The sequence below is a fragment of the Pelmatolapia mariae genome, linkage group LG2, assembly GCF_036321145.2.
Source record: "Pelmatolapia mariae isolate MD_Pm_ZW linkage group LG2, Pm_UMD_F_2, whole genome shotgun sequence".
In the NCBI taxonomy this organism is placed as follows: Eukaryota; Metazoa; Chordata; class Actinopteri; order Cichliformes; family Cichlidae; genus Pelmatolapia; species Pelmatolapia mariae.
In genome coordinates this window covers 4,329,038-4,473,216 of record NC_086228.1, presented here as the reverse complement: position 1 = coordinate 4,473,216, position 144,179 = coordinate 4,329,038, and the positions used below count along the sequence as shown (strand labels likewise).

The 144,179-nt window shown below is 39.5% G+C and overlaps 2 protein-coding genes across 2 annotated transcripts; one reads left to right on the top strand and one right to left on the bottom strand.

The window, feature by feature from the left end:
• The first annotated feature begins 29,448 nt into the window (after window positions 1–29,448).
• On the top strand, window positions 29,449–101,187 carry ctnna1 (catenin (cadherin-associated protein), alpha 1). The gene is made up of 18 exons (XM_063490825.1): window positions 29,449–29,757; window positions 31,244–31,361; window positions 31,594–31,789; window positions 37,418–37,584; window positions 37,948–38,067; window positions 39,416–39,685; window positions 45,861–46,064; window positions 63,246–63,326; window positions 63,622–63,774; window positions 70,507–70,599; window positions 71,100–71,256; window positions 72,260–72,460; window positions 75,839–75,990; window positions 79,365–79,475; window positions 82,979–83,160; window positions 88,204–88,309; window positions 98,143–98,277; window positions 99,334–101,187. The coding sequence occupies exons 2-18, from the start codon at window positions 31,257–31,259 to the stop codon at window positions 99,622–99,624; spliced, it is 2,724 nt and encodes a 907-aa protein (XP_063346895.1). The 5' UTR covers window positions 29,449–29,757; window positions 31,244–31,256; the 3' UTR covers window positions 99,625–101,187.
• lrrtm2 (leucine rich repeat transmembrane neuronal 2) lies at window positions 53,543–59,643 on the bottom strand. Its single transcript, XM_063490824.1, has 2 exons — window positions 59,005–59,643; window positions 53,543–58,299 (listed from the first exon to the last, which is right to left on the bottom strand). The coding sequence occupies exons 1-2, from the start codon at window positions 59,006–59,008 to the stop codon at window positions 56,663–56,665; spliced, it is 1,641 nt and encodes a 546-aa protein (XP_063346894.1). The 5' UTR covers window positions 59,009–59,643; the 3' UTR covers window positions 53,543–56,662.
• Window positions 101,188–144,179: the final 42,992 nt, after the last annotated feature.

Genomic DNA, 144,179 nt, shown 5'->3' with positions numbered 1-144,179 from the left:
TCCTTCCTTCCTTTCTTCCTCCTGGCAGTTCTCAGGAGTCTCTCAGCAGTTTCTAATCTTTCTTTTTCTTTGTTTGTTTGTTTGGAAATACAAATATTTTCATATTCCTGATGTCTTCTTATGGCAGCGGGGTGTAGGATGAAGAAATTACAAAGAAAAATAAAGGACAATAACCCAGCTTGATAACATTTAGCATCAGCTTAAGGAATTGTTTATATAATCACATCTACTGTTGAATGCCAGTATTTAATGGCAGTGTTTTTCATGAACCTTGATGTGACATGCAACTCATCACAGCTCCCTGATGCCACCCTGATGCTTTATTTGATTTCATATTCTAAGATTAAAGAAGACGAAGGAGAGGTAATAGTTTTTTGTTCATAATGAAGGCTTCAAGCAATCCTGAGAATGTTTAATTACTAATAGCAGACATTAATCCCGCATCACAAATGCAGCGCCAAAAAACAGACTACAAAATGCCGAACGTGTTTGATGAAACGTTTCTAAAATGATAAATAAATAAAACGCAGCATAAGTGGTTTTAGTTTCAGTGACGGAGGCTGAGGACGCCAGCAGCTGTAGGCATGCCTTTCATTTAAAGTGGTAACTTTAAGCCATAACAAAACCCTGATGGGTTAGTGATAAAGGTTTTTTTTTTTTTAAATTAGATTAAAAACAAACAACCAGGCTGTAAACATGTTATTTTCATGGTTGAATTAGGGCATTTTAAAACAGGAGTCTATGGGGACTGACTCGCCTCAAGTGGCCTCGAGGGAAACAACAATTTTTCCTGTTTTTTTTTTTTTTTAAACCCTAAAACAGCTCTGAGTGAAGCACCAGAAGCCGGCATGATCTTTTCACAATAGACCGTTTTCGTGAAGACATTTTACCAAACCACATACTCTGGGAAGAGAGCACAGAGGTCATTCTTTAGATCCTCACTTAGCTCTGTGTGTTACCTCCAAACTTCCGTTCTCAGCCAGCGTTTTAAAGAAACTAGTGTGCATGCAACTGTTAACTATTATGAAATATTGCAGATTGTAATTTGTTTTCCCACAGATTGCACTCCACAGGGGCAGCTCTCCCTTGTTGTCACTAATTGCATTACTGGATGGCTCGAGCTGTAACTGGAGTGGGGTTTTTTTTATGTCTCGTTTTGTCTCTGAATATTCTGCATTTGCACAAATGATTGTTTTTTTTGTTATTTGTGTGCTCATTATACAGCGAACCGCAAGAGCCGATTCTCGGTCCATACTGAGAGCAGGCTCAGTGACTCTAACCCTTGCTCATAGGAGGTCGCTCTATTATTGTGGGGTCTTTACCTAGCATTGTTAAGTGTCTGTCCCATTTAAATCAGATAAAATGAATGAATTTGCTCCTCTGTTCATTGTGTTTACTGCTTATCCGGTTTAAGGTCACAGGGGAGCCTGCACCAGCAGACACCAGTTACAAGGCAGGGTACACTCTGGTCAACACAAACCATAACCCCTCCCCTTGTGCTGCCCCCTGCAGGCAAAATGTTTAATTAAATTATATTTAACTAGATATTTTAAAAAGGGAGCTCGGTACTTTCCCATTTTCTGCATGTCTTCTCTATCAAGACTTGAGCTTTAATCCAGTTTAGATTGTCTTCACTGGTAAAGCTGTTATTTATTGGTTTAAAAAGGGTAAAATGTGATCGAAATACATCACCAGCACCCGTCAGCAAACACGTGTTAGACATTTCTAAGTTGACGGAGACCTGCGGCAGACTTCGAGCAAACACGGAGGGATTACACCTCCCACATAGCCTGGAAACAGCTCTGTGCGATTCAAGAAGGGCTGTGGGATGCGACTGGACAGTGGGGGAAAAAAGAAAGCATTCACATGCACATATGAAGTGGAACATTTCCATAATGGCAGTATTTGATTTACCCAAAATTGTGTATTGATTTATTTGATTACTTGCCTCACAGACTCACAGAAAACCATGGCAAATAGTGAGTCATACCCGACCAATTTCATGTGCAGACAAGCATAATATTTTGTGTGGTCTTATGGTGGGTGCTCAAGATTTAATCAAGGATCCACACTGGATCTTGCTTGCATAATCACAGCTTTGATATCGTGAGTCACTCAAAAATAGGAACTGCAGAGGAGAAGCAAACCCTCCATTGTCACATGGCTGCATGGGGAGGATGGATGCCTGAACACATTGTGGTAGCATAGGAGAGCAGTGACACCCAATGAAGGCTTTATTCAGTCATGAGCACAATTCTTCCCTCGCTTTCTTTAAACCAAGGCAATAAAGGTACCCTAGTTGTAATTTCAAAGTTTAATTTAAAAATGAACTGAGGTATTTCTGTGCCTGAAACTTGACAAGTCTAAACTATAGCATTTCTGTTTCATAAAACAGATCAAGCTTTAATATTTTGGGAGAAAGCAGGGATCATGTGCTGCAATAGTGTCCTCTTAGATTTTCTTTTGCACTGTTATTAACACCACAAGAGGGCAAGATGTTATTTTGGGATATTGACATTGCTTTTGTCCAGATTTGAAATGCAAATAAGAGTTTAGCGTGTAGCATCACAGCTCTTTGTAAGCATTAGAAAAATTTCGCCACTATTCTCACCTCAAAGTGCAGCAGCACAATAAAAACATAGTGAATCTTGCAAACTATACTTGCCAGATGCCACTAGACTAACAATGACACTGCAGTCATTTCAGGTCTTCTCCTCCTACTTCAGTGCACAGAGAGAGGAAAAAAGGAAAAAACCCAGACACAAACAGGAAAACAATAGCTCACTGTGAAAACATCATTTTTATTTATTTATTTATTTTTTTGCTTCATGCGCAATCATCAAATCTCTGGAATAGTTTTTGCCCATTTATGACCTGTCACAGCCACAACAAACATTGCCTCTCATAATTGGATTTTAAATAAGAGGATGAAAACTGAGCCACAAAGATGCGTTGTTTTGTGAGGGGACATCAGTATGCCAGTCTGTGTCAGAGCTCCCTCTGGAAATGGAGTCATTCCAGTAAAAGGGACGAATTAAGTAAGGTTCAGATTAGAGATTTGACGTTTTTTAGGAGCAAAGCCAGAAGGAAAATGTTTGCTAAAGAAAAGTTATTGTATCAAACCACGTCTCAAAGGACCATTTTTCATGACAACTGTGTCAACAAGGCCACTGGTGGAGAACTTGAGATTGCTTTTTCCTCAATGACCGGTTCCCCTGTTCCCATCCTGGTTCCTGAACACCCACTGAGCACAGAGAGTGAGTGATATAAAAAAAAAAAAACAGATTTCTACTAAAAATGTCTGCCAAAATTTGTTGGATGTGGATAATCGGTTATGCTGCAGAGTACGCGTGCACAACACTTGGTTACACATTTTTCTTGCAAACTGCAATCAAAGTATGAAACTGCAGTTTGTCTTCCTGCCATCCCCTTTCCCGCTTCCCCATGCTGAGCGCCAAACTGCACCGCTGAAGTTAAGAACTTCCTTTTTGATGTGATTTTAAGTTTCTAATGGCATAATTAGTCTTTTCTCCAGGCTTAAGGGAGGGCATTTATGTTGTGTTTTCTTTCTTTTTCTCGACAGTCATGAAAGTGGCTTTATTCGAGGGTGTAAAATGCCTGTGCGCAGTTGCTCGTTTGATGACTGTTTGAAAAGAGAAGAGGCACGTCACTCGGCTTTACACAAACAAACAAAAGTCGAAAGGCTCAAAATAGTTTCGGGGGTGGTGGGAGAGAACGAAAACAATAAAAAAAGACGAACACCGTATTGATCCTTCATCGCCCTCGGGGGCTTGTTGAATTAGAGCTCGCCATCTCCGCAAAGAGTTGTCTCACCTCTCTGTAGCATCTTAGCATTCACACGGTGTCTGTGGGGTTCCAGCATTATCAGTATGCGGCACACATCACCTGCAGGTCTGCAAATAACTCTGTGGCATGCCCCCCACCTACCCACCCCGCCCCTTTGTTGATCTATACTTTATTGCTATATTTATGAGTAATACACAGGCACCAACGCAGTCGTTCCAATCAACTGGGGGCTGCGCAGATTTTTTTTTCCCTTCTAGCTGTAAAACTTAATGAATAATTTGAATAGGTGCTGACGCAGATAGAGAGCATGGTCAAGTTTATTTATTTCATTAGATTTTACATACCGCTCTAAAGTTACACGCTAGCCCTCGAATCCTGCGAACGTCCTCTAGAAAAGCATTGAGCGAACATTTCCGCTCCTGCGTGTCAGCCCGTGGATCAAAGATGAACATATCAAACACAGTGTCATTCCAGATAACATCTCTTCCCTACCTGTCTTTATAGAAGCAGAGACTGCCTTAGTGCACACGGGACTTGCAGTCACCGCTTTATACATAATCCTCTGTGGAGTTCAGTGATTTCACCGTGGAGATACGGACAGGCACTAAGCCTGCAAAGAAGGAGGAATCAATAAAAGATTTTTTTTTAACACCAGAGAGACCGGGTTTATACCCGACGCGTAACTGTCTTTGTCGCCAGCCCATGATAGCAAAGCTGGCATCATTTTCACCCTGTGACTCTGTAAGGCAGGACCTGCCAACCAAAAGGTTTTTTTTTTCTTGAAGCTCATTGGTAGTTGTTTATATTCCTGCCTGTGGACAGCTTTAGATGATGTAATAATGTCAAGATACAGACGCTAAAGTTTACAGGTGTGTAAAGATCGAAGTGAAGGCCAAGTTCAAAGATGGATGAGGTCATGGGTGGCCCATGAGTGCTCAGTGAAAGATTTTGTGTGTATTTGTAACTCCCAGAGTTTATGAATACGGAATATTTTCCAGGATGGGTAACTCATTGGCATTACTGCTGAAGGATGGGATCACACAAGGTCCATCCATTCATGCCTTCAACCAGTGATCCATTTTCTTGTCCCCTTATCCAACTAAGATCGCGGTGGAGCTGGATCCCATCCTAGTTGGCACCGGGTTCAGTCAGCGTTCAGCCGCCATAAAATACGACTCAGGACAGATTTCCTCTTCTCTTACACTCATTTTAGCAGCTTAAACATGTACACACAGGGTCCTGTGGATGAGCATTATCCACCAGAGGAAGATGGCACTGCAGCAAAACCTCTTGGCACTCACTCAGTCACTTAATATGCATGCATTTCCACCTACTGGTCAAGGGATAACACTGCACATCATGATCTCCCCGCCACCCCCATTTTTTTTCTTCTTATTTGTCAGTCTGTGATACAAATCTAAATTACTGCTGCAAAATAGAGATTCGGGCAGATAGTAGACATGCATGTAAAATTTGAGCATATTTATGTAATAGATTGCAGCCAGTGGAGCATATCACAGGCTGCCTCAGGGGTTTATAGAGGTTGTAAAAGCGGGCTGGTTCAGGCCTGAGTTGATTTGTGTCTCTGTTCTCAGGTGTTCCTGCATGTAATTTGTCCAGAACACCCCCACACCCCCTTTTTTTTGATATCCGAGCTGCAAATTTTCTCTCAAACAGGATGACACAGTGCGTGAGCCATTATTGCAGTGCATTTTAAATTAAGCTTGTCATCCAGACCTGCTCTGACTGTTCGGCTATTGGGAATAAAAACAGGTGGTGCCTCCCCCTCTTGTGGTTTGATGCATTATTACATACGGGTTTGTGCAGTTACTGCTTTAAGCTGTGCCCAGTCATTAGAGCTTTTTTCTTTTTTCTTTTTGATAACCGCACCGAGGCTGCGTCTGAGCCGGGGCAGTGCGTAAGAATCTGCATTTCATGAGATAAATGTGCGTGCAAGCGTGGCACCGATGTTTGATCTCCGCAAAACATCACAGACGCTCTCCTTTGTGAGCGTAATGTGGAGTTATGCGACTGGCTGTGATCACGAAGACAATGTTTGAGAGAGAAGAGAAAGAAATCAATGTCAGAATTGAAGTAGATGCCTTATTTCCTTTGGAGTGCACTGTATTGCTGATTGAGCGTTCAGACCCATTCAAAACCAAGATTGCCTCTCCTCTTTATAGGCAGCTCCAGCTTGGATTGACTCTCAGTCTCATGATGCTGGTAAAAATAGCCCTGTTCTCAACAGGCTAGATTTAATTTAGCAGTCTCTACATCGGCAGTCGATGAGAAAAAGTAGGAGTTGAACCAGGTTTAGAAAACTGAGTTCTGTGTGACTTTCATGAAAAAAACAACAACAATAACAACAGTGACAACCAGAGTGATTACTATAGAGCTTTGCATTGTTTGCATTTGTGTAACTATGATCACTTTCCTCTACCTTCACATCTGTCTGTGTGTGTGTGTGTGTGTGTGTGGTTTTTTTTTTTTTTGTGACAGCGAAGACAAGTGTTCAGCATGGCAAATGTTTCCCCATGCGTTCAGAATTTTCTTCTTTAATCTCCTCCGAGAAAGCTTCGGGGCTTGGCTGCAAAGCATGGGTGCCTGGATGAGTTATGGCATGCCAGCTCCTCAGAAGGGTTTAGAAGAACGGGTGAAAGAGGAGGTTTCACCCAAGAACATGCTAATAGTGAAAACGTATCACGTAACCGTGCAGAGATCCCAGATCCCCATCTGTTATTAAAAAGCTATGATATGAGACATATGAGATATGAGGTATTGTGTCCTGGAGAACAGGGTCCCTGCAGGTGACGGTGAAATGCCGAACAAGAAGTGGTGATGAAACTGCAAGTAAAGATTCTTGGATTCATTCTCAAGGCATCGAATTTAAGTGTTTCTTTTTCTCTTTTGTGCACACACGATTGTGCATGTGTGTTTGTGCACAGGGGGCTGTTGGTGCATCAGGGGGTTCAAGTTATGTGGATTGAAATTCATCAAAATCAGCAGAGCGTTGTGATGAAGGTTTTGTGAGGGAATTTCAGCCATGACTATAGCCAGGCTCCATGCAAAGTCGTTTGTTTTCTGTTGCCTTTTTAATGAAAATTCTCCCCAGCTATATTGGTCCTCAGTATAGCTTTAACCTCTGCTGTTTTTACTATCCGCTGAATTGGCTGGTGCCGTCCACTGGGCGGGCTGTGTGAATTAAAATCATCCAGGAGTTGTTTAGCGCGCTGAGAATCTGGCCACGCGTCTATCTATCGCCTGAGTCCCTGGAGACAGATTCCCCATATTAAATTTGTGTTTGTTCCATCCAGTTTCCATTTGGAAACTGATTGACTCAGTGCATCCCCATCCGCCATAATCACCAAATAATTTACCTTGTTGTTATCAAGAGGCAGATAATGGGAAAGAAAATAAATCCCAATCTCAGCTTTGTTAGGCCAGAACATTACAATAAAATGCTCGAGTTGTTTGTGAGGCACCAAGAAATGAAAACGGAAGAAAAGCCTCCTAATGTTTTACTTGTTTGCATGATTGCTTTAGTGGTTCCTCACCTGTGTTGTGTCTTCTTAAGTTCAAATGGGTTCACGTATCTATGGCCAGTCGTTCACTTCCTATAACCCAGCACATTAGTGTGAATGGCACGACTGAAGCTGCTATCATGTCCTCAACTACTTGCAAGATGATTACAGCCCATTGCATATGCATTTACAACCTCCAAGTAGGAGGCATGAAGTACAGTTGACATTAACTCGCTCTCAGTGCACCATCATAAACAAATTCAGTGGCCTTGTACAATAACCTTGCCCAAATCATGATGGATGATTCGCCATCAAGATGATTTTTGGTGAGATGTTTGCTCTAGCAGTTTTTATGATGCAGTGTTTGGAGGCAAAAAAAATATTATGCAACAGTACTGCACCATGACCTGTTGTGCATTAGCTGACAAAACTTCCATCTATCATTGACAGTCAGAGGTAGGGAATATTTAAGTAAGTACAAATACTGGAATTTTCAGGTATCTGTACTTTACTTGAGTATTTTTGTGACAACTTTTTACTTACTCCCTACATTTTTGAACAAATATCTGTACTTATACTAAAGGGTAGTAGAGATGAATTTGAAGCTAAGCTGATGATGATTGTGTAGTGTATAATATAAAGACAGGATAAGCATTGAACTGTCAGTGTAGAGGATGGAAATCAGCCAGGACAACTGATAAAAACATCTGCTTACACTTCGTTGAATTAAAAAAAAAGTCTACTGATGCTTTCAATAGACATTATTGTGAGTTGTGATTCCTTTATTAGAATTAAAAATTAGACTGAAATGAAGTTTATAGTCCTATCTACTAATATTATTTTATTATTACATTAATATAGCCCAAGGTTCGGTTAGCGTTGCATAAAATTAGGTGGTTGAAATGTTCTTCAAGGAACTACATTTACTTGTGCTGACAGTGCAGCATTGGGATGCTGTTTACAATGTAAATAAGATCAGGATGCAATGATGTGAAAATCTCATAAACTACAAAATCTTCGCAATAGAACATCAAAACCATCTCAAATGTTTTAATTCAGAAAATCATTTTGATAGAAAAATAATATCATGTCAAATATAATGGCAGCAACGTGGGCAACAAAAGGCTGGGAAAGTAAGTGGTACTAAAAAGAAAAAGCTAAAGGAACATTGTGCAACTGGTCATGTTATTTGGCATAATTGGGTATAAAAAGAGCAACTTAGAGAGGCACAGAGAGTTTCTCAGAAGTAAAGATGAGCAGAGGTTCACCAATCTGCAAAACATTGTGTCTACAAATTGTGAAGAAATTTCAAAATAAAATAATTCAACATAATTATCATCTATAGTACATAATATTTTTAAATGATTACAAAAATCTGGAGAAATCTATGTGCACATGGTAGAAGTTTAAAAGTCAATGATGATCATGATCTTTGGGTCCTTACTGCAATAAAAACAGTAAGGATTCTTTCATGGAAACCACTGTATGGGCGTAGGACACAAACATGACAAACGTAGGTTAATGCTCTAGCCTGCAAAGAAAAAAGCAATTTTTGCGGGGTTTTTGGAGGGTCATTGATGCAGATTTACGAAGAGTATCTGCCTTGTTATCAGCATTCAATGATATATGGGGGTGCATTTGTGCCTATAGAATTGTCAGCTTGCACATATGGAATGTATACTATATTGTCAAAGCTCATCTCTCACTCGGGTTTCATTCACACAGATATGAATTTAATTTTTAATTTTGGAATAATTAATAATAATTAATTTTGAATTTTTTATCCATAGGGTTTAATTTGATGTCATCCCACTCCTTCTATAACAACTTCAACTCTTCTGGGAAGGCTTTCCACAAAGCTTAGGAGTGACCATTCTTCAAGAAAGAAATTTCTGAGATCAAACACTGATGTTGGATGAGAAGGCCTGGCTCACAGTCTCTAATTCATCCCAAAGGTGTTCTGTCAGATTGTAGTCTGTGCAGGCCAGTCAAGTTCTTCCATATAGTGCTGGGCGATATGACGATATATATCGTGTGGACGATAGAAAAGTGTCTATTGTGCCATTTGTCTTCTATCGTTTATATCGTACTAACCCAAATTTTATAAATTATTACATAAAATATATAATTAACCCTTTACAACCAGTCGGAGCAGGCACACTCCGTTTTACCTAACTATTTTTAAACCCCTGTAGAACTGGAACCACGTAAGGTAGTGCAATTTTTTTTTTTTTTGCATGTGAAACCGGAGGAATTGTACTTACATCTAATGCCATTAGCTTGTCCAAGGTCATGGTTTCCTTCCACATATAACTTTGCAAAAGTTGCATAAGAAGCACTTGAAGCAACAAAAACATAATATTCCAAACTTGCAGCAACAAAAAGATAATATTCCAGAAACACGCTTTGCCGACGTTCATAAGACTTCCTACGTTGGCATATACGTCAGCGCGAACTATCGCATGCCCGCCATTACCTGCCCGAAACCGGAAGTGACGTCATTTTCGCGAAAGGGCTTATAAGCTATTATGTTGGTGTTTTTAAAAGACATGTTTGACTTTATGCTTTTCTGTATCGTTTCTGGGATGCTTAGAACTCAAATTACACTGTTGGAAATAGTTTATTTTCATGCATTATAATATTTATTTTCATTTTTCCTGTAGTATACAAAAATTAGTGTATCTCAAAAATAAAACTATGAAGACACTCAAAATAAATTTCTCATGGTTGGAAACTTTTGTATTTACAGTTTTGAGGGATACACCTCTTAAATTTTTTTTTAACTAGATATATATGTAAAAAACAAAAAAACGATTTTCAATTTTTTTGTAGTTTATTGCACTACAAGTTTTTGCAATTTATGTAGTTACTATGGACTTAATGCATACATATTATTAAAATTTGGGCTATAACGGTTGTATTGATATATGGAAACTTGAAATACTCCCACAAGTGGCACTACAGCATGTAAAAACATAAAGATAAGCTCTGGCGGACTTGGTTCTATGGTAGGTCTTAAAGGGTTAAATAGCCTGTGGCAAATATATTAGTGTTGTCTTCTCACTATACATGCTCTTAACTTTATGCAAGAAAAAATAAAGTATAAAAAAAAGATATTTTTCGCAAAGAAACTCCGTCTCGTGGTTTGCGAGCTGGTGCTGCTGTACGTGCACCCGGATTTGCGACATACTTTACGGTAACTCAAAACAAAGACTGCACCCTCGGCACTCGCTGTTTACAGACTGCGTACTTTCTAGATGACCACAGGTCAGGTGGTATATCGTGATATATATCGTTATCGTGATATAAAATAATTCATATTGTGATAAATATTTTTTCCATATCGCTCAGCACTACTTCCATACCAAACTCACTCATCGTCTTTATGGACCTTGCTTTTTGCACTGACCCGCAGTCATATTGCAACAGGAAGGGGTCATCCCCAAATTGTTCCCACAAACTTGAGAGTATAAAATTGTCCAAAATGTCTTGGTATGCTAAAGCATTAGGAGTTCCTTAATTAAGAGTTTACTGGAACTAAAGTGCTGAGCTCAGCTTCTGATTAACAACCCCACACCATAATCCCACATCTACCAAACTTTACACTTGGCACACCTACTCAGCCAAGTGCTGCTCTCCTGGCAACCACCGCCCCCAGACTCGTCCATCATCACACTGGAATTCACTGAGCTCCTGACCGCCACCCATTCTTTCACAAGCGTTTGTAAAAACAGTCTGCATGCCTAGGCCCTGGATTTTATACACCTGTAGCCATGATTGGAACACCTGGAATCAATCATTTGGATGCGTGAATGAATACTTTTGGCAATATAGTGTACTGTATGTATATATGCTTTAGAGTAACATTTGCTCCCATCCAAACAACGTCTTTCTCAGGGAAAGCCGTGGATATTTCATTAAGAAACTGCTTGCAGTAGAAGAGAGGTTGATTGACAATGATTGGGAATTTTTAGCTGAGAAAAGTTTTAATATAACTTTAAATTACTCTCAGAATCAGGAGTCACAATAGCAGACATGGTATTATTTGGTGTCCAACTACATATGAGACAGGAAAGCTTCTTCTGTTACTCTCCACACATACAGCAACACACACAGGAGCAGAGAGTAAAGGGGAAAAGTAGCAGTTTCTTTTCACATTCATTGCTTTCATATAGCACATTCATGCCGGGCTCCTGACAGATTTCACAACACACCATGTTGTGTTGATTGAAAATCCACTGATATATTATCGCCTTTACATAAGCCGTGTGGTTTTCACTGTAAAAAAAAAAGGAAAAAAAAAGTCCATATCTTTTCTTTGTCGACAATAGAAAATCCACACCTCTCATACCAATCACCTAATACTTTAATCACACTCTTTTGTCCCACACTTGTGAATGTAACTGATTAGCTGAATCCGCTGGCGTTGTTTCAACACTGTTAGCACAAGTGCTGACAATGATATTGCCTTCTCCCACTCATACCTCTGGCTATCATATCTGTATTTGAACTCTTGGTCTTCTGCTGCTCAACATTCCTGTCCACTCTGCCTTTAACAAATTTGCATCTTAGTGCAGTGCAGAGAGGAAGGTCAGAGGAAGAACACTGTGTAAGCCTATCAATGAGCAAACCTGTGTCAAAGATTTGGCCCAGTCTTGTTTTCACAATTAGTGTTGAGCATCTAAAAATATAATCTAAAATGACAGAATGTAAAATAGATTGGTGTGTATGTAAAAAAATTAAATGTTTTTAGAAGGAAGGGGTTTTGCACTGTGAAAGTACATACATAAGGCTTGAAGGTTTATTAAAAGCCCAAAACCTCAGTTTACTCAATGGCTACTCATTTATTATTAAGTCAGAATTGTTTATCCATGGTTAATAGCACTGCACTATAATTAATACATGAATGGTTTGTGGGCAGCCACACATAGAGAAGGTGCATTTAGCTTCATTTGCACAGACATGATTAAATTGAAGTCCACAGAAACACAACCAGAAAAGAGAAAATCAATTCCAATCAGCAAGAGCCTGACCTAATGTTAACTATGAGGCCCTGAGACACTTGTGCTAACTGCGTAGTCCCTACTCTGACCACACTACAGTGAAAGTAAACAGCATTTCCAGCCTGGGTGTAAAGTCGATCTCAACGGAAAGAGAGTGAGAATGAACATCATGATGGTAGGATCTGGTAAGATCCCGGCGGCACTGATTGATAGCAATCGCCTTCCCGTATCAGAATAGAGCACAGCGGGCTCTAATTATGAGATGATGTTAAAGTAACATGTCACATCTGCACCTTGGAATAACTCCCCAGCATGAATTCAACATGACAGGTCTGTGTGCTGTGAGAGGAAATCAAATTATATCGTGACAAACCGCTCCAACACTTAAACGATGATACAAACTGCACAGAAAGAATTAAGCCTGGAAACCTGTCTGACAACTTTATTCTCAAAGCTGGGGAGCGGAACATTTATGAACATCAAGCATCAAAATCAGGAGCTGCAAAGAGGCCACCAAGTGTCATAAGTGTAAAATAGTCAGTTAGCGCATTTGGTTTCTCAAAGCATCAGGCAGAGAGGTTAATTGTGCTTTAAGGTCATACATATGCTCAAAAACTCCAGTGCGCGCCCGCCCAGCGTTCCTCTAACTGTTCAACTCTGTGATACTGCAAGTAGATTATTATGTCTCTTATGTTCAATGGCCCCTTGACCCTCCCACTTCGGCTGCCCTTTACTCCATACTTATAGATTACACCCTACCATCTTCATTTTGGTCTGAACTGCATTGCTGTAACATTTCATGTCTGAATCCTGCGTGATTGCAATGCTCATGTCCTACAGTATGTTTCTCCAGGAGTGTGTTTTGCCACGATGACGCACACTGACAGACTCACAGGGTGGAAACAATACTAATGATGCTATACGTGCTGGTCATAAAACTTGGATTTGCAGCAGCTGAGGCTGATCTTGAATAACCACCCACTGATAATGTCTCTCCCTGAGAAGATAAAACTGATGTCATACTTTGAGTTTTCGAAACTATCCCAATATTTTAAGTTTGAAAGTTTATACAGCATGAAAGGACAAATTTACTGAAATAATTAAATTACTTAAGAAACTGTAGTCATTAAGGGATTAAGAAATGGCTCATTTATCTATACAGAACGACATCTGCTGACGAGCGAAGGACATTTATTATTGAAAATGCAATGAGTCAGACTATCACCCTTCACAGCACTCCGTGCAAACTTGCACAAACATATATTAAAGGTGCTGCCATCAGAGCCGTTAAAGGTAATTGATACAATGGCAGTGTGCTTTACAAATATGAATGAATGTTAATAGAATGCAAAACACAAATTAGGCTGAAAGGACATCAAAGCCATCAATCAATTTAACAAGCATACATGATGATTTTCAGGCAGGCAGCAGAAGCATAAAAACAAGATGCTGTTTTTCTCAGTTTCTCAGTCTTTGAAAGTGGATGCGAAACACTACATGTATTAAGGCTAATTTACATCATGGAGCCGTCATAGATTTAACACTTTCTATGAAGCTGGATTTAAGCATGTGTGTAGCTTTGTAGACAGTGCAAACAGGACACCTTGGATTACTAATCCAAGGTGTAAATTAGCCTTAATAAATAGTGTTTCATGTCCACTTTAAGTTCTCATGTCTTAACTTGCAAATCCCCAAACAGCAGCAAAACACAGATAACAAGCTTTTTCTTTTCTAGTTCATTTAAGTTAATTAAAAGTGAAGTTTTTGTGTCAATGAATAGCTAATTACTACTATCCTTTAAAAGTGTGTAAACCATGATGGTCCAGCTTTTTTAGTTTGCCAGGTGGTTTTACATTCTACTGTGCATAGAAAAAGAGCAGAGGAGTGATTGTGCAATGTAATCTACCATTACAGCAACTATAAAAGAAGAATAGTTACATAGCACTGCACAAACTGAGCCATGTAAAGTGTGAGTACCAACAAAATGTACTGTGGAAATAAATCATCACCCTTATTGGAAGAGTACACTGTGGTAGCAAAATGCTAGAAATCACTGGACGTCCTTCACCACCTAATGCTCACATCTGATGCGGCAACTTGCAACATAACAAGGGAAGAACCGAACCCTGCGAGCGTCCTTCTCCATCTTCCGCATCATTCTGTGTGTTTTGTCTTTTCATCGCCATGCCGCAACATATCCCTGCTCGTCTTCTGCTGACATGCTGACCCTGTGAAAAGTTTATTTTCTCCATGTTCACAAATAGTTGCAACTTCCTTTCGCTCAAGTTCTTTACAGACAGTTTACAGCGCTCATACTCGTGACTTAGGTCGGAAAGTGAAGTGGTGCAGAAGAGCTGTAGAGCTAAGGTCTTTAAATCGTTATGGGGATGGGGGGCGACTCCTCCTCCAAAATGACTTCTGGTTGTATAGAGGTTTATGTGGGAAAAATGCCCTAGGCTCTTTTGTTGTGTGATGGCGTAATGGGTTCAGTCTCTCATTGAAAGAGAACATTACGTCCATTTTGCAATTTATGGTCATTCTAAGAGTCAGAAGGAGGATTACCAAGCTCACTGGCTAATGATTTGTCAGTCACAAGTTGTTCACCAATGAGTCAGTCACATCCACCTATCACTGCTCAAATCAAGTTCAAATCACCAAACTGGCAGAGGTGAAAACACTCATGCTGAGGCTGATCCTTGATTAGATGAACTATTCTGCATGTTTTGACTCACGACACAGTGATATGATTTAAGCTGACTTAAATACATACACAACCAATATTTGTTTAATTTGTAGATAATTGATCGTGTGGAGGTTAGTGCCATTGCCACACAGCAAACAGGCTCTGGGTTCTAATCCATCAGCTGGATGGGACCTTTCTGTGTTAGCCATGTGATATTTTGGTGATCTGTCTGGACTGTACCCCGCCTGTGCCCTATCACAGCTACCATAGGCTCCAGCCAAGCTATGACCCTGAAGTAGACGAGCAGAAGAAGATGGATGGATGGACTTTAGATAATTGCACTCAATCCTATTTGCCTCCATTTCCTAAAACATGTATAACATAAAGCGCTCAGAGAAAGCAAACCTTCACGAAGGCTGGTCACTCTCTCAGCAATATTTACTTTAAAGAGAACAGTCTTGTATTTTTTGCATAGTTTCATTTTGTTTTCTTTGTTCGTTGTAAACAGTGCAGTAAAAATAACACACTCTGAGATCAACATAGAAGAAAAACTATAGACAAACTATAATGTGATATTTAGAATTAGAAGCATCACTTCTCTCGAAAATAAAATGCATTTAATGAAAGTTTGACCTTATTTGATTTTAAAAAAGAGGTCAGAGGTCTAAATTAGCATTATTTATGTAATCCCCAATATCATTCCCTATATGCCTATATGTCATCAATACAAACAATGGAAGTAAGAAACATAGTTTTAAATAGATCTATATAGCATTTTTATTACTTTAACCTTGAGATCATTCTATTGACCCTGAAGGAGAGGTCGGAGGTCAGGTGTGATGTGATATTTAAAATCTTTATGTGGTACTTTCTATATGTTAACAAAACACACCACACTTGTAGGAGTCATAATTTTTAAGTTATAAGGCTTTTGGTCCATTGCTGACCAATAAAAACTAAGCTGACTATGAAGACCTTGGTGCATGTTAGCCAAATTTTAAGAGCATGTTAACATGACCCCACTCTACACACCTACAAAATTTAATCAAAACACATTCAAGGCTTTTTGAGCTATCATGTTTGCAGACAGCATGACATGCATGCAAAAACCATAACCTTCTAGGTGCCACTTTAGCTCAGTGGGTGAGCAGGCGATCACATGTTAGATGGCTGGAAGGCAGTGAGCTGGGTTTGAGTCTGACCTGCAGCCCCTTGCTGTGTGTCTAGTTTCCTATTTTCACTGCTAAACAGTGAAAGGCAAAAATGCTACAAAAAAAAAAAAAAGATCTTTTAAAAAAACATAACCTCCTTGGTAGAGGTTATGTTTTTTTAAAATAATGAGCAACGAGAAATGCTTTTTCTGATGCGCACCATTACGAACAGCTTTGAAAAAGTCAACTGTCATCATCCGACAATTGAACCAAATCAACCGAGAAAAACAGACATGCAAGAAGGTACAAACCGAGGAGGCACGGTTAAGTAGTGGCCTTGATTTGGTGCAACAAATATTCCTCTTAGTTTAGTTCTGTTTTTGAGCTTCATCAAGCCCTGAGAAAAATATCTGTTTCCAACTGCCCGCTGCTCAATTTTCCTCATGAGCAGGACATTTTCTTCATTCCAAACGCTATTTAAAATTGCATGTATGCATAATTCCACTCCAGTGAATGTTTTGCATACACACTGCAACATAATAAAGGGACTCAATTATATTGATGTTAATGGCTCGTTCCCAGCCGTGATTTTGTTTTTTGTCAGAGTCAGCGTATTGTTCCAATACGACCAGGTGCAAAGCAGCTTTTGATGCACTTAAGCACAGATAGCTTTACACTCAATTCTGTTGGCTGTTGAATTACATAGCAGGGGGAAGCCAGAAGCGCACATCTGTCGGGATAAATTTTTTATAAGTAAGTCCTACTTGTGGCCATATTCCCTCCAATAATGTGTGAAACATTTACCACAATCTGTGAAAATAAGTCGAGAAATCACAGAGAAATTGGTTGAAGGTGCCAACTGTAGCAGGGCGCAGCTCTCTGACATACGTGCAATGTGGTTTCCTGATCCTGCAACACCGACACTGGCCGAGGACTTCTTCCATATTTCTGTGCTTTGATCATTGCTTCTTCTTAACTAGGTCCATTCCCCTCCTTTCTGTTTCCCTTTTATTCTGCTCCTCCAAACCCATTCCCCACTCTCGGATTCTTTATAAAACACAGCTGGGTCATTCTTCCCGTTGCACTTGTTATTCTCATCTCTTCATGCTTCATGCCTAATGGTTTCATTATACTTAAGAGATGACACATTTTTTGGATAGGCTGCATTATATTTGTCACAGGCTTGTTGTATTTTTTTTCCAGGCTTGTCTGCTGTCACTAGATAACCTTGGTATGTTAAATGGAGCAGCTACAGTTCTTCCCCAGATGAAACTGCAATGTGACGCGTCTTTCATTATCGCTTTGTCTTGTCTTTGTCTTTCTTCAAAGACGCGTCAGTGCAATAGTCAACAGTGGTTTAACCCTCGGATTAGTTTTCTCCGCCATGGGCTTTATCCCGCTGTTGATGTGCCGCTACAGAGTGCATTTCAGCTGTGTCACTCAAACTGACAGGGTGGGATCCTTTTCTGGACATAAGTCATTCTCTTTCTCTTAGGTTCTTACATGTACATATTAAAGTGTAATTAGAAGAATTTTCAATGAAAGCTCCATTACTGAAACATCAAGAAAAATAATAACTGTGTTAGGAATGGTGTTTAAAGTTGAAGACGTAGCATAGATTTGAAATACCACAGATGCTAGCACACGAATTAAACTGTTCAATTTGATTGTTTTCGATCCAGTCAGAAGGCAAGGACATAGCAATAATGCTTTTGAATGTATTTGTGCTATTTTCATAGCAATGTGATCTATGGGTCCCAGTGCAACGGAGAAGTGAAGCCACAGCAAGCAAAGCACAATTTGTTCTCATTTTTTCTTTGTAGCTTTATGAGACATTGGACAACAATAAAAAAAAAAGGAGAATTTTTCTTCTAACTTGTTTTCACAGCCAAGTAAACAGATACTTAAACATAAGCTAAAGGCACACACATTAGTTCCCAAGGCTTTGGGGGTGGGGTAGTGACACTGTGTGCCATGGCATTCCAGATCCACCAAGTTCTGCCAAATATTTGCTAATACCGCCAAGAAGTGGACAAACTGACCCAAAAAAATAAAAAAAAATAACCCAGAGTAAATATGTTAATTTCAAGCTGACACAATCACACACTGAGCTGCTTGAAATAATTATTAAATAATTAGATGAAGGCAGCTCATCCTGTCCACAAGACATTTTCGTAATGCACTCTTGAAGGAAGTGTGTTTCGTGTAATGTATGTATATTCTTTTATCAGAATAATAATCAAAGTGTTTATTTCCCTTAGTTTTGAGTTACTGAAATATGGATGGGACTATTATGTCACTGCATTAAAGCAATATTGGATCACATGGTACTGCAATGTGCACTTTTGCATCACTTATTTTTGTATCACTTTTGTATCACAAAATTCATCCAGTCACACAGCGCTTTTATCTGTGACCAAGTGCTTTTTAACATTCTGGGGGAGTCAGGGATCGAGCCACCAACCTTCTGATTGGTGGATGACTTGCTTTACTTCTTGATAGATAGATAGATAGATAGATAGATAGATAGATAGATAGATACATAGATAGATAGATAGATAGATAGATAGATAGCGAACACTTAAACTGTAGCACCAGCAAACTAATGAGGTGCTGAGGTGAGTGCTGGGCCATAAAGTTAATTGTGGGTGTGGACAAGCGAGACAGCAATTACTGATGGCCCTGTGATAATGATGTCACTTTTCAGACAGCCAATTAGGGGTTCAACCCCCTGTCTGCATAAACCGTCTCTTATTAGCTACTGAAATGGCACAGACCCAAACTGAAAGTATCTGATTTAAGCACACAGCTCTGAAAAGTAATCTAATATAAGATAGCACGTTGATTAATCCTAAGAGGGTGTAACACATCAGCCTTTTTTATTTTCAGTGCAGACATTATAATGTATACAGTGCATGCCCAAGACGTTGGACCAGGACGTACCGCGCCTCCTGCTATATGAGAGCTGGGACAGAGTCCAGCCACCCTCCTGTGACATTACGTTTGATAAGAAGTTGTGGAAATGGATGGATAGATGGATGTGTTCTCTCTTGGCTCCCCTGATTTGAAAAAAAAGAAGAAGAGAGAGATCTCTAAATATCGTGTCTATAGATAACCAATATAAATTTTTATTCTTTGACTGCTTTAAAAAAACCAAAAACACATCTGCTTTGTACAAAGGGCAAATAAGCACAAAATAAAACAGATCCTCAACAATTTTAAGATCACATAAAATACAGGAATGCCTCACCATTTGTCTGACTACCTCAGTTGCTGTTTGTAGTCTTCTTAATTGGACACACCAGGGCTTCTGCATATTTCTTAAATATTTTATTTATACTACTTTTCATCTTTATCAAGCAAATGTTAATAATTTAGATCTGCAACTCTTCTTTGTGCTTGTTTTGAGGTTATCAAGCAGTTGCTTTTCACTAGTTGTTTTTTTCTTTCACGGATCAGTATGATTTCTGAACTTCTCCTGACTCCAGCATCTGACACAAACTGCTATAGTATGCACCGTCTATAAGGAATAAAAAGTAACAAACGTTTCATTCGCTTATGTGATGCACAGTTCATGTTCCAAATCAGTCAATTAATACATTCCTACTAAGAAATTTGCACTCTGATTTCTGCTACTCCAGAATTTATTTCCTCATATATTACAGAATTTTGATAATGGACGTGCGGGATTCCCGCTTGGCAACACTGATGCGTCAAAATAGAAATCCATAAACCTCTCTTGACAGCGCATTAAATTGGACACATCCTGGTGATTGATTAGACAACCAGCTGACAGATACCCGGCGATTGTTTACTGTGGTGGACCCTGGATACGACTGGGTGTTTATTGCTGTCTGGTCCTGCAGTATTTCAACATTGTATCTCACTATTTAGAGCTATCAGCAAGCAGCTACACAGCAACCACACGCTTCCAAGTACCAGTTTGTTTCCAAACCGCAGCACATCCCTGCCGTGTTTACCTGTGCTATCACCTCTTCACACTGATGTTTTCACCCGCAGGTATTGCTTTTACAGACAGGGTAAAAAACTGTCATTTTGGATAATTTATGGGTAATTATCCATACGCGTTCTGACATTCAACACATCCGCTGAATTCCCTTCAGGTTTGTAAGTACTCTTGGAGGAATGAAAACTGCTGTTTGCCATGTTAGTTTTGGCAAAACGGCAGGAATGTCAACACTAAATGCATAACCATTTCCGTTGCGGTTGTAGTTTGTGTGCTTTTTCTCTTCGTAAAAGGTTTTTGCATATCAGTAGTTCAGCTCTTCTTCAATCTTCTATTCATTATTCAAAAAACAAACAAACAAATACCACCAGGTGCTTCTGAAAACTTTTCCCTGTCCATCATCCATTCAAACAGCACAGTGCCATGTCAGGTGAAAGTGACTGACTACATAAAAACGACGATTCTGGTGACAACCTCCTCCACCAGAAGTCCTCACATCGGAAAGAATCAACGTCAGAACGGCGGCGATTTGCTTTCCTTCGCTGCTCTTTCTGCGATGTGTGAGAATTTTATGCTTTCAATGACCCGTGCTTTGAAGCACAGCAAAAACAAGTCATGGCTGACTACACAGAAAGAGCATTACTTCCCCTCTTTTCCATTGTTTCACTGCCTTAGGAAGACTTCTGTAAATCTGTGACGGTGATTACATTTCGTTATATGTGGAAGTAATTTGATTTTACAATACACTGTGTGAGGCACCTTTTAAACAGGCCATGAGCAAACAAATGTTTGAGCTTCAGTTCTGCCCAAGCTACAGCCAGAAAAAAAGAAAAAAATGACATCATCTGACTTATTATCAGCTGTGTGGAAAATGGTAGGTAGTGCCGGCTGAATTGCCACATTTCTGCTGCTGCACTGAGTGACGCTTCGAGCAGTTGGTTTGATACATTTTTATTATAATAAATATGGCATGAGTGGAGCCGGGGAGAGCTGATATTCTCTACAGGCCTGTCTACACATCACATGGACCCAATCAGGTCCTGATGATGTCATAGCTCTCTGCATCATTAATATTGAAAGGTCATTTCCCCAGCTTGGAAGTTGTCTCTATCACAGGCCGGATTCAATTTCCAATTTGCCACACAACTCTCGAGGTCTTTCTTACTGTATATCTGAGAGAACGCCACCTCACAGTGTCGTAAAATTCTGTTTCCTCTATTCTGCTTATAGAGCCATTGACTCAGAGTGGCATTTTATTATTTTCTATGAAATGAATATTTAGTGAGTAGTCATACTCATAACTGTACACACACCAAATCCACATTGGATTTCAGGCTTTAACAATATGACTAAGTATCCATTTTTATTTTATTCACAAACTAATATTTATTGCTTGTTTTATTGTTTTATTTCCTACAGAGGTGGCATAGACTGCTTCAGCTCTTTCAGCGCATTAGAAGTCGCAAGCAAAAACATATTCTTTCTTTTTTCTTTTGGCTGTTTTAATAAGGCCCTTAGGTTACTGTGGTACTTTTATGATTAGTTTCTGAACTTCAAAGAAGTCTTATTTTCCATCAGCCCAAATCCTTTTGTGGATTCTCTTTTTACCCATTTCTCTTCAAGTTCCACCTAAAATTACGCCTGGTTATGTGACACATATGACTTGAATTACATTTCTACCTATAACCACATATGTATAAATATATACACGCTTTGTGTATAAAATGTTCTATCAGAAGTCACAGATTATAATATAAACAGCCTGTGGCGCAGACATTTCCCGAGCGTCCCTTATTAAAAAAAACAAAAAACAAAAAAACATCTCTTCTGTAAGGTAGAGTCTGACATTATATAAGCTGTCTTCAGTCATTTCACTGCTGGTAATGCTATGAGTGTGTATGTGTGTACGCGTTTAGTGCTTCAATGCAAAACAAAGCTTGCACCCTACTGTATTTTTGAAGCTCGCGAATGTGCTTAGTTCAAACACTTTGGCGGCTGCTTAAACCTGTGACTCATTATCGCTTTGAAATTCATTATGTTTCATTCTGTGGCTTCCATCACACACTTCACCTTCCTTTTAGCCTGAATCCCACTTGGAAAATGAGAAATTAGGGCAGCGGGTCTCAAGAGACTTTTGGAATAAAACAAGGTTTCTGGAATAGTTCTTTGTACTGTGAATGACAAGTGATTTCGTGGTTGGTGGTCTGGTGGTAATTGCATACCAGTCAGTAATCACTGTTTATGTGAAAGTGATTATAAACACACGATTGTCTTCTAATCAGCGAAACCCATCTGGCAATAGAGGTAACATGATGAATACAAGTAAGAGGGAGAGAGAAAAAAATAGAGATGCTTGTATAGTATAGTCTGCAGCACTGTTTTCCTATTAACATCACCTATAATCAACATCACCTAATATTAACACCACCTTCGCAAGTAGAACCTCTGCAAAAAACACTTGTTTGAAATGCACTGCTTGAAAAAATTAGAGGAACACTTTGAAAACACATCAGATCTCAATGGGGGGGTGAATCATGCTGGATATCTACACTCATTTGGACTGGGAAATATGTTAGACATGAAAGGATGCCAAATCGTTTGTTGAAAATGAAAATGATCAACCTCCAGAAGTCTGAATGCAAAGAAACCCTGAAAATGCTGAAAGTGCTTACTGTGAGTGTTACTCAGTAGTATTTATGCCCCCCACATGCTTGTATACATGCCTGACAATACTGGCTTATGCTCCTAGTGTGATAATGGATGCTGTCCTGGGGGGTCTCCTTCCTAACCCCTAACCCTGGACCTAGGTATTGCTAGGCTCTGGAACAGTCTGAGGTGCAACCTGACGGCGTTGCATGGGCTGAAACATAATGTCCTAGAGGTCTTCTGTTGGCTATAGCTCAGGTGAGCACTGGGATCCAGTCAGTGGTTCCTTTATCCTCCAGGAACTGCCTGCATATTCTCGTCACATGAGGCTGGGCATTGTTGTCCATCAGGAGGAACCCAGGACCCGCTGCATCAGTGTCTGACAGTGGAGCCAAGGATTTCATCCTGATAGCTAATAGCAGGCTTGCCTTCTTAGCCTGTAGAGGTCTGTGTGTCCCTCCATTGATATGTCTCCCCAGACCATCACTGACACACCACCAAACTGGTCATACTGAACGATGTTACAGCAAAATGTTCTCCACAGTTTCTCCAGACCTTTTCAGTCTGTCACATGTGCTCAGAGTGAGTCTGCTCTCAGCGAGCCTGCTCTCAGCTCCTTGTAATCTCCTTCATGCTCTTTAGACTGTGCTGGGAGACACAGCCAGCCTTCTGGCAATGGCAAGTATTGATGTGACATCCTGGAGGAGTTGGACTACCTGTGCAACCCTTGCTCATGTTACCAGTAGTGACACTGACCCTAGCCAAATGCCAGACTACTGAATAAACAGTAAGAAACGAAGAGTGAAAAGGAGGCACGTTCAGATCAGTTCATAGCTATACTTGTTATACTTAACCCAGAAACAGAAAAAGGGTTACTCCGTTAGTTCCTTGCCTTTTTTTGTAAGTCAAGGAGAGGTTCTGTCAAAGCAGCTCCACTGGGACATCAGGGAACAGTGTGATCAAAAAGCCTAAACCAGCAGGTGGAGCTCAGCAGACTGCAAAGAATAGTTTAGCAGTGTTTGAGTCATGGTCACTGTGACCTTCCGATATGTCCAATCAGACAAGCAAGGCAGACCTCTGATATTATGACATCACCGTCCTAACACCTACCTGTAGGCATGTCTGATATGTCGTAAGGGCTTATTGTTTGTCCACTGGAATAATGTACGTTTCTGTTCCGCTTTGCAGGACTGTCTCGATGAATGACTGATTATCATTAGCGTCACTAGTCGGCTGGCTTCTCTCTGATGCAATGCATCACCACACACTCATTTCTAATCAAGGTACAGGGTCCTGGTTAGGAAAGGGAAAGCCTGCAGATGACATCATGCAGCTCCATGGACAGCTGTCAGGATGAGTCAGGTGGTTGTAGGCAGACTGAAAGTCGCTGTGTTCCTTATGTCAGGGAACAAAATTCCTCCAGCAGCGAGGCAGCTTCCAGTTCAGTCACCGTCAAAGCATGAGTAACTACTTTGACAGGAAGCTATAACATACAGTAGCATCCATGACTGAAAAAAACAATAGATAATAACACAATTGTGAAAGATGCTTACCTTTAGTAGTCACCATGAGCGTTTCTTTTATCGGCGTGGAGCAGTGCCAAGGACTGTGATTCAATAAGATGCTGTGTCCCCTGAATAGAAATGTAGAGCTAATCTATAGAATCAATGAAAGCTAAAAGGAAAGATAGCATAAATACCATTTTTGTATTTTGATTTTTGTAATGTTCACCTGACATAGCGCAAAATAATATTGCCGCATTTTCTATTTTTCTAGTGCCACACTCTGAAGATTTGCATGCACTCAATTATACATTCAGTATGTGACAAACATGTGCACTTCCACATAATGAGAAGGAATTATTTATAGCGTGCTGCGCTCTTATCATTTGTCGGGCCCAACAGGTACAAAAAGATGAAGTTCAAGGACACCCAAACTTGTCCTCCCAGCAAGCTGTTACTTAGACAAACATTCATCATTCAAGAACACAATTACACCACATCTAAACCGTCTTCTCTACGGAGTATTAATTGGATAAACAGATCTCTGTTACACTATGTACATGCCGGTTTTCTCTGTTCTACACTGAAATTAATAATGCACACAAGATAGTTCACTGCTGTATCTCCATCCCAAAGAATTTAATATGGAAATTTAATCCATGACTCCTTAAGTTTTAGCATGGTCAAAACTCTATGGCGAAAACAATTACTTCACAAATTATTATTGCACAAAAAAAAAACAAAAAACCATTAAGGAGTGTCTTTCTGAAAGATAATTATATTCCGAGGCCTTCATTAAGAGCTTGATAAGTACATTTGTAAGCTCATTCTCTCCAAGACTGTAATTCATGCTGCAATGGTGGAGCTTCTTAATTAACACCTACTCAAGCCAACAAATAGAAGTGTGTTAGTTGTGCTTGGCTGCAGGACAAGACAGCATTGTTGATTGTAGTGTTCTGTGTGTCCACTGCTTTGAATTACTGATGACTGTCCTCTCTTTTTGGAACCATGACATGAAGCACTGTAGAAAAGTCTTATCTCACCCATCAGTTCTTCATATTTTGCTTGGACAATACAGATCTATTGTGCAGAGATCTATTGAAACATGCACACGTATACTTTGTGCGATTCTAACAGTTTTGAAGGTCAGTATTTGGTATGACTATCCCACACTGCTTCAATAATGTTGAGGTCCAGGCTCTGTGGATGCCAGTCAACGACTGATAGTGTTCCATTGTGTGTTTTTCTATTCAGTTATGCTTTCACTGCAGTAGCAGTGTGTTTGGGATCATTGTTATGCTTGAATATGAAGCTGTTGCCAATCAGACGCTTTCCACTTGGTATTGCATGATGGATCAAAATCTCATGGTACTTTTCTGCATTCATAATTCAGTCAGTTTAGACAAGATATCCAACACCACTGGATTAAATTCAGCCCCAAACCACGACAGAGCCTCCACCGTATTTTCCACATAGCTGTGGACACCCACTGTTGTTCCTCTCTCCTGAGCTACTCCATACATTCTCATAAAAATTAAAACCCACAATGTCAAACTTGGATTAATCGGTCCACAAGACCTCCTGCGACTCCTTTTTAGGCCTGAACTGACACCCCAGTGTTGGTTTTGTGTGTACAACATCATCATAACAATGTTGGCTCAACATTGCAACTGACCAGTCACGCTGTCTGAGCAAACCAACACAAGTAATCTAAATTTGAATAAAAGAAACGCTAACTTGATCATATGTTTGTTATATTGCATAAAATAATTTTTAAAAAATGAAACACTTACCATTTGTTCCATAAGAGTTTAATATAGACAAAGTAATTTGTTTTCTTTTTTCTCAATATTCCAAAGCTATGACGTCACAACAATATGACTGGTCAGTAGCAATGCTGACCAACATTAACAACACCAGCACAGATTTTTCAGTCCAGCTCTTATCTAATATGGCATACTTCAGTCTTTTTATTCCTCTGTTTGCCTTTAGTGGATTTCCTAAACAGTAGGCCAGTTGTACCTCTCAGGTCAGGTCTTTGCTGGATTCCCCCCCCCTTTCTCAAGCACATGATTTTCACAGGTCCATGTTAAGTAGCTTAACAAACACAAAAACACATTCCTCTGAAAGTGGTCAGGTACAAGGACTGGACTGAAAATGGCTAAAAAGCAAACAATGGCAAAATAAAAGCCTGGAGGACTTGCAAGAAAGCCTGGCTCCTTGGAAGCAAAATGTTACAAAATGAGGGGTAACTCAAGACTTTTTCACAGTACTGTATTTCTTTAAGAGGTGTCTTGTGCCATAAACACGCATAACATTAGGAGGATACAGATTGAACTTAATTAATAAACTATTAATTACCAGCTCTGCAGCTAGTTCTATACAACCAAGAACCAAGAACTGAAGCTACCACTGCTATACGTGTGTGCGTGTATGTGTGAATTAGAAAAGTGAGGCTAGAGGGGTGGCACCTGGCCTCTTTAGATAATCTATTTATGTCTTTCACACTTCAAGCCTGAACCAAAATACCCAGCACTTGAATATGTTTATCATATGTCTCAGTGTTCTCAGTCACTGCTGAAACAAACCACAAAAGTGCAGTCCACAACATACGTGAGATATATTTGCTCTTGACCTTGTAAGAGTTGAATTCGCACATGTTTGCGTATCCACAAAGCATTTCTAGATATAGATATGCTGGTTAATTTACTTGTCTTGAATGCCTGCAGTGTTTTCATATGATGTTTATTTATTAATAATAAATGAGTAAGTGGCGCTTCAATGTGCCCATTGTGTCTGTGCACCTGATGCCACATCAGCTGTTTTTCCCTAGGGGATTCTGTTATACAGAGTTGCTAACATGTAAAACCCATGAGCATAAACAAAAGATAAACATAATTTTAGTTTAAAACAAATCAAGCCGCTCTAAATTTAGTTAACATTAAAAATTAAATCAACTGAAAGGAAGATAATCAGCAAGTTAACAGAAGGTACTGTGATGTGCAAAAGTTTTGATTCACCCCTCTAGTTTTGCATATTTATGTTTTATGAAATATGTGCTAAGATAAATAGAAGTACAGTAAATAAGGAAAAAACAGAGTTTCCACAATTCTAATGACTAGGGATGGGTATCGTTTAGGTTTTATCCGATACCGGTGCCAAACCGGTACTTTGTAAACGGTGCCGGTGCTTAAACGGTGCTCAAACCGGTGCTCAAACCGGTGCTTAAAGAATGGAGAACACAAAATTGGTCCAAAAACCTCTCATGTTTAGCTGTTTTTTTGTAAAAAAAAGATAACAATGTTAGCCTTTTCTGCAGCTATAGGGCATATATGGTATCACTCTTGGCTGGAAGGAGTGCTTAATCAATGGAAAAAACACAAACTTTGTCCAAAAACCTCTCATGTTTAGCTGTTTTTTTTGTAAAAAGATAACAATGTTAGCCTTTTCTTCAGCTATAGGGCATATATGGTATCACTCTTGGCTGGAAGCAGTGCTTAAACAATGGAAAAAACACAAACTTTGTCCAAAAACCTCTCATGTTTAACTGTTTTTTTTGTAAAAAGATAACAATGTTAGCCTTTTCTTCAGCTATAGGGCATATATGGTATCACTCTTGGCTGGAAGCAGTGCTTAAACAATGGAAAAAACACAAACTTTGTCCAAAAACCTCTCATGTTTAACTGTTTTCCAGGTTTTCTTTGGTCATTTTAGCCTTTTTGGCCAGGGTGAAGGGAGTATCTGCCATCAAACAAGAAGACAGCCGCATGTAACTACACGGTGTTTGCTAGTTACATGCATTAATGTAATAACGTGGTTAGCCTACTCAACGTAAATTACACACGAACAGCATTAAGCTACTCACGCAGAGAAGAACGGCTGCTGCTGCCATCATCATCCTCATCATTTCTGCTACACTGGCAGGGCTAGGGGCCAGGACTCTACTCTTCGGGTTCTTGGGGGATGATGCTAACTCCGGGTCCGATAACAGGCACCACACCCGCAGTAGATGTGCACGGTGTGAGGTCTCACAGCAAGCTATCAAACACGGCGCATTTCTCGGCTTTAAAAAAAAACGCTATGCGTCGCCAGGTGTTTCATCAGATTTGAGGTGTTACCTCCTTTGACAGTATCACAGTATCACCTTAAAGCACTTGTTGCAGGCTGCTGAGTTTGCATCTTTTGCTGTGAAGTACAGCCAGACTTTTGATCGCTTCGCCTTGGGCATTTTTAATCTGTAGCGCTGCTCTAAAAGAACGTACGTACCTGGCCCCGCCTACTATCCTCGGAAACGTAAAATGATTGGCTAGAATTGGCTCAGGAAAAAAAAAAGCACCGAAATAAAGCACCGAAATGTGCGCTGCTTTTCGGTCTGGTTACTACCGTTTATGTCAGAACCGGTACCCATACCTACTAATGACTTTTGCACAGCACTATATAACTATATAACTATAACTATATAATTTGTGAGTCTTCGTGATACTTCACAAAAAGATGGTTTCAGTTTGAAAAGGCTCTGTTTTACATTCTGCTAGCGACGCACACACAGAGAGACAGTAAGAAAATAAGCATCAGACAAAAGAGCCACTGCCTGTGGTAATAACCTTAAACCTTGGAGTTTGTTATCGACACAACCTCATTGCTGTCACTGAGTGGTGCAGTGCAGAGAGGAAAGTAAAGACAGGAGACAAAGGTCCAATACATGAGTTAACAGTAATACGAGATAACGAACTGATTTGCTCAAGGAGAATTTCACTGTTTTTTTAATGATTATTTTTTCTGTTGTGACAGACTTAAGAAGAGTAAATCTTTTTATGGCTTTCTAGTTTAACCGTTATGATTGAATGTCGAAGAAATTCTGGCAGAAAAAACAAAACAAAAATATTACAACAAAATGTCACGTCTGAAAATCCCCTCAAATCAAATGTCATATTTAAAAATCAGATTTCTTCATAATAACTACTTGCAGTTTATTTTCCATCCTCTGTCAGAAGTCTGTTCTTTCGCCCAACAGTTTAAATAGCTCTTCCCTACTCCTGCCTTTATGGAAGCAGTAATTAATCCATATATGGACATACACAGCGAGCGCCACGCCTAAAACACCTCCTGGTTTTACGGACTTGTTGTGGCCCGTGTCCTCCTTTCCCCGCTTACTGGAAGTTCAGGAACTTGGTCACCGCCCAGCGCCCCCCTCCTCCTCCTTTTACCTCATCTATTGTTGGGCAATACGTTACTCCATCGAAATTCTCTTAACCGAAACTTTTCAGCTGACTTGCTGGAGCTCTTGTGATACTTTTCTGTACAGCCGTCGAGCGGAGGGAGGAAAACTTTGGTGTTTATCTTGAGTGAGCGGCGCAGTTAAACTAAGTCCGTGGGGCGAGGAAACGGGAGGAAAACTTTTGACGCAAGGAATTCCGTAATTCCCATTCCTCCATTTTGAACTTTTAAACTTCACTTTGTCTAGCGGACTGTTGTCGGTGAGTATATAACGAGTCTTTCTTACTTTATGTACAATGAATACTTAAACAAAATGAGTGGACTAGTTGTTTGGGCCGTCTGTTTAGGCGGTAAAGTTTGTCGCAGAAAGCAGGCTAACAGTTGTTTGTCGCTTAGCATTAGCTTTAGCTCATCGCTGTGTTTGGAGAGCTCCGTGTTACAGCAGGTAACCTGCATTACGCTAAGCTAAGCTGGCTTTAATGTTACCTGTAGCCTGCTGTTAATAAAGTATCGAAAATGACTTGGGTGGATCGTTATTGGGTGTTAAATGTGTACACGAGTATTTTCTGCCTGGTATATTCTCGTTTGACGCTTTTTGACGGGGTAAAACCGACATTTGTTTAGGTAGTTTTAGCAACAAGTGGAAGTTGAGCTAATGTTAGCACACCAGGTGTTTGACCCACCCTAGTGCTTCTCAGCAAGTGTTAACATGTTTCTGTTTTGTTACGGTATTTTTCCTGTTTGGATACATTATATACACTTATTAGTACCTAGATATGGCTTAGTTTGAGAGTTTTAACCCGTTAATATTATTTTTTTGCCCAAGTCGCGTACATAAACCCTCAATCTCAAACCTGCTAGACTGTTTCGATTTTATTTGCAGAGATTTGTAGATATCACTTTGCGACATGTACCACGCCCATACAGAGGAGTTGAACGCAGTTTCTCCCACCCTGGCCCAGATTAACGTTCGTCTCATGACTAGCATTTTAACATTGCTTTAAGTGGAAATGCGTCATGTTGTCTGGACAAACAGACGTCTTCCTCAAACAACCTTTACAGAAATTGTTGTTTTTGTTGTTGTTTTTTTTCAATACACTGCCCAACATCACTGCGTGTTAACTCATGGGTAGAAACTCTGTGTATATTGGAAAGAAGAAAAGTGGTTAATAATACAGTAGAACTGAAAATAGCTCTAATATATAACGATTCACTGTAAAATTAGAAAGCCATGGTTACCATGTTCCTCTCTTAATATTTTTGTACTTTTGTTGGTAATGTAGGCTAATAGCTAGTGTTGTAATTCCTCACATAATACAGCTGACCAACTTTTCAGTTGAAACCCCTCAGCCCTCGGGCCATACTGATTATCCCTACCCCTCCATGTTTGATAGCTAATCAATGGAGTCGCAGCCACTGCCTGAAAAGAGAAATTGAAATTGGGCCACTGTGTTGCTGTGCTCTGCCGTTGGCATTCATTCTGAAAGCAATGGAGCACTGCTGGCTCTAACAAGGACTTTAATAATTTCTTTAATGCACTGAGTTCTAGACACTAGTCTGATAACCTGACAGAAATCTTGATTTGTGAAGAGAAATTATAACTTTTTAAGTCATTCAGGGAAGCAAATATTGAGTTAATCAAAGGACAGAGATGTCCATTTTTTTTTTGTAGCCTACATTTTCTGCTTCAGAAGAATTAATTTGTCATTTGTTTTACTTTTTTTTTTTTTTTTTTTTTTTAAACAGTAAACTAGACATCATGACTAGCAACACCGCACCAAACATCAACTTTAAATGGGACCCGAAGAGCCTGGAGATCCGTACTCTGGCAGTGGAAAGGCTACTGGAGCCTCTGGTCACACAGGTAATACAACAAGTATTAATATTATTAAAAGGAGGCACCTTACGTATCTTGTTTCACAAAACAGCAAAGTGAAAAAATGTGATTTATTTCTGTGGTTCATTCTTGAACCATTTCACCATTTTAGAACTGTGGTATTTTGCCTTACTATGTCATATGTTGTTTGTTTTTTAGACTTATCACGATTTATTAACTGTAGGCAGGTATATAATATCCTAATGAATCTCTGCCATAGGTCACCACTTTGGTAAACACCAGCAATAAAGGCCCATCTAACAAGAGGAAGGGACGATCCAAGAAGGCCCATGTTTTGGCTGCATCAGTGGAGACTGCTACCGAGAACTTCCTTGAAAAAGGCGAAAAGATTGCAAAGGAAAGTCAGTTCCTCAAGGATGAGCTGACTGCTGCTGTGGAAGATGTCCGCAAGCAAGGTATATTGAAAATACGTATTGCAGCAGTGTGGCTTCATGCTTGTACAGAGTGCCTCTTAAGATAGGACGGATGAAAAATAAACCATAAGCTATGTATACATCATCTGCTCCAGCAAAAATCCTTGAAATAAGAATTTTGAGTCTGATAGATTTCTTTTAGAAATGGGTTTTTCAATGAGCCCATTAATAGACTTTCAGTTTAAGCATGCACATGGTTCAGATTCATTTCATGCTAGATGGTGTCATTCCCGTACCTTCTGTGGGGATCAAATTTAACCACTTTTCCCAGAGAACCCTGTGTGTTCTCTTAGCGCAGTGTTAGGATACTCCCCAGTTATCTGAACTTGAGAATCAACCTCACCATATTCAGTGTTGTATTTTCTGTGCTACCTCCCATTTCTTGCCCTTTGTTTTTGTTATAGAAGGATACAAAGATGTGGTTATATTATAGAGGTTTGCATAACATCAAATAAGTATTATTTTACTTGTGTTTCTTAATGTTCAAAACTTATTTTTGGGTAGTGTCTGGGGTATTCTTGGCTTTTAAAAATCCTTACCGAGCAGTCTACTATAAACTATGTAGTACTCACACGAAGAACTAAATTCCAATTTAAATCTTGTGTTGGCCAGAAATCATAAAATGTATACAAATTAGGGTGTAACATGTAATTGCACGTTCTGTACTGATTGCCAAATATCAACAGTTGTAAAAAAAAAAAAAAAAAAGGTTTTGTTTTGTATGATAGAAAATTTAGAGAATTTATGTTATGGTTAGCATCAAAAAGATTGATGCCGATTTACAGTTTTATTATATTTCTTCTAACATTGGAGTGATATCACACACATTATCTGGGCCCTAGATTATTGCGCTCATCTCTGCGGAACTGGGGTTTTATGATTAGCACAGTGGGTTGAGGAAGGTTTCTGTACCCTTTAACAGCCCACTGTTAGAACCGAGACAGGGCACAAGTTTGCACCTACACCTGGATCTGCGTACAAGTCTGTAAGGTTTATTTGTACCCAAAGTTGGCGGTATTCAAGATTTTTCCTGGCTCAGAATAGGTCTTTGGATTTGACTCTGTATACAAGTCTGATTGATTCACATAGCCAAAGAGTCTGTGTTAGCAGCCTTAACAGAGGTCGATACACTTCCTGTGGTTTGGACTGTTTTGATAAACAAAATGCATTTTAGCTTGGAAAAACTTCAAAATCACAGCCCTGATCATTTTCCTTTTATCTAAGGCCAAAAAGTTTCTGGGGGTGGTTTTCTTTTAGAATAAACCCTGATATTGCAGATAACGTCAAAAGTGATCCGAGGAGGCTTGTGTTGGTGGAGAGATGTCTGTTATTCTGTGTAATTAGTCATCTTACTGGGGTGATTAGTGGTATACAAACTCATGTGGCAGAAGTGACACATGAGCTGTGCACTGTTGTTCCTGCTTTTTAATCAGAATGCTTCCCTTTTTAGTTGTTGCCACGGAGACCAGAGAAGGAAAAAAGTTTGCAGATGTCACCAGTGATGTCAAATTTATTTAAATGGCTATATCCACCTGCCTGGTGGGAGGCCTCCCACGCACAGTCCATTTCAAATTCAATTTCATGACTTCCACAAGTCTCAAGACAGGAATCCACCATAAAAATCACCAGCCAATGCAATTACAATTTGTCTTGCGATAGCAGGTTCCATCATCTTAACAACCACACAGCAAGTCTCATTGACTCTCTCTTTTTCCGTATATCATATCCGTCTTTTGACACGCTAGGAGACCATTGAGACCAGGGAGCTATGACTGGAGGGTGGCTGTTATCACCTTCTGAAGTGACATCTTTGTAGCTCTGTCCTTTTTTTTCCCCCTCCGCCCCCCCTCCCCCCGATGCCCAGTGAGTTAGATGTCCCCTGCTCAAGCTCAACTCTGAGTAGTTGGGAGGTAGAAGACATGTTGCTAGATAGCCTGTGCTGTGCTCAGTGCCCAGGAATGTTACTGTAGTTGTGGTAAGCTGTCACTGGGCTGGAATTCAGTGACTGTTGTTAGCTGGTGCCTAGGCCTGGCTGTCAGCTATGCCATGCTGCTCAGTGGAGCGTGCCTAGACTGATAATATAGCCATTGAGTAGAGTAAAACCACCCTGGATTCAGAAAGCATTTTCTACCCAGCTGTGGATTACCAGCTGTTTAAAAGGATAAACAAAGAAATCACTGACATAATAATAAATAAAAACTCTGTATATATTGCATGTTCAAGTGGTTGTTGCAGCAAGTATGCCCTCCTCTCCGTTTTAAAGACTTTTTGTTTACTCAGTCCTTTCTGTCTGCTCTTGTCCTTGTTCCCTCTCTGTTGCCCTTCCCTCTCAGTGTCTTTGTTGTCCTGCTGTTTTGGAGCCTTACTGTGTGATATACATTTTAATCATTTCATCATGCACTTGGTGGGCCGCAGGTGAGCATTAGACAGATGGAAGTTTATTAAAGGAGCACTGATCACTATCTGCCCCCTGAAAATGGCCTTATTGATTTTGTTCACAGGGGGGAGTAACAGCCTAAGGGTAGCAGACTGTGTTTGAGGTTGGTGTTGTCGATCATTTGCACAAACTGCTTTCGCTCTTTCAGACTAAAATGGGCAGAATCTGCGTGAGTGGTGTTTTTTTTCCTTTTGTGGTGCAACTTTTAGTTAAGTAAACAATGCTTCACTGAAGTAGAGAAAAAGTCCAAATGTGCATTTTAAAAATACCTTCTTTACTGTAAAGTTACAAGAGAAATGGTTGATTTTGTTAAATTTAATTTAAAAAAAAAGTTATTATTGGTAGCAAGTAGTGTCTTAGTAAATGTCCCAGGCAACATTTACATCTTTGTGTTAATCTGAGGTTTCAATAATTTCTTTATAACTCAATTTTCTTAGGTATTTGTAATATTGCTCTATTTTAGATCTGCAGGGATTATTTAATGAATCTGTTGGACTGTTGGTGGTCTATTGGAGACTGAGTTATTGTAACTGTAGTTTTGTTTTGAAGCCAGTTGATGATATGACAGTTGCTGCTGATGTGGTGCTGATAAAGCCACAGCCACTTCTGGCTCACAGATGGTCACAGCAGTGTTGTCCGTTGAGATACACGCGCCTTTGAATGACTGAAGCTTTCTACACTTGCCACATACAGTAAAAAATGTATCATTTCTGGGAGGAAGTCTATTTGCTTGTCTGTTTGACATTGTAGTGCTTATATAAACTTTAAAACTGGTTTTCTGAACAAACCACAAAGCAGTATTTTGGTAGCATGGATCTAGTGTGAACACAGCAGCCAAGCTGCTTTGCTTCCGACGCTCTATCTTCCTTTACAAGCTAGAAGGGACACGTTGGATCCCAAAGTGTTAAATCCGTCCATTTCTGCTTATTTGTTTGTCTTAATTTCTTTGAACAGTGAAATTATAGAAGACGGTGAGTAAAATTAGTCATTTTAACTGCCTTTATGTTTCTGGCAAAATGGAAATTTAACATGAAATTTTGACAGAGTTTGGGGGAAGACGCCTTTTTAATTATTTTTTTTCTTGGTTTATTCATTAGGTTTAATTCAAGCAGGATTTGTCCCATATTTTTTTTTTTTTTTTTTTTTAGTTAAACATTAATCACTTGTATAGTAAAATGTGTGACAGTGTAATAATGGCCTTTTATTTACATTTTGTATAAATAATTTGAAAGCTTCCATGCAATAACGTACACCACAGTATAGATACTGTCCAGAACTAGTCAGTCAGTTCCAGCATGCATCAGGCAAGCTAGGAAAATGGCTTCTGTGTTAGCACTTATTTATTTAACTGTCACCCCAAAAATAGAGCTGCTATCTAAATAATCGGGTTGAGATATGTGAAGTGTTTGGCAAGATGCTAATAACTGAAGGCAAACATTAACAGCTAAATTAATTCTCATTCATCTTTATTCCACATCACACTGGCCAAAGAAAATTATTCATTCTGCTTGTCATATCTCCTCTCCAGTTTCTATAAAGCTGTACCACATGCTAGAAAAGTAGACACAACAGGTTCTTTTTGTTTGTTTTTTTATTTTTGCTTTTTGTGGCTGCGCATTTCTGGGACAACGATAGTGGTTTTACGGTCTTTCTCAGAGTTTGAGGTTAAATGTGTCTCCACTGATGTAAACTACTGATTTCCTGCTTTGTTCATGACTACAGAATCTATTTATGTGCCCAGTCAACTGTGCAGGCCCATCCAATGTAGAACAAAGCATGGTGCTGGACAGAGCAGACACCGAGCCTTTTGTTGTGGTTTTGACCTCTTTGTGTGTGTGTGTGTGTGTGTGTGTGTGTGTGTGTGTCCTTGTGTGCTTGTGCTTATCCATGTATAACCAGAAACACTGACAAATGCCTATATCTCAGATGAAGATTTGAAAAACAAAATGTGTTCAGTCATTGGTCACTCCTTGTAGGCAACTACTACTATTAATGATTGTATTTTTACTTTTCTTTTTTTGTCTTTTAATGAACAACAAAAAAGTGATTCATCGCACTGAAAAGCATTTTATGCAGATTTTGTGATACATGGCTTGCTGTGTATGAATGTGTGTCTCATATCTCTAAATCACTGCCTTCGTGAGGCATGTGCCAGGTAGGGCTGGGCAAGTAATCAGATTTTCATCTCGGTTGTCATATGGGCTTCCGGCATTTTATGAAAACAAAATAATTGGTATACAGTGGTTATTCTTCTGCTTTCATTTTTGCTATGCTGTCCTTGTTTTAAACACAGTGGTGCACTTTTCCCCCTTCCTAAAAGGTTCAGCTCATCTGCTGACTAAAGGAGAACCTTCGGTCAACAGTATCCATTTAGAGGAAGCAGAACTCGGGACATTTATGTAGTTCAATCCTTGGAAGGATTATCAGTTGTCTACAGCTGTCTTTTCTCTGGATTGCTCAGGGTCTCTCACCTGGTCTGCTTGCAGTAGCAGATGACAGTTGGCTGTTGGCTTCGTCTCTCTGTCATTCACCGTATGGTTGTTGTGCAAGTCTCACGGGGCTCACTAGTCTGCTGCTGTCTGTGGCTCCCTTTGCACCCTTCTGCACCTGCAGACATCCTGCAGTGAATACAGGCCGGTAGAGACTTGGCAGTTGCCCATGCGAGACAGACTTTATAATCACTAGTCAGGGCCTAACTCCTCACTGGATGAGCTGCCGTTGTCCATTTCGGTTTTTTAAAAATATTTTTGTCTTATAACTTTACAATTCTCAATAGAATTATATTTAAAAGTATCTACATTTTAAGCACAAATAAAAAATAAATAAATAAAATAAAATATTGTCCCAAATAATACTCATTATTTTTCCCATAATAAATGTGATATCCATGTTAACAGCTCAGTAGCATGTTTTCTTTTATTTATTTATTTTTCTTTTTGTTACTGTGAAAGATGGGAAAACTCTTTCCCAGTCACAGATGCCTGGGGGTTCAGAAAGAAAAGGTCATAATGGTTTAAAATGCTAGCTTTTGGACAAATGCTTGTAAAAATGTTTTGAACAGGTTTTCATGTAAGGTTTCCGTTTAAATCTTGGATTTGGAGCTGATGATTTTTTTTTTTTTTTTTTTTATTTATTTATTTATTTATTTTTTTGCTTTGTTTCTCTACCTGAAGGTGAGTCAATGCGTCAGGCCTCTGGAGAATTTGCAGAAGACCCCTGTTCATCTATGAAGAGAGGCAATATGGTTCGTGCAGCCAGGGCCCTCCTGTCAGCAGTTACGCACTTGTTGGTGCTGGCAGACATGTCTGATGTCTACAAACTTCTCGTGCAACTTAAACTGGTGAGATGTTGAATTCTCATGCATAATATACATTGATAATTCTAATTAAAGTGTCACTAACAATGAAGTGAATGCAGAGTTGATAGAATCAGTTTGAATTAATATTTCTATTTGTCAGTAATTGCCTCAACCTCTTCATTCAAGTGCAAATTGAAATCTTGCGTTCTCTCAAACTTTTGGGAACAGCTTGATGTCTTAATTGATCAATCCTAACTCATACTTGGATTTTAAAAGCAAGACATTAGACAAGACATTACTAATCTAACACTTAATGTTGTGCAAACTGCTAATTCAGTCAAGTACTGCTATGTTTCAATTACTGTCTTCAGTATTGCAGCAACTCTTTCTATCTGTGTGGCTCAGGTGGAGGACAGTCTGGCCAAAGTGCGCAACGCAGGTACAGAACAGGATTTGGGAATCCAATACAAGGCCTTGAAACCAGAAGTGGACAAGCTGAATGCCATGGCTGCCAAGAGACAGCAGGTAATTGAAAAAAGTGATAGACAGGAGCAGAGTTACAGAATCTGTATTATAGCTTGAACAGGGTTGGAAATTTTTGAGTGACTTCAGTACTTGTAACCAAAAACGTGCTCCAAACAGCACAGTGACAAGTGACTATAAAAGTCTTGAGTGAGAAAGAAACATGTCCCAAAATTTACATTAAAATCAACCTTCTAATTGGTGTACAAGTATCAGAGTGATTTGTTTTTAAAATGATTATAGCAGGGCTATATAGCTATATATATGATTTAAAAAAAAAAAAAAAGAAAAAAAAAAAGAGCCTGTTATAATCAGATACTAGCTTGTCCCCAAAATCAAAAATTTAGATTTTAGCATCAATAAAATAATGCTAAAATCTACACAAATATTGTACACTCCCAAATCATTCATCCATCAATTTTATTCCACTTATTCAGTTCAGGGTCACTGGAGTCTATTCCAGCTGTCATATGGCTGTGAATATAATATAAAAGTGAAACCTTGTTTGCAATTGAAAATGAAGGTCAAACAGACCAAAATGTCAATTGCCCTCTGACTCCGGGACATTTATTATCTTAAGCTACTTGGCACATCATACTATAACATTTTTTTTAATGGTGTAATGTGTTGAAACTTGTTTTTGGACATTTATGTGACTTTGCTGATGGAGATGGAGGAGAGGAAGTGGGTTGTGACCTTTTGCCAATGTCCCAGCGTGCTGGAATTTGAATAGTGGACTCACTGCTTTGGGAATTGGTGACCAGTAGTATGTTCCCCTTCTTGGCCATCGAGTCATCTAACTGATAATAGTTTTGAGAGAAAATTACTTTTTTAACTACAACATTTGGGTGTGGATGGAAAATGTTTAACAAAAGTGAAATCAGGAACTAATAGGGCTTAATTGCAAACGAATAGTAGAGATAAAAGCCTTGGGAGTAGTCCAGTTGGAGCTGAAGTAGTTAGTGTATGTATGCAAGTTTTTTTTTTTTTTTGTTTTTTTTGTAAATGTATAATAAATCTACAATGGGGTAGTGATCACTATCTCCTCTCCTCCTCCTGTGAATCTGTAATTAGAGTACAATGCTATGGTCTGAATAGTGATGTATTAAATCGCAAAGGCACATTATATTGACCTGATTATGACTGTATTTCCGCAAGGGACGGAAAAAAATCTGGGTCATCTACAATAAACTGCTACACTTGGTGTCTTTGTAACGGCATGACAAGTCCATTTTGAATATAAAATATATTACCACACTACCTCCCGTAGCTGTTCCTCCTCAAAGTTTAACATTTTTATCATTTTTGTTCTTTCTGGTCTTTTTTTAAATTTAATTCTTCTTATTTCTAGGAACTAAAGGACGTTCAGCACAAGGACCAAATGGCTGCTGCCCGTGGGGTGCTACAGAGGAACATCCCATTGCTGTACACAGCATCCCGTGCCTGCCTGCAGCATCCTGACGTGGCAGCATACAAGGCCAACCGTGACCTGATCTACAAGCAGCTGCAGTCTGCAGTGTCCGGCATCTCCAATGCTGCCCAGGCCACTCCCACCGGAGATTCAGCACTCAGTCAGTCAGGAGGGGGTGGAGAGCTTGCCGATGCCCTCAACAATTTTGATGTAAGTCAAATGAGTGGCTTACAAGTCACAACCTGACTTGTCACACTTCCAGGTATCTGCTTAATCTAGAAAAACATGACATTTAAAATGACATTTTTCCTAAGTCTAACAACAAAGGCTTGACTAGGATGAAACATTAGACTTTGGTCAGAATGCTAGTATATAGAACTAACCAAACTGACTCATGAAATGACCAAAACCCCCCAAAGTTAGTGAGGTACATAGACAAACTTGGGACATGGCTTTAAGGCACATGCTTGACTCACTACTACTCCATTCTTTGAAGGACATAGATTAGTCCGTCTTTATGAACACATCATAAGGCGGGGGAGGGAGAGGGGGTGGAGATATAGCCTCAAAGCTGTATCACAACATTCAATGAAAATTTGCTATATTTCTGACGATATAGGACACAGATAATTAAATAAATAAAATAAATCGGTTATTGCAGTTTGCAGGCATCAACATGTAGAGCAAACAAAATAAAGGTCATCTTCTGTCCTTTTCCAATGAGCTACTGTCACTGATGACACACTGCCTAATCTGAAGTGTGTCTTTATTGAAACAAGTTGCCAACAGCAACATTACAGTGCAGAGGTAGTGACACAGCATCAGTCAAATTTAACCACGAAAGCAGCCCAGTTAGTTTAAGTAAAAGTATAACTGCCTTATGCTTTAAAAATGACTAAAGTAACTTGAGTCTTAGAGCTTCACATTATTGTCACATAAAATAAAATTTAAAATGGAAAAGTTTTTTTTTTTAAATTTATTTATTTTTTTACCTGTGAGGATGTGTGTTGGGTCAGGTATTTAAAAAAAAAAATGTATTGCTTAAGAAAAATGAACTTGAAAGGTATATGAAACGTGTGATAATGTACTCATAATATTTATATGAAACAACATCAGGATAACAGCTGGAAAACACAGAAAGCTAATCAACTTAATGCTGCCTGGGGTGACAAATGCAGAGATGATTAACCTGATTTCTTTTCCATTGTCACTTATTCTGTCACACTTGAAAAGTAACTTATTGTTTACAAGAGATTTTTCATGTTAAGATAAAGTCCAAAGACATTCAACAAATCCACGAGACAAATTAAGCTCCACAGAAGTACAGGTTTCTGTTGTGTCCTCTCTTTTGCTCAATGAATTATTCATCTTGTATTGGTTATTAAGTCATTTCGCAAGTAGCAGTGTCTTGATGTGTTGCTCATACTGAGACACTGTGTATTCGTGTGATTGATGCAATTCGCATGCTCATGTTTTATTAGCCAGTGGCTGTATGATGCATTGTTTAATTACTCATAGTTATTGCAGACCATGGTATTTCTGCTGGTTGACATGGGAGGTTTGGGAGGTTCTTGCACAGTTATTCCCGGCCTAGAATGTGACCTGTGGGAAGGGTGACTGCGCATAAGCAAGATCTGCATGCAAAGGTAATGAGTCTGTGTTGCCATTAGTAAAAGAAAGCAGTGCTTCTTCCTCAGTAAATGAAACTCGAGTTAACTGAATTTGCTAAACAAAATTCGCTTTCTAAAAATTATTTGGTAATGGCCAAAGCACCTATCTCTCTGAAATTAGTAGTCAATTTGACAGTTAAAGATTTGTACCAACAAAAATGGACATCTTTGGTTAAACAACCTTTATTTATTTATTTTTTTTTAAATGTATAACACCAGTTAATTGTTGTTTCTGAGATCTTATGCCATGCGCCAGGCTGGAGTGCCCCCCTTGTGCACTTTCTCTCAGGGGAGATGCAAACGAGGAACCTGAAAGACAGCCATGTGAAACCAGCATGTTTCAGTACTTTGATATAGAAAATGAATGGCTTTATGTAGGGTGTAATCTGGTGTGGTTGTTAGTGGAGAAATGTGAACCCACACTAACATGCGGGAAAAGAAGGCTCCTGCTGTTTGCGCTGCTAATGTCAACCACACTCGGCAGGCTAATAATCAGGTTTTTATTTATTTATTTATTTTGTGCGTGTGTGCAATCTTATGTGTGATGTGATACATTTTGTATTTTTATTAGTGAAGAATTGGTTTCAGAAGGTCCTCAAGTGGTTTTGTTACAGTTTTTTTTTTTAGTCTTTTTGCTGTTTATTTATTTTGTTTTGGGTCCTATAACTAGCAAAGTGGTCACAGGCAGTTGCTAACACTGCTAGGTAACCCTCTAATGTATTTACTTCACCCTCATATGTCAGCACTACCCTTCACTCCTGTTGAAGGGTAGTTGTTTGAAATACTCACCTGAAAGTTGAGAGAAGTAACTCAGGATCTACTCACTTGGTTGTTAATGCTTATTTTGCCTGCCATGACTGTAGGCTGCCGAAATTCAGCGGCATACTATTCCCTGATTTCTATATTGCTGCTAGTGTCTTGATGTATTAGATGACCCCTGGACAAAACCATCAAAGGCTTTCAAATTTTGTCATGGTTAGGGTGCCTGATAATTCCAATGTCTAAAGGATTTGTTGCTTTTCTTTTGTGGAGGTGGTGGACTCAATAAGCCAAAAGGCAAGACGCTCTCCGTTTGATTCGGTACCCGCTAGAATGGGGGGAAAAAAACAAAACACTTGAATAAAACTATACTTAAGGTAGTACATGTGTTACGTAAGACCATCTTCTTTGAGCGTCCTTCATCAACTAAGCATTACTTCCCAAAGTAGTCCCACTTGGGAGTATAAAACAATGCCGTTTGTGCATTGAACAAATGTGTATTTTTAGGGCAAGGGTAGGCTGATGGCTGAAAGAAAAGAAAGTTTGATGATATCATAGTTGGCTTGCGTCAAGCCCTTTTTTTGTGTTTAAAATATTTTTTTTTCACTCTGGAATAAAAAGATCATTAGTATGAAAGCTTTTCTGCCTAACGGCATCATTTCTGAGTGATTAATCAATATTGATCAGGTGACAAAACAGGCCCTTGGATCTGTTGCATCAGTGATTATTTTACAGGTAATTACACACACTCTAAATAAACTAGAATGCAGGCCTTTTCCAGAATACCTAGTTGTGGTGCCCACTTTCAAGTGCAAGGCAAAATTAGCAAATGAGTCAACCCCCGCCATCTCTCTCCCTCTCTCTCTTTTTTTCCTCCTCCATGTCTCTCTCGTGTGCCTGTTGCCATGGTGATATGACACGCAAGCAGAGGAGGTCAGATGAGACATAACGGAGGGGGGCTGGAGGTGGCAGTGATAGAGGGCGGGCTGCCTAATAAACCACAATTGTAACAGCTGAATTGTTGAATATTTTTCAGCAATAGGGCATCTGCAGCAGTATTGCAGAGTTCATTTCTCCCCGAGGAAGTTGGCTGTCTTAGACTGCCACAAATGTCGTATTGATACCTTAACCCTCCGCAGTCATCACCAGCAGCCTTTCTCAGCAGATTTACCCATGTGAAGTGAGACGTTTAAGTTGGCTCCCTTGTCCTACAGATATATAGAAAAAAGTGTGGGTTGCCAGAGCGCCTCTTAGACTGAGATGAGAGATAACGGCTACCCAGCTAACACTTGAAAGAAAAGACAAAGGTATACAGTTGCATGGAAAAGTTTGGACACCCCTGAAGAATATCTGATTTCATTAAAAAGAAAATGTATATTTTTTTTGGTTTGTCTTTTTTGCGCTGGAAGTATCGATGATGTTAGTTTACTTCTTGAGTTCAGTCCTTCATCAATATTTACAATGTTAATATTGTAAACCTTCTTGACTTTAGTTGAGAGGCAAGTGACATTGTTGAGCGCAGCAGTGTTTCAAAAGTTGAACTATTTATAACAAAGAACGCTGTGAGCACAGTGAGGAGGGGAAAAAGAAATCGCTATGCTGACAGCCCTTTTGCGCCAAGGACTTTGTAAGCGCTGACGTTCATTGGACTTGTATAGAGAATATATACTGAGAAGGCAAAAAATACAGCCTGTGGAAATGGGTCTATAGGCACATATCACAGGAGTGTTTTTTTTTTTTTTTTTTTTTTCTTCTTTGTCAAGGAACTTTCTTTGCCACACCCTTTTCTGAGATATTTTTAGGCAAACATGGCACATGCCTAAAACAGTGGGTAACTTTTTTCAACTGCTGTTGGATTAAAAAATTTGAAACCTTACTTCGACATAATCAAGCTTAAATTAAGAAAAACGAGCAGTGCCCAAACAAAATTAACTGGAGGAGCCCTGTCTTCTTTAATTTATCTCAGGTTAAAAAACATCAAATAGGCATTTATTTAATACAATTTTTAAGATCATATATATGACATGGTGGGGAAAAAAAAGTAACTGCAAAAAATAATTGTCATCTTTGTCCAAAGACAAAGCATTTCAACTATGATGAAAGCGATTTCTTCCAGGATGACTATGCTCCCTTTAGTAACGCACAAATGGTTGCTGCATGGTTTGAACTTGAAAGGAGAAACGATACTCACAAGGCACCTTGCAGCTGTTCTCAACCTTACTAAGAAAACTGTTGGTTTAAGTCGTCACCATATGTTCAGGCTCATCTGCTATGTGAAGTGAATCTTGCCGTTAAACTTGCTATTTTGATGCTACTGCGTTCAGTTCTTTAGCTGATAAATTAATGGGGTTCTCCATCACGAACTCTCTCTCTCTGTTACTGTTTTTATTACACTAGAAACAACATTTAGGTTACATTTTGTAACTTGGTTTCCCCATGAAGTACCTGCAAAAGCTATATCCTACCCAGGGTTAAACTGTATCAGTGGAGGTGCAGGCTCAGCCTGGTTTAAATGCCTTAAATTACACAATTTGAACCATTTTCCTTGCCAGTGCCAACTTATTTTCTGAAATTCTTTATCCATAAATTATGTTTTTTTTAATAAGCCATTTTATTTTTCTGTGTGGGAACCTAATGGCTTTTTAGCAGAGTGTGTTAACTATGTGAATTGTTGCCTTTAAAAAGTGTTAACTTGGAGGAAGTTCTAATTAACTTTTCTGAGAATTTATTTTCTTCATTTGTGGTAGGACCATTTTAAACCAGTGCATGTTGCTTTGGAGAGAGAGAGAATGTATATTAGACTTTATCATTATTACCTGCTGAACTTGAAGCAGTGTATTTATATTGACAGTGTATTTAAATTGGTGTGTTTATGTTTTACAATTTCTGAAGTTTAATACAGGGTTTTGTCTTTTGTGGCTTTAACGTTACCTTTGATACTGCTTCCCTTCCAGCACAACAAAAATAAACCATCTTTGAGTTTGAGAGATGATGCAGGAGGGTGGACTGTCAGTGAAGAAACCCCCCCCCAAAAAAAAAAAAGTTAGCCATGCTTTCATGGACTACAGACCATTTTACAAATAACCGCCCGTTGCCAAAATCTTGCCAGTCTCATTACAATTTCTGGATACACTCAGATAACAACAGTTCCAGACAAGCTCTATAAAAAGCCTCAGTCACACCAGGCCTCTTATTGTATTACTGCTGGAAACTGCTCTGTTTTCAGTTTACATTAATTTATTTCAGCATCTTATAGAGTGGGTCATGATGAAGAGATTTGAATTTTGCTCAGTGAGTATATGCAGCTTTGTATATACTCGCTGGTTTGTATTTGTTCAATTGGAGATTGCATCCTTCTTTACCCCAAGGTTTAGTACTTTAATTATTTGACCAGTTTCCTTTTTTAAACTGTAAAAACCTTAACAGGGACCACTGAAGTGGACTTGTGTCAGGTGTAAATCAAAAATCACTCAACAGGCTTCAGTCAGATATAAGCAGCATAACATAAAAATATTATTAGCTCATAATGTTCTGCAAAAACATTTGTGGCCGTTATTCAAGCCATAAGGTCGGGATAGAATTTGGTGTTGTGGGAATACTGGCGTAAATTGGTGTAGATATAGGAATTTAATCACTACACATATTCCATGAACTTTATCTTTACTGGTTGGACACATCTGTTTTATTCTTTGCCATGTGGAAAGCACTTTGTAACACTGCCGTTGAAAGGCGCTAAAAAAGGAAGTTGTTGTTCAGGGTGTACAGAGACAAAAAAAAAAAAAAGACAACATGGCACTTTCCTCCCTTCTGGTTTTCCAGCTGACCTCTCAGTCAGTCAGTTCAGTCATTTCCTTTCTTGTTACTCTGGGCTTTGTGAAGGAGAGATCAGTGTACCATGATGACTATGTGCATTTTTTGCTCCCTGTGTAATTTTCCCTCTGACCCTTTCTTTACAGAAACAAATCATTGTGGACCCCCTGGCGTTCAGCGAGGAGCGCTTCCGCCCTTCCCTGGAGGAGCGCCTTGAGAGCATCATCAGTGGTGCTGCCCTCATGGCTGACTCTTCATGCACACGTGATGACCGCAGGGAGCGCATTGTGGCCGAATGCAATTCTGTGCGCCAGGCTCTCCAGGACCTTCTGTCTGAGTATATGGGCAATGTAAGTCTCTTTTCAGTTTTGTTTTCTTGTCCTATTATCTCCTCCCATCTTCTTTATTGTAGGCAGAACAGTTTTCTAAGGTCAAAGGTTGTACAACGGACTACAAACACAATTCATTCTAGCATGGATTGAGTTAAACTCTTAACATTTGACTCTATGTGAGTGTAATGTACTGTCTTTACATAATTGGTTCCACTTGCAGGCACATCAATACCAACACATAACCTAATTAATTGTCATTGACAGTTATGTAAGTGATTACATAGCTAATCCTTGACCTTGCTTAATGTCATAAAGTATAGTACTCAATATATAAACAAAATTGGGAAACCTGGTCTTACTTAATATTTCTGTTGTGGTGAACAACTTTTTAAACTGAAGTACTAGTTACATGGCTTTCATTCCCATCAGTCACTTAAGACAGAATAAATGTGATGGGGGGGGGGGGAATAAAAATACAGAACAAGCAGAATGGGTTGGTACAGGAGAACATTTGATTAGACAGGTGTATCGACCTGATCGGATTCGGCTGTGGCTAATAATAGATTCTAGGGTGAATAGTTATTTTGTTTCTGAAATTCAGCTGGGACAAAAGACTTAAGAACCAGGAAAGTGTATACACATATTGAAAGGATGAGAAAAATGACAATACTAGCTATTGCAGAGCATAATGACCAAGCTAGAGACAATTAAGCCCAATCCACACAGGAAACTATTTGCTTGATGGTCATTTCTTGGTCACTGATGGTTGGTCATTAGTGGACATTCCAAGCTCCAGTTGCCTTGGTGACCCCCTAATATATTTACTACCTTGTCATGTCAATCAACTGTATCCTGTGCTCTCATTGGTAGCTGCTTTAGTTGCTTGCCTCAAAGTTTAGAAGTTGATTTTTCAGCCATTACCAGCAGTTATTTCACCCACCATTGCTGCATGTCAGAGAACTGAGCCTGCTGATTTATTAAATGCTAAAATTACTATTCTGTCTGTAACCAAAAGCAATATTTATTCCTGGCCTTGGCCCTGCATGCCATGCCTGTGAAATCTGTTTAGAATTTTAGGGATTCAGTTGACAGATAAAGACCAAGAGCACAACCTTTTTTAGAGTTCACTTGCCTTTGGGGAAGTATATAATATTAAAAAAAGATGCCTTAATGGCAAAAACTGTTATTTTTTATTTTTTATATCCTTCAAAAGGAAAATGTTTCCACAAGTGCTGATGTCTTATCACTGGATTAATGTGACATATTTTGTAGGTAGATGCGAATCTGCTCCCATTTGTTGGATTTTGTTTTGTCCCAAAAACAAAACAAAAAAATGACAAACAAAAAAAACTTGTGGACAGATCACAGCAACCAGCTCAGAAGCTGGATGAATACCGTCACATAAATGCTGTTATGTCAGAGGGGAATAAGTCAAAACCGGGAGCTAAGACTTTGCAAAGTTTCATGTTTTCAAACTACTGCAACATATCGCAGTGCATGTCTATATATATCTGAGCTGCTGCACTGGCATATCATTAAAGTGGCGGTAAAAACCGACACGAGGGTACACTGTTCAATCCAGCTGTGGTGGCCACGGCACAAAGCATCAGGTTACAAAACTGTGCATGACCAGCTAGGGTGTCACAAATGTTATGGCGTGCCCCCAGATGATGTGATATCCAACTCGGCACGGGGCACTCGGAGCATAAAAGCACCATTCCAGTGAATGCTTATAAAATTATTTGATTGCAGATCAGGTTTGCCTCAAAATTTGTTTTCATTGGACATTGACAAAATAAGCAATTGTGCTAAGCAACTAAGTTTGAATGTCATTTTCTCTTATTCTAGCTTGTCAATCCTCAAGAATTGCAGTCATGGTTTGCACTTGTTGTCCATCCACAACATGTTCAGTTTATTTTAAGGTTCAAGACACTCATGCGGCATCTCTGATTTGCTTCAAAACGGCTTTTCCACTTCACTGGACTCATCCATGCCAGTCATGTTACCCTGTATGACTTGAGAAGTTAGATTTACAGAGAAACACCACTCATCAGCATGGTGATGATAAGTGGACATGATGGGTGTATGACCACTCATTTGGCCAAATGAATACAACAGATGAGAAGCGTAATGTGTCATTGTCCACAGTGTGCTTTAATGGTGTAGTTTAGCCTCTAAGAATGGTGCCTTTAAAGCTGTGGTAGGTGTTTGTTATGAATCTTAAGCATCTAAACAAACCGCACTTGTTTGAGGATGTGTCAAATTATTCCAAGACAGAGAGATAATGATATATGTGGTTTAGGCAAGAAAAAAGACTGTCTCCCTTAAAGACATTAGTATAGGCCTATGCTTGGCACAACCTTGCTACATGATGTCCTTGATTTTTAACTGTAGATAATTTTGAATGCAGATAAAGCAGTGAAAGTCATTAAACAGTATGTAGCCATTACAGCATATGGGTTTACACTCACAGCTCATGGTGTTGGAAAGACTCCTAACTCATTCATTCTCTCTCCCATCCCTTATGTTTCTTCATACCCTCTAGCTACAACTTGTTTACCCCCCTTCTCCATTTTTCCTGCACTCCTTCTGACTCAAAGATTTCCTAGCATCTTATAGTAAAACTCAAGGATTGAATCTTAGGTTTTTTTTGAAAGGATTCAACTTGGAGTATAATTAATTGTTCAGTGTAGGGTTGTTGTACTATACTTTATGTTGTACGACTTGGATTGCTTTGAGCTTAAACTGTGCTAACAGCAGCGGCCAAGAATCAAACTCTGGAGCTTGCATTTATGTGCTAGTGTGTTCCTCATCCCTTAGGCCATGAAACAAAAATGCTTTTGTTAATCTTTTTCATTAAGTTTTGTATAGGTTTGTTTAATTAGGCATATTACAAGTTGTACAACCCCAGTAGTAATATACAAATGATCTGGCTGCGGCATGCTGCAACAATGTATTGAAGCGATAATTTAAAAAAAAAAAAAAAAAAAAAAAAAAAAAGTACTTTGAGTACCCTCTTTAAAATCTATCTTGATAATTTTTATATGGAAAAGGGCTGGATAGATAACGACAATTGGTGTGTTGTCTAGAAAGCACATTTGTTTTTTGGTTTTTTCTTTTTTTTTTGTGTGTGTGTGTATGTTACATTTTGTTTCAAAGCAAGTTTGGTTTATATTAAAGTTGATAAGCATTTTTTAATGTTCTGTTTAGGTCTGTTTTTGAGCTTTTCAAACTGTGCCTTTTATACACATTCGCAGCAGGTGGTTTATTGCTTGTTTCATTTGTTTGTTCAACCATGAGAGTTGGAGGAGCAGTTGAAATTATGAGCTGATTTGAACACCATTTAATATATTTATTTATCTTGTATACAGCAGGCACTTTATACAAGTTGTATTGTCTTTTATAAATTTGAGCTATATATTCAGATGTCTAAATGTATCGAGCACATTATGCGGATGAATCACTTGGATATGTCCAAGTGTCTTTCTTTTTTCGTGTTCCCAGAGTAGAAATTGTAAGGGCAATGCTAATGATGATCATTTAACAAGACTAGAGCTTGTCTACTCAGCCAGTGAAGTGGAAAGGTGGGTGGGGGTAATGTCGCCCCAGCACTGCCACATAGTGTGACCTCAATTATTCCATATTGTCATGACAGTTTGGCATGGCACGTGTCGAGTGTAACTGTTTCTGCCACTTTTTATTAATAATGCATCCCTTGTTCTCGGCATCTGTCAGGGTTTCATTTCACATTGGAGAGTGACGCTTGCTTGTTTTGACATACACAGCTACTGACATTTAAATTTCTTCAACTTGATAGGATATATTATCATTTTCACCTTAGGCAAAAAAGACCTACCTGGCCAATGCAGTGGAACCCAACTTGTCCTCCTTGCTTGTGGTTTTTGGTGTAGCTCTCTTCCCACACTCTGCTTTCTCCTTGCTGAGTTCTGTTTCACTTCTTTCTTTGGCAGTTTCAGTCTTCCTGCTTGTGCCCTCTTTTCTTAGTGCCTCACTCTTTCCTTAACTCTCGCTGTCTTCTTGCCTTGGGCATCTAAAATGAATTTTATTTTATTCTTACACTGTGCGTGCCTCTCATTTTAAATACTTTTTAGGTTTGTATCTTGTGCCATGTACCCTCCTTACCTGGTACCCTTATAGGGTGTGTTAATAACAAGTTCACAACACTAATGTGGATATTGATTGACATTTTACATGGGGATTTTGTTTGGACATATTTAAAAACCAAACAAACCAAAAACAAAGAAACAAACAAAAATTGTGTTTGATATTGTACCCAGAGGTTGAGATTATTATAAACCGTTTTTACCAAAAACAGGGTGGGGGAGTGACAGGGTTTTTATTTTTGTTTGTTTGTGTCTTTGAAACACTTGCATGAAAGCATTTCAATTTATCTATTTGTAATCTCATCTCAATGGATAATTAAAACAAATTGCACTCCACACAATGTAACAGGGGAAAGATTTAGAGTCCCAAAGGCTTTTCTGTATTTACAGCCTCCATAAAACACTGGTCTGTCAGTAAAAGCCCTTCAGGCTACATTTCATTGATGGGCTGATCTTTTGCTGGTGAATTCCAGGCTTTTTGATTAGCTTTGCTGTCAGGTAAATGAGATACACCCTTTCTTTAACAGGGTGTATCGTGAACTACATTAGACAGCTTGTTTTAAATAATTTGCTGGCAGCTGTGGCAAGCTTTGTCTGTATATTAATATATTTGTATTAATTCAGATTACAAATTTCGGTGTCATGTTTTGACCTTTTGCCATGTCCCTTTCTTGGTCACTTGAGAGCTGAGGAAACAATTTATAAGTGTAATATACTGAAAGATACTGAAGCAACAGCTTAAGCATGCAGATTATCCTTCTGATGGTAGTTGTCCTTAAGGTAGACTCATATTTAGCACCATAACATTTTCAATGAATGTACATCAGTTTAAATATTTTCTTTCAATATTGCTTTTTTTTTGTGACACAGAGTTACAACTCTAGCTGTGAATACACTGTTAAGTGACAAGATCAAACTAAGAAGCCTTGATTTCTTACCTTGTTCTAAGTTTCAAACACTTTCAAATACAACACTAATATTCCTTTACTGTTGAGATTGGCCATAGAGAGGTGGCTGCCTCAGAGCCAAAGTGGCACATCTTAAAATGGATTTTACTGAGAATGTGGAATCCAGTTATTAGCCAGGTAAGACCATTGTCTTTGAGTGCCTGTATCTTGGAACTTTGGCTGAATCTAAAACCTAAACAGACTGCGAAGAACATGTATATTGCATACAGAAAAAGTTATAGCTTTAAAACTGAGGGCTTAGGTACCTTTCAGAAAACAAAGCTTATCCCTCAGTTAAGTACCAGATGGTTTAAGTGGTGTAAGCAACGTGTTTGTTTTGTGTAGAAAACATGGTTTGATTAGGCTGGAGTTGGAATTTTTGCTGTTTACTTAAAGCAGGCCTGATATTAGCACCATTTCTCTCTGGGTATGAGACAGCAGTGGCAGACTTGCTGGGTCTGGGATATTTTATAATATGGTAACATGGCGGCCATAGGTTTTTGTGAATAAAAGTGCTGTTCTAATTTTGAATTGGATTTTAATTTATTAGGCTAAATATTCAAGAATGTCTATTGGTTTGTAATTCTCTATTGTTTGTGCGAGGACTCACCAGTGATATCCTTGGAGAATGGCTTTAAATTTAAGCAATAAATACATTAGGGCTTATATGCTGATGAGTGTCCTGATCAATGTGTCCCTCCTAGTAAGCATTTTCTAGATTATTGGAGGCCTCATAGTGAGTACCTGAAACATACATGGGTTCTGAGTCCTTGAACCACACTGCCGAAGCCATGCTGTCAGACTCCTCAGTTTTGTGCCTTCCTCACTTGGGTACACTCTCCAGGTTAATTACAGAATCTTGCTTTTTGTAGACCTCATCAGAAAAGAGCAGGTAAAATTGAAGTGGCTCTTGTAGTTGGAATGCCACGTAAGGTTCTATTCCGTACAACAGCATCTTTGAAAACTCCACATGCGCATATGGAGCTGTCTTCTCTGTTTGAATTTGTACTAGAAACTCTGGAGTCTTTTAATAAGATATTCTTTTTAAGAATATTAGGTTTATTATCTGAACCTTCTGACAAATGTAAGATCATAGGTTAGTTTTTTTGATGGTTGTTTCAATCCTCAGATGAAAGTTACATGAAGAAAATGGCTTAACCAGTTTCTGTGCTTTTATAATTTCTACATAATATAACACGAGTGTGCACTAAAAATATGATTAGAAATATGTAAATTATGGAAAGTTCCTTGAACAAAAACCTGTCAGATGTTTATTTTGACATTATTTTGTTTTCAGTTAGCTGTTTTAGAGCAGTCAGTGAGTATGAACAAACATGGTAGAGTTCAGTTTTTACTGTTTAATCATCCAAAAATCTGGAAGTTGTCTGGATTCAAGTACTCAGTCTGTGTCTAAAATCAAAACAATATTGGAATTGTTGTTTGCGGTGGTAGTAATACTTGCACTAAGCAGAGATTAGAGAGTGGCTCGAAAATCCAGAGTTTAGATAGCCAATAACTGTATTTACTGGAGAGTGTTATACAACTGTAGAAAAAAATATGGACACTGAAATAATAAAACAAAGGCTTTTTTGTTGTTTCAGTTGTTTTTATGTAAATTGCTTTACTGTGTCTTGTGTGAATGTTTTACTTTGATAGTTTTTTTTCTTTTATATTTTGCACATAGAAGCTTAAGACGTTTTTTGCGTTGATGAATTATATCTACTACTTTGTTTTGTTTTTTTTCTTTCATCTGAAAGTTGAATCTGAAACTAGACTCAAAGACAGTAGTACTGTTTTTAAATGTCACTTGTAAAAACTATGCCATTAATGTTGCCTACAATCTATTAGCCCACACCAAGTGTGAAGTCTTAGTTTGTGGTTTTGGTTTTCTCCATGTAAGTAAATATCACATTGTCACAGAGTTTCTAATTCCAAAGTTTAATCTGTAGTTTTTTGCTCTGACATCCAAGAAAAATGGACAACACTGGATATTGCTGGTGTTAGCTGATGATCATTATCTGTAACTGCAGTGCTTGTATATCGGTCATTTAATTTTGGGCATTTGACACTGGTCCTATGTGATTAATGTAAAATCATGAATTTGGTGCAGTTAATATTCTCAACAATTCAGTCTTACATAAGACTGGAAATGCTTTAATAGCTTAATTACTGGTTATTCATTGCGGTGTTAGTTTGTAGGTTTTTCACTATTGACTCTTCTATTAAACAACAACAACAAAAAACAACTATTTGTACAGATGGCCTTGGCTTCCTATAGCTTGTGGTAAAGTAAAAGATCAGTTAATTGGTTAATTAAAAGGGAAAAAAATAGACTTTTGAATGTACCCATAAACATGAATCCGCATAGCAAAATTTTTTTTGAATTTTTAAAATCATAAATATTCAAACAATATCCTTCTTGAATGTCAACAAGTGTTGAATTTCACTTTGTCGATGTTCAGATTTTTGCAGTATCACGATTTATACACTGTACTAAAGTGCAATTACAGACCAAACCAAGTTGTGAGCATCCATCAGTTGGCAAACACCTTGTAAATTATAATCATTTTATTTAAAAAATATATGTTTTGAGGGGACAATGTTTTTTTTTTTTTTTTGTTTTTTTTTTTCAGTTTGGCACATCTTATCCACTATACAGATATGAAATTGTACATATTACAATACAAAAGGAAAATGGGAAGAGAAAAGCATTCAGTTTGCACAAAGAGGTTGGGTTAGAGAGGGGATTGGTTCCTTTTTTTTTTTTTTTTTTTCTTTTTTTTTTTTTCTCTATTTTCCATTTTTTAATTTTTAGGCAGGGTGGGAACAAGGGCTAGAGGATGACAAGAGGAAACAAAAACAGATTACAAAGAGCCAGAGTGCAAAGGGATGCATATTTCTACAAATTTGTGGATTTTCAGTCACTTGGTACAACTGTAGTCTTAAACAGTGAAATGTCTAATGATTGACAGAACTTTATAGGAATTCCATATACATCCCCATACTTGGTGTTATCAAAAACGAAGTCTCCCCATAAAGTTTGCTGAATGAGATTAGGAAATATTCAACTGAATTTTGACTCTTGAACATGCAAAACAGATTAGAAGGGCAATAGTTAAAGCAGTGCTAAGCTGGAAACAGATTAAATTAGAAAATGGAGGTGCTTGACTTTTAAAAATATGATCAGTTTATGCAATGCTTTCATTCAATTCAGACATGAAGTGTAACAATTTTTGGTTTACAAAAGCACTTTCTTAAGTTGTTGTAGGCATCCTATGAGCATGTGCTGAGACACGTTGACACGCAAGCATTCATTTGAGTGTGAAGCCAAATTTTGACAAGCTCAATATAAAGACAAAGCCACAAATGGTACCTCCTCCTTACCTATAGGGGGCATCAGCCAATGAACTGCACCCTAATTGTTCAAAACCAGACGTCTCACTTAAAAGTGCTGCATCTTGTCATCACTAATTGCAGACTTTAGTAAACACGAGTTAAAATACTAGTCCTAGGAATTGATAAGAATATCATAAAATCGCTTACTGAGTACTTGAATTTTACAGTGTTCAAACATTGGACTGCTCAACACTTGATTAGCTGTGAAGTTGCTGCTACTCTGGTCAGTGTACATTTCATGCCTAAGGTGCCGTCATTCTGTCATTCCATTCTCTACTACTTTTACTTGCCCATAAGGATGCTCGAAAATTTTAAGAAAAAGACATAACCCCATTGTTAAACTCGGTCTTCATGGTCCTATCTATTCCTCTCAGCCCCACTCTTTCACCCTGCCCCCACTACTAAATTGAACACAAAGAAGTGCGAAGCTACTGCAGCAGCTTTAGTCTGATGCTAATGCACATCCTCCCCCTGCTGCATACAAATGTGTCCTGACCCAGGCTTGCTGTTTGCTTATCACTGGATCTCCATTTGCTCTCAGGGTATTGACCGCAGTTTAACTTGACACTTTCTAGTGCTAACCTAGGACCTGAAATGCATTTTTTGCTAACAAGAACAATACCTTAAAAAAATATTCACACATGATTTTTGGTCACAAGGATTACTATACTGTATTATTTTTCAGTGGTAGCATGACTAAATGTTTCTAGATCACTGGTGTGGGTGACAGAATATTAAGTTCATTTTGCCTTGCTTTAATTGGTTCAATCTTGAGCCTGTCAGGACTGATTAGTGTGTAAGCAGTAAAGAGCACAGGCTACTGGGGTTTTGTATTCAGAATAAAATGCACTCCTGTCTGGCATTTGAGCTGGCTGTTACCGTTTGTCACTTGCTACCCTCACACTAGCTTGTCTGTATATTGATCCTGGTATAATATAGCTCATCAGTTAATTGTAATCAACACCTAAAGCTGTTGGAAATATTGTGGTCACAGTTTGTATGGCAGTTGAAAATGGAGAATTCATGTACAGATCATTGTAGATCATTTTCCATGTCTAGGGTGAGGCTGACATCCATGAGTTTTTTCTAAGCAGTGTAGTGTGTTGGAAGTTAATCACAGTTGCTCAGTCTGTCCCACAGATTGAGAATTTATTTGTGGTGTTGAGCCCTCGTGGGTGGGAGCTCAAACATCCATTAACTTGAGTCAGCTGCAAAACAGCTTTGCATTTACGGGGGTAACGTCTGATTAAAGAGGTAGTTTTTCCAATTTATATAATTGAACATAAATTCTCCATTCTCAGTCCACACTTGCAGTTGCATTTCCACACAGAAATTTTTTTGGAGGAAACCCAAATTTTTTTAGAAATAAAACAAAATCTCATTCTTACTAAATACAGCCTCTCTTCTTCTTTTTGTTTTCTGTTATTTGAGTTGGGCAACCCAAATGTATTCTTGATGGGAAACCGTGGAACCGTGTCAGATTTGATAAACGTAATGTCATTAGTGATTACTCAATAGAATTTCAGGATTCTTCTATCCATAACAGATGATTTCTTTATTTATAACATAACAATAATGACATTTACTTTACAGTTATAATTCATAATTTGAGTTTGGTCTTAGTGCCCTTTAATGGATTATAGTTCTCTCAAAACAAAGCTACAAAACAAAATGTTTTGATAATTGGTTCTGTTCATTTGCCCCAGTGATTGAATGTTTGGCTTGGACTGCCTATGGTGTAGTTAGAAACAGCATTTCAAATATTTACTTTTTAAAAGAAAATACATAAATCACATCTTCCCTTAATGTATTCTGTTAGCAGAGGGCCACTTGGCAAAGTAGTTTCTCTGTGCTGCAGAATATAGAGACAGTGGTGGAGACAGATCTCACAGTTTACAATTTTCTTCTTTAAAATGATTGCCCCTGCCTGATATGAACAACCTTGCATTCATATAAAAATAAATTTGTGACTATCTCTACAACGTCCCGTAACTGGCCAACCTCTGCCATTGTAGCATTCTCACATATTCTCAAATCTCACTTGTAGAAATTATGCTTTTTACATAAACTGGAAAAACAAAAAAATCAAACCCTGTATCATCTGAAATGGTCAAATGACAAACCATATGCTCTAGGAATAAATAAGAGTTCATACTTCACACTCTTTGTAAGGCAGCTGCTGACACTTGCACTGCCCGTAGCCGTTGATGATCACGAGTGCCCCTTCTTCATGGCTGGGCTCATACTCATTATAGGGTACCTGCGTAGCTAGGTCTGCCATAGGCTGTCGTTGCTGGGTCCTCATCTGTCTGCGGTTCTGAATAGCCGAACAGTGGCGTATCCGGCGCAGGGTAGGAGGGCAGCACTTCCGTGAGATATAGACAACAAAAATGATGAAAAAGAATGAAAAAAGAAGGGCCATAGTTCCCATGATAACCCTTTGAGTCATAACAGTGTTGTCTGCAGTTGCGAAGTCATCTGTTACAGCTGCCTCTTCCAATGGAGCAGTAGTAGCTTGAGCAGTGCGTGATGTTTGTGTTGTGATTGTTGTGGTAGTGACTGTGGTAAAGCTCCCAAAATCCTCTGCATAGTCCGGTGTGGGGGTCGGCTGCATAATTCCAAACAAGGAGCTTGTGATCTCTGCAGCTATAGTAGCGTCTGTTGTTGTACTAATGGTCTGAACGACTGGTACTGAAAAATTCTGACAAAGTTGGAATCCATAAACGGCATCAAGTATCTCCTCACCTTGGGCATATTCAGGACTGTGGCAGAGGATAGAATGCTCCCACCTTCCCTTAAAGGTGCTTAGCCAAGTGGCAAGAGAGCAAATCCTTTTGGTACATTCCCAAAGGTTGCTGGATAGCCCAATCATACCCAAAGACTGCCACATATCCAAGACTTGGGGATCCAGGCTGCTCAGTTTGTTGTTATCCAGCAGCAAAACTTTTAAATTTGGCAGCGTTTGAAACACATCAGGGGTCAGGACACGAATTTCATTTCCTGTGAGGTCCAGCTTCTCCAGCGTGGTCCAGGTCCATTCCATGCCACATGTTACGTTGCTGATCTTATTCCATTGCAGGTATAGAAATTGAAGGGCAACAAGGCGAGGGAAATGGGCCAAGTTTATCTTGGTCAGTTGATTGTGCTCCAAGTGGAGCTCTTTAAGCTTGATGAGCCCAGCAAATCCATTTCGTGCCAGGCTTCGGAGACGGTTGCTGCTTAGGCCCAGATATTCCAGGCTACGGCAGTCCCAAAATGCCCGAACAGGTGTGGTGCGAAGTAAATTAGAGCGGAGGTGGAGTATCTGGAGCTTCCTCAGTCCGTGAAACAGTTCTGGCTCCAAAGCAGTCATCTGATTGAAGGACAGGTCCAGTATCTGAAGATTGATGAGGTGGATGAAGGTTGTGTTGGGCAACTTGGTGATACGATTGGAGCTCAAATTGAGGTCCTTCAGTTTATAGAGCCCTTGAAAGGCATCCTCTTGTACCGTGGTAATCTGGTTGTGGTCTAGATGTAGCCAAGTGAGCTGGCTGAAACCATAGAATTGATCAGGGCTGAGCTCAGTGATACTATTGTGTCGTAATGACAGCCCCAGGGCTCCCTTGTCCACACCATCTGGGGGTGCCTTAAGCCCCTGGGTGTCGCAGTAAAACTGCAGGTCCTCACAGCGGCATTTTTGAGGGCAGGTTGTGCACAACGCAGGAGACAGCAGGCACGCTAGGAGCATGCTGATCACAGACAGAGCCGCTGGTGCAGGTCCCACCAATGGCCACCTTGAATGGAAACCTGGGTGGGTTCAAAGACAAGAAAATGAACTGTGGGGCGGGAAAGCTAATCTCTGCAGAGTACTTATTACTAATTCATGGTGGCAGTTATGCTTTTTTGTGTACGCTCTGTCTTGTCCTTACATATAGCTGCTAAGGTATTTTACATTGGCAACTTTAACAGTGTATGTAAACATGATACCCTTGAGATTCGGTTTAATGGAGATGTCATTTTCTCAGCAAGGCTTCTAATGATCAGCTGCATACATAAGGCAGACTTTTTTTCTTTTTTTTCCTCACCTCTCCTCTCCCTTACCGTTTATATTAAGCCTGTTTTGGTCCACATTTTGTGCTATTCATTCAAGCATAATTTTCTTTCTTAATATTGTCATTCATTTTTTATCAAGTGCTCTATGCTTTTTTTTTTTTTCTTTTTTTTTCTTTTTTCTAGGGGAGAAAAAAAAGCATAGATCTGTTATCTGTTCAGGAAAAAATAATAATTTCAAAAAAAATCTTAAGTCTTTTTTTTTCATCACTTATGAGATCTTCTAGAAGATACAAATGTTAAAAATGTATGTCTTCCCAACTCTTCTGTCTGAAGGAGGAAACATGAAGGACCATTGCAGTAAATAGACTAGGCAGAAGAGCTTTTAGTCTTCAGCCTCCCTCACTCTTACTTGTATTCCCTATTCATGTCCAGACCTGTCATATAAAGGGGCTAACTTACCCATTCTTTTGTGCACATCGGAGGCTGCATTCAACTGTCCTTTTCCGCAGACTCTTGGAGCAACCAGATGGAAGAAAAATCCAAAGGGAAAAAGCCCTTTTGATTAAGCACAAAAGGAATCAGCCTCTTGGGAAATAAAGCAATTCTGAACCCACCCAATTCAAACAAAATATGAAATTCCATGTCCCGACTAGATGTTTATTCCTTTTATTTTGTTAGTCCTTTAAAATCCAGGCTCATAGAAGAGGTTGAATCTTTTTCTTCCAGCCCACGAATCCTTGAAAAAATTATTATTTTTTTTAAGTTGATCAGTTGCATCCAGAGTGACTCCAGTGATCAGACCCCCCCCCCTCTCCCTTTTTCTTCTTTTTCTTTTTTTTACCCTTTTGTTTCCTTTCCTCCGCAATGGTGTCAGCTCAGACCGTTAATTGAAGATCAAGCGCTTCTCTTTCATTGCCGTGGTCCTCCAACCCTAACTTGTTGATGGCAGCCAGAGATCCTGCTTCTGACGCCGGCTCAGTCTCAGCATAGCCTCTGCAGAGCTGTGAGCGGAGCCCTCGTCTGCTAGCTGAGACGCAGGGAGAGAGAGAAAAAAGCAGAGCAGGGAGTCAGGGATGTTATTCTGTGCTTTTTTGTTGCAGCCACTCACTGCTACAGAGTGGTGGCAGCCTGGCGTCGATCATCACTACTGTTTCTCTCTCTCTCTTTTTCTCTCCCACACGCGCGCACACACACAAACACCCTCTCACTCTCCTGCTCAGTCACTTGCTCTCTGCCTCATACACAGTGCTTGTGCACCTTAGTCTTCCTCCACCTCCCTCTTGCATCTCCCTTCCCTCCCACTGGCTCGTCACCTTCAGAATATTGATATCTTGAACGTGTTGCGGCAGCATGCTGTTGAAATTAACCACAGCTGTAAATCTCAGCCTCGCCTTGCTGCTGTTCTGCAGACTGTATGTATAAATGTATACACGGGACATAAACCTTAAAAAAATAAATAAATAAATAAAAAGAGAGAACACCTCAAAACAGGTTTTACTACATCAGTGCTAACATAGGGTGTCAAATTTACATATCCTGGTTGCAGTTCTTTAACTTTTGAGGACAGGCATGTGATCAATTGCCAGCTCCTTTGAAGTTAAGTTAGACTAGCTTTTAAAATGTAAAGGTCAAGGAAAAATACTGGGTTATTCATGTGACGCATTAAAAGGATTTGAAATTTACTAATGCTAACATGCATCTACTTGACCTTAAGCTATTTTGTGATTTTTTTTTTTTTTTTTTTTTTTTTTTTTTTTTTTTCCTATTTTTATTTATTTATTTATTTTTTAATTTTCTGTTGAAAAATGTTTGCATTTCAGAGTTCTGGAAATAGAAAAAAGAGAACTCTTTAGCGCCTATCGGAAGCACTCAACTGAGACTCTGCAATTGAGCCCAAAGTCTTGATACAAAGGTTCACAATAAATGTGTTAAGGTTTTATCTTCCTTGTACCGTGATACCAGTTAAAGTATGCTAACAACAAGACAACTGGAAATGCATCCCAATGGATTTTTTTTTCTTTCTTTTTTTTTTCTTCTTGTGATCATTTTTTTCCCTTGAATCCCCCCTTTTTTTTAAAAAAAAAAAAAATTAAAAAAAATTATTATTTATTGTTATTTTGCTGTTCATCCCTTTTGGAAGAAAAACTGAGGTAGCTGAAAAGTCGAGGTGTGAAATGAACCGTGGTGATGAGAAATTCCTTAATCCCTTGTCCCTATAGTTCTTCATTATTTAATGTTTGGTTGAGATGCGTTTTTGGGTATATGCATCAAATTAAATTGCAATCAGGCAGACTACTTAACAGAAATGGTATGAAGAACAGATGGTATCCTCCTCAAAGTTGGTTCTTCGGCCCCAGTCTCCTTAAATTTATCTGATATGGATTTTAAACATTGTTATTTAATGAAAGCAATGTAACAATGCACACTGATTGTAGATGGCGGTGATGGTGAATTACATATTTTCTGTTTTTTCACAATTCAAGTTGGAACACAGAAAAAGTAAGCCCCATCATTATCTGGCTGTGAATTTGCAGGTCATTTGTCCTGCATGTTGCTGTATTTTTCCACATCTATTTTAGCCTGTATCCTCAAAATGGGAGAAAACATGTAAAAATACTAAGACCTTAGAGGAATGTTCTGTCTGTCTGTGTGCCGTCTGCTTAGTTGCAATTTGGCGTGTTGCAAAAGTAAATTTTAGAAGGGGGGAAAACATTAAATTATGCTTAATTTGTACTTAAAGTTCAATAAATTTATAACTTATAAATCCAACTAAGATGAACTTTGAAAAGCAAATAATGTTGAATTGTTGAAAAGCAATAATATTGACTGCATATTATTTGACTCTTAGGGCAGACTCTTGTTTCCATTGAAACACTAGTGGGTTTTTGTTGAACGGGATGTTCCTAAATCTGTCCTAAAGGAGGTGGATATACTCACCTGGCTATCATAAAAGATTCTGCAGAGAAACTGCTTCCATAATGAGCACCTGAAGAAGTGCTTTAGAACCCTTTGGCGTGGAAATGAAATATAGGCTAGGCATGAATGAAATAGGATTGAAAGTGTTGGGGCAAAGCAGGCTAAAGCCCTACCACAGCACTGTATCCAGCCAGCACAAAATCACAGGGGATTAGTGCTGTGGAGCTCCACGGCCCCTAACTGTGTGCACAAGCCCCCAACGGGCATAGGGCAGTGGGGGATGGGGTAGGTCAATGCTACCACCATCCATGGTGTTACGTTGCAGTTGATTTAAGCATTATAAAGGGGAAGAAGAGCCCAGAGTCCAACTGGTCCTTTGCCTTTACTCTGACCTTTCCTGTCCATCTAATTTTGCTCTAATTTTATGGCTCTCCACTATCTGGAAATTTTTTTCACTCTTTCTCACTTTATCTTCTCAAGCGTTTCTAAAAGTTTTCAGTGTTTTTCTTTTGTACTTTGCAGAATGTGATCGAACATCTCTCTATTACAACTACTCAGTAGTTATGAGTGTGTTCACTGCAAGGCAGCCCCTGAGTATTTGTGTGGCTTGTGTGGATACAACTAAGAACTTATTTAAACCAGAAACGAATGCATAGGTTTAAATGTAGAAGACTGATATGATTTTGGGCCTTTATGACTTTCCCAAAGTTGGTCAGTGCTTTTGCATAGCAACAAGTCACCTCTACTTACATCACCTTATGATAGCCAATCCAGTCCTTTGTTCTCAATAGTTTCCACAGTTGGGAGCTAATGTTGGCCTTTAAAGCTTGAAGACAAATGGCTTATTCTAATACAAAATGACCAAAGGACTTGAGCAGCATTGTAATAAAAATTAGTGAGGGGGAATAATGAAACAAAATGAGCACTTGTAATATCATTAGCCCTGAATCAAATTAGAATCACAAATGTGACAAACATAAAATGATTTAAAACAGTTTCAAGTTTGACAGCCCATTGGATTTAGAAACGTTGGCTGTTACCAGACTACTTTTAATGGTGTACACAGGTCTTTATAGCATATCCATGAAGAGCGCCGTGGTGGTAGAGAGGCTTTGAAAGGATTTGGGTAGCTTTTTTTTCCCTCTTCAATAAAATTTTGGATTTAAAAACAGTTTGCAACCAACAGAAGCACTTAAGAGGATGCATTGCACATTAAATATGACACTGATATAATGCAAAGAATTTTTTTTTTTATAAAAGCCAATATGGTGGCTGTTGCCCTGTTTACTTTCAGTGTGTATACATTATTAATTTAAATTGTTAGCTGGTGTTCTGTCGGTGCATTACTTGCTGTGGGTCAGTGGAGGATGTCAGTGTTTATTGGAGAGCAAAATGTACAATAACTGGAGGCTTCAGAAATGAACTGGACTTGGTATCTCCAAACATTAGCTCCACAAAGCAGAATAGCTCAAGCTTGTTGAAAATTACATTTCATTTCAGAGTAACACCTACAGGATGACCCAAGTCAGCTCTAGAAGAGTTTGGGTGACGTTAAAGTATAAATTGTATAACTACCCTGTTGGTTTAAAAATGAAAAGATGCAAGGGATGATTTACAGATATGAATATTTTTGTCATTTTGCCTTTTATTTACTCAAGTCCATAGACTGTTTAATATTTTAGGTTTGATATTGATTTAATTTGATCTGATCCCAAGACTTTTTTGACACATGAGCTGGTCCCTGTCATTCTACTCACTAATTACTTCTTTTGTCAATGTTTCAGGCGGGAAGAAAGGACAGAAGCGATGCTCTGAACACTGCCATTGATAGAATGACAAAGAAGACTAGAGACCTTCGCAGACAGGTACTTTTTTATTTTTTTGTGAACTTCTTTTTCCCTCTTTCCACTAGGTCTTCAACTTTAAACTGTAGTGTTTGCGCTCAGTGAACTTTTATTGGAAAAAACAAATCAAATATTTTTTTCTTTACTTCAGCCTTTTGAAGTTTACCAGCAAACCTCAGGAGACTCCTGTCTCTCATAATGTCAGGATGTAATCTGTAGTTCAAAAAAGCTGTGGTAGACATCGGTCTGTATGTAAAGGATATGCACCAAGGGCATTCTAACACTTCCTTTTTCAAAAAATCATCTTATTTCACAGCTGCGCAAAGCTGTGATGGACCATGTCTCTGACTCTTTCCTGGAGACTAATGTTCCCCTCCTGGTCCTCATTGAAGCTGCTAAGAATGGCAATGAGAAAGAAGTTAAGGAATATGCTCAGGTGTTCCGTGAACATGCCAACAAGCTGATTGAGGTATTGTATGTTTTGTTTTTTTCCCCCTTCCTCTCTCTCCAGTGCATTTGTAGTCAGAACCTGACCCAGCCCCAGATCATAACACTCAAATGCTTCAACTCTATCCCATTAGTATTGCATATTTAATTTTTATTGTAGTTTCTGTTCTCTGAGATAAAACTTGTGATAAGACTATAGCAATATTGTGCCTTTAAAAGGCTTCTTTAAAGGTCTTTGGTCAATTCAGTCTGATGTTGGTCACACTCTCGCACACAAACACTAAATACAGAAATAATAATTATTAAACATAATATTTAAGGAGCTCTATTGCAGATCCTGGGTCCTTACCCCCTTCCCTAAAATGAAAAATAATAAAAAAATTGCTATGTGGCCAAAGACACCAAAATTGCTCTTTCTTTATTATGAGAAGCAAAAAATATTTTTAGATCATTATGAAACTGTTTCGGGCTGTCATAGTAATCACGTCAGTAATCTTTAAGAGCTAGTTTTGAGTCCATAACCTTCCACTAACAGACGAGAATGCAATACATGGTAAAAAATAATTCAAGATGCAAGGAGAAAAGCAAAGTAATGGACTTGATAGGCAAGAAACTAACAGAACATTCAGCCGTGCTCATTAGTGGTCTTTCCTTCCGTTCCTCTAATGCCTGTGTAGAGCATCATATGCTGACATTTGAAAATGACTTCTCTCTATGGGCATATTGCCATGAGTGTAGCTGGACATGTTAGACTAGCTAGGACAAGCAACATGCATATTCACCAGGGAAACCATTGAAGCATCAGAAGGAAAGGGGGAGTGGGCAACAACACTGGGAAGTAGCCCCTTAAGTAGCACCTGAAGGCCTGAGTGTCATATGTGGCATTAGAGCACGACATTGCTAGACCTTGCTAATGCATGGTTACTATTTGTGCTTGTAACACTTAGAAACATGGGGGGGGGGGGAGTGTAATTTAAAAAATTTGAAATTTAAACCAAAGTAGCTTTGGTTTAAATTTGTTATGAACTTTATGGAGAAATTTCTTTTACTAATTTTTGCTTACAGTTTTCATTTTCATTTCAATATACATGTTGTATGATATTCATCTAAGAATAGAAGGTGCATCTGTAAAAACCGCTTATCAGCAGCACAAAAGGAAAAACTGTACAAATGATGTTTAAAGAATGTAAACTCCAAATACTGTCTATTTAAAGCTGGGGCTCGTTGTGGTAATTTTTGCTATCATGACTTTAACTAGAATATTTTACTTCCAAAGTCTCCATATCTGCAGTGGAACTGAGCTCCTACATCAGTCTAGTTGCACTAAAATATTTATCAGCAAAAGATGTTTTTGTCGTACATAAATTAGGAATGCTAGTTGCGTAGTAAAGCCACTGAACAGCATCTTGGCACTGCCTTGATGGGCATCATTATGGTAGAGTTTTAAGCACTGGGCAAAGTAACTTTCTTGCTGATTAGGCATTTTCTAAAAGGGAGCCAGTTGCAATAAAATTCCCATTTCAAAATCTACATTATTAGATACTCAGTGTAATCTAACAGTTTATCCTCCACATACTTTCTTTAGTGTGTTCCTTCCAAAAAATGACAAACATCAACTTCTGCAACACAAGCGTTCACAACCTAAGTTGATGTATGCCTTCAAACCTAGAGAGAGCCCAGCTCTAACTAGGACCTGGGAATTATAAATCATGTTTTGCAACAGCCTCGACAGAAGTGGCATACGTTGCTCTTCATTTTGGCTAAAGATTTCTGCCTTTTTAGAAGCTGCCAACATTGCATTTTGTCATTTTTACATTAACCTTTTTAATTATTTTTTTTATGTATCCCATCCCTGGTTAATATGATTGGCAAAAGCACACAGTCAAGTATTATCTCACTTCTCAGGAAAATTATTCCTGTAAGCCAACATCAATACAATCGGCTGAACAGTAAGCAGTTCACAGTGGAACTCTTGGCTTTCACCTTTAAATAAAAATGGTTGACATTTACCTTCAAATGCATGGTAGGAAGTAGGTATTGAACTGTGCTGTGGGCCGCTCTAGATTAGAGCCTTTGCCAAACAATATATATGCAAATCAATAGAGCTGGAAAGACTAGACAGAGAAGTTGAAACATGTTTGTTTCTTTATAACATATGGAACAAAAATGCTTTAAATACAGGATGTCCTCTGTTCAGTAGCAGGAATAGCAAAGAGCAACCAGTCTCTGGCTGTGTTTTGTATGACATCGCAGGTTGCGGAATTGTAGTCTGCCGTAAGGCAAATGGCCTATTACATTACACACATTTTTATGAAAGCTACATTATGACTGACCCATATTTAGAGAATGAGGGGGATACAAAAAAACTGCATTCAATTTGGCATGCACAAAGCTGTGTAAGGCTCTCATCCAGGCAAAGGGATGGTTGTCACATTATGCAGAGGGTTACTTATTTACCTCATTTAGATAAGTTGTTTGTTTTTGAGTGTGCACTCTGTTCTGAAATATAAGCTTTGGAGTGTGAAGCCACTATAAGTCATAAAGATGTGCTACATAGCAGGTTGAGATGCAGAGATGTGCATTACTGATGGTATAATCAGCAGTGGAAAGTGAATTTACTGGTACAACCCACCTTAGGATTTCTTTTGTTTAAAAAATAAAATAAAATTATATTAAGCATTGCCCTAAAGCTTGCTTTTTTTTAATGCTTTAAAAACAAAACAAACAAAAAAAACTTGCACCCATTATCCATAACTTTAAAACCAGTCACTAAATATTGTGTTCCCTCATGTCAGTAAAACAACTCTTGGTAATCAGCTTTTCCATGAGTGCATGGAGTTAATCAGTGTATTTAACCTTACCTGTCAGTGGTATTATGTCATCGACATGTGAATGACCAGTTGTACACCCTTTTATTTTAAAAAGATTTGGTGTATGAATACCTTATTGATGTTCAGGTCTAATGGATAACTTGATTTTTATTTATTTATTTTTTAAGCTTGATGTATGGATGGTCACACTGCAGTTGTATACTTGGCTCAATAGCATTGATACTAAACCACTGCAGTGATTAAGATATTTTATGGTAAATATATTATCCATGATATTAGCATAAGCTTATAGTTTGTTGGATTATCTGTCCTTAGTGCAACTGCTTCATTGGGATAACTGTTACAGGGCCATAGTTATTTCAAATAATTTGGCATTGTCATTCTTCTCAAATAAATGCAAAGCCAGTGTCTCAGCTAGGGCTGCCACAAACGATTTTGATAGTCGACTAGTCACCGATTATTTTTGCGATTAGTAATCACATCATGCATCCATTGGACGTACAACGTACAGCTTATTGCACCAGCGTGCATCTGCTCTTATATAACTATCATTAGCTTACAGCTTTAAGTGTTTAAGGTATGTGCTACCAAAAAATAAAGACAAGATGATAGTTTATTGAATTTAAATGAAATTTGCAGATTGTTTCGGTGAAGTTTTAATAAACTCAGCCGTCTGCTCCTTGCTATCTAAAATATAACAGGACACCGGAGTAAATTCTCGAGCATCTCACACTTCTGATAATCAGTTGTCTGCTTGACGTTTATTCAGCTGTGTAAAAACTATAACTTTAATCTCAGCCAAACAGATTTACTCAGGAACAAATAAAATACTGAAAAAAGCCAAACAATAACATTTTTAAGTTATCTAAGTGACTTATGCATGTTTAACCTGAGTAGCGAAAGACGGCGGTGGGTTTGAAAACGATTTGCCGGGAGTCCGGTGTTCTCACCAGCTCTAGTGAGCCTTGAACCCCGGCTAGCTATTGAGCTGGTGGGTAACAGACGTCTCCGAAAACGTGGGAGCGCTTTTGAAAATATGTGGTGTCTTGATAAACTGAGCAGATATTTGAAGTTTACACAGTTACATTCTCGCCTGAAAATATGTTAAATGTTTATTTTGTGACCCAGAAAGAATAATAAGAGTAATATTAAAACTAAGTAGCTGCCGCCATTGTTGGAAACTGAGCAGGGCCGCGATGATGAGGGGTTTAACGGCAGCTGGCATCCTTGTACATGCAGTGCTGCCATCTTCTGTTTTAGTCCGTTATTACACTCTTATATCCTACTACTTATTCCTGCGTCTTTTGGGATCTTACAAAGCTTCAAACGACGCATCGACTATTAAATTAGACGATTTTGATAGTCGATGTAATCGTGACTAGTCGACTAATCGTGGCAGCCCTAGTCTCAGCTTTAACATATGTTTGGTATGTTCACTGTGGTATGTTGGTATGTTCACTGTGAGAAATATGGGTTTGAGATTTGTAAATCATTGCATTTCCCCCCTACATTTTACACATTGTCTCAGCTTTCCTGGAGTTGGGTTTGTACGTATTGTTGATGACAGAGTACTTCTTTAACAAGGGGTTGTGTATTAAGGAATAGCTCTGTGGGACAGGAAGGTAAGAAAACAGGTGCACTTTGGTAATTGTTTGCATAGACTGTAAAGTCGGGCTCCCCTGATACTTTAAATGGTATGGTACAGTGTTGCAAGTGGAATGGCATCTCTCTATGCAGAAACATCTCCTTTCCCAGTGGTTCACAGGGGGCGTCATTAAAAGCTTATGTCAAAGATCGTGCAAGTAAAAACACAGGTCTTTCCAGTTTTTCTTCTTGTAACCACTCTTCATTCGTCCTCATGGATTACTAAATGTTCTCCCTCTGGTTCCAGTATGTTTGAATAGCGATGTAGGATATATTTATATCAATGTTTCAGTGCTTTAGCTATGCAGTGAAAAAAGTGCTTCTCATCAGCAAAATTACTCAGAAATTTTAAGGGTTGGGAAGAGCCTCCTCAGTGCAACACTTTGGCAGCCAGTGATGCACCACCATCAGCCCATCAAATAAGATGTTTTTTGTTTTTGTTTGTTTTTTCTAATAAGTATTATTTTCTAATAAGTATTATTTCCCTGTCTGTTAATGGTACCAGAGGAAGAAGAATATCATCACAGAAACCTGTTTTTGAATACAAGTTGATTAAAGGAAAAAGATAAATTGAATGCCTAAGCTGAGCTTTTTTCATTCCTTTTCCAACCTCGTGCTTTTGATCCAATCAGACCTGTTATTAATGTACGTTTTAAAATCCAGTGTGTCATCTTGGCTGACGGTTTTGTTGCGCTTTGTGACCCAGATGTCAGTAAAGTAGTAAATTAGTGACCAAACTCTAACAGATTGATGAGTGGGAATACAAAAATAAGAGCAGAACTGTTGGACTCCTTGTCCTTGCGACTTTGCTGTCATGAGTTGGTTTAGTCCTTTGTAATTGATTATGTTTCAGCACATTTTCTGTCTGTTGGATAATCCCATTTTGGCGCAGTTCCTCGCATCCCAGGCATTCTGTTACAGCATTGCTGCCAGTATATGCCAACCAAAATGGGAATCTTCAAAGCCTTTGACCTAAATTTATGTCGCTATGAGTAGATGTCTAATGTAAAACTTGAGTATGAAAGAGTATTTAGAGATAATTGTAGGAGAGCTTTATTTTAGTCAACACAGAAAAAATTACTGATGTTGGCAGCTGCAGGCAAGATTTGCTTAGTTTAGCACTCCCGTTCTCACTCTACTGCTCACTTTTTGAAAGTGTCATTAATATTTGCCTCTCCAGGAGCGTAATGACAATCTGGCAGTCTTGTGATTCAGTCACTGAGAATAACGATATCCTTGAGTTAACCAGCTACAACTTAGATTTCCATTTGGTGAAATTTACTTTTATTCTGGGAATTGAATACAGAACTTTCCCAACAGCTGGGCTTTTGTTTTTCTTCCTACTTTTCTGGTTTCTCCCTCTGTGTCATCATATTGTATCATTTTTAGCAGCTTTATAAATTAATCCACAGCAGTGGGTTTGTATTCCACAGGGATTAGTTGTATTGCAGAGCTGCTCCATTTCTGATGGAAGAATCCCTAAACCAGGCTACCATAATGAACTTATCCAAGTTTAATTATGTATCTACAGTATGTATGGCATTTGTTTCTGTTTTTTCTCAAAATTAGTGCAGTGCCCCCTTCAAAGTGCTGCCTTTATTCAGAACAGGCTCGCAGCATCTGAGATTTGCGGCGAGAGGAATGGTAACAAAAGGGATAAATGATTTGGGTTGCTAACACCCACTGTGCTTGAGCCAACACTGCACCTATTGGTTCCTGTGAGTTAGATGGACCATTTCAAGCAATGCAAAGACAGACACTAGCAATTAAGTGTTTAAAATTTTCATATTGTGATTATTTTCTTATCACAAATATCAATATTTATCACAGCTATCGGTTTTGTTACTTGCTGTGTAAATGTGCTGAAAGTATATTAAAACAAACTGAAATTGTCTTAACAAATGTCATATTGATTGAGGGTTACAAACAAAACTAAAATAAACAAAAAAAGACCACCCCTGAATATGAACAATTTAGTTTTGACTGTGGTTTTCTTCCTTTCCTTTTTATTTGAATAATTTATAGCTCCAGCACCTCAGCCAAGCGTGATACAAAGCTTTGTACTGAAAACAAACAAGCATTTATACTAGTTTGCATATGAGTAGTTTTAGTGACCTCACACACCTTAAATAATTATCAGGAATCAATGGACACAACAGTGGCAGGTTTTTTCTTTCTCTTTTTTTGAAGCAGGGTAATCACACATGTTTTTTGTTGTTGTTGTTTTTTTGTGAGATTTCTTGCCTTTGGTTAACAATTTTGTTTTTTGTTCATTGTAGGTGGCAAATCTGGCGTGCTCCATTTCCAACAATGAGGAAGGGGTAAAGCTGGTCCGTATGGCTGCATCTCAACTGGAAAGTCTTTGCCCCCAGGTATGTTTGCCCCCAGCTGTCACCGAGCTCAGCGATTGGTCTTGGAGCACATCCAAAAGTCAATAAAATTAATTGCAAGCACATACTGTCTTCAGCGGACAACAGTTGAAATCTGTTTACGTCTCTAACCTCCCTTTTTTTTTTGTGTGTGTGTGCAAATAACAAGTTTGTTTTGCTTGTCAATCTTTTGACCATTGAGTCCATTTTTTCCACACAGCTGCTGCTAATGCTCTTTTTAAGCTCATCTAATGAGGCCCATTCATCCTGAGCTATGATATCCACAGATGTTTCTTAGTCCAAAACAAACAATCCCTTATTTTTGCCCTAGTCAGTATCTAAAAACACTCCCTGTAATCACCTCTAGAAATTAATTTTCTTCCTAATTCAATCCTAACATTGAGCTAGGGGAATGGGGTCTTCGTGCAATCAACCTATGCTAATGTTGTGGCTCAAGGCTATGTTGTAATTGAGCTTTAATGGTTGTAATTGGGTGATTACAGGTGATTAATGCAGCGTTAGCCCTCGCTGCCAAGCCCAACAGTAAGGTGGCCCAGGACAATATGGATTTGTTCAAGGAGCAGTGGGAGAAGCAGGTTCGCGTCCTCACTGATGCTGTCGATGACATAACCTCCATTGATGACTTCCTTTGTGTGTCTGGTAAGTCTTGTTCATTTGCATGTCATAGCCATGAGGGAACAAAATAAGTTTTTCCAAATAGTTGTAATGGTCTGGATTTTATTATTCGTGATGCTTATAGACTAAACGCAGTGCATAACGGAGGAAAAACCTTTTTATAAGGTCTGTGGTAGTACGCTGTACACTTCTCAGATATATATATCTGATGTGGCCTTGGCAAAATGTTTAAACGTAGAAGACCATATTTGTCACCACTATCCACACAACAGGGTGATTGAGATTGTAGTGCGGTGCTAACCACTGTTATTTGATTTAAAATATAACGTATGTATGTAAGATGCATAAGCCATCTTAATTCTCCCTTTGCAAAGTGTCCAACAACAAGCATCGGTTCACTCTCCAAGGTATCATTATGCTCTATAGAGAAAAACCCAGAAGCATGAGCAGAACTACATCTCTATTTGACATCCTGTCATGTATGTTGAAGCACACAAATGGTTTAGAGTCCTCATTAAGCATTAAGCAGAGTGGCTTCTCTGACCTCCAGCCAAGGACAGACTGTAATTTACACAGTGGACATTTGCATTTTATAGGCGGGTCGTTAATAAGTATTCTAAGAAATGGTTTTCAAACCCATACCCCCCAACAAACGCATATTTTTACTTGAGTTTTCCAGTGGCTTTTAATTTCAGGACTAACTCAGGAATGAGAACTTTCTAATAATTTTTTTAGACTGTCACATTATGTGTCATATTATACTGTAGTCTTTTCGATTTAAAGGAAAAAAAAGTGTGTGTGTGTGTGTGTGTGTGTGTGTGTGTGTGTGTGTGTGTGTGTGTGTGTGTGTGTGTGTGTGTGTGTGTGTGTGTGTGTGTGTGTGTGTGTGTGTACACACGCACACACACACACACACACACAATAACATAAACATTCATCCAGTCGGGCTGCCTGTATCCTTTTAGCAACATATTAAACTAATAAAAAAAGTGTACACTAATAATTTCACATTGCTTTATGTCCCCAGAGAACCACATCCTGGAGGATGTGAATAAGTGTGTCATCGCTCTGCAAGAGAAAGATGTTGATGGTTTGGACCGTACCGCCGGGGCTATTCGAGGCCGTGCTGCCAGAGTTGTTCATGTGGTTACTTCAGAGATGGACAATTATGAACCTGGAGTCTACACAGAGAAGGTTTTGGAGGCAACCAAGCTCCTTACTGATACAGGTACCACAGAAACAAATAAGTTTACTACTAAATAAATTTAGACAAAAAGACTGAGAGGGTAGACACGGTAACACTTGCTAATGTAGGCAGGTTACTCCAAGTAAAACGAGAAAGCAGTGGGTCCATCAGGGAATTGATAATGGATGGCGTCATGGTTGTTGTGTCCATATTTTATATACATTCTGTGGTTATCACTTATATACCATATTTTCCGCACTATAAGGTGCACTTAAAATCCTTTAATGTTCTCAAAAATCGGCAGTGCGCCTTATAATCTGGTGCGCCTTATCTATGAATTCTGGCTGTTTATTGACCTCGAACCGATTTTATGCTACTGTAGTCAGGAGCCTCGCGGCTCATAGTAATCTGGGTCCAAAACTGTCCCGTCAGGTCCCAAAGTCAAACGAACACTGTAAATTCTTTCATCTTTAATAAAATGATCAGTGTTGCTGCTTTACCAGGTGTAACAATTAAGTTTAACATCCAGGCATCCATGAAAGCAGAATATATTAAATTTAACGGAGTTAGCAGTTAGCAGAAAGTTAGCTCGCTACTTTCGCTAGTTACCTAAACACGATATACCATGTTCTGACTGAGAGATTTCTGGGGAAAAAAAGAAAACGTACAGCTCTGCTATCACTTCCAACATGAATGAAGACAGAAAACTACAGAATAGTGACGTTTGTAGGGTTACTGAAGTTGGGCTAGATGGTATATAATGCTGTGCTAGTGATCGCTAGTGACACAGCTATGTTAGCATACCAAAGCATAACACAGTGAACCTGGAGAATGAACGCTAACTTTTTTCCATTTGATAAAAGTTCCCAATGTGTTTTTTTTTGACAAATGCAATTGCATGGACAATTGCTGTAAATGGACCAAACTTCAGTAGGGGAGAACAACTGAGATAATCCAGCCACAATATGAGGTTCGTCATTAATATAAGATAACCTTTATTAGTCCCACACGTGGGAAATTTGTTTTGTTACAGCAGAAAGTGGACAGTGAAAAGTTACATAGCAAAAGTTAGAGCTTTTGCTATGTAACAGCTACCAGCGAATTCAACATTAATGAATCAGTTGTACGGAAGTGGAGGAAGCAAGAGGAATGAGTTGAGTAAAGTTTGACTTATCTGACTGTTTTGTTTCGTTTAATGCGCCTTATAATCCAGTGCGCCTTATGTATGAAAACAGACCCATTTGTCGACAGTGCGCCTTATAATCCGGTGCACCTTATTGTCCGAAAAATATGGTATTTATGATCTACTTACATGGACTGACACACTAGGGGCCATAATGGCATGAGCGTGATAGTCTTTCTTTGATGTCCGTCTTGTTTTTGTGTAAAAACGGTTGACAAGAGTATAAAAAGATTAACTACAAAAGGGCTTTAAAATAATAGGGTCCCCCAGTTTAGCTCTTGCAGACTAGGAGAATCTGTGGATCACAAGTTTGTTTGTTTGTTTGTTTGTTTGTTCTTTCCTAAGATTTTATTTTTATTTTGAGAATAGCTTTAGTCGCTTTCAAGAATGAGCTTATTTTGGTTATGCTTATATATTTATTATAGGTGGTGGTGGTAGTACTAGTACAGTACAAACGCAGCACTTTTTACAAACAGAAAATGCATGTTTAGACAGATTGTCTGTAATATGGTGCACTGCACTGTTGGAGTATTTGTGTACAAATTAGTAGTCATACACATGTATAAAGAATTTCCTTTAATTTATTTTATCAAAAGGCCTCTAAAATCTTAACTTTTTATTTTTAAAAAGGTGGAGAGACCCTGCTCCATCCACTTTATCTTTGGTACATTGCCTGGTCCTAAAACCACACTAGTATCTGCCTACAAAGTTGTTTCTCAGAAGTCTGCCCTTTATTTGATTTGTCTTTGCTTTGGATGTTTTTGAGCATTTGAGTGCTGGTGGCATTTTAAAAAGCAACTTGTATAAATCTAGAATTGGCTTGTGAAATGCAATTTTCTGTTGAATGAGCCTGAGACATTTTGAGCTCTTCCACAATTCATTATGGTGCATTGTGTGATATGGTCTCTCACACAGCTTGCATTACTAGTCAGTATGACATGACGGTCACTCTTAACCCTTCAGTAGTATTCAGTTTTAATCCAAATTATGACTTAATCAATCTGTCATAGGTTCAAAGACTGAGTCATATTACAGTTCCTTCCACTTGTGCTGTTATATTACAGTTTACTGTGTGAAGGTTTTTTTCCTTCAAAGGACAAATTCCCAAAAATATTTTGCAATGCAATAGAGAGGGGGAAAAAAAAACAATATTCACCTGGGCAAAAAAATCTTTATTAGCCTCTATTTTCAGTTTGTCTGAATGTTGAGGTGCATTTATACAGTGTTTTCCTCCAGTTAGTAAAAATGTTTAAAGTTCATTATCTATGGATTCACTAACAATACAGTTATTTATTAACACTTTTTTTTTTAAATGGGAACTTATTTGAAAGAGTCAGTTGTGATAGTTTAAGGAGAGTAATCACTGTGACTGAAAAAGCCTGGAGGTTGTAAGCACAAAACCAAATCCGCTTTTTAATCCTGCTGCTCCCTCCCTCAACATTTGCATCTTAACACCCATGCTGTTCTCATGAAGTTGCAGCAAAATGCAACTCTCTTAATGCAGTGCTTTAAGTGGTATCTATGCATATGTCCTGGTGAGTCCTCCAGAGCATTTATCAAATTGTCAGGAGTGCAAAATACATGGACCCTGAGACGGTTTTTTGAAAGCATCTATTGGAAAATGGATAATAGCTTTTTCTTCCATGTGCATTCATTTAAGGCATTGAGTAGACCACCAGTGCAAATTTCATTAGGTTTAATATAACACTTTGTAATTATGAATTCTGACACCACTATCTTCGTTTGCATTTAATTTTAATTCAACAGCAGATCAGAACTATTGTTCAATATTATCACTGGGGCGATTGATACTGATAAGTCGATTAATGTAATTTCCTTACTAGACTAACAGTATGTGTCAAGTAGCTTTATAACCCAAGTTACACTGAGAGAAATGTGATGGATGTAAAATGAAAAATAGGTCCAAGGTAAATTACTCTGATATAAGGATAAATATTTACAGAAATGTGTCTAACAACATTGTCAGTCCTGCTTATGGAACGCTATCTGATCAGTTTTCACTGTAGGAAAAAAAGACCTACAGAGGTAGTCAGCATCAATACAGCTGCTTTATTATTTGATTCTGACAGTACAGAAACGGTAGAAATGAGCCTTACATGTTAGTGAGTTGTGTACGGTTTACACTGCCAACACAATTATTACAACATACAGCTGTCAGGAAAAGCCACAAGAGCATTGATAAAGGAACTGATCAACTTCATCTCTGCTTCCTGTAGTCATGCCACGGTTTACAGAGCAAGTGGAGTCTGCAGTGGAAGCCTTGAGTGCAAACCCCTCACAGCCTGTGGATGAGAACGAATTCATTGATGCATCCCGCCTGGTGTATGATGGCATTCGTGACATCCGTAAGGCTGTCCTCATGATCAGAGTAAGTTGCACAGTTTTGTTTTTGTTTGCCTGTTCGTTCTTTCTTTCTTTCTTTCTTTCTTTCTTTCTTTCTTTCTTTCTTTCTTTCTTTCTTTCTTTCTTTTTTTCTTTCTTTTTTTTTTTTTTTTTTTAAATCTAATTTATTATTTCTAATGCAAAGTAAGGCTTCATATTGTCATCTATTTTTCTCTTTCAAATTGTGACAGTGGGAGTTCTGACGGATGATTTTTGATGTGGTTTTTAACAGCTTTTGAACAGAAGTCATATTGTTGGAGTTGCTCTATTGTTGCCATATGAGTAGTAATATCCAGATTAGCTTTTTATCTATAATTGTGAGAACCTGTACACATGCAGTCTTGGGAACCTATGATTAACTTGTCTCAGGCAGTGGCCAACCTAATTGACCAGACTTGCAATTTCGGTAACAATGGGTTTAGTTGTCTGTGGCATAATGCCTTTTACTTGAGTCGAGCCACAATTTGGACAGTAGTAAGTCATTGTGTCCCGTGGATGAAGAAAACATTCTCATCAGGGTAAAACGTTTCATCATAGGATCACTAAGAACAGTTTGGGCATTCAATCACAAATGGACTCAATCCATATTTCCTCTAAAATAAAGAAAAGTGAAGGGGGGAAAATCCACACAGACTGTAGGAAATAAGATTCTGGGGGAATTTTTTTGTCTTTCAGCATATTACCCCCTGTAGCTAAAGTACCTGAAACTGCCAAATTTGATTTCTCAGTAGGAAGCAAATTTCTTTAAACCACTTGTCATGTTTTAACAGTACCAAATTATGTATTTATTACACTAAGATACAAAGTACTGGTTGCTGTCTTCTGTTATTTTCAACACATTTTTTTTAATTGAAAACACTAGCCTTGACAGCACATTTTGTTTTGACAGTGGTCCTTAACTCTTATTAATAATCCTGCTCAACCACAAACAAAAAAAAACCCCAACAACAAATGAAAAGAGGAACATTATCCTGCATTTGCATTATAATAAGTGAATGATTTAAGATGGAGGGTTTAATTGGCTTTCTTTAATTGAATTGCAAGCCGAAGAACTATATTTTCATCAATTTCCATCTGCCCTAGCTCCACTCTTCTTACCCTTTTTGTTTCAGATCCAGCTGTGAACATTGGGCTTATGGTTTGGGCTGAACACTACCTGGTAGATTTGTGGGCAGGTGTAATTTGGCACGTGTGACTGTTAACAGGACTTATTAAGGAGCTTTGCTCATAATGTATCTGTTAGCTTTATTCTGCCTTTAAGTGCCAGCTGGAGAGACTGATGAGATTGAACCTTCACCCACCACTTTCTAGAGAAGGCAAAGAAAAAAAATGGATTAGTGTTAGCTCTGCATTTATGTTATTTCCAGCAGCATCTACACAGCAGACTCTTTAATCTTAGTCTTAATTACTGTTTGTTATAATAAGATTAAAGGCGTATCAAAAGCATTGATCTAGACTGATTCAATTGCAGGCTAAACTGTCATTCAAGGGTTTTTGTATGTGAAACGGGGCACGTTCAATTCTGAGTCCAAAGAAATATGAAATCCTCCTAACAGCTGCGCTGAGATGGCCACGGGAGAGCTTCTCTTCAGGGCATGTCCACTCACATGTACAAACCCACCCTCTTGCTTTCTTTCTAAAAATCCCCACATGCAAGGCCCTAGTCTTAAATCAAAACAGACAAGAGTGTGGTTGGGGCTGCTTAAGATAGACTCATCTTTAACCTCTATAAGTAGTGCACAGACAGTCTGTTAGATGTCCCTTGAATATTTGACAGGCGGACAGACCCCTCTCCCAACCTCCAGTGACATCAGAGAAATATGCCTCCTAGACATGAAACGGTCTCGAAGTCAGCGAGCCACTGACAGTTAGATACAGAGGGCAGCTGTTACCGTATGATTTGTGCGGTGCATCACAGCCCAAGGTGATTTTGCTGCCTCTGTCCTAAAAGAAGAAAAAATTGTGACATTCTGCTCATAGCCTCTGTGGGTCGAGACAAAAAGAATAACACTGGGGGGGATTTCAGTGTTGAACTGTCTCATTCATATTTACGACAGGAGGAAAAAAAATTCTGGATAAGGCTATGTCTGTTTTCCAGCTCTGTCATAATGCTATAATTTCACCTCTTGCCCTGTACACTTGTAATTATTGCATTTCAGATATCATCTGTACATGTATGCGTCATGAAGGCGTTACAGGTGACATGGATAATTGCAGCTTTCAGACACTGTAGAAATACAGAGAATTATCACCTAAAAACCTGATTAACACATTTTCCCACAATGTGGAAAAAGTGGGTTTTAACTTCATTTACTTTGACAGCAGGTTTTCAATATGTTGTCTTTTTTAGACTGTAGGCTATTGTTGTCACTTCTCACAGTAGTTTCCCACTGGGTGCCCACCATGAGTTATGATTTCTGAGCCTCCCACGTTCACAGGTTATCTGTTGCACAGGCCGCAGCAGGTGATATCTCTGCCCCACTGAACAGCATTGTCTGAGTTGAAAGCGATGCCGATGAGTCACTACAGCTTTTGTATCTGAAACCATACCCATATTCCCTTGAGAACAAGAACATCTCTACATTCCCTAAAGCAGAGTAAGGTTGTTCAGAGACTTTCAACTATTTTTTCATTACAGAAAGGAGGTAGTGAGACAGCCGGATAAGCACAAGCCAGGGCGTCTGCATCCTAATGTCCCTTTATCTGTCCACATCATCTCCCCTGTTCCTACGTATCAACTAACTTTTGCCTATCACTTAATATTGTATCTTGCCTGAAGCATAACCGGCAAAGATAAAGTTCATTTTATATATTAATATATGGCAAATTGTTCCCTGTGGCTTGTTTTGCATTCAGGGCAAGAGGTAAAGGATCTGAGATGAAGTGGCAAAATTCTGGAAAAACACAATTCATGCCTCACTCGCCTTTCTACAGATAGCGACAGATGGGCCTCTAAAGTGTTTTGCTCCCAATATGTTTCGTACCAGCTCATACCTTCATTTTCCCTCTGAAGATGCACAGGCAGCACATTACACTTGATTTACAAATTCATTTGGAGTTTACAGTTTCTCTACCAAGCTGTAGAGAGTGTAGACATTTATCTCATGCTGCCCTGTCTGGCAGCACTAAGGCATTTCTCATAGATAGTAAGCAGGTTTGATATTTAATAGTGTTCACAATGCTGTAGTATGCCAATATTATTTTATGTTCCCCACTTATGTACAAACAGCTTTTTCTTACCTTATTCCACTTCATCTCCCATTTTTCTTTTTTCCCCTCCTCCTGGACGTTTTTTTTTTTTTTTTTTGGGATGTTTGTCTTTCTTTTGACATCTTCTCATGCTCTGTTGTCTTGTTACAGACTCCAGAGGAATTGGATGACTCTGACTTTGAGACTGATGACTTTGATGTTCGCAGCAAGACCAGTGTGCAGACAGAGGATGACCAGCGTATTGAGGGCAAAAGTCTACGGGTATGTTGTTCAGAGGTTCTGATTCTGTATTTACTCCTCTTCCTCTAAAACGAAGGGTCATCAAATTGCAACAATACTTTGGGAAAAATTGTGAAATATCCCAGAGAGAAACGCATTTTAAAAATGTATTTTCCTATGAGAAAATGGGTTGCTTCAGTGTGCAGCTTAACTGTATTTTTACATGGTTAAATATAAGCTTTAAAAGATTGTGCATGTTTCAGTAACACAATTTATTATTGTCATCCAACTCTTTCACATTTATTTTTATATGGTAGGTTTAATAATACAATGGAGACAAATCTCACTCGACTGGTACAATAACATCAATTGGAATAGTTTATTTGAAGCGATTTCATATCTCTAATGAAATTTCAAGATGAGAAAAGTAGAACCAATACATTAGTCTTTCTATATTTGCAGTAAATATTTAGTCTTTTGTAAGTGTTCTAATATTAATGCTGTCCCAGCCATTGTTTATTTTTCAAACACTTCACCCACGTACTTGGTGATGATGGGTTATGCATAAATGGCTTGTCTTCTCAATAGCTCAAGTTATGGGGGAAAAAGGTTTAACTATATAGAGTTCTTATATTCAACTTAAAATGGACCTGTTATGGTTTTACTTACTTTCTCTGTTTCTCAAAGAATGGATAGATATAGATGAGTATGACACTTTTTGGCTAATGCTAAAAGATGAGCTGTTCTATCGATTCAGAGCAATACTGGGGAATCAAAACTTTACATGAGTTTTAAGGAAACTGGCATCTTTAAAATATTTTTCTTAATATTTGGCCCCATTAGTCTGTCATTAAAATGTTATTGAAGAAAAGCATCATAGTAGCCAAGCAGCTTTTTTTTATTCTGAGTCATGCAAGCTCTTGTGCGCACGTAAAGCTGTTTAAGCTATATTCGATTAAGTGAAGACAGTTGGTGACTCAAGAATAATCTTTTGCTCACTCATTTTAACTGTTTTAAAAATAGTAGAGGTTTTTCACTGCAAATGACCTTTTTAACAGTATTTATGGCAACAGAGACCTTCTGCACTCACCTTTAAGCATAGATTGGAAATATGATAAAAGCAGACAAATATAAAGCTCAGCAGCAACACATGTATGCAGATGAGTTGGAGAAATTTTCCATTTTTAAGTCCGCTTACTTGGCTACAGTACAATGTAGAAACTCAAAAATATGGAAGTAGAAATGACGATAATAAGTCAACTTTAAAGTACTGACTTCGTGTGAATTACGTCCTCCAATTTGCTTTCCTTCAGTCATCCATGCCATCTGGCTCTTAGATACCATGTCACAGACGGAACCAGTGATTTTTTTTTTGTTGACTGAGCAGTCTGCGCTCTGTGAGCTACCTAAAAAGACTGAACAGCTAGTTATTTTGTTTCTTTCCCTGCATGGTGTAACACACTGCGACTCCAATCTTTTGTGCCTCTGGACAGCAGCTTTGTGTGTTCTTTTGTCATGAGATTACTTCAATACAACATTCAGTTGGATAGGACTGAACTGCAGTTCTACAGTATTTGTACTACACACCAAATTTGTTAAATTTAAGGTTAAGCTTACTTGTAACTTTATATTTTAAGAATATAGAGAGATTTACATGTCTTGATCTCAAAAATCCCTCATGGCACAGTGATCCATCGGTACATTTCAAGTGTTTTTTGTTTTTTTTTGTTGTTGTTGTTTTTAAATCGCCAAAGATGATCTATTTTGTTAGGTACAGTCTTTCAATCTGTGCACTGCATAAACAGCTCTTTTGAAGCTTATGTGCCTCTAGAGAGAGGGTCCCATTTATCAGCAATAGAATGAACACTTGTGTGATGATATTGGATTTCCTGCTCTTAAGTGTCTGCCTACTTTGGCCTGACAGGCTCATTCACTGAATGGCTGATGTCTGATTGCCTTTTTTGGAAGCTGCCCTCTTACTCTCCAGTCCAAAAGGATGGATAAATATGGTGATAAATACATCTTAACGTGAATAAAGTAGTTGTAAATAACTCCCCTTATACTGGTCTAAAGTGGCCAGAGGTGGTGAGTTCATATTTTCCCAAGATATGTTACATATGACTAGACCTGGGCGATATAAGATTTTTTTCATATCACGATATGTTTTTTTTTTTTCATTTCTGGCGATAACGATATATATCACGATATAAGCCAAATAACTATATTTGTAAGATTTAAATGTGCCATTGCTCACAAGTAAAATGTGAAATAATCTGCAGCTTGTTTTGATTTAAATATTTATTTCCCATAATAAGTTCAACTTTTGTAGATGTACTTAAGGAACATGAGACTTCAGTTTCAGATAAATAAAGGCAAATATTGCAAACTACACAAAAGGCAGCCGCTAAAGCGTTTAAGTTTCAAAATAGAACAAACAAAACAGACTACTAAATTGTCAATTCTACTTAGAAACAAAATATTAATTCTAAAAATAAATCTTAGTTCGGTTTTACAGAAGAACAGACAAAATTGACTAACTTTTGTCAATATCAAATAAACTGAGAACTAAAAGGAAATTCTCAATCTCTCCTTGTTGTATAGCTTAGCTTTTCAAACAGTTTTAACAGTTACTTTAGTCTGACAAAAGCCGAATGACGAATTAGCGCTTTCAGTCAGAGATTGAGCATGCACCGCTTTATTGTATTTCCAGACTTGATTTTGGCACAATTTACAGTGCGCGCTACTCTGTTTTTTGTCAGACTTGAAATAGCCGAAATACCTTCACACGACCGAACTTCTATGGCCCTTCCGTTCGACAGTCTCTCCGGAATTGGAACCATCATCGGTTTTTTTCTTCGGTAACCTTCGCTCACGCTCTCGGTTGATTTTTCTCTAGTCGGCAAACTCATTTCCTCCATTACCTGGGCAGCCCGGCTGCAAAAACAAATACACATGTGCGCCTTGGCACTTGTGCTGTACGTAACAAGTCACGTGACGTGACGCTGCGGCTGTGATTGGTTCGGCTCTGCGCTACTTAATTTGGATTGGCTGTTCTCTTCTTTTTTCTTTTTTCTTTTTTTTTTTTTCCTAAGAGGACAAGAGAGATGAGGCCTATCGCAATAGTTTAATTTTTCTATCGAGAAAAAGTTATTTCGCAATACATATCGTTATCGTTCTATCGCCCAGCTCTACATATGACTCACTCGCTCTGAACGTAATTTTGAACCCAGCTTTGAATTTTGGGGATGAGAGAACAATATTATTTTCTTATTTATTCAGAGGGTACTTCATGCAACCATTATTCAGACACGTTGCTGAAAAGCAAGTTACACACCAAATAGTGATCAATTATGCATGTGTTTAAATTCTAAATAAAGGGTCACACAGTTGTGTAGGACATCCTGCTGCCTTGGTATTCTCAGGCGTGGTTTCAAAAAAGACTCACTCATGGATTATGGCCGCCAAACTTATGTTCATGGTATCAGCAACAGTATGTTGAGGTCTAGTTTGCTAACCATCCATGCTTTTCATAAATCCTCCTTCAGGCTATCATGGCTGAGTTGCCCCAGGAGCAGAAGGCAAAGATTGCTGAACAGGTGGCCAGCTTCCAGGAAGAGAAGAGTAAGCTGGATGCAGAGGTATCCAAGTGGGACGACAGTGGCAATGACATCATTGTGTTGGCCAAGCAGATGTGCATGATCATGATGGAGATGACAGACTTCACCAGGTGAGTGTTAGTGGACTGCTTTAAAGAATACCTTTGATTGGTAATTACTGTCATGTACTTGCACGGGGACAAAATACGTGCCGCATGTCAACTTCCCCCTTGCTCGCATTAATATTCTGTTGTTGTGCACTTCAGGCAAAATGCCTTCCAAGTCAGATTGCATATTTAACTTAAGCCTGTGTCAAATACAATCAGCCAGTAAGCCTACATTTGTTTTCCCAACATTTGCCCATATCTGCACAATGCTGTGCACCTAGTTTAGCAGTACCATTCATGCATCAGTGCCCTTTTCCTTGAGCAGCACTGTTGGTAGGATTTTGTGCTTGATTATTTTTCAGTCCTCCTTTAATCTTAATATGCACAGCCATAAGCAGTGTGTCAGATCTCCCTCTCTCCTGGTACATGAATAAAGCTCTGGAAGTGGGAATTCTCCATCCACAGAGCTGCTCTAAAGTGGCTGTATTCACTCTTGGTAAATGGTTCAAGAGGTGAAGAGCTCAGCAGGGACAGGTGAGACATTTTACACCAAAAAAGAGAGACTACATTTGAACTATGGGTCTAAGGAAAATAAAATATAGACCTGGTAAATGTCATGACTTAATAATGTTATAAGCTGTTCAGCCACTTGTAATTACTGTCTAAATCAGCATTTTGTCAACATGCAAACTACTTGGAAGTGGAAGTGAGCTTGAAGTAAGTAGTAGATTCCCAGTGTTTCTTTTACCTGTACACAGTCTTTTTTTTGTGCACATTTGGGGCATGCGTTTTTATGCTATAGATGGTGAATAGTGCCTAAATTTGCTAAACTTCTATGATGCAAACTCTGTATCAGCAGCAAAATCAGAAAAGATTGACCTTAGTGTGTAGAGCCCAGATAGTCTTGTGGACAGATAGTAGCAAATGTAGTTAAACATGGCCTTATCCTGAAATTTTCGTCAAGTCTGTTTTAGTGAACCTGTTGACATAAGAGATCTCGCCACTCTTGGCTCTGACTCTGCAGCAACACACACACACACACACACACACACACACACACACACACCTTTGTACAGAAGTAGCAGCCAGTACCCTCCAAAGGCCTCATTAGAAATTTGGCTCTTTTTCAGTTCATCCTGGTCTTTGCCATTTGCTAACAGATTTGTTGGCTTTCACTTCACATCAAAACGCATCAAACCATAAACAACAAATTCAGTGATGAAGTTCTCAGTGCTGCATGTGACGGCTTTCTTTATTGTTGTTTCATTGTTGGATATACAAGTAAGTTCAGGACCTTGAAAATTCACAAAGGATGTGATACTGGCTTTTTCTCTCACCCGCTGATGATAGAAAAGTGTGAATCGTGACCCTTGCCAAGTACACCGTGGGGGCTTGTCCAAAGGGATTACTGATTATGGTTCACCAACATCACCATCTCTACATTACCTTCTAGCTTACACAGTGTGAGTGCATTTGGATGTTGGCATGCACAAGTGGACATTTTGACTGGCTGCCTGTATTTGCGTCTGACTATATTTGTATGGCTGTGCCTTTTTAAATTTTCAAGCGAATTACTCAGAGGACGTTGTGTGTCTAACTCTGAGTCACCTCCGTAATGATGATGAAATGCTGCCTCTCTATCTTCATCTTCTGAATGGGTCAAAGATCCCGTCTCCTTGGCCAAAAAAGTGAATTGCTGGAAAGCTGTAGAGGATTTGAAATACTGACATAATCAGCAATCTGACCAGGGTTAAATAGGAACCAGCCATGTTTGCTTGCAGTACTTCTTATTCATGCAGAGGATTAAGAGAAAATTTTTACATGACATGCAGATGATACTGCTCATCTTGGACTAAAATCAGTGCTTTTTAGTGAACTCAGACAGCCACATGCCTACTTCAGCTTTCATTATTTATCTAAAAAATGCATTTTATCATTCGAAAATATTTTAGTTATAAGTTTTCAGCCAAAAATTGACAAAGCTATAATAAAAATAAGCATGACTAATAAATTTTTGAGAATTTCAGTCAGTACTTTAATACTGAAATGGTAGTATGAATGTGAGTGAACATTTGATGAGTTGCTATGTTTGTAGCCTTTCACCGTTCTTACAGTTTGCAAAATGAAATCACAAAGCCAATTTATTAACCCAGTTAAACTTCAGTGAATGGTAACTCATGGACTATTTTTATGTGAGTAATAAAAGAAGAGAAATACTGTGCTCTATTAGATAGAAAATGAGGCACCTTCATGAATGTGATGAGCTGCTGACCTTATATGCAATTTCTTTATTTATCCTTTGAATATTTGAATTGAATTTATACATATAAGTCATACTTCTTCCAATTAGCACATTATGTCCTCTCTGCTATGTTACTGCCATTTGAAATAAATTGAAAATGATGCTTTGCAAATAGTTTTAACAGTCCACACAGTAACTGTGTGGAAGTTGTTCATTTAATCCCATAACTTAGCATTGTGGCTTTTCTTATTTGGTACTGTCAGTGAGTTTGGAATTGACTCTGTGTACGCTCGTCTCACAGGCGTCCGTGTATGTGTGCGCGCGGGTTGGTCGACTGAGGGAACACGCATGGTCATTTGTCGGGTAGAATAAATATCTTCACATTATGCCTTCACTCTCACATGCAGTGGTAGCACATGGAAGGTCAGTAGTTGGCTAATTCAGCCCGCGTCCAAATTATTGCCCCCACAACCTTGAGCTGGCACAAAGCACTGCCAAGGTTAATGCTGTATGAGGTAATTGATCCAGACCTCCCTCCTGACAAATCTGCAGAGAGTGACTGAGATCCTTGTTGACTCTGCATCGCTTATGGCTGTATGGCAGCTCTCATGAATAAGGCATATGTGTATAGCTTGAGAACATGCAACATATTTGAAAGCCACCTGTCACAGTCTTTTGACGTGGGGTGCTTCACATTGACACGCGGACAGCTGTGTGGGCAGATATGGAAAATGATGCTTTAATTCTTTTGCTTTAAACAAATTTTTTTTTAAGGAGGACATCATAGGTATATATTCGCAGTATAAAAATTATTACTGTGCTTTTTGTATTCTAATGTGTTTTTTGGGGGCAAACTTCTGTATTATATTAACAACCTACAAATCTTTTTCTAAACATCGTCACAGCGCCGTTAGCTCCATCTCCAGGGGTTGACTTGTCCCCAGGGAGCTTCCAGTATGTGCACTGACGCATGGCCTTTTCCACTAGGACTCTGGCTTGCTTTACATCAGAGCAGCAGAGGGAGAGCATGAGAAGGGAAGGGTTGGAGATGAGAGGGGAGGGAAGAGGAAGCAAGAGAACAGAACACAAAATTCCATCTGTTCTGGGTTGGATGGCTCATTTTTTAGCCTGGAGAGAGCAGCTTTGAATCCAATTTGTGCCTCTTGCCAACTGTGTCCCAGAGTCCCTTGGGGGGGCAGAAAAGTGGCAAATGGCTGATAAGCTTTACAGTGGGTCAGGTCAGGGCTGGATTGACCTGTGCTGGGATGGGCTTTGTTTGGCTCAGGAAGGGTCAGGGATGGATGTGTAATATTGTGGCAATGACCAAAGCCCTTAAATTGAATTGGATTCCAATTTTGCTGCTTTCAATTCGCTTGCCTTCTCTTCCTGCCTTCTTTGTCTCCAACTCGGATGGGGAAAAAAGAGAGAGAAGTTGGTGTGTGAAAGAAAAACTTGGATACTAATTGATAGTACAAAAACAAATAAATTGGATTTAAGACTCATTCAGTAGTATGTTGACAACTTTACATGGCAGTGCTGCATGCAGACGGGCAGACAAACCCTGGAAGAAGTTAGTAAAGTTTCCATTTGACCAATATTAAAATATTAAAAAGTTATCAACCTGGTCAGCGGACATGATAACGTTAACATTAAACTATTAAGAATTACCCAATATAAACAAACCCAACCTCAGGGGCTCACAGGCTAGTGTCCTTTTAGTGCTGCTGCCAGGCTCGGATAAATGGGAGGGTTGCATTAGGAATGGTATCCGGTGTGAAGTCTGCCAAATCAAGTATGCTTATCCATCCAGTGTGGCATTCCCTTGGGAAATAAGGGAGTAGTCTAAAGTACTTTGTCCGATAGCCACATTAGCTGTCTTTAAGTTATCATTACGTTAAGGCTTGCAATGGCAGATAATAAAACAACAATAATGTGGGAGTGTTGCAGCAAATGTAATCAGTCGCGTCCATGTGTAACATAAATGGAGATTGTTAATTTAACAGGGTAACACAATTATTTGTTTATTAAAAACTGTTACACTTCTCTAGAAGTGAAGATGAGAAAGTCTTCCAGCAACTAGAGACAAACAGTGGCAGCTTACCGTACGAAGTATGGAGCCAAGTGACCAGAAGCACAGAACTACCTCGACAACCTAAAAATATTTAACTTATTGCACTATTGTGCAATCTTTATCCAAAAAGTCTCTTGCCCCTGTGTTATCAACCTTTGTCCTGTGTCTTAGCCCTGTGATAAACACTTCAAAGTTGCTTAAAAGTTTCTAAGTAGTTTTCTTATATTTTCTGTTGTGATAGAAAGCACGTGGTGCTATATAATGGCCTGTAGACAGTTTATTTCCAAGCAGTTTGTGGAGAAACAAAGTGTTGTCAGTTTATCAGTAAATTTTATGCATATTCTTTCAACCTAATATGCATTTTATTAGACTGAACACAAAGGAAAAATGAGTTGAAAACTCGATCTTATAAGAAGACACGTAGGTGCTACAAGAGTTTGATGGTGCAGTGTTATGGTCCAGTTCTTTGAGAATAAACTTAAAAAGTCTATCCTCTGTGACTTTAAAGGACTATAACACATTCTCATCCCTGACGGAACAGCATGATGCCAGAGTGCGTTTTATGTGTATGGACATGTGTGTACCAGCGTGCACTTTGAATTTGGTGCCGTTTCCCTGAGGTGTTCCCGGTTCACGATACATTCTTGCTTCTGACCGAAAAAGAGGCCTCTAAAACAAACAGCTGCTCCTGCATATTGAATGAGCTTGCAATAGATCAAAAACAGTCACTGATCTTTCCACGTCTTCTCCTCAGGGGAAAAGGGCCGCTGAAGAATACGTCTGATGTCATTAGCGCTGCCAAGAAAATTGCTGAGGCAGGATCAAGAATGGACAAGCTGGGCCGCACCATCGCTGACCATGTAAGTTAATATTAATCTGTAGACTACAGCTTTATTCTTAACATCTGAATATGTTTAGCTTCGTAAGGTAGTAACATAAAAGATTTTGTTCTATTTCAGAACATTTTAACACATACATAATGTAAAATCTCAGATCAGTGGCATATGTTTCAGACTACATGGAAAAATATTAACATTTTATGATTAGTTTATCTAATGCTACATCTAATGCTACAAATTAGATTAGATGTTAATCATTTAAAGACAAACAAACACACACAAAATTTTAATTGAAAATGGTTAGGTCAGCCTGCTGGCATTGGAATACTCTTGTTTATTTTGTCTAAAGTCCTATTCATTCATATCACCACATCTTTCCGTGCATTACAACATTTGACAATGCAAACCCCTCCCCTAAGAGTTCCTTTGGCACCATGTGATCAGGTCTTCTAAAGTTGTTTTTTGTTTTGTTTTTTTAAAAAAAATAAAAAAAAATAACAGTAGTACATAACAATTCATGTTTCACAAGTTACATGGTGGTGTTCTGTCAAGGTTTTCATTACCTGAATTTGCAAAGCTTTTCTTTTTTCTTTTTTTTCCTTTGACAAAACTTTAACAGACAAAAACAAAAAACATCCACTACATGAATTACTTTTTTCCCCCATACTTCTTTCTTTTATTTGTTCTTTTGTCTATTTAGAAGCAAATCAAAGAAACAGGCTTGCGCTGTGGGGTCCTTTCAGACATTAACTGCAAAGTGTTGTGTGACTAGTGTCTGTGATGCAATCCTTACCAGTATTTACCATTTCTTTCAGTGTTAAACCCTCATTCTTCCATCTCCCTCCTCCCACTTCCATCACTTCTTCACATCTATTCCCTGCCCCAGTGACTATGGTCCTTGACATCAGGAAACACACATTCAATTATCCATGGCCTCATATTTCACTTAAATACTTGCACTGTAGCGCTCCACAGGGAGACATGTTACATGATTTATCCCCCAACTTATTCATGTGCCGTCTCTAACGCTGGGGCTTACTTTTTTTCTCCAACATGTATACATTTTGGCGTTAAATCATGGAAGAGTTTAGTTATGATGTTTTTAACAAGACACAGTTGTCAGTTTGAGGCTTTCTCCCTTAATACGTCACTTGCTTTTTGTGGTTTGAGTATACCAGCTGTGGGTTTTGTCAACTTGTATTCAAGAACACAGTCACTCAGAAAGGCACTCACTCATTTTAGATGTCAAAGCCAACAGTTCTTTTACAGCTGATAATATAGGTAAAATGCAGCAAAAGCTGGAAGCCTGTTTGTTTCTTTTAGAGTTTAAATTAAATACTCCAGGGCAATAAGTTTACAAGCTGATTTGGGATTTATCCTTTTCTAATTACTTACATGTACTTTTACTGGCGACCTGCCAATGCCTGTAACCTTTATTTCCCCTCTGATTCAAATGGGAAGAGGTTTTTCAAGTACCCTTTCCATATTTCCTGCACAGGGAGAGGTTGTGGTTATTCCTTCTTGTAGCAGAAACATCTGTATTCAGCTTTAAGCAGATTCCCCCCCCCCCCCCCCCCCCCCCCCCCCCCAGTCTGACATAATGAGCTGCTGGCCTCCTAATACCCTGCACGTCTGATATTTTATTTAAGGTGGCCTCAGATCCTTAATATTACAACCCCACGTCTATCAAAAAGTAACAGTGTTACCTGTACTGACCTAATTGCATTTGAATCATCTGAATAGGGAATAAGCTCTGGAAAGTGACTTTTATATGCCTCAGTGCTGCTTTTGAAGATGCTTATTCACTTTAATGAAAACAGCGCTATCCCCCAAAGAAAACAGATGGGTAACTTTGCAGGTGTGAGTGTGCATATCTGTGTGTGCATGCCTGCATGCAAGCATGTCTGTTGACTGACATGCTTCTCCATTTGGCAGTTTGTGTGTGGATGTGTTAGATTCAGGTACCTATTTTGCCTTTATGTACTAAACTCGTTGTAGGTACTTGTTTCTTTCTTTTCTGTGTATGTGTGTTTTGGTTATGTGTACGCACTATGAGAGGATTTGGGGGTTGGAGGCACTCAAAGTATGAATAAATGAAGAGCTTTGGCTGTTGAAACAGAAGTCTTTGCCAAGAGTGAGGACCCCTTCAGCCTCTGAACCCATCCAGCTGTCCCTCTTAGCCTTTCTCTCTCAGCAGAGACCAAAACACTAGCAGATCAGGCGACACTCTCCCATAACACATCAGCCAAGGCTCCCAGGGATGGACATGGGGTAGAGACGAGGGGAATGATGGAGATGGGAGAGGTAGAAAAAGGGGGCATTGCATTTGCGTTGAGAGAGGTATGTCTCTCCTGAGAGATGAATCTATTAAGAGTGCTTCGCCTTTTAATTAGCAGCATAATTGCCAGGTGGCAGTTTTTAAAAATGTATTTACGCAGGCTGTTTATTTTTAGGGCCATATCTTTAACAAAGCAGGAGATGCCACAGGCCCACTTGCAGCAAAGGCAATGCGCTATAGGATGGTCTGCATACTCCATCAGCAGTGGTTAAGTGAATCACTACCAGGATGCACATAGACTGACAGAGTCTGAGAAGCAAAGGCAAAGCTGGGACTGCTCATTAACCTAGGCATATTAATCACTTGCGCTCTGTGCTTCTGGCCTGCAGGGCCTATGAGGGTTTGCTCCTCATATAAAACACATTGGCAGATGGTCCCAGACTGATAGCACAGCATCTCACCCCACATTTCTTCTTTGTACGACTGTGTCATGATATGCTTGGTACACGAGTGCTGTGTTGAAAAGAAATGTGCAGGTGGACATGGTCTAGTTTGGGGTTTTTGAGAAACTGTTAAATATGTGTAATGGAGCCTTATTAAAATTTAAAGAAATGAGTGTAGTGCAGAGATGAGCTGCAGGATTTAGGTCATTGCTGTACAAAGGTCTGCACTGCAGTTTATTAAGAATTTATGACCCTCCTCTGCAGGGCACCTTATGAGAATTCCATCTGAGGGGCCAGTAAGCAAATAATGCTATGTAATTGAGATTTATAATGCAAATGTGTTAGCCACTATGTAGCCTATAAATTCCAGCTGCTTGCCTTCTTACCAACACTTGCATGTACACATGCAAACACGAGCACATAAAATAAGGCTTACATATTTGGAGAATGGGCATGCACATGCTGTATGCATTTGTTGCGCAAGCTTTATTCTCCTGATGTTTACTGACATACATAATGTACTTTTCCAATTTGCATTCAATCAGTAAAGATTTATGGTGATCCACTGGCTCTGTCGCTGGTCACAGTCTGATCCAGGCTCCGGTCCTAGACACTGTACTCAGGCAGGATTGTAAATTACCTACTGCAGAGAAGAAGGAAAGTCGCCCAGAGAGCCCACAAATTCTCAACTCAACCACCAAATGAAGATTTCTTTTTTGGATTTCTTTTTTTCTAACCAAGCACCATCAGCTCCCATTCAATTGCATTTTATTATTTTCATCCATCCATATGTTGCACTTGTCCAATTCAGAGTTTCCGGGGTTGCTCCCCAGCTACCATAGGGCAAGAGGTGGGGTACACCGAGGACAGGTTGCATGGCCGACACAGGAAAAAACGGTCAACCGTTCACACTTGAATTCACACCTATGGTGAATTCAGAGCCAGAAACGATTTGCTTTAGAGCGTCAAAGTTAAATGTAAGTGTTTTAACATGACTCTCTCTAGCCGTGCCAAGTTATCAGTTTTGCTTACAAGTCCGACAGTAAAATGCCTGACTGACAGGTGAAGCGTGAACATTAAAAATTGATGAGGACCTTTTAATTGGTCCCTGTGGTTACCTCGACAGCCCCCCCCCCCCCCTTGCCTGGCGCGCTTCCAGCGTGATGTTCTCCTGTCTGCTTCAATGTCACATTAACATTCCCAAGTGCCAGTGTGATTGAATCGGCCCAAACCAAATACGGAGCTTCTTTTTAGCAGCTGCAGTTAAGAAATGTAGCTATCATCACATAGTTTAAAATGAACTGTGATTGATATTGGTTGCCCATGGCAGATTTATTCTTGACCCTCAATAGTAATAGAATCAGCACTAGCTTGGTAAAGTAAAAAAGAATGGGCTTTACAATTAACCTTTACTGGAAAGATTTCTGTGAACAGAAAGCAAAGGAATATCCACTTGATCAGAGGTCTTACAAAGAAGATGCAGGGCAGCAGGATAATACACTACCAGTATACTGATGGAGTCCAACGTTTTAATTTGTTTTTTTTATTGTGTTCATTTATCTTGATGCGTGCTCAATCATCCAGGTAAGGAAATCCCAAAAAGTTGATTTTGTTCATCTGGACGTAGTGTTTTCAGTGGGAGAAACGTTTCATCACTCATCCAAGTGACTTCTTCAGTCTCAGCTGACTGCACGTTTCCCCAACCTTATAAACATAATGACTGAAACTAGCACCATTGACAAATGGACTTTGATCAGTGGTTGTTGATCCATGGTCATGACAATTTGGATATTAATGATCATGAAACTGACCCTCACAGCCCATTGTTTGTTATTGGTGCAATGTTATGCAAATGTATTGTTTATAAGGTTGGTGAAACCTCTAGTGTAGTGTGTCACAACAAGTCAGGCATACCAATGGGACAATGCATATCTCATCTTTGTCTCACATGGCAAGTTTATGGTTGTATGGTTGCGAGACCTAAATGGTTACACTTTAGAGTCCTGGGAAGTTTTAATCCATCTAGTTTTATCCACAAGTAAAGCTGCTTTGAATTTCTTACTGCTAAGGTTTTTCGGTTCATATGCTTTTGAAGCCATCCCATTTTTCACTATTGTACTTTTTGCTGCTGTTTTGGTAAGTTTTAAACCCCATATCATATACTAAGCATTGTTTATGTTGCGTTATCTTGAAGTGTCTACACAGACTATAGCTGGAAATCGATCACTTCCCGTCAGTGCTTAGCCATATCTCGTACTTTAGTTCTCGCCTAAAGAAAACAGAATGGTCTTTTCAGCGCTTTGTTTCCTGTATCTCCAGAAGAGTTTGCCATGAATCTTTTTTTTTTCTATTTTTTTGTTGTTGTTTTCCTCCCGTGGCTATAAGCACATTCTATCTCTTTCATCTCTTCTTGCAACCCCTGTGGCAGTTTTGAGGTGTAATCGCAGATAAAGGTGCCCAGCGGCTGGTTGTCCTGAAGGTCCTTTGTTATGTTAGGCATAGTTAATTATCCAGAAGCTTCTACCAGACAGAGACTTGGTACTTTTTTTTTTCTCCTCCACCCAGAGTAGTTGTTTTACACTTGTATGCAAAGGTTTGCTAGTTGTATATGAAATTAATTTAAAGTAAACACTGGTAGTGCATAAACATGTTTGCAGCAAAGTTTGTTATTTTGACTTAAAAAGCTAACTGAATTTGGCCTGGACAGACTGAACTTTTGTCTCCAGTATATCTGAGCAGTAATTCTGTACAGACGAGCATACCAGCAGGCAAGGTTCTGTATTGTATTGTTTATTTTTTTTCCCCTTGAAGCTATTAAAATGCATCCACAACACCAGACTGTCAAACTCACGTGAATAAATGTTTGAGTGTTTAAGCCTGCCTTTCAACTGTTGGAGAACAAATTACCTATTGGTGTTTTTATTTAATTTTTTTATTCTTATTTTATTTTATTCTTATTTTTATTTTTTTATAGGGTTGAAAGATACTTTATCAGTACAGTTTTTTTTTTCTAGTTTAACTTTCTCACTGCACTTGCAACTAAGTCATCTTATCTAAATGGATGTATAAATGGGTCTTTTTGAGTAAACAAGATAACTGGAAGGAAGACTTCAGGAAGCAGTCCAAATTTAGAGGCTAGAGCAACAGGTCCCTCCAATAAATACAGTAAGAGAAAACACTCAATTGCCTCAGGACAGTGGAGACTAAATTTTCTCATGACTGAAAAGCAAACATAACAGAAAAAGCTTCTTGGGTCCCATTGTTGCATGGCTCGCCCCAACAGGTTGCTGGCAGACACATTAGAATGCCGCACTGTGAGTAAATATTGGAAATTGGCATTTCCTCTGGGTGATGCGTCCGGAAAGGTCAGCGCTGGGCGGTGGCAGCTCTGTGACTCTGCCTCTGCTCTGTATAATAGAACTGAATAGCACTCGCCAATGATGGGACCTCACCATCCGATCATTATTTAAATCATAGATTGTTACTCAACACAAAGCACACAGAGAGAGCTTTGTTCAGCATCCTGCACTGTCATTCTTATTGCCACATTTCCTGTTTTTTGTGTGCAGTGGATTGGAAAAAAAATACATTTTTGCTTTTGTTTGGATTGTGATGTGAGCTTCTCTAGAGCTACAGCTTTGATGCAAAGGAAAGAAAGAGCTACCCACTCTTTTCAGACCCACATAAATGTGTAGTACACTAAAAGTCTTGTAAGGCATTGTTACTGAAGAGATTCAATTAGCAAATTAAAATACTGATCTGGTACCCATTGTCCCCATGTCATACATTGTTTCACCTTTCTTTTTCTTTAAAAGGTACTTAAAGAAGTGAAGGGGAGGCAAAACTACACTAGAATCTTTGACATTTCTGCCTGTACTGCTGGCTGCTTTTGAAAAGATTTGTCCTTCTAGTTTGTCCTGAAAAGATAACCAGAATTGTCTCTAGTGCGCCTATTCTTGATTTGCCATCTCTCCACAGTAGCTGGCCAGGCAAAGTTGACTGTCCTATTAAACAACTGTTTTTAATTTCAGTTTATTCACTAATAAATTAAAATACAAATCCAATATCATCATGTACAAGATGGCTTTTGCACAGCTCAATTGACAAATGGCTACCCACAGCTTATAAGTTTGTTCCCAAACACCAGATAATATACACTCATTCCCAACATTAGATTGTCTTACTAACCTAAATCACTAAATCTCCTAAGAATAACATTAATCCACTACATCCAGAGAGTGGTACATAAAAATCCTTAAGTTTTTTATAATTATGGCAAGGATCTTGCAAAACTTTATAAAGGTTACATAAAAAGGCTTGTATGCAATTTTAGAGCAGCACACAGACGAGACAAAAATAGGCAGTGGTGTGTTCTAATAGTTTAAAAACTCACGCAAGAGCAGATTTTGTTGAGTGAACCGTTTAAATAACAGGCTAGATTTTTAACTTGACTACCGAGGGAAAGTGCTTGCACAGCCTGCAGATGCAATAACATTTAGGTTGTAAAACTACACCTGAAGTATTAATTATTTATAGCATAAAGTCTAAAAGCAGAGATATGTTGCCCTTTGATCCACCTGGTTTTAGGGAAGCGTTCACGTAACAGTGCGGGCAGTTATTGAGGTACCTTAGTTTTACCACCTGCATTTATCGCACTTCTATTTCCATTTGCAGCACCCAAACAATTCAAGGTGCTCTTGTCTCTTCTTTTTGCAACTTATGTATTCACATGTCACAGTCAGAGCAGCGTTGCAGAGTTTCCTGAGTGCTAAGTGAAGCCAGCAGCTGAGCTGAGTATGAGCACAAGTGATGCTTTCACAGTGCCCTGCTTCCAGCCATCTGAATACTTCCCCAAGCCTTCATTAGCATGGCTGCTGCATTCAGCCTCATCCCAGGTCTTTGCGTTTGCATCTCTCTCTCTCTGTTTCTCTCCGACTTAAATGCCCCTCCCAACTACAGTTGAATCCTTTCGTCTACCTTCCTTTTCCCCAGTTGGATTTCTACTTCTTATTTACTCCTCCACTCTGTTCCCCCTCTGGCTCACTCTTCATCCCTGTCTTTTCTCCTACTTATTTTTCTTTTTTTCCCCTTTGCTTCTTCTTCTTTTTTCTTTTTTTTTTTAACCTTCCTCTTTCTACCATTTTCTGTGGTCTCACAGCCTTGTATTAGTCTGCAAGTACAATGATCATCATCTCTTCTTCCATACCTTTTTAATAGAATGTCAACACTTAATTTGTCCTCTCTGCTTAGCCTGTCCTATTAGTCAGCAGTAGATGGTGATAATACAGAAAACGTGAATGTTTTTATTAAAATGTACATGGAATATCCAAAGAACTGTCAATAAATTGTAATTGTAGATGCTTTAGGATGCTTGTGTCCTATATGTAGATGAGGTCTACTTAAAGGATGCGTTGGTTGTATGTTCTATTCTGCTGTGGTGACCAATCACGTATGAATGAGTACAGTTGTGCTGGCTGGGATGGTGTTTAAATTCATGCATGCATGGCTGTATGGCTGGGAGTGAGTGCACTATACTCAGCCGTGCACTCTGTTCTCCCACTAGGGATACTGATGCGCTCAGCAGGATTAGACGCATCATAAGTCCTAGTCTGTTTGAAGTGTCCAAAAATCAGGATCCTACTTATGTTTCCTCTTCCTCCCTCGTTTAATACAGAAACGAAAACAGGGGTTTTGTTGCCTTTGGTTAGGTTGACGCACTTGAGGAGTAAAAGCCATTATAGCCAAGTGGGAGATAGCCCTATGCCCCGCTGTGTCATTTGCATGCTTATATACAGTGTTTCTTGTTTATCCCAAGACATGCAAGCACTCGTTTACACTCGTGTTCTTTAGCACTGACCTCACGAGCTCTGTCCCAGAGAGCTTTTATCAATTAAAAGATTGGCTCTAATTATCTCCATTTCACCTTTTCTGTGCGCTCAAAATTAACAGCTGCCAAAGGACTCCTCCCTCTGACATTTTTCACAGACATGGTCATCCCAAATATTTTCATAGATATTTTGTGTTTGGTAGGGTAGGTGATGTTGACAATTGCCAGCCTTTGATCGTATAGAATAGCCAGTCTGATTGTCGCTGACATGCTAGCTGTGACTCAAGTCACTGTAATGATCTGACGTAAAGCATCGGAGCCCCATCAGACTGCTTAGATCCTTCACTTGATGAGCAGCTAAGAGTACTGTGGCCTAATTACTCTGGTAGCAGGGGGCTTGTTTAGCAAACCAGGTAGAGCCCAAGTCTAATTACGATGCTATAATTCAAAAAGGTTGCTGGTGCTAAACAAAATACATTTTTTGAGGCTCTTCACTTTGAAATAGCTTTTATAACTTTAATGCTTCAGTGTATTCTTTTTTTTGTGTGCTTCTAGCCAGCTTTTGATAGGCCTTGGTAACAAAAGTAAGACTTTTTTTAAAACTTAAATGAACCTATGGTCTCCAAATTGCTTAACTGCGCATTTTAAGGCTTCTCTGCACCATTACATGCTCACTCTCTGATTAGACTGTATTTACCGAAGCCTGTTTGAGTGCTTTTCCAGCCCTGAGAAGTTTATTTGCACTTTCACGCCTAAGGTCATTGCTTAAGTTGTTGGCATGAAGGTGTTTTCAAACTCTTTCCTTCTAAGAACTCAGATTACTGAAGGCAGATTTTGAAAACAATCAATGAACTGTGCTTGGGTTTACACTTTCAGTAAAAAAAAAAAAAAATCTTCCTTTCCCAAAAAGACTTCACACAACATTCATATCAACACTAATTGATTGACAGCAGTGTTTGCCTCCTACTAGAATTTGCATTCTGTGTGACTTGATCATATTTAACCTTGTGAAGATGAGTTATCTACCAGGTTGTGGGCGTGTGTTTTTCATTTTTGCTCAGAGCACTTTCATTTTGTGCGTGTCTACCTTACCTGTCACACTGCTACTATCTTATCCTGATAAAGCTGAACATAATTGCATCCATAGTAAATTTAACAGTGCCAGGAAGTGACTAAACTGATTAGCAGCTACATGCAAACAGGTAATATTATAGATAGAAAGCTGTGCATAACAAGGATGGTTGCTTTAACCTGTGTGTGTGTGTGTGTGTGTGTGTGTGTGTCTCTCTCTCTCTCTCTCTCATAGTGTCCTGACTCCAGCTGTAAGCAGGACCTGCACGCCTACCTGCAGCGTATTGCCTTGTATTGCCACCAGCTTAACATCTGCAGTAAAGTCAAGGCCGAGGTTCAGAACCTGGGAGGAGAGCTGGTTGTCTCTGGGGTAAGTTTAGCCTTTTCATTTTATCCTCAAGCACTTTAAGTTGTATATTCCAGTTTTCATTATCTTTCAACCTCACATCGGATCAGGCTGAAACAAGTGTTGAACTGAGTTTGAGATCAGATTTTTGTTTTGAGGATTGCAGGCTGGTAAAACTTGGTGACAGTGATGCGGCTTCAAACGTGGCCAAAGTGGCAGTAATTGAGAAGAATGAAGAGACTGAGTAGTGGTGCAAACTGTGCAGGTTTCAGGAAACCTGAGCTGCTTTGTTGTCAGCTTCATGGGATAATCAATGTAAACAGAACTGCACTTGTGTATAGTGAAATCTCAGAGGAATGCCTTTAATTTCTACAACAGTTCTTAAATCAATAGAATTCCACAGCTACTTTTAAAAGTTTTATTATCTATTGTTGCCCAAATAAATTAAAAATACAGAGGCTTAATGACACCGGCTGCTGGTTGTGATTACTTAATGATTTATTCTCTGAACTATAAGTTGCAGCTTAAATTTTAAATTGAATAAACACATAACAGCATTTAGTGGCTTTCTCTGTGCTGGAAAGGACTAATGTTGCCCTGATGTTTCCTAACCTTTTTACTACCTCAGATAACACTTTGTAATAAAAAAAAAAATTACAAGTCCTTTAAGCACTAATTAACCACTTACTTGCCAGTTAAATTCATTTAAATATCTGTGCAGGGAATAATGAATTACTTCCTCCTTTCTGTTGGGCAGAAGTGAGAATATCCTTCTACTACTTTGAGTCAAGTGTCAGTGGCGTCTCTGGGGCTGTTAAGTGTGGGGATTAAATTGGTGTGACCTTTTTACATATTCAAAATTTTGTCACACGTGTTTGTATTTCAGACAAGGGACTGGTTGTTAATGCTTTAGTCTGAACTCTTCCCCACAAAACTGTAGAGATGGATTTAGTTCACTTTTAACTTGACATGAGCTTAAAAACGATTTAATCAGCCTTTGCTTTTATAATTTTACAAAGCTGACCCTGTTCTTTGTTTCCTTTTCCTGCCCCCCCTCCAACATCTCCTCCACCGTATCAGTTGGACAGCGCCATGTCACTCATTCAAGCAGCAAAGAATCTGATGAATGCCGTGGTGTCCACTGTCAAGGCGTCGTACGTCGCGTCTACCAAGTACCAGAAGAACAAGGGCATGGAGGCACTCAATATGCCCGCTGTTTCCTGGAAGATGAAAGCTCCTGAGAAGAAGCCTCTGGTGAAAAGAGAGAAGCAGGATGATGGCCAGACCAACAGAGTCAAGAGATCTTCTCAAAGGAAGCACGTGAACCCTGTGCAGGCTTTGAGTGAATTCAAAGCTATGGATAGCATCTAGACCCCTGACCTCCAACCCCACACATTTATTGTTTAAAAATAACAAAGGATTTTGACCAATGAGTTTTTCTATAGATTGAGCATGTCACTCTATCAAAGAGAGAAGCTTTTAGCATATTTCTTCTATCTTTCCATAGACCGCTTGCTTGTCTGTTTGACCCAATATATTCCTCCACTGCCTCATTTCTATTCCACCAGCTCAAATGTACTCTTGTCTAGTATCAAGTGTCTATTCTTCGGAAAGGGAAATCAACTGGACAAAGCTATTCAGTAGGTGAATTTAATGGATATGGGCTTGTGGTTATTTTATATCCTAACCAGTTTCAGAATAAAACTGTGGGGTCTCCAGGGTGTAAGGCTTGATTACGGCAAAATGTGTTCTGTTGTGCAGATATCAGCTATGCAAAATTTCAACTGCCTTATTTTTACCTTTAGTCATAACTGCAGTTAATTTGGATGTGGGAGTCTAACTGGTAGGATTTAAACATGTTTTGGTTCAGCCAAGTTGAGATATTTCCATGTGTGCCTGCATTTTTTTTTATGCCATTATGTATTTTGTTATGACACTATTAAAAAATCAGACCAACTTTAAACTTTATTGTCAGCACCGTACAATTTGATCCATTTGTACCCCTTGATTGTCAAAGGATATTTCCTTTTAATTTAACCATCTCAAATTGTATTTGAATGAGTTTCATTGTTGTTACTGTTATTGTATTCTCTTCGGAAACCAAAGGTGACGGTTTATTCTTACCCTTCTCTTTTGCTACATAACTGATCTACTTGTGTGAACCTACACTTTAAGGCACAGGTCTCCAGCAGTTGAGTCAAACTTTGTTAATTAGCAATAACTCCTCTGTGTTTAAGAGAAGCCAGTGGGCTAAAGAATGAATACACAGTTGTTGGTACTATCCAAAGCCCACAAGCTTTCATTAGCTGTCAATGAGACCAAACACCACTACATTCTCAACATGTCCAAACTGAGGGATCAATATGTTTTTCTCGTCACATCTTAGAAGTTGGCAAGGTATGGAAATGATTATCTGCCTCTTAACTCTTATTGTGTTGCTTGTCCTTTAAACTAATTAAGATTTTATATATAATGCACAGTCTTTAAGAAAACACACAACCGCATGTTAGACTTTACAGAGTTAAAATAAAAGCAGAAGTTGCTAGCAGCGTGGTTTGCAGACATGTATGGTGGTGCATTGGTTTGCAGCAAGGCTTTTAAATCTTGCGGTTTTGATCTTGGAACTGAATTTGTTTTGCTCATTTGACATCTGTAAACCATAGCAGGATGGGCATGCATGTTTTTTAGGGAACCGAGCATTTTGAGTGTTTTTGTTATTTCGTTTTTCTTTCCCTCCCTACTGTTAACCTTTTGCTGTATTTGAGTCTTGAGTTGATATCAAACTATTGCTGTGGATTGTTTTGTTATTGAGAGCTGACATATTACTGGACACTTGGTAAATTTAATGTGTCTGCTTTATATCTTAATAAACTTTAAAGTGAATCCAATCTGTTATTTCGTAATTTGTCTTTGTACCACTGCCGACTAAAGTAATGTGCACTGCTCAAAACAATTAAATAAACACTTTGAAAACAAATCAGATCTCAGTGGGAAATGGATGATGCTGAATATCTGTACAACTGTATCTGTAAGCTCTGGGAACAAAAGGATGTTACATCATTTGATGGAAATTAAAATTACCAACCTGCAGAGGGCTGAACTCAAAGACACCCCAATAATCAAAGTGGAAGAATATGAAGCCAGTCCATTTTGCTGAAATTTCTATTGCAGAATTATAAATGGCAGAGTAATTTGCAGGATCCCCACATGCTTGTATGCACGCTCTTTATCAAACTGTGTCCTGGTCTCCCACATCTGGACCAGAGCCCCTGGATACTCTAAGTTGCCACTTGGTAGCATTGGTGGACCGAAACATATCCCAGAGGTGTTCTACTGAATTTGAGTCAGGTGAGGATGGGGTCCTTTATCCTCCAGGAGGTGCCCACTGACTCAACATGTGAGGCTTGGTTTTGTTGTGCACTAGGAGGAACCCAGGAACCACTGCGCCAGCACAGGGTCTGACAATGAGTCCAAGGATTTCATCCTCGATAACTAATGGAAGTCAGGGTGTTGTTGCCTAGCTTGTGCATCCTTCAAATGGATTAGCCTCATCAGACCATTACTGTCCCTCTGATTGTTTGGTCAGAGACTTCACACCAGTGTCTTGCTGGAGGTCATTTTGTAGCTCAAAGTACTCATCTTTTTCCTCCTTGCACAAAAGACCAGATATCAGTCCTGCTGATGAGTTATGGACCTTCTATGTTCCTGTCTGGCTCTCCTTGATTAACAGTCTGTCTGCTGGAATCTCTTCCATGTTTGAAACTTTGCTGGGAGACACAGTGAACCTTCTGGTACATATAGATGTCCCATCCTGGACTACCTGTGCAACCTCTGTAGGGGCGAAGGTCCAGGTTTCGCATCATGCCACCAATAATGATACTGACCCTAACCAAAACTAGTGGGGAAAAATGTGAGGGGCCTCCACCTGTGAAACCATTCCTGTTTTGGGGGTTGTGTGATTGTTGCCCCTCTAGTGTACCTGTTGTTAATTTCATTAACACCAAAGCAGCTGAAGCTGATTACCCCCTCTGATATTTAACTGACCAGATCAATATCCCTGAAGTTTAACTGACATGATGCTACACTCTGATTAACACATGTTCCTTTATTTTATTTTTATCTCTCCCCTCACTTGAACCATGCTTTTCTTACATGCTTTTTCCCCTGTTGTACCACTTTCAATTTGTTTTGTAGTAACACATTATAGTATGTGGGGGAAAAAGCCCCGAAGAGTAATGTTTGCTCTTAAAACAAGTTTTAACATGCCGCCTAATGTGCTGCTCTGCATAATTATGTTGTACGCCTCCCATATAGACGTCATTATTTTGCAACATACATTGGGTCCTGCTGCTGTGGTTTATTAAAAGTGCAGCTTTTAACATCAAACACTTTCTTTAGCCTGGTGCTGGTGCTTATTAAACAATAGCCAGTGAAGTTGGACTGCAATATGTGAAGCAGCCAAGAATTTATATTGCTGCAGTAATCACACATCAGAGTATATCTGGGTCATTGTAAGGACACTGAGAAGACAAAACCACCTTTTTTTGTATTTTTAAATTTGAAAGTCAGTTTAAGTATGGTGATTTGCAAGATTGTGTGAGTCAGTCAGGTTTTTTTTATTTTTTATTATTTTTTTTTTTTTTTTACTGTACCTCATTTAAATCAACTTAATAAAAATATATAGTTTCCCAGAATCACTTAGAAAAAAACCCACACAAAAATGGATGCAGTAAAAGATTTGCATATCACCGATGGCTGTAATCATACTGTTTTTGAAAGCTGCATTAGGAAGGAATATATATTTTCCAGCTCCTTGTATACGATTTGATGTGAATACATTTACTTAAAAAAACATTGGCAAACATGGAACATTAAATAGAAAGACTAAAAAGGTTGATGCATGGTGATAGCTGGAAAATAAATAAAACTGCAAAATTCATTGGGCGCACCTGTTCAACTGCTTGTTAAAACAACAATCTGACCAACCAATCATGTGACAACAAATCAGTGCATTTAGGTCAAGGTCAAGAGGACCCGCTGAAGTTCAAAGTGAGCATCAGAATGGGGAAGAAAGGTGATTTAAACAACTTTGAATGTGGCGTGTTATGGGGTAACGTCACATAACAAAACTCTGATAATCTCAAACTGTTTTCTTGGACAGGACAGATCTCAATCCAATAGAGATCTTTTAGATGTGGTGGAACCAGAGATTCACATCACATCTGAAGCAGCGGTGTGATGCTATGATGTCAATATGAACCAAAGTCTCTGAGAAATTTTTCCAGCACCTTGTTGAATCTATGCCATGAATAATTAAGGCAGTTCTGAGAGCAAACGGGGGTCCAATCTGGAACTAGCAATGTATAACTAATGAAGTGGGCAGTGAGTGTACATCTCAGTTAAAAAGTTATAAATGTAACTACATAAAAAGTGTCTAAGTCAGCATAAAGTCAGAGTAAGACTTAAAGTGGGGCTGCTGCTGTGTATCTACTGACACACATTTTTCCGCATGGGTTGGGATTAAAGGTCTTTTGGGAAAAAAAAGACCCCCTGGGCAAGATTATAGGTCATATAATCCCTCGTGACCTTGTGACGTGTTAAATTTACAATTACGGTATTTCATCTCACTGCAGACAACAACATGATATACATACAGCTGCAGGGGAAAAAAAAGCACAAGAGGGCAGTGTGAATTGGAAGTGTGCAGGAGGACCCAGCAAATTGGGTCAGTGCTTCACAGATTTGTACCTGGAACTTTCTGAAAGGTACAACAAAGAACAGCAGATATGGAATAAGGATATAATGAGCTTTGGTCACAGCAGACATATTCGCTTCAGATCGGGGAGAAGCATAGGTGGAATTAATGAGAGTAATGACAGCCCAGTTCCATTAAGCGTCCCAGCAAAGCTATTCCAACTGAAGATAGCCATCGTTCATTTTTGGTAGCTGTGATATCTCCCACTTGGTGAAAAGAAGACATCTACAAACTGTCACAATAATGGCTGCGAATACCCCACCGTGGGCAGCTGCGTCAAAGTGAAATACAGTCCCCTCCATAAGTTGAACAGTGACACGATGCTCCCAACTTGTGAAAGTCAGCAGTGGTTTAAGAAGAAAATAGTGAATTAACCGTTTCGCAACTGCAGGATTTTTTACACAGTCTCCTTCAAAGGACAGGAACTGAAGAGCGCTGATTCGTTTCCAGCTTCAAGCGTGCGCACAGGGTAACGTCTGCATGCTGTTGTTGCTTCAGCAGAGTCATAGTGGACAAAGACAGTGGCCAGCAATATAGTCAACCCAGACCAGGTGTATAATTGCCATCAGATAACTGCTTTGAGCACAGTTTTAAATGTACTGGCCGAACATCCTGCAAGTGCAGCCCCCGTATGAAGCAATAAAGATAGCATTTAATGTAGTGCTGCCATGTTCACAGGCCCAAATATAATTGGACTAAGTTTCACAATTATAAATACAAGAATTGATTTTAATACTTGGATATAAATGCTTTGCCTACAATCTGGGAATCATGGATGTCACCAACTGCTAAATTTCCTCCCTTGAGATAGTTTGCCTGGCTTTTACTGCAGCCGCAGACTTAATCCAATTTCGTGTTAGCGATTGCTTTTCATACAATAACCCAAACGATGAACCCGCTAACACCAGCTGACTTTGCCAGCTGACTCTGGTCGCGTGCAGCTTGTTAGCCACCATCTTCTCTCTTCTCCTGCTCATTTCTGCTGCTCTGTGGCAGTCGGGGAGGGAGGACTATCAAACCAATGTGTGGCAACACCTCGTGAGATTCACAATGGTAAATGGCACTCAAGTGTTAGCGGCAAGTCATGCTTTACACACTGAAAGACCAGTTAGAAGCCTCGCTGGGAGTCCATCTGACCTTTGAGAGAAGCATTACCTGCCAAGTGCACTAATGACTGGAGGGATATTATCCAGAGACGGTTCAACACTTTCGACTTTATCTAATGGTGAGTGAAACTTATTTATTCTTACCCCGCGGTTTTATTCTGCTTCTGTTCTGTTCCGCGATTATCCTGCTCAGTGTGCACGTGCTTCTTTCTGCCTTTCTTCATACGATTATGTTTTTGTAGTTTTGGCCTTGAAACCATCAAGGTTGAACCTTTCTGTCCATTCAAATGGGCCACAATGGGAGCCATGACGACATGAGCCATGCCACCTGAATGAGAGCTGGGTATTATTATTATTTTATTATTTTTGGGTTTTTTTGTAAGGCTTAAATCCTTTTTGGTAATCAAAGGGTAGCTTTGGGTAGAATTTTGATTTGCAAGACTTTCAGTGCAGAACTTTATCACGCTTTTGTGTTGCTACTTTTACTAAAGTGTCTGAAAATAAATGAATAAATCTGAATCTATCCGACTCACTGGCATCTTCAGGGGAACTTCCATGTCATAAAGTATGCCGTCCCTTGCACATAATAATGAGTAGGAGGAAAACTGTCTTGGCAGCCTTGGTTTTCACAGAGCGTTACATTTCTCATTGGTGTTTGGGCCTGCACCCTAAGTTCATTGCAAGAAGTACTTCAAGTATAAATCTTCCTCTTTATATTAAAATAAACCCACACTATTATGAGGAGCTATGAGGAATAAATCTGCTCCCTTAATGTTAACAGATCCAGGGCAGCCTGAATTAGCCAGGCTGTAGGAAGAAGCAGTAAAGTTTGAAACCGTAAACATCAGCTATTGGTAATAATAAACCTCACATCAGTCCTGTGCTGATGTAGCCTTATGCATCACACTGCATTAGGGTGGTATTTCCACCTGTGTTTCTCCACAAAGCAGGATGCAGGACCTTAAACTGATACAGGTGTTCTTATGTCTTCTCTGAAAATCTGAATGTTCAAAGTAATTAAATACATTAAGTGGAGGAAAATTCATCATCTTCAGGAGGTTAAACATGACTTTCTGTATGCATTTTTCCATACACACATATATAAGTGCTTTACCATAAAATACAGTAGTGCTTTGAGGTCTATAGTGGCCTTCAGCTCGTCTGCATTTTTGGATCGAGCGTTTCACTGAACTTGTCAAATCAAATCAAATCACTTTTATTGTCACGTCGCATGTGCAGGTACACTGGTACAGTACATGTGAGTGAAATTCTTGTGTGCGAGCTTCACAAGCAACAGAGTTGTGCAAAAAAAACCAATAACGTAAAACAAGCAAAATATAAGAATGGCTAAATCTGAAAGTAATAAATATATGTACAATATATAAGAGTATATGCATTACTGGATGTGTATACTAAATATGTTTTTCTACGTGTGTGTGTGTGTGTGTGTGTGTGTGTGTGTGTGTGTGTGTGAGTGTGTATATACATATTTTACAAATGAAATAGAGTAAACAATAAAATAAAATATACAGAGGTTGGTAGTTGACATGTGCAAAACAGTGGCATTAATGTACAGTATGGAGTGCATAATGTTGAAGTTCCAGTAGTGAGGGTGAGGTGTCTATGAAGTGTTCAGCAGTCTGATGGCCTGATGGAAAAAGCTGTCTCTCAGTCTGCTGGTACGGGACCGGATGCTGCAGAACCTCCTTCCTGATGGAAGTAGTCTGAACAGTTTATGGCTGGGGTGACTGGAGTCCTTGATGATCCTCCCCGCTTTCCTCAGGCACCGCTTCCTGTAGATGTCTTGGAGGGAGGGAAGCTCACCTCCAATTATCCGTTCAGCACACCGCACTACTCTCTGGAGAGCTTTGCGGTTGTCTACGATGTTCCGTTCAAGCAAGTTTGCCGGCCAATCAAGTTCAATAATAGTATGGTTATCAAGCCATTTAATTGTATTTTTGGCCTTGTGAGCAGGTTCTGAGTCCAGGAAAGGAAATCAGCATCTCCATAAAGCTAGTCAGCAGATGGAAGCATGACACTCTAAAATCTCCTGGTAGATGCTGCTTTGACTCTTGACTTGATAAAACACAGTGGACCAAACACCACCAACACTGGCTGAGCAAACTGAGCACAAAGTCCCCTTCCTTTCATCCTACCTAGGATGCTTCTGATGTTGATGAGTGGCTTGATATTAGGAATGCGACATTCATAGCTCCCTTCCTGAAGAAGCCCGTGTGTGCTGACTCTTGATGCACACCAGCCTCAGTCCACTCCTCGGCAATCCTCTCCTAACCCTAACGCTAACATCATCCCTTTTGCTTCCCTACCATCAACTTTCTATTAACACACTTTGAATACAGCAGTGTGCGTGTGAACAGCCAGATTTTTCAGCAGGGTACTTCTGGATAACTGTGACATCAGCAGCCTTCAGTGTTTTTGTGTATAGAACCAGACCAAAGGATACACAGTGTTCATCCTTACTCAATCTAAATAAAAGATACTGGATCATCAGCCGTACAGCGGGTAAGCTGACCAAGAGCCAGTGTGACACTGATACAGGTGTGGAGGTCAGAGAGAACAGTGAAACAAACAGGTGGAAAGATGAAAAACTCAATGCACTTGGAGGTCGAGGCTGTCTCCATCTAGACTCAAAATGAATACCTTATAAAATTATTCTCACACATAGTTTCAAACCTTAGATCAGTGATTTCCAAAGTGTGTGCTGGAGCCTCTTGATGGGCCACTAAGTTACTGCAGGCAGGCCGCAGTAATAACGAAAATTCAGTTTGAAATGAATCAGAGTCAGAATAATTTATTAATTCCAGAGGAAATAATGTAGTCAGAGTTAATGAGAATATTAAATAATACAATATATTGCAAAATATTACAGAAAATTAAAATATGAAATAAAGTTGAAGTTGAGGTGCCCCTCTCATCATATATTATATATTATATAACTGACAGCTATTTTCTTTGTGGAGGATGTGCCGATATTAAAGGTGTGCAAGGTCTGTATTACAAGTATGTGTAGTTACATATTTATTTATATTATGATTTCCTGGTTTCTAAGTGAGCTGCAGCAGTCTCCTTAACATGTTCTACTAAATTCTACTAAATATGATCGGTCAGAACCATGGGTGTAACATTGTGCTTAACATTGGGGTGGGGGTCAAGAGTAAATAAATAAATAAATCAGATGATTAAACATGCAACTATTTTGCCGGTAATAACTGAAATGAGTAAAGAAAATCAACAGCCTATCTATGCAAGATAATTCATAATTTTATTGGGGGGGTATATTGGCTGGGTCTGATTATTGTGGGGGTCATAACCCCCCTAACACCCCTGGAAATTACGCCTCTGGTCAGAACAAAGTATGATTAGCTTTAATGTAATTTAGACTGAATCTTAAGCATTTTGGTTTGAGGTTAAGCTCAGCCAGTCATCCATCTAAGCCTTGTCTAGGGTTTCATTGCTGTTAGCACAGGCAAATATATTTCTGTAAATATGGCCGCCCATTTTCCAGAGACTGAGCGTTGACAGTTAATAGGAGGACGGATTCTCCTCTGACGTGAAGGAGGAGACCTAAATCTGCCGAGGCCTTGTAAAGTGAAACAGTACAGGATGTTTCTTTTTTATGAGGCATTTGAATGCAGATATGATGCAAAGGTGACAACGCTGAGCAGCTCGTCATGTCAAAACCCCCCACTGCTAGTTTCCCCCCCATTTGCTGTATCACTCAGGCTGCTGTCATTGCATGACATGTTTGAATGAACTTTTATCAATCACGGCGGTCAGGTATGACAGTTTAATCAATAGGGTACGTTTTCTGAGAGATTCGCATTATTTTAAAACCAGAGGAAAGGCGCTGTGGGGGAGTGGAGAGGCAGAGTGAAGGAGGAGGGGGGGAGCAGATTGTTGGGGAATGGGTGGGTTGAACTTATTGCTGTCGAGCGATGCAGTACATAAACAGAGGAACAGAGGGACTTCTGAAGTATTAGCCCTGAACCAAGTGGGAGAGAACTGGCAATAAACACAGGATGCTGGACTGTCAGTCTGTCAGTGGATGTCTCAGATTTGGCTCTGTTATCTGGAGTATAAATGTTAAATATATGACTGGCTGAAAGGGCCAGTGAACCCCACCATCCAGATGCCAGAGTGCAATCACGTCAAATAAGGTAGTCCCGGTTAACCCGGCTAAATGTCAATAGCCTTACACAGAATTCAGTAGCCCACTGAGTCCAGCAGGGACACCCGGGGAGACGGTTATTCATTTTGAACTTGTGAATGCTCTCCAATGCCAGCAAACACACCGAGAGGCTCTTTTATTTGGTGCCAGGCTACTTTGTAGTGGGATAATTTGACAGGTGAAGGTTTCAGTTGTACACTCTAAAACCACAAGGGATCACAGTCTGTTTATTCAAACACGCCTCTCAACAGTTAGAGCAGTGACACATCTCCTCTCTGTTAAGCTGTGGGGGTAACCGAGCAAAGTCAAAACTCTGGAAATAAACGGGATGTGTTTAATCTAGTTTCAAGGTCTTCCATCAGTGAACCTGACCTCACGAGTTCAACCTTCTAAGAGCGTCATTAATACTGATGCTCTCGCATTAATAAGATGACACAAAAAAGGGCACCGCAAGTTCACGTAAACCACACATACAGGCTGGGAAAGAGGGGAATCTGAAAGAATATTAATCACCCAAGGGCCAGCAGGAGAAACTGTAGCTATTGTAAGTTACCACATTGTATTTTGGCCTGCCGTGTCAGGTTTATAGTAGCACAGTAACCCACTTGTCATGTTTAATATAAGTATTGTCCTACGGGGGATTTCATTTTTCTTTTCCTCGTGGAAGTGTAATTAGTGATGGCGCATGGGGCTTTCAGTCTCCTCAGCATTCATCTGCTGGCCGGTCAGAGGTTTTATTGTGATTGCTGAGTCTTTTATTTTTTTACAGTCTGCAGACGTTTTAGGCAAAGACAAGAAGGGGTTCACCATCACCATGGCAGGCATCACTACATCTCAGCCCATCAGGAATGCTTAAAATGATAAAGACTGGACTACAATGTGAAATATTGCAGGCTTTGGGAAGTGCCTTTAAGCACTGATATTCGTAGTGATTTATCAAATGGACTGGTACTTACATAGCGCTTTCCTACTCTAACTAAGCACTCAAAGCCCTTTTTACTGCCAGCCTCATTCTCCCAATCACACACGCATTGATACAAGTGCTTTTTTTCAATACCTAAGCACGCTGTCTAACATTCACACTCCAGTGGATGCATTTGGGGCAGCTCGGGGTTCAGTCTCTTGCCCAAGGCTTTGAGATGCAGACTGAAGGAGCTGGGGAGCAAACCACTGGATTGATATGATAGATTATTTACTCTACCTTGTAATTCTTAAATCTTAAATTTTAAGTAAATACAGCCGGTATTGTATCCAGATCTCGTAAATTAAGCCATAGGTACAAGGTCCACAATGGGGAACTATAACCAGGACTTGTCAAGTCAAATCAAGTGGCTTTATTGTCATTTCAACTATGTGCAATGGTACATTGAAGCAAGGCAACCATGGTGCTTCATATAACAGACAATCAACATAGGACTACATAAAGTGCAAGTGTGCAAAAATTACAAAAAAACAGCCACAAGACAGTGCAGACGCAACAGTGCAATAGAAAAGTGCAACAATGACAGTGAGTTGTGCAAAAAGTAACTTGATGTATGAAGGTGTGTGTGTCAGTGCATCTCAATTATCAGACTTGCAGATGTCTGTGATTGGCTGGTATCAGTCCATCTTCGGTTTTAGATGGATTAGCATTTGTTGGAAAATTTTTGATGCGCTTACTGTAGACTAACGAGCTATTCTCTCTTCTGTCTGTCTTCTAATTTGCTTTGTGCTGTGCTTTGTGCCACCCACACACACACACACACACACACACACAGTGACAGCAGTGGAAAGAAACTAGCACAGGCATAAATGCTTGCTGAATGCACTAGAGGCTCGCACACGGCACTGAAATGAATCGACTGCACAAAATTTGAGTAAAAGAGAAAATTAATATATTTTGGTTTCTTTTTTCATTTGTTTGTTTTTCCTCTTTGGGATATTGGTAGTAATAGTGAGGGGGTGGGGCTACTTCACACAAACCAATGCTATTACTTTTTTGGCTGTTAAAAAGGTTCATTTTTATTATAACTCTGTGGTGTTGGATACAAACCAAGTGGAAATAGCTCTGGGTCCAGTGGAATAGACTGAATAGATTTTCTTCACAAGTCACTCAAACCTATTCGCAAAAATTTTTCAGTCTTTCTGCCAAACACAGAGAAGCAACGTTCCTTCACTCTGTGCGTTAAGGACCTCTGCTTGGTATATTTTCATGTAATGATTGAAATCCGCAGGAGTTACACTCACTGCATAAAAATATCACCTCAAGAAAAAACCCCAACTTTCTGCTGGGATTTCCAATCATTCTTTCCATGCATTATAATATGGGCTCTGTAATGATTCTGAAAATGTGTCATTTGTCAACAATTCTTCAGCAAGTGTTTTGAGGAGTATAGAATGTCTAGCCTGAAATAGATTTCAACAGCAGATATTTAAAAAAATGATTAAATCTGTGCCTCAGTTCTTCAAAAGACATGAGGATCAGAGTTCGGATGATACAGATCCTACATCTTTTCAAGCCCTTTAAAAGCCAAATGTTTAAATGAAGAGATAAACATGTTTACAGCCAGGAATGCCTAAAACTGTAGAAGATCAACAGGACCTTAACAGCCTTCATCAGGAACTCAGGATGTGGAGAACAACACTAGAGGCCAACCTCAAGCCAGCTGCACAAGTCACCATCAAATGTGGGATTTACCAAGGAGATGCTGCTCTTCTGCAATGGCCCAAACCGCCTCAGCTAGATCATTAACAAGACTGGCTACACATACAGTCTACAGAATGAAGCAAGCTGTATTCCAGGAGTGAAGGAGAGATCGACTCACCGATCCAAAGCACTAGGTTTTAAATCCAGAAGAATAGCCTTTAGAATAGAATAGTCTTTATTGTCATTGTACAGGGAGAAGGAAACATTGCAGACATTAAGGACAGCTACAAGTACCTGGGAATCCCACAGGCAAATGGGAGTCACAAAGAGGCCGTAAGGAAAGCTGCAGAGAGTCAGGCAAGTCCTGAGGAGTCAGCTGAATGGGAAGAACAAGATCCAGGCAGTTAGCACCTACGCCCTTCCCATGATCAGATACCTGGCTGGGATAATAAGCTGGCCAAAGGAGAAGATGGAAAACTGTGACATCAAGACAAGGAAGATCCTTACCATGCATGGAGGGTTTCACCCCAAGTCCAGCACCCTGAGACTGTAAGCTAAGCAGAAGGAAAGAGGCCGAGGACTAATGAGTGTCAGTACCACAGTCCAGGATGAGACATCCAAGATCTGCGAATACATCAGGAAGATGGCCACAACCGACCGCGTGCTCAGTGAATATCTCAGGCAGCAGAACCAGAGAAAGAAGAGAAGCAAGAGGAGGAACCATCATGGAAGGCCGGGCCCCTGCACGGCATGTACCACCGGCAGATAGAAGAAGTGGCTGATACTGGGAAATCCTACCAATGAGTGGACAAAACTGACAGAAAGAAAGCAAAGAGGCACTAAATATGGCAGCAGAGGAACAAGCTCTTGGCTTTAAAGATGCTCATGATCATAGCGATAACATCAGAGTTCAAAAACAGGACAAAAACAAGCCTACAAAACCCATTGAGTTACCCTTTTAAAATAATCATCCTAATTTGAAGTAATATCACTAAACACATCTTTTCATGTCATAGCTTCTGAGATCTGAGATCTTTTTTTAATGTGAGTGCAGTTCCAGGGTATTTAATTCTGTGATGTGAATCTGTGTCTAAAGTTATTGTAGAGTATGGTGCTATGCAATTCAGTGAAATAGTGCCAGCATTAAAAAAAGCACTATCTTTTCATTTAAAGTCATTTCTATAATCAGCTCCCAAGGAATCACGAGAAAAAAAGGCAGTAAAAAGTAATAGAATCAGCAGTGGCACAGACATAGGTAATTATGTTAAAAACTCCTTTCACGACAAACGCTTTAGGAGGGGGGGGGGGAAGCTTAATACTGTAAGCCGTACAGCGAGTGCTGCCATCAGTGTATTGCAAATAAATGACTGGTGGTGAACATGTGTGTGCTGTCTGGGACGATTTGTGCGATGTAATTAGATGTAAAATGCTTTTTAGCTGGCTCTTTAATTGACTTTGGGCTCCAGTGATTTGTGGCACTCAGGTTTTCCCTCATGGCGCGATGCTGTCTCCAGTCAAGGCCAGTGGATTATTTGCAAATACCTAAATCCAGTGTCTGGTGCCGGACTTATTCGATCAGCTCTTCAGCTCTCGATTTCGATAAACTCGTAGAACGGCTAATTTAAATATATAGATATATATATTCCTTACTCTGGGTGTTAAGATTTCCTCAGTGATACTTGAAATACATCCTGACAGCTATTTAAACACAGCCACATATTAAACATTCAACTGAACACCTTTGCATAAGGTAATCCAGTGGTGTCACACAGCATTGCTGACTACCAATCATCTCATATATATTCTGGGTACCCACTTTAGCCGGCACTGTATTTTAATGGCTGACATCTCAGGGCTGCAATTCAAGTGTGATTTATATCTTCTCAAGTCATCAGTTACAATCAGATCCAAGGATCTGACTTTGTGCTTGCTGGACAAGCATTGCAAATATAAGGGAGGGGGGGTGCTGTGTCACTTCCCCAGTTTTTAGTGAAAATCTGAATCAGAGGTGCTGCAGTAGAACTGGAGAGGGTTAGATTGAGAGCGTAAGAGGAGGGTGACAGGCTCCGCATTGGTACGCAAGCCTGTGTCTCATCCTTAAACCAATTTCCTTCCTCAGTACTCTGGGGAGTGGTCTGATTTGCACCGTTTCCTTTCTCTGAGTAAGTGTTTATCCTGCTTTTACAATTAGATCTCGCTCCCAGCTGCAGCATTAATCAAATCGCCAGACATATTCTCTGCATTTGGAGATTGAGGGAATGTGTCCTTACGTGTCTGCCTTGATGCTAACGGGCTGCGAAGCAGCACCGTTATTTGTTTAGTAAGTGTCTCACACAAACTGTACACAGATTTAACAGGTCAAGAGGATTTTGGAGAGCTCTGAAAGGAAGGTGTGAAGAAGGCTATTTAGGCATATCTTGCTGGGAGGCATGCTCACGACCTATTGATTTTACTAATAGTGTTTATCTTGGTTTGTATTTTTCGATGTGACAGTGGTGAGAAGGTGTCCTGAAATTGTTCAAAGACCCATCTTATGAAATGTCATCTCTTTGAAATGTTATTTTGCCGTGAAAAGCAGAGTTTGGAATGATGGTATGATTTTTTTTTTTTTTTTTGGCCTATGAAATGTTTAAATGGATGATGGAAAAGCAAACAAATTTACAGTTTTTTTTTTTTTGTTTGTTTTTTTGAGTATAGCACGACACAATAAAGCATGGACATAGTTCAACTTTGTAGCATCGTGTGGGTGTGCTTCCTCTCTCTCTCTCCTCATAGCATTATGTCAATAGAAATCCACTACAATCACTTAATGTACTCCACTTCCCCACTCTACATATGGACTTTAAATGCTTTAATCGAAGACCTGCTCATTTTTATTGGTGTTCTTTATAGGTGAGGTTGGTGATGATTTTCAAATGCACTCAGTGATTTGTGGCTAATTAGGTCGAGAGTTAGTTCAACCACATAAATGTATGTTTGCTCGGGGTCCAGCGAGTTGGCTGGTGGTGAAACAAAGGCCACGGTTACGCAGCACAACCACGTCTTCTTTGTAGACCGGGGCGAGGGCTTCCTAATATGGTAGCAGTGCAGATGAAAAGACCAGCGTGCAGTGTCGTTATTACTATACATAATGGAGAGAGTGGCATTGTGATCTCTTTTCTCTCTCTAAAAAAAGAGATGGGTTACCAATCAGGCAGTTGCCTCTGTCACCATGGTTACCTGTGAAAGTTGTGACATTCAGTCTGGGATATACATGACGTCCAATTTAGTAGTCTGGTATTAGTTCAATGGAGCCAGAATCAGGAGTGATAGAGCGGTATGTATCAAGATTACAAATCACTAATTGGTCTGTTTCCTTCCCCTGCGATGCTCCGTGTTGCTGGTGTCGCATGTTAATTGTCATAAGTGAGACCTGCAACGACAACAACTAGCAACAAAGCACGCAGCTTATTTTCTCTTATTAAACCCCATCAATTCCCAGCTTTGTCTGCCGTGAAAAACATGTCGCTTTACACTGGAGGAATTGTTTATTCTGTACTTTACCACTAACAGGGCTTTCTCTGCCAGCTATATAAGCAGCTATTTTGCTGTGTTGGCCAAAATCATCTGCATCCAAATGCAAGTGGCTAATGCAGCCCTCAGGTGGAGAGGTAATACATTATGTTTATTTCAATATTTAATGAACTAAATGCCAATGCTTCCAAAAAGGGGTCTCATAAAACTCTGTGAAACGGGCACAAACTCTGGACAGGAATTATGTGACGATGAGGCCGGTACTGCAGCAACGGCAGAAATTGGATGAGCGCTGTGCCGTTAAGCTTGCATACAATTAAATCTGGTTTTAACATTGTTCATCATTTTATTTTAAGGTTGATGATATTCAATAATCAGTCAAATCTGTAAAAATGACAACATTAAAACTGTTACATTAACGAAACTTGCAGATGCATAGAGCGCAACATTAACAAAACAGCTAAATTAAGACCTAAAGATGTTCAGACTTTTTGTCTATGGTTACAAATTTTCAACAGCCTGACTATAATGAAGGAAAATATCAGCCTTGAGCATGATACAGGTTGTGAAAGATAAAGATAAATCCCTACAAACATGGATTAGTCTCTCTGACTATCCTTGTTTCACTCACCTTTTTTTTACTCATATTAAATTGTCTTGTATTGCACTGATGCTTTGATTTTGTTCATTTTGTTTATTTTGTTTTACTCTAGTGTAATTTTATTCCTGTGTTCAGCACTTTGGTCAGTGGTTGCTGCTTTATAAATTAAGTTGGCTAGCCACTCTTTTTGTCCAGTTTGATGCCAAGTGGCAACTGTTGATGCTGAAAAAGGCGCCACAGAGAAAGAGCCAAAAGCTGCTGTTTCTTAAATGGCCACTGGAGGTTTATCTAAGATTCACCTGTTCAAGTGCCCATGTGTGCTAAATAAATAAATGTAAAAGCATGTAAAATTTGAAAAAGGAATAAAAAAAATGTAAAAAAATGTATTTGTATCAGGCAGCAGTAAAACATTAAAACTGTTAGCCCTGTGACCTAGCCTCTTACCCCATAATAACTTGGATATACTGCAGCCCCCTGGGACCCTGAATTGGATTAGCATAGAATATATGGATACACATTAAAACTGATTAAAAACTCCAGTGAAGCCAAATATAATAATTGCACATAGTTTATAACTGTGCAAATATACATACTTGATTAGTAAGACGTGTTCAGCTGCTTGTTAATGCAAATATCTGATCAGCCAATCACAGCTCAAGGCATTTAGGCATGTAAAAAAACACATGGTCAAGATGACTTGCTGAATTTTAAACTGAGCGTCACAATGGGGAAGAAAGGTGATATAAATCACTTTGAATGTATTCTGATTATTTTCCTAGAAACGAGAAAGGTCTAACAAAGAGAAAAAAAATCCAGTGAGAGGCAGTTCTCTGGGCAAAAGATGTCTTCGTGATCCGAGAGGTCAGAGGAGAATCACCAGACTGCTACAACAGCAGAAGACCACACTGGGCGCCACTCCTGTTATCTAAGAACAGGAAATCAAGGCTACAGTTTGCTCGGTCTTACAAAAATTCGGCAAATGTCATCTGGTCTGATGAGTCTGCAACATTTGGATGGTAGGTTACATAGAGTTTGGTGTAAACAACATGAAAGGATCGATCCATCCTGTCATATATCAAGGGTTCAGGCTGGTGGTGGTGTGGGGGGAATTCCCTTGACACACTCCAGGACCTTTATTGTCAACTGAGAATCATTTAAAGATCATTTAAGATCTTAGAAATAGCTAAAAAATGGCAGTCACATGAAAAATAAAGTAAACAAACAAAAAAAAGCAAAGCCGTAATAGCCTCTTAAAACCCATAAAACACTCTTTATAGCTGAGCGGCAGAAACACACTTAGTCATTTTCTCTGTTTGTTGTGGGCGAGCGGCAACAGCTTGTCTCTGTGCGTTGCTTCCGAACTCCTGGAGAGCGTTAGGTCAGTTGGGGGTTACAAATTCCCAAACAGGCCTGTTCGATCTCTGGCCTCCAACCTCGGTCACAGGAATCTTCTTGCCGTAAGCTAGCACTGCCAATGTCCTTGTGTTGTACGTTAGATATGAACCCATGTTGAGACCACTGCTGCCGTCTGTGACATCTAACGTCCGCTCCGACTGTTTGTCCCTGCTGGTCGCCCAACAAGGGAGAATAGCAACTCCTAATGATGCCCCCCTCCCCCACCCCCCATGGCTTTCTAGTCAAAGTCTTTAATGGCTAGATTGGTCTTATCTCTTCTCTACAAATTATGTGTAATTTACAAAAAACAAATAAAAAAAGAAGGTAAAAAGAGAACAGCTGTAGGAGTTTGATCCTGTTTGACACCATTGTTACTCACACACTTGCTCGCTCATTGCTTGGTTTCCTATTCATATGCTGTGTGGGATCATTAGTATTTGTTCAGATTATTTTAGATGCACCGTTAGTTTTAGTAGCTTTTTTACTTTTGTTTCCAGTCATTCTTGGGTTAGATTTAGGGGAAAAAAACATTTATCTTACAATAGACCCTTTCACCACATTCCACCTTCTTACAAGCCTCCTTTTTCTATTTTACTGGGTTGCCAGGATGAGGAGTCCCACCTCTATGATATGCCCTCAAAAACATTTAGCTAAACTGCTCACCAAACTGGTGCATGAAGAATGAATTAATTCAATGAAGGGAAAGTTTAACCTTCAGAAAAGTACTGCATGAGCAAGCTGCCTATACAGCCTTTAACTTGCTATCTCTTAAGGGGTCATTTAGACTAATGCATTGCAAAGACCAGTGCTATTCTTATTCTGCTGTCAGTTCCCATATTACTGCTGTCATGTCTGTTGTACTGTTGGTAGGCCCACAGTGACACCGCTGCGTGTGTGGGTGAGCTTGAACGGATGGAGGCACAGGCATCAGCGCCACTGAACTGAACTGAGCTCCAAATACACTGAGTTAGTCAACCTTCCATTGTAATGAGCTGCTGTGTTAGCTGACTTAATTAAAAGTGATGTTAAATAATTTCTCTGTGGTGACGGCGCCATGAACTCAGTTCAGCCTCAGAGCGCAACCTGGTGCTCTTCTCCACGCCTGATTTCAGTCATCATGCACACTCGAGAAGCTGTATTTATCAGAAAGGCAGTATTTGTCTTGCCCAAGAAAACCGCCCCCGACATTACAATTGGATTTGAAAATTCTACCCCTTCGGTAGCAGTGACCCTTTGCAGGGTGAGCGAATCAGGGCGATTGTCTGTATGTATAGCCGGGGAAGTGGGGCGCAGAACAATGCAGAAATTAGACTCTGCTTTGGAAAAGTGCCTCAGGAGTGTCTGTGTTCTTGCCTTGATTGCGCTGTCTTTCTTCCGTTCTGAATGATATGAAACCAGAGAGAGGGAGAGCTGTTAAATTTGTCTTGGGGTTGAGTGAACTTGTCAGGGAATCAGACAGACAGTCCAATCCTGTTTTTCTTGGAGATTGACTCCATCCTCTTGAAATAAGCTCAGAGTGAAGTCATACTTTACGACATGATCCAGTCTCATTAGAATGCCTTCATGCTTGTTTATGGTCGATGCTGCAGACACTGGATTTAAAAGCAGTCAGTTGATATGCCACTGAAGGCCATAGCCAGGGGCATATTGTTTTCAGGCTTCCTGTCTATACATATATCCCCCTTGTCCTATCCTTGTGAAGGGAATATCTCAGGAACACCTTGGGGGAATTTCGTTATATCTGAGAAAGATACCAACTTGGACTCAAGGATGAACTGAGTAGATTCTGGTGGTCAAAGGTCACTGGGACCTCACAAAACATGCTTTTGGCACTAACTCTGGAATTTATAATTTCACAAATGGTGTGCAGCTGTAATAGAAATAGATGATGAATTGATGACATTTTCGATCCAAAAGGTCAATATTCAGCTTTACTGCAACATCATAATGTTCTGCAAAAACACTTACCTGTCTCCGGGAGAGAAGGTTAGGTTGTGACTGTATTTCCTCTTCATTTCGCATCTCTGCATTTCTCCTGTTCTTAATTATTTCAGAGCTGTTTGAATCAAACAGTCATTATGTGGCTGAAGTGCAGATTTAGCTTTAAATTAAAGGGTTTAACAATAGTATGGTGTAGTGGTTTACACATTTATCTAACAAACAAAAGATCCCTGCTTTGATCTCGGAGGAGACACAAATCCCTTGGAGATTGTGTCATGAAGGGCATCCGGTGTAAAAATCTGCCAAATCCCGCTGTGGTGACTCCATGTGAATAAGGGAGCAGCTGAAAGTAGTTTCTTATTGCTTAGGAATTGTACATTTTTATCCATAGTCCCCAGAGCCTGAAAATTAAATGGAAAAACTAGCATCATTTTAAGTATAAGGAATGTTTGGATGAAAAATCGTTTGCAGTCAATGACTACCTGATAAATGAGTCTTTATTGGGCTGAGATAAGGTGACTGACTTGGATATCAAAGAATATTTCATTTCTTTGACTTGAGAAACTCTTCGCTTACTTTTCAGTCATTATTCATTTGTACTGTGAAGTGCTGTTCATTTAGCTTTGCAGAATTTGGCTGAATCTGAGCAGAGAGTATAACTCTGTACACCTAACAGTTCACCCTGCTTCTATCAGCAGTCACATCGTCAGCAAACACCAGTGACTCAGTTTCACTGCTGCCTCCGCCATGTTTTACATATGATGTGGTATTATTCAGATCATGAGCTGTTTTTATTCTTCTTCATACTTTTCTCTTCCATCTTTCTGCTACAAGTTCATCTAGTTTTCATCTGACCATTTCCAGAACTAGGCCTGTTTCCTGGCAAAGTCTAATCTGGCTTTTCCGTTCTTGAGTGTAACCAGAGGTTTGCACCTGGTTGTAAACTCTGTGTATTTCCATTCATGAATGTGAATCTTGATTGTAGACTCTGACAATGATAGAGACTGTTCTTTGCTTGGCTACATATTTGACCAAAGAAGTAGTCTTTCAAGGCTTTTGTTGTTTGCTGTGTACAAGATAGTTGATTTTGTTTGATTTTTCTTTCCTTCTGATATGTTTATTTGTGTTTTTCACCGCAAAGTTTATTTATTTTAGTTTATTTCACCATTATTTATACAGGTAAATCTCATTGAGACACGATGTCCCATTTTCAAGCGTGGCCTGTTTTAAATAAATATCCATAACATCCATTCTAATGATGAACTTTGTCACTTGCATTTCATTGGACCTCACATTGAGAATTCCAGGGGAACGCTACCAAATGTAAGTTCAACACTTTTATCTGACTAATTTGTCACAGAATGACAAGGGAACAGGCCTCACTTGGCTTTTTGTCAGTTGGTTGTCCAATTATTTTTGAGCCTCTGGAGGACTATGTGTAAAAATGGCTGTAGCTCCTAAAAAGTGAATTCAATACTAGTATTAAACCCCTTGAATTAAAAGTGTAAGGCTGCACTTCAGTCACATCTTGACTGTTTGATTTACGTTCCATTTGGGTGATGTACTGTACAGAAGCAAAGCTGCAAAAATTATGTCGCATCCCAAAAACTTATAGACCTAACTGGATTTTACAGGTCTGAATGACTGTCCAGGTTGCCTGTTGTTCGGCACTTTGGTTCATCTGTTGTAACTTTAGTACTAATAAAATATGGCTGCCTTAACTTGACTTGACACTAGTTTGATGGCACTGATCTTGGGTGGCCAAATGTGCTGACTCTCTTTGCATCTGAAGCACGGTTTACCGACTTGCCTGCAGTGTTGTGTTCTATCAGAATTAGCTTCGTCTGCCAAGTGTGTGAACACACAGAAGAAATATGACTTGTCTTCTGGTGCTCTTGGCAAATTTACGCATTAATATTGTAGAACAAGAAAAACTAATTTTAACACAGTCCAGTCAAATCAAATTTTTATTAATGCTACGGCACCACAAATCAAAAACAGACCTCAGTGGGCTTCAGTAGTATAGCTGACAACTTACTGTATCCTCAGACTCCTGACTCAGATGACGAACACAAACAGGAAAAATGTAATCATGGGTGCAAAGTACAACTTGACTGGGTGGTGGAGTCATACAACCGTGAGGGGATAATTACAGTTAAGCATATGGTATATGATAATACCAAACATCTGCCTGTAATGCAAAGGGATCAGTAAACAGGGCTTCTATTTAAGCCACTTAGTCTCATTACAAATATGGCTTATAAAAAACCCCAAAACAGTATATATACACTATATTTAGATATGTTGTAATTACAATATTAAATAGGAGAGACTCCAGATAGCCATTAAAAATGAACCAATTTCCTTAATACACAGATGCTCGATTTTAAATGTAATTATTGTTTGGAGTGAGTAACACAATATCCCTTATCTTGTCATATCCTCGGTGAGCATGTTCTCAATCGACCCCCAGCCTCCCATCAGCTCCCTGAACACCAAAATGCTGACAATGCAGCCGCCGTCACACCGCTTTTATAATAGCATACATCAAGCCTTAAACGCTTCCGTGAAACACTCAAACATCTGCGTGCAGATAATTTTTGTTGCCCTATAGATTCTGCCCAGACAGACAGAGTGCAAAGTAATAGGTATACAGCAAAACGAAGAGGACAAACTGTTTTCAGCAGCAGCAGTGATTTTTTTTTTCTTGCTTTTTTTGGACATTCAGTAATCAGTGAGTGTGTAGCATCTGCAGGGGCCTCTTGCTTCTGCTCTTGCCCCGGGCTGTGCAGCTAACTTGGAGTGCTCGAGAATGTAGAACGCTTTACAAAGGGCCTTAATGTAAATACTTCATAGCGTGCTGAGTGACTCTATGAATATGTGATAAGGATACAGGTACCAGTTTGATTTAAATGCTATGCAACGCTGCCATCTGCATAAATGCGTGCTTCATTTTTTTTGGACAGGCGGACAGTTCCGCCTTAATGACGGCAAGTGTGTAACCCGGAAACGGTTGGCTTCCTCTTTGAATACATTCACTTTTTTTACGCCATCTGGTTTTATGTTTTAAATTACCTTTTAGCGAGGGGCGGTAGTGTTTTTGCAAAGTGTTATGTTTTGTAGCACTCAGCCATAGCCTGCCAGTGGCCACCTGAACTGCACTGGTGCTTAATGTGACAGCTGCACTGGCAGCCGTCACTGCACATCATAACTGATGCTGTGCTGAACTCACTGCTCATGACTGCAAAAAACACTGTTTAATTGACCTGCAGTAACTCCGGCCAGCAGCCCATCTTTGCCACTCTGTGTGGTCGAACAAATATACCCATGAAACTGATATTCTTTTTATTAACTTTTCTATTTTGTTTTTTTTCATCAAATGTGTTCTTTTTTCAGGCGAAAATACCTTAAAACGGCCTTCTCCCGGAGAACTGTAATGCAGTACATCCCCAAAGCTTATTAGTTTGTCCCTCAGTAAGTGTTGGTCTGAAAAAATGAAATGGATGAGTTCCTTTGATTTCTGCTGGTTGACATGACAACCGTGCCCTGAAATAAGAACGCAACATCTGTTCAGTCAATAATTGGACCTGAGCTCCTTGTTAAAATGTCTCACTATACTGAGGGTTGGTTGTTCCGTCACTGCGAGCATGTATCACCTGTACGTTTGAAGAACCTGCTAATTCAAATTTCCCACTAGACTTGTGATTTGTTTTGTTTGAATTTTTTTGCTCTCTTATGTACCAACACCCAGCATGAAGTGCTTTATTTAGGGGAAAGGGCTTTGGTTAGAGTCCTGCAGCAGCACATAACGCACTGAAATGAAATGAGGTCCATGATGAGTAAGTAGATAATTTCCATGGATGCTTTCATTTGAGTTGCTTGCCGTTAAAGAGAGAACACATGCAACGAGCACCAGTTAATGAAGGAGTTAAATCATGGGCAGAGTAGACTTAAGACAACACTGCTGGCCAATTAGCTTCTCCACTAGGGCGTGATCCAAGGCTTTGCAGCACATACCGCCTCTGGCGCTCGCGTCCTGCTTGGAGAGTTTTGAAGTCCGGTGCATAGCCCCATGTGACCCGGAACTGGCTCAGTCTTACTCTTCTTTAGCCTTCTGGTAGCAAGACTGGCAGAATTAGGTAGATAAATACAAAGAGATCTGCAACACCCCAACATCCCAAAGTGAGTCCATGTCTCACTTATTGATTGGGTCACACACCACTACATGTTCATTTGCTTCTGCTAAACGTGCATGCCGCTTTTCGTGAGCATGACTCCAAGGATTTACAGACACGGAGTAAACTGCCTTGACCTTTAGAGCAGGTGTTGTTCACATGTCAGGCATAAAAAAATGCAGCAAAAAATGTAAATCTCTCCAAATTCTCTCCTGAAACATTGTTTATGTGCTTATGCAGATTTATCCCTCTTCTGCTGAGCTCACACACAGAGTGCTTTGTAGCCAGGGAATCATGTGACAGTGTACAATGTCAAGTTGCTTTTATTGCAGCTCTACTGCCAAAGCCCAGTAGTGTTTAAACTGGATCATAGCTGAGCGGGGGGGGCGTGATGGATGTTTGGAGCCGCTTTTTTTTTTTTTCCTTCTTCACTGTGTGGTTATTACACAGCTCCAGTGTGGAAAAAATCCCCAGGGGCATAAATTCTCACATACTATTAAGTGGAATGTAATGTTATAGAGGATATTCATCCTAAAAATGAAAAGCGTAAATTAAAAAAAGGATGTAGCTTGGGAAATTAAAGTCAGGCTTCATATACACGACATGTATTGAGACTGTCACGCTCATTCTGCAGTGGGGAAGGTGCGAGGGAGCCTTCCCATAGAAGTGCTGAATGAGTCATCTTTTAATGTTACCTGCTGCCGTGGAGGCTCGACTTGTCCCTTTTTTTTCATTGAATTTCACACAGAACGCTACAAAATCACAAAACAGAAAGTGCGTCTTTCAGCCATTTGTGTTGCCGTTGCATCACATGGGTTTTAATCTCTGCTAAATATACCGCACTGTGAACAGATCAGTGCATTCTCACAGCTCAAAGCTCCAATCCTCCCCTTGCATCTTATCTGGCGGGTATACTCACTTTTTCTCACATTTAAGGACTCTGGACTCCTCATCTGCATTTATATAAGCAACCATAAAAGCTGGTTTCTGCTCTTTCTGCTTCCCTCTTCCTTGGACAGTCTTGAAGAACAGGAATAGAATTGAGATGCTGGCATAGGTTACTTACTCGTCGGAGGCAGCAGCTGCATAAACAATGCTTTATTTCACATCCTCTTAATGTTTATTCACTGGCTCCCATTCGTACACTGGTAGTGCTGAGTCACACCCTCATGCACACACTCTCTAATTATTCTGTACCATAGCAACCGTAACTTAGCAATTGCTAAACCTCTTCCGTTTGAGAGGTTTAGAAAAATGTCATTATTTCTCTCTGTTTATCCTTTTAACTCAGGAAAGTATGAAGCCAAATGAGCAGTTGCTTCATTGTTGTGAATTTTTATGTGACCATCTTATCTTGAACCAACTAAATCTCTTTTGTGATATGCAGATTTATGGTCTTCAGAGAAGAAGTTAAGTCATTAAGACTGACTTGACTTACTTGTATGTTCATTTAAAATGCATAAAGTACATTGTTTCATTAAAGCTCGGGCTATTAAAATGCAGTAAGTGACTTATATCCTCTGTCCTCCCTGCACAACCATGCAGCACCGTCTGGAGGAGAGCCACTATGAATTCTGGGCTCTCTGACAACTAGTGACACTCGTTCTCAGCTGATGTGTCTCATAACGCTTAGACACACAAACTGGGAATTAAGAGAATGAATTACACACATTCAGCATGACCATTTATTCTCGAATTATGCTAATAGGTAAATTCTAGTGCTGTGATTGATACGCGATCCTGTTCTGTAATTATTCTTCTAAAACGGGTAGTTCTGGTCCTTGATTATGATTGGCTGCGCTACGTTCAAAGCTGTTGTGAAATAATCTTTAAACACACACCGGCAGCCACACAAGATTAGAGTTAATGCAGCAGGCAAATTGTTTCAAAAATGTGAAATTTGTTGTTTTACTTGGTGGGCTAAGCGGTGAGTGGATCAGTGGTTGAAAGCGATGGACAGGATAGAGGAGAAAGATCAAATGATAAAAGGAAAGAACCAATCAACTGACAAACTGAAGAGGTGGAAATACTTGGATCGTAAAACACACTACGTGCTCTGTTTTTAGGCCTGTCTGTGTAATATCATCACCACAATGGAGCAGTTTTGTTGCATGTATTGTCACGGTGAGCTGTGTGGCTGGCAGTGGCTGGACCCGAGTGCAGGACTCGGAGACAAAACATTATTAACTTAAGGCGGCAGCTTTATTTGCTGGCAACAAACTTGGCAATACAAAGAACAAAACTTAAACTGGGAGGGTTTAACTAGACTGGGAAAAAATGGCATGACATGACCTGATGATACAAGACGATGGATACACACACGACTAACGTGGAGGATGCAACAACTTGCCAGGGAAAACACAGGGCTTACATACAATAGGCGGTAACAAGGAAATGAGACACACAAGGGGAGCACGTGGGAGTAATCAAACCTGACAAGACTGAGGGAAGCAAAACAGAATACATTAACCTGAGACACTGACCTTCAAAGTAAAACAGGAAACCCACAGACAGAACTTACAGACGCAGACTCAGGGGAAACACAGAAACATGGGACTAGGGAGACATGAGACATGACTAACTGGGGAACAAGAGAATAAGCACAAAGGCAGAACCAAACCCAAAAACTAGAAATCACAATAGACACAAGAGCACAACCAAGGACTCAGAACAAAAACCATAACATAAAATAATACGAAAACACAAGAACTGAAAATGCTTGGTCAGAATGACCCAGAACGATAACATGTATATTTAATGAATCTAAAACATAAGAATTTGGTGCAGCTGTTTGAAATTATTTCAGATTTTCTCTTACCCACACAGGATCAAAAATATATGGTATAATTATAATTCTGGCTGGATATTTGACCACTCTGTTTGAAAGAATTGATAGAGTAAATTTAAATCGGTTTCTTTCCTCACACTGACCCAGCTTTTAAACATAATCCACTCATTTCCAATAGGACTGAGATTGGGGCTTTGGGAAGGCCATTCCAAAAGCTTAATGTTAGCCTACATTATCCTGTTGGAAGACACAGTTGTGTTCAAGTTTCAGCCATCCAGCTGCTGATATGAGGGTGAAATTGCAGAATTTGGAGGTAGTCCTCCTTCTTGATTATTCTATATATTTTGTACAACGTACCAATACCACTGGCAGCAAAACAAGCCCAGAGCATATTGCTACCACCACCATGCTTGACAGCGGTACAGTGTTCTTAGGTTTGAAAGGCTCACCTTTACTCCTCCAAATATACTTCTTATGGCCGTTTTGACGTTTTGCTTGTCCATGAGGGCAGTTGCAAGTTTTAGTTGAGCTTAAAGGTGCTGATTTTAAACCAGTGGACTCTTTCTTAGATGGCACCCTCTTACTCCATGAAGATGTAAAACTCACTTCAGTGGGGACAGTAATACTGGTGTTAAAACAGTTTCCAGTTTATGGTAAGCTTAAGCCATGGTGCTTCCTGGGTTGTTCCTGAACATCTTTACTAGTTGAGTTGCAGTCGTTCCCAATTGCTTCCATTTTGGTATTTATTTATTTTTTTATTTTTTTGGACTTTTTAGTATATATAGTAGAATATTTAGTAGGAAATTTCATGACTGGAGTTGTTGAGCAGGTGGCATCCTAACATGGTGCCACGCTGGAATGCACCAACCCAGTCTTTCACAAATGTTTGTAGAAGCAGTCTGCATGCCTTTATACACCTGTGGCTGTGGAAGTGATAAATTAAACAATTTGGATGGGTGAGTGAATACTTTTGGCAATGTAGCGTCTGCATAGTCACATCTGGCTTTCTGCAGGGTTGTGTGGAAGTGCCCTTGTGTTTATATGTGCTTTTGAAAATGACCGCTGTGAAATAATCAGAAAACAAAGTTCTGACTCACTGCTTTGTTCTTGTTTCTTTCTCTTGTTGCCGTTGTTCTGCCTGACCATCACTGCCTCTCTCGTTCTCTTGCTTATTCACTTGTTGAATTTTGTATTTGCAATCCAGCAACTGCTACTTATTACCTGGCTGTAAGCATTATTTTTGATACTTTTAGAGCAGCAGGTTGGTTCAGCCCACATTCTGCCTACTTATCAGATACACCACCAGTACACCACAGGCGAACCCTGTGCAGTTATTTGGCGCACACAAAACAACAGCATGGTTGACACCTTTTAAAACAACCAGCTGACAAGAATAAACTCTCTAGAGTTCAAGCACAAAGCCACAAGGATGCTCAGTGTGAACACACTCTTATGCCTTATGGCTTAGAGTATCACCTTGTCTGTCTCGAGAGCTTCCTCTTGTTGAAGATCCCTGAAATTTTCCACTCTATTCCTTCGCTGACTGTCTTATCTTGTTTGTTACTGCCCGGTCTCAGAGCTCTGCTGTGCAGGATACAGTCTACACACACACACACACACACACACACACACACACACACAGAGGCAATTTTCCTTTCCTGCCCATGCCTAAGGGTTTGGTTTGATTCATGCCCTTTGTCAGAGTTTGAGTGGGTCTCAAAGAAATAATGGTGCGACTTCTCTGGGAGTGTGGTGCCTTCTTTAATTGGTGTCTTTTCTCGCATGTACATCGCATTCGCCCTTGTTCACTAGAAATCACACATCAAAGGATCTGAAAAACTCCTCTCCTGCGGTGTCAACTTGAAGTTCATACTGCTGAGGTCCTGATAAGAGCTGCACATCAAAAATTTGGAGGGGGGGAATGGGGGTTGGGCGGGGGTGCATTCAGCATTATATTTACAGTTTACTGTACAGAGTATTAAATCAGCAGCACTCACTGCAATTACTGCAGGGAAATGGTAACATGAAAACATCGTTGCATGCCATTATTGAAGATGCTTTTTATAGGAGGAGAAATGCCACGTTTAAATAGGAGCATGTTAAAGTGGTTCTCTGTAAACACACTGTGTAACAAAACAGCGGCGTCACTTATTATTCCGATGCGACTTGACACATGCCCTTTAATCTCGCAGAAACGAGATTTGCCTGCACCACTTAAGGCAAATGTTGTTGGTTCAGCAGTGTGCGCTTAAGTTACCCAGCATTGCCGTGGCTCCTGAAAAACCACCATTAGAGATAATTTAAAACCATTTTCCTACAACTGCTTAACAGTTTCCCCCCCATTGTTATCAATATGAAAAAAAAGCAGCAAATACAAGTGCATTATATAAGAGTGCGCTTAATGCGTCTTGTTTGCAGGTGCATTTTAGCTCGTGAATGAATTTTACTTGTGAAGGCGGTTGTTTTGTCCTTAACCAACCCACACTTCAGCCGTGGCTAATTAGAGCTAGTCATACTGTGATAGATGCTTTAATGCTTATTAAAAGCATGCGATCGCCTTAAACTTAGACATCCAAACGCCAGAGAGTTTTTCAGGAAGACAAATAATCCAAGAAGCTAATTGAATAATTGAATAGATGACTGCAACGGAATAAATGTAATGCCTTCCCCTGCTGCTGCGAACACAGTTGAATGATGGGGAACATATGTCTCATACCTGATGGCTGAATTGGAGCCTTGAGGTTTTCCCCTGTCACCGGCAAAAAAAATGAATGGTCATGTTTTTATCCACTCAGGTGTGAAATTGCTGCTGTATTTGGCAGATCGGTGCGGGTTAATGTACTCTCCAAGGTCCCACTTCCTATCCCCTTGCACCTCCCTGGCTAGCATAAGCAGTCCATATCACACCTGGTGTAATGCTTTCACCGTGGCCACTCTGGTGATAACAAAAGATTTGTGAGGGTGCTTGTGTGCAGGAATGTGTTTAGATGCGGAGGCATGGCCAGCAAAACTGCTCTGATGGATCTGTCCGAACGGTGGTAACTCCTCAGTGGTCATGCCGGCTCATTTGCCGGTTCTCCCAAATGAGGACTAGGCCGGAGTTTTTTACCCCTCCGCAATCAGATTGATAGAAGTAGCTGCTTAATAGCTGGTTTGTTTTAGAGCAAAGAGGGCACGGGGCCATGAAAATCAGCCCGTGCACCTGCCTGTTCCGCACCGCTCACATCTCATTCTGCCATGCTCTCAAATACCCAGGTTGGAGTCATTTGGTAGCTGGTCTCATCTGTGCATTGATCGCTCTGTTTTGGATCCTCTTTCATCTATAAATAATGTACTCATCTGCAGAGTGTACTCCCTCTGTAAGCTCCCTGTTACCCAGACCGGCCCTACAAGGCATGCCATTCCTGTCTGTGATAACTGTTTTATGGATGACAGTCTCTCTTTCTCCCTTTAACTCTCTCTGCGATGGACAGAGGATCTTTCTTCCAGCCCCGAAATCACCTCACACCTACCAATGGTCATCTGTGAGATCATGAACACTGCATCAAAGTGACGAAGCAACAAAGACCACTGCTGATTGTTAACTCTATTGGAGGGCTAAATAAAAACTAAGAGTTGACTCTCTTCCCTTGTATTTGCCGACAAACACTGCCCAAGTAACACTCTCCCTCACTTTCTCTCACCGTCTCCTCATTATCAATGCTTGGTTGCCTGTCTTACCCAGTGTACTGTAAATGCTTTCAATGGCAATCTGGGAGGGTGGAGAGTGTTGCGATTTCCATTCTGTTGCACATCTCTCCGCGCCGGTCTCCAGAGGCAGTCGGGGAGGGGGGTGGGGGTGGTATTGCCGGGGCTCCCCTGGGGTTAAGCACCAAGCCCCAGGCAGCGTGAATGGATTAAGTCAAAGACGGATATTCATATTTGTTCAGTTACTGTTTTCAGCTCTTTAAAAATCCACTCTGCGCATTTTGCGTTTGTAAACACTCGTGGAGGTAGAAACGCTGTCCGTCCCGACCCGTGTTCACATGCGGCGTGCTGTCAAGTTTTTCTCGAGAAATGAGGTGTTACATAATGTGACGTGGAGTTTGCTTTTCTTTTTTAACAGGCACCGCTGACACGGCAGCTCATGTTGCATCTTTCTGAAGCACCTGGCAAAACACTTGGTTTTATTTTCTGTTACTATATACTGTATTATTATTTCATGACAGGGCAGCTGCTTCTTTTTCCAGTTTAATCTGGTGCTTGGACTATATACGATCCAAATGACTGTGCGAATATTACGCCAAAAAAAGAGAGCAGGACTTATCCTTTCCTTGGGCCATTTCCCATTATGTAGCTTTGTTGTTTGGATTAGGGGCAGGGTCTTTTCTAATGAAATGTAATATCTTAAAAAAAACATTAATGAATGAAATCATGAAAAGAAATAGCTTGGAGTCATTTGTAGCAGAAAATATAGATAGATCTAGTTTCTTTTGAACTCAAATGAATATTTCTGGCCAAAAAACCGAAGAAAAAAACTGGATGAGGATGAATTCCCACTGCCTCGTCGAGTATGACCAGACTAGATATCTCTAATCTCATGACATTTCTCCATGCCAGTACTACAGTTTTGCAGCGTATCTCTGTGAGAATAGGGCTGCATAAACTGATAAATTATTCTGTTGAGATTTTAAAGACACGCTCGGCTTAATGGCTGCCAATAAACAAGACGCTGTGGAACCAAATCACCGCTGCAATCATGCCGCTGCCGTCACAGTCCTTGAAGACAGGTACAGTACGAGCCAGCGTGGCGTGTGCATCAGACCCGAGAGAACAGTTAAGAACATGCAACTGCAAAATGCCACGGCTGCCTCCAAACATGCTAGGCTTAGAAGTGGCTTCATGTTGTTCTTTTTCATGAAAAACACGAGATGTGATGAATAATATATATCCTGGTTTGACATGCCCATGTACGCTGGCAACAGATAACGCTTTTTATTTTTTATTTTGATGCGGCTGTTACACATCTGTCTCTACTTTGATGGCTGCAGCATTGAACTTAAGACACCACTTTTGGCTGCTGAAACACAGCGCTTACCATTTCAAATGAGCTCATTTGCAGTATTTTGTTTCTAAAATGGTTTAATCAAAGGGTCAGTTCACCCTCAGGTGCCATGTGTCCTTGCAGATAGTTTCGCTTTTATAGGCTGAGGCTTTAACGTTTGAAGTCCATTTTGATTCGAATTCTTCTTTATGTCCCTCGAGCAGCAATCTGAAGCAAGCACGCTGGTAAACAACAACAAAAAAAGCTTTTCATTCACTTGCACAAAGGAAACAAATTGAAATATGATGTTATTAAAATTTGAAGTCATCTACAACATGTAAAGCTAGTAGTTCAATCATGTGGGAGCATGCTGGTATCTTTTATCTGTACTTTAGAAAGCTACAAAAAATTCTGGATTATAAATATAAAGAAATGATCATAAATTTAGATTGTTTTATTTTGAACCCCTTATCACCCCTTTATTTTTTCCCATCTCGATCCCTCTCAAGCCATGCCAAGGCAATGTGTTCCTGCACCACACATTTGACCTTTGTGCAGTGCGTGCCCATGTGTTACGGTGCATTGCTCGGCCTGAGGAAGAATTATCACGGACATGCAAATACACAACTCTGACCAAGAAAAAACGTTTTTACTTGTGAGTGCAGCAGAAATGAGCCGTGAAACTGTAAACTTCAGGTCTGTTAACGCAAGCATGAAATATTCAGAGATAGCATATGGCCAAATATGTAGTTATAGAGTTATACTACCAGAGAGTTTTGAAGCTTTTCTTGTGTCCCAAAAAGCGGACTGCTTGTTGTCTAACAATGGACGCAAAGAACCTGATAGGATGTTCAGATTTGTGCTTCTGGTGTTTACATTTGCGGTAACTTGTGCAGTAAATAATATGTGCAAGTATTGTACATTTATATCTCTTTTGGAAATTTCAGAAGTCCATGGAAAAATCCTGTTGCTTTCAAACAACACCCTGCTGGCTGACCAACAAAAATAAGTAAGCCAGGGTTGGTAGACAATCCATACAAAGCAAAATCTGACTTTCCTGCACTTTCCAAATGAACAGTCGAGGATTTCATTGTTTTTTGTTTTTTTGGGTTTTTTTTTGTTTGGCACGTCAATTTTTGAGTTAGTTTTAAATAAGCCAAACTAGATGTATCCCTTGGATATCTTTAATTTGTTCTACTCCCAGTGTTTTTACTGTGAAGTGATTCACAGTAATAACATAGACGAGGGTTTATCAGTTTAAAATACTCAAAGGCACGTTATGCCAAAAAAGTATTTGACATTTACCAAGGAGACGGCAGTAAAACTAAACTTACTTCCTCTAATCATACACTGTATTATCCTAAAGAAGTCATAGCAGGTTCTTACTGTAAATCCCTTTTTGAGCACAGCCTCGAGGTGTGGAAGGAGATATTCTGATTTAAATCTGACTTAACTATTCATTATTACATCCTTTTCTTTATCATCATCATTTTTTTAAAGAGCAGTGTATCATTTTTACAGTGCAAACACGAATTAAAGTGTAATTGGGGCATTGTGCATCGTACTAAATGACACACATAAATTAAACAGTAGAAAACCTTTCGCTATAGCTCACGACAGAACTCCTGAAGATGTTTTTTTTTTTTTTTTTTTTTTAAATTTTTAATCCAGTTTTAAATGGCATGTTGATTCTTTTATTTTTTTAAACATTTTTAAATATATATATTTTTTTGCTTTTTGGCGGGGAGGGGGGGTGAGGGAGTTCTAAAAGTTGCACTTTAATTCTCCCAGTCACAAAATCAGATTCTGGCCGGTTACTGTCTGACTTCTTGTAACTTAATAGCACATTTGGTAATTTTAATTGCAATTTAGGGAACATTTACCAGACAAGCATGACACTGGCACTAATAGAAACTATGGTAATTAACCTAAACCATGGTCATTCTATTCTGCTCAAGGATTGTAGGGCTTTTACCACATGTTTTATCACTGCTCTGTGACATTCATTAACACGGTCATGACTCATTTTTCCTCTTGCTTTGAGGGAAATGGAGTTTGCTCCTCACTGGGGAGCTACACTGCAGCTGCAGAAGCTAAAATAAAAATAACATTTTCATTCACAGCCTGTGAATGGGGGAAAAAAAAGCTTCTATCTTCACATCTACTGTAAAATTACACTAAAGCTTGTTGATTTGGCAGGTCACTGAATATAGTGTAACATGGGTAATACTTGACTAAAACCTTTATTTCTTCTTTTCCCTGTGTTGTCTAACACAGGCCAACATGAATTAAAGCCTAAAAACTAATTGGACTGGAAATGAAACTTTACCCTACCCTTGCTCAGTCTTAGGATATTTTTTTATGTTAAGTTATCTTAAAAATGTTTAATCAACTGTGAGTTTTGAGAAATGAACTTTTCTACTTCTGCCTGAGCTTTCATTACGACATTTTAATTGTAAGGCTAACCCCCATTACAATGAATGTGAAAGTTCATTTGTGTTGCCAAAAGTATTGAAAAACATACCCTACTTGTGCAAATCTCCAAAGTGTTTTCTGAATATTTAATACTTTTGGATACAGCTTCTTTAGAAAATAGCTTTCATTTTTTCTCCTTTGTTCACCAAGTTGTCTGTCCTTTCTTTAAAATCTGTTATTTCTCTTTTGTTTGACTACTTAAAAGAAGCAATATCATCACAAATGACATTCATCTCTAATAGATTAAGGCATCCCTGTGTGTGTGTGTGTGTGTGTGTATGTGTGTGTTATCTACATGGATACCACACAAACATACCAATGCTAGGGTCCACAGTAAGTACCATATTGAGTTTGAGGTCATGCAAATGGTCACATTTTGAGTTTCTCTTTACCAGACGGTTGAAGATGAATGGAATCTATATTAGATTATATATTATATACCTGTGTGACTGATTATTAACACAAATATCTGATTAGCTAATCGTTTCAGTGCATTTAGGCATATAAACATGGTCAAGTAAACCTGCTGAAGTTCAAATTGAGCATCAGAATGGAGAAGAAAGATGATTTAAGAATGTGGCATGGTTGTTGGTGACAGATCTGGTATGGAAGTATTTCTGCTGGCATTTTCCCTCAAAAAAACTCTCTACAGAGAGTGGCCTAAAAAATGAAAAGCAACCAATGAGCGGCATTTCTCTGTTTGAAAACACCCTGTTGATGTCAGAGGAGAATGGGTCGACTGCTTCTAGCTGATAGGAAGGCAACGGTGACTCAGATACCCACTTGTTACAACCAAAGTGTGCAGAAGAGCATCTCTGAAAGTGTGGAGCCATCTTGCTAATATCAGCTGTACAGGCTGCTGGTGGTGGAGTAATGGGGGATATTTTGGATCTTTTCTTGGCACACTTTGGGCCCTTTACTACTACTTGAGCATCATTTATACCCCGCAACCTACCTGAGTATTGTTGTTGAACATTTCCATCCCTTTAAGACCACAGTGTACCCATCTTCTGATGGCTCACCATGTCGAATCAAAGTGGTTTCTTGAACATGACAATGACAACTCAAATGTCATCCACAGTTACCAAAATCCAATCCTCAATCCAATAGAACACCTCTGGGATGTGGGGGAACAGGAAATTCACAACATGGATGTGCAGCAGACAAATCTGCAGCAAGTGCGTGACGCTATCATGTCAATATGGACCAAAATCTGAGGAAAGTTTGCAGCACCTTGTTGAATCTGTGGCATGAAGAATTAAGGCAGTAGTGTGTACCTAACAAAGCGAACGGTGAGTGTATATCATGTGTTGATATCACAAGTAGTAGTTTTGTAGGCTCTTACCCTTGATGCGTTGCTTAACAGATGATGGCCCTGTAATGCTGTCACATAGTTTACTAATTAACTTCCCCTGGCTGTGTTAGCCACCTTCGAGGATGCTAACGTAGCTGTGACAGCTAGCTAGCTAGCTGTTATCAGATATTAAAAATCTGTATTGGTCTCAAACATCTAATATTTATGAAAAGCTGGAGAAACAGTGCAGTTTGATTGCTTTAAAGTTTCCAAATGTTTACACTCAGATTTTGCTTTATTACACTTATGATCATTTTCACGATGAAGGGGAGCTGCTGTGTTTGCAGCAGGATTGGGAGTGCTTCCAGCCACAACATAGAAGTTACAGGAAAATGTAATTTTTGCTCTGATACAAATGGACCCGACAGACAAATGGTATGACTCTCACAACCAGCATTTTTAATATACAAGATTAAAATACAGGAATTCTGCTAGTGCACAAAAAAAATATCAAAGAGAGAAAAGAAAGAGAGAGGGGAGGATGTAATAGCCGCAGGATAAATTGTGCTTAATAGTGTAAAAACCTTTAAAATTAATTGAGCAGCCAAATGTTACTTCATCCCTCTCATGCATGCTCGCAGCCATGGAGAATCCTACCGCAAAGGGAAATGGCTTTGTTCTCTGTCTCACAGCCAAGCATGCGTGTGGACGCCATATTCATCCCATTATTCTTTTTTATTAAGGCCTGTGATATTAATGTTACAAAATGCACTTGCCTTGCATGTGTTCAGAGGTGCTTGTGGTGGAAAATAAATAGAATGCTTTAGTGTTTTACTGCCATCATGTTAAACACCAACAATCAGTAATAGCACGGCAATCAGAAGCTATTAACTGGATGAGGATTTGCATAGAGAGCATATTATTTACATGATCAGACTATGACACAGTTCATCACTGAAGGCAGGAGGTCTTGCCCTTTCATATCATGAGATGTTTAAGCAATGCAAAGACATGCACCACCGATCTTTTTTTATTTTTAGTTGAAGTGCAGTTTCCTGTTCAAAATCATGTTTGCAAAATGAAATGCGAACGAATGAGAAAACAGTGTGGGAGTCCGTTTTTAGGAGCAGTTCTGAGTCACAAAAGGCTTCAGTTCAGTGTTTTCAATTACAGCGTATCTCATCTCAGTTTGCCGGACAGTAGGCGTGTACCAATATGAAACTCAGGCCACTGTATCCCCGTGGTCTCAGATTGTTAGCTGACCTAGTATTCAGCCGGGGCTTCATGCTTCACAGAGCCGCTCCCGCAATCTATACTCCACTGTAGCACCCAAGAAATTAGGGATGGGAGGGAGATAGAGTACCATTGATACATTTCATCTTTGCTAGAGGGCTGTCTCTCTCATGCAATCAAAAGCTGGGCCCTAGGAGCCACAGTGTCCAGAGAGAAGTAGCGGGGGGGGGGGGCTGTGAATCCCTGCAAAGTCATTGTGGGTTTTATAAGCTGTTCCCTGGAAAGCAACAATTATTTCATTGTAATGAATGCATGCACAACTGTGGTGTGGCATATCACATGACCATCATCCAGATTGTGAACACATCTGATGCCATTGGTGAGTATTTCAATGTCTCTAAAAAATGATGCACAGTGCCTTCATTACGGCTCTGCTGCAGTCATCACCTCATCTTGGAAAAAAAAAAAAGCAAAGTGTCGGACCCGAAAGCCACAATTTACCTGGGATTACTCTGATAAAAACATCAACATGGATAATGCATCTCACAGCCGCAGACTCATAAAGACGTGTATTTGTCAAAGACAGAAATTACAGTGCTTGTGCAGCAGCTACGACCACATCAAATCTGCATGCCTCTGTCCCCAGAGGCTCCCCGGTTTGTCCTCTTCCATCTTAACTCAACAAGCGGCTAACGTAAACCTAGTAATAAATCATATCGCTTTAAACCGAGCAATGATCTAATTTTTGAAGTGCTGAGGGATGGGAGAGGAGGGGAAAACACAGATCTCACAAAATGAAATTTTATGACTCCCCCTGTCACATCTAGTTGCTTTGTCAATTTGGGGCTAACACTGCTGCCTTAGGGCCCCCGGCACGAAGACGTGGAGTGTGGATGTACCAGCCGTGGTCGCCTCAATCGCTGGAGCATGCACGAGTTCACTTCACATCTCTTTGGCAATATACAGTCAGTCAAAAAGTCACACCTGAGTTAACAAGGAATTCAAACAATTGAGCAGCCGTTTAATTAATAAATGAAGATTCTCAGAGTGATGTTATCAAAAGTTCTGCGCTTGAAGATGAATATCACTGTGGCCAAAGAAAGTGTCTCATTGTGGTCACACAGTCTCGCACTGAGGGACAATTGCACAGTTGGCAGTGTGCGAGACTACTGAGAGGAGTGTGTGAACCATCTTCCACGCTGTGCTTGACTTTTACTTTCTTCTGTGTGTGGGCATTTTAACGCACCGTTGCCGATTGTTCACCTTTTCAGGCAGGTGAGGTGCAGGTGTAGAAACCAGGCTAACTAACCAGTTGCATGCAGCCAGTACAGACTAATGATCACTCTGATCACGAAGCATGCTGTAGCAGACTCTTTGTACAACTGGTGTCAGCACTTGGACTGAATTTGCATTTCTCTTTGAATGTGTGCTGACAAGCGCTACTGTCTCACGCCGTTATTCACAAAAGAAACAGAGATGATGATTGTAAGTAGAAAGAGAACAACACAAATATATAAAAATAGGTAGTTGACGGGGTTAGGCAGCTTTAAAAGCATCTCTGTAAAAGAATTTGCATTCATTGCAGCATTATGTTATACAAATATCTTGCTTCGCGGCCTCTCACAGGGAAAATCTATACGCTTATCTGTTTGCCCAGCAAACAAGCAAGAGGCTTTTGACTGAAAGATTGTATTCCCATGTGCAAAAAGCTACGCTTTTCTTTTTTTTTGTAACAAAAAAGATAGGAGCCATCCCTGCAGGTCTTATGCTGTTCCTGCTTAATATGTGAAGTGAATAGAGGGTGCTGCTCTTCATGGGCATAGCCGATTAACGCGATAAAGAAGGTTACTGCGATAGCCCAAACGCGAGGCAGTGTGATAACGCCAGGGTCTCGCCAAGATCAGGCTTAATGTCCCAAAGTGCCTCCACAGGATTCAGCCGCGGTCGCAGAACAGGTTTCCATTTAATACAGACTGTGGCATTTTAACCTTTTGGATGAATTTAACATGACTTTCTATTTGCGCTCGTGTATAGGTGGGGGCTCAGCAAGCGAGCAGGAAGCGTTCAATAGAGAGGAGAAGTAATCTGCTTAGAAATGGCGGGAGAGAAGCGTCAGCCTTCATCTTCTCTGTGCTCTGAGGAGGTGTCTGTGGCCTTGACAACAACATTACATGCTCACCAGGCAAGGTGCACCCCCCACCCCCACCACCGCTCCCGCCGCTGCCGCCGCCCCCTCCTCCTCCTATCCCAAACAAACACACAGAACATATCCCACGATGCACTGGATTAGCGTCACAAGTGTTATCTTTGTCGAAGCCCTTAGAGAATCTAATCACGAGAGCTCGGCGTGGAACGCTGAGTGCAGTTTATTCTGCTGAGCTGTGCCGGTAGATAGCACTCCACAACCCTCCTCTGCTCGCAGGCCACATGGCGCACACGTCGACATTAAGTCCTCGCTTCAAAACAGGTGACCCACGTCTAGCGGAGAAACACAAAAGCTGCTACGGGAATGCACAGATAGCATCGGATTGTCAAACTTTTAGTGGGTTTTTTTTTTATTGTAAAAGAATCACTGCTCGTGTGCTCTTTGACTGTAAATGGGCCACGGGCTGATTGCTGCAGAGCAGAGCAGAGATTTTCCAGCGGATGTGTATTTGTACAGCAGCAGGAGGGGCCCTTGTATACCCAGAGGAGAGGCTAAGCTCAGCCATGCCTACACAAGGCAGCCCTCTGGGATGCAGAGAGGCTGGGGAGCCTCTCAGGGGAGGGGATGTACAGGGGGTCACATCCCCCTCCAGAAATTGTTTTAGTCTGCGATTGTTTCTGTCTACATTGCTGAGGATGATACTCGAATATCATCTCTCCCTCTCGTTCCGCCTCTGTCCCAAGGCTGAGACATGATGTCGGCATGCTAAATTGGTTGCTCCTTGGTGACGGTGACATTTGAGCTACTAATTATTATGTTCTCTCATGCACTGTTTCTCTGCTGGCTCTAAATCTTTCTTAGAACATCTCAGGTCAGGAGTGAGCCTTTTCTCACAGCGAAGGGGGCGAAAAAAGTGAGTCTATTATAAATCACAATGTAGTTTAGTAATCCTGAACATGTCATTAACTGGCCATTGTATCAGCAGACATGTAATTTGGAAACTTGAATCTTTCATTTTCACTTTAGACTTTCTTTTTCTATGGGAGTTGAAAAGTGTTACCTTTTAATTTAGATATGGCATTTTTATACCGGAAATTAGGTTTTCGTTATCTTTGAAGCTGACAGAGCTCAACTCTACAGCCGTGCAAAGCTCGTAAGGGGAAATTCGGCAGCATTGCCATCAGTAATACACCCACAAAAAAAAACAAAAAACCCTTGTTCGCTTTCTTCTTGAGTTTCTCATCTCACAAGCAAAGCAAACACATGGAGAGAAGTACACATAAAATGACCCCTTTTCCTCCAGAGAGCTCTTTACCTTCTGAAGCATCTACACTCGTGGCTGAGGAGAAAGAAAAAAGGGTCTATGCCCAGCTGTAAAACTCTATCAGTGCTTTAATCTTGTTTTCATTTGGAGCATACTGCATCTGAAACTAGCTCCATTAGACAAGAGTGCAATCAGATCAAGAAGTCTTCAGCCTCCCAGTCACATGATAACGCTGGGATCTTCAATCTCCGGCATTCATCACTTCAATTGGCGCGCATCATAACATGCCCTTTCACAACACTGCAATTATTATCCACTTTTACAGCTTATTATAAGTGTACCTGTTTGACACAGTGTTGCTGTCTGACCAGGAAATAGCTCTGCTGCACCACACAGTCCCCACTGGGACATATCTAGTTTTTCTTTCAAACATAAGAGGATTTTTTTTCTTCCATCTTCAAAGGATGCTATTTTGAAATTCTAATTTTGCAGACATGTTTCCCTGCATGCAATAAAGAGCTTGCTTCAAACTACTACCGAAACAATGTTTACTGAATATCATCAGACGTGTCATTTAGTGAGAGGAGAGAGGTGTGTAGGACGTGTTCGGTACATTTTTAGCATTTGTCGCCTATATAATTGGTGTCCATTATTGCAGAGCATTAGCAGGGATTCTTTCAGATCTTCAGAATCAAGATAAACTAACACAATAAGAAGAAAGAGAGACAGTGTGCTGCTTTTATATATGGGTTCACTGATTTTCCTCTGCTTTCAAAGGCCATATGAAAAAAATCAGATTTTTTTTCAAATACTCTATCATACTGATTAATTCTTAAAACCAGAATTAACAGGAGTACTTTTACTTGCACAGTAAGTTCGTTTTACACATTAAAAAAAGAAAACGCGAGACAGAAACTCACTTCGCACCAGTATTCCATAATTTAAATAGCATTATCTTTGAATGAAATTGGTGCGGATGGCTGTCTCCAGCCCTTTGATGGATACCTGGTGCCTACAGGATTTGTCCCAGAAGTGCTTCACCTCCTTGATGTATGTCAGCACTGCAGGTGTAAGCTTCTTGGCCACAGCGTCGAAGTGAGAGAAAAAATTTTCCCTCAAAGTCTCATTTCTACCCGCGCCAGCCACTTCTGGGACCGGCCAGTGAATTCCCAGCTTATTTGCTGCCAGTTTTTCTCAGGAATTTATGTCTCTGGGGTTGGATAGGGTCCCTGCACTGTGGGGGGGTGGGGGTGGGGGGTGGAGTTGGGGATCATTATGTCATCAAAGTCTTTGTTTCACGCCAAACAATCTTCTCAAAGGGTATGGGGCTGTAGCAGTGTAGGCCTCTACCTTTATGTGTTTTTGAAATTAAATCAAGGTTGAATGAATTAATAACGATGCAAATAGTGGCTCTTCTGTTTAAAGCACTTGGTCATGTGGCAGTGTTGGTATTGGCTTCGGGCATCATGAATGAGCTCTTTTGGAAGATAGGAAGTTTTATTGCCTATCAATCCCTTCACCAGAGGCAGAAAATCAACAGCTTTCTTGTCATCATTCCTCTCATTGTCTGACCTATATTTCTTTTTACCCACGGGCCAGTTTTAATTGCACAGTTTGCATGTTATCTACTCAGTCCCTTCCCATGAATATAAAAAGATAGTGAGCCACAATAGCTAATATACTTCTTATACACTTAACTTTTCTTTTTTTTGTTCTTAACTGTTAATTTCACACTGAGTACCCCATTGTTCCAATTTACAGACTCTATGCAGACTATGCAGCTCTTACTATGCGCTTTAATTCAAATCCTGCAAGTCCAGGGATCCAGCTATTGCTTTGAAATAATAACTGAGATGGGACATCTGTTTAATCATGTATTTATTACTTTATACTCAATAGGATATTTGTTAGTCAGTGTTAAAGCTCACTGGGGTGCTGTAAAGTGTAATGTGGTTTTAAATTAAACATCTAATGACACACTCTTTACACTGAAAAGTGATTTAGATGGGTCACAAGTCACAGAGGGGTTAGGCGAGACAGGAAGAAGTAACTTGAGCAGCAGGTATTCTTAAACGCAGTGAAATTAAAGCTATTGTGCGACAGAGTTAACGGCTAACAAGAGGCCCACCGAGGCATTTCAGTGGCCCTCGCTGCATTTGGATGATAGATTAGGATTATCACGTGTGCGTGTTTTATTTATGTGTTTTGCATGGTCAGTTCACACTTAAAGAATAAAACATAACACAATGTAAAGGTATGATATGAAACCAGATCCATATCAGCTAGAAGACTAGACAAAATTACTTTTTAATCATTATAATTTATAGCTTTTTATATGCTTGGTTGGACACCTGACCCACGCAATGTTTTTCCTTTTTCACGGAGGCACAAATGCAAACAATTTCATTTATTTTCGAATGATTGAACTCCATTTAGCTCCTCCGGTTTCAGTTTACCACTATTGCCGATGCTGGCTCACTGTGATGCTGTCAAGTCTTACTATGGGACACATAGCAAAGTGTTATTAGTAAACTGTTAGTAAACTGCACTTTTCTTACTTTGACAGAATGTCTCTGCTGAAAAAAAAGCCTTCAAGGGTTCACTTTGTAAAAGATTACACAGCTGCCAATATTGATGCAAAACATTTTGCTCGTAATTCAAAGCTCCGATTGCACAGAAATTTGCACTTCCATCAATTCCACATGACATATGTTCCGCTGCCATCAAGCAACAGCTGGGTCATAAAATGAAAACAAAACAGAAGTGCAATTTTCTAGGACTGCTCTGCGTGCAGCCTCTTAAAGACTGTGGTTCGGGAACTGATCCGTGTTTTCTGAGGGAATTTTTTTTTCCTCCCACCACACTCTGTACTTTGTGAGGACAGTTAAGATATTTTACTTCCACAGAAGCGGCAAAGTAGCACCTTGTAACAGGTCCTACATTTATAATTTCAACTGGAATTTAATTAGAGCTGCTAGAGTATTGGCAGCAAAGAGTGCTACATTTGTTAAGCATAGACGTATCCATGGAGGTGACAAGGTCATGCTTTTATAAAGGTGCCCCTTTTTAAGAGTGTAATAATACATTAGAGGATAATTATTTTTAGTCGTGCATAATGTGCGAGCAGAATTTTAATGGTTTGGTTATTTGAGCTTGGTGTAATGATAGGTTGTTTTTTATTTATTTAGATGTTTAATGATGGAATGTGCTGAGTTTAATGTATATTCACGTTCTTAAATATCAGGAACTTTGCTGGAAAATAACTGTCGCACTAGTAATCAATGTAATCAAAAGTAGCTGATGAGGCCAGCTGAGGCATGGATGACCTCTGATTCCCTGCTTCCAAATTTAGATAAAACCTAAATTATCTAAAAATCTTAGAAACATGGTGTCTGTCTTTCAGTGGCCTTTGAAGAATCTTGAAGTTATTTTTTATCAGGATATGTCCTTCTACATCGACGTTAAACAAATATGTAGGACTTAATTTGCACAATGTTGCTAAATTAGAAACATCCTTTCTCAAAGTGACGCTGATAAACTAGTTCATGCAATTCGTTATTATCAGGATGTCATAAAATCTCCCTGAAAAGCCTTCAGTTGATCCAAAATACTGCAGCAAGAGTGCTGACTGGGACTAGAAAAAGAGAGCATATTTTTCCCATATTGGCTTCTCTTTATTGGCTCCCTGTTAAATTAAATTTAAATTTTAAATCCTTATTCTCACATTCAAGGTATTGGATATAATATAACTTCTTTCTCAAACTGAAGGTTTACTTGTGGCTCTTAGGAAATTTAAAAGTAGAATGGGAGGCCGAGACTTCAGCATTCAGGCTCCTCTTCTGTGGAACCAGCTCCCAGTTTGGATTTGGAAGACAAACACTCTCTACTTTTAAGATTAGGCTTAAAACTTTCCTATTTGATAAAGCATATAGTCAGGGGTGGAATAGGTGACTTTGAATCTTCCTTGCGATAGGTATAGGCCGCTTTGGTCTTCCCATGTAGGGTTTGTTCTTCACTCATTTGCTTTTCACTCTCCATGTATTTATACACCAATACTGCATTTAATCATTGGTTATAAAACTGGCTCTCTCTCCCGTGTGTGCCACCCCTAACTGGTCGTGGCTAGTGATAGGCAGATCGATTCAAATATCGATTGTATCGATACCAAGTCGGCATCGGTATCGGATCGATTCTTTACTTTAAGTTCCGCTCTTGTTTGCAATGCTGTGGTTTCGGCAAAGACGAAACAGCCAGGTCGCCGGACTCGCCGCTCCTGTGTCAGTGCAGAGCAGGCACACTTTGCTTCCCCTTCTTGTGTTCAGATGTTGCACCGTCACGTGACGTGACTTAGACGCTTTGGGGGTTGTTAAGTTGTTTACATATTATTTATATTTTCACCAGT

What these genes read in the sequence shown, in the direction of transcription:
- ctnna1 (XM_063490825.1), top strand. Translation starts at nt 31,257, where the DNA reads ATGACTAGCAACACCGCACCAAACATCAACTTTAAATGGGACCCGAAG. An exon ending in TGACTTCCTTTGTGTGTCTG is followed by an intron (nt 71,257 to 72,259) that starts GTAAGTCTTGTT and finishes TTATGTCCCCAG; the next exon opens with AGAACCACATCCTGGAGGAT. An exon ending in GAGAGCTGGTTGTCTCTGGG is followed by an intron (nt 98,278 to 99,333) that starts GTAAGTTTAGCC and finishes CCACCGTATCAG; the next exon opens with TTGGACAGCGCCATGTCACT.